This window comes from Myiozetetes cayanensis, unplaced genomic scaffold, assembly GCF_022539395.1.
Source record: "Myiozetetes cayanensis isolate MyiCay16 unplaced genomic scaffold, myiCay2020 scf5-8, whole genome shotgun sequence".
Classification (NCBI taxonomy): domain Eukaryota; kingdom Metazoa; phylum Chordata; class Aves; order Passeriformes; family Tyrannidae; genus Myiozetetes; species Myiozetetes cayanensis.
In genome coordinates, this window is record NW_026087742.1 from 59,766,248 (window position 1) to 59,878,799 (window position 112,552).

The following is a 112,552-nucleotide window of genomic DNA, read 5'->3' on the forward strand; positions in this document are numbered from 1 at the left end:
TAATCTTCTTTTCGCTGGCATATGCTAGCAGAGAAAACAAGGAGCAAGTGGGATATATGTTTCTGTGATGTTCTGACATCCATGTATTTTCATATGTCATACTGAGTTAGCTTCTCAAACAAAAAAAAAGGACAAATGACTCTTCATCTCATTTTTAATTTTTGCATGCCCCAAGATTTGCTTCCCATATCTGTATCCACAGTTGTCCAGACAGGACATGCTTAAAAGCTGTATGAATTTGACATGTCCAAAATAGATGGTGTTCTGTTCTTGAACAGTAAATCCAAACCTGACTAGGACACAGCTTATTATCACGGTCCAAGTCCTCTTCTTCCATGCACCAACATAACAGTTCCAGGTATGTTTAGAAAACACCCCAATAGCAGCCTTATGATGAGGAAACTTTACATTTCCAGCATCAGATCCACCCTGATGTTAGCTCTTGGCTGAGTATGTTGTACAGGCGCAGAATGAGGGAATCAAACTGGTAGTCAATATAAAAAGTTTTTCAGGTAAGTGGTCCCCAGAAACACAGCATGGCTTTCTGCCAGAGGGAATTCATTCCAGAAGAGAACTGAGGAGTGAATCAACATGCACACAGTGGGGTTATAGCTATACACCTGGGTGAAGAATTCCTGAAAACAAGCCCTGGAGCTGAGGTTATGTAATGTGGACTAGATTTCACCCATAAATATCCTCTAAAACAGCTCTGGAGTGGTCTGGATCAGAGCCAGGTCTCCATATAGGCAGGCAATCAAGACTTTGGAACTCAAATGCAGTCTTGTCTCTCTTGTTTTTTTTTTTTTTTTTTTTTTTTTTGTTCAGGGGGCAGATCTGTCCTAAGAAGCCAGACAGCTAAGATTTAGATGACAGCAGAGGTGAATCATGCTCCCCAGTGAGTACCCTGGGGTTAATGTCTCTCTGAAAATACACCAACACTGAAAATGTCCAAAGTAAAGCTGTGCACAAACCAGACACCAAAGGGAAAGGGAAAAGAAAGGCTCATGGGAAGCTATACTACTGACACCTTACCTTTGTTTTGTAGTTCCTATTTTATCTTTCCCAGACGTTGTTCAAACAAACAGAAAGTTCTGGTAGGGTACAGAGGTCATTCCCGAAAGGGCAGTGGGCAGCGCTCTGCCCTGAGGGTTAATGTTTAAACCAAAGGTTCAGATGCTCTTTCCTCATATAGGCAAAAGGAAGCTGCCAAAACAGGATACTTGGTCATCTTGGTCATCCAAGAAATGTCTGACGCAGAGATATAAAGAAAAATCTGATCTACTGAGGTAGGTTTAACAGAAGAGATTGAAAAGCTGATGGAGCTGGGCTGCTGGTATTGAAGGAAAGAAAAGGATCATATCTCTACATGTCTTAAAGTGATAATTAAGTGGGAGAAGGGAACACTTTCTGGTATCTACCTGAGAAGAAAGTTTTGGACAAATGGTAGGTGTAAGGTATTTTTGGACGTTGGCTGCTTTTCCAGTGGGTTCTCCATCTTGTAAAGAGACAGTTCACATGGAGTTTGAAAGCTGCTGATTTCCCACTTGCTTTTGGTTTCTGGAATGCACTGGAAATATTTCATACAAAAAAAATTTGAAAAATAGGTCTTTGAGGAAACTAATGGCAATAGAGGAAATTCTGAGGGAAGACAAGTCACAGTCTTGTTGTGGCTAAGGCTCTGCCCAGGTTAAAACACAATAAACAGTAAATGTAGAATGAAAGACCAAAAAATAAACAAAAAATAAAATGGATGATATGACTGGGCAGGAGGAAGAAATGTGTATCCCCAGGCCTCTTGCTTGTCTGAAAGCCTGAGAGTTCTCATAACTCAAAGTAGGACACAAACTCACTGCGTCTAAAGTGTGTGTTGGACATTGCTTATTTGGATCTGTCATCTTCTTCCTTTTTTTACCTTTGCATTAGTATTTAAACAATGCAGTCAGTATCCTCCTCACCATCTCTGGTCATTGTCCTTCGCTGGCTAAGTGGCAGCTTCGCGCTCATTAGAGCCCCTGGCTCCATCCCAGCACCACCACCCCAGCACCAGAAGCCAAAATATTTGAATCTGGTTGCCTAAAATAAGATTCCTGGTGATCAAGAATCTCCATAAATTGAGCTGATTTCCGAAAGCATGGAGGTTCCCACTGCAAAGATATCTGTGCTGTGACACATTCCACACACAATTTCTGTGACAGTTCAGTCTTTGAGCAGGTCAGATTTCCTTCCCTGATAATATCTATTTATACTGTGTTGATGTGGTTTGCTCTAATGAACAACCAGGTGTGCACTGATTACCTGCAAATCCTTGTGAGCTGCTGAGGAGCGCTCTAGGTGGGCCCAGGCAGAACATCTATTTAAAAAACTACCAACATAATAGAAAGGGGTGGGAATGTATTCAGGCACCAAATTTAAGCATTAACTGCCCTGCTTCCACCCAGCTGTTAGGAGTTATCATTTGTGCTTTGACTTATGTCAACATTCCGACTATCTCCTTGTCTCATCCTTTAGGAAGAGAGAATCATGTCCTCTAACATTAGCCCTTCCCACTGCAAATTGCTACACCTGAGCAAGCCATTTCGTGCTGCTTATATAGACACTGCAGAGAAGTGGGTGCTTTTTGGGAGCAACTACTCTGTGATCTCTTGTAGACATCTCAGAGAGTAATGAAGCATCTGGTCTTATTCATGGACACTGGAACTGGGGTGACTCACTTGGAGGTAGGAGGCTGCATTTGTTCCAGTGTATCCCATGGATTCTGTCTATCTCCCTCCCTCAGCTTGAACACTTCAGGTCCTTATTATGGTCATAAGCAATATGCAATGTTCTAGACTAGCGAAGTCATAAATTAAGGTTTACTTGCTCTACCTACAGCAGTAGCCTTGAAGATTTTCTGAGAACCTGGGAAGTATTTTTGGAAAGAAAAGTGCAGTCTTAAAAAACACTGTGAAAGACAATTATAAAAGCAATTGAGTTAACAAAAACATTTCATTTTGATAATTTCAACTGTTGTTTGATTCTTTCTAAGGCTTTTAGAATAATTTTATTGAAAACTAACTTGCATTTCCATGCTCTACTTTTTACGACCTGGGGGAAATAAAATTAAAATTAGAAGCTGTTGCAAGGAGATACTTTTGTTGAATTTGAGATTTGAACAAATCCTTCCTTTCTTGAACAAATTTATTTTTCTCTAATTTGGAAATTCATCAAAACTGAGCCTTTCCAGGAACCCTCTTCACTTCTGCTGAGTCAGCATTCCCTGGTGGAGAGCTGCTTGATCAAAAATTCTGTCTGAGTTCAAAGGTTTTGCTGCACAAGGATTAATTATTCCTTCTCCACTGGGTAGGCCATGGGCTATGCTGGCCTGGTGCTTGCAAGTGTTACCATAGCAAATGTGACCAGAAGCCTTGCAGTAATGGGAAACGTTTCCATTTGTGTTGGTTTCTGTTAACTTTTAGAGTAGCTTTGGGAAGTCCATATGCTTTTATTTAAAAAGGATAAGCAGGTCTTAAGCTTTCAGAGCAGATAATTAACAAAGTATTCTCTTGATTTCTTGGTTGAAAATTATGCATCTGGGAATTAGGACTGGCAGTATATGTAGCCTTATGATGCCATTATTATATTGTTTTTAAAAATATAATCACTCTTGCAAAGCAATTCTACAGAGACATTTTCACTCTTCTGGCTGAATGCTGTCTCTCCTCTCCCTCTACACATTCACACTGGGCACAGCATACCAGACCAGGCTCTGGCACATCTTTTTGTGGTGGCTTAAGATGTCAGTGCTCAAAAAGGTGGGAGCAGAAGGCCAGGCACCTGTGTCCCTGCTAAGCCAGGGTATCTTATCTGGCGAAAGAGCACCAGACCCCAGAAAGCTTTCATGTGAAACATATACAGCAGGAACTTCTTGAACTGCTGCAGCCAGGTGGTCTCGAGCAGTTGCAGCACTGCCACTGAGTAATCTCCAGTGACTTCCATCAGTGGCACCTTTGATTTTCAGCAACTGTCACAGGATTTCCTTTAAACTCAACCAGGACTTAAATATGGCCATCCTCTTTGATCCTGGGGCTTGCACAATATCCAGCAGTAGGATTTTAAATAACAAGCCTCATCCTGCATCGAGATTCTCAGATCTGAGTCTGTATTTCAGCATGTGCTACAGGACGTGCTAGGTTGCTGCTGTGTCTTTGTAACAGCAAACCTGTTAACAAGCACACAGAACGGGCAGAAGGAGGGGAGGTCAGCTGTTATCAGCAGCTACATGCCTCAGATCGTTTTTCTTGCTTGGGATTAGCATGGTCTGTTATTGTTTTGATCTTCCAGAATCCTCTTGTTTCCAGCTGATCAGGGAGTCCCTTTAGGGATGGGTAGTCATGTTGATGCATCTATGGGGCTGAAGCAGAACATAGAAGCCAAGTGAGTCTGTGCTGTCCTTCTCGTTTCTTTAAATTCAGATTCAAAAGCAAAATAATCTGAAAACCATTTATAGGCTTTTGCCCTTTTTTTGTGCATTATCATTACTGATGAGGCCAAAGGTAAACCAGTTAGCATCCCTTCCACATGAAGCAAAAGATGACTAAAATCTAACTAAACTCTGGTCTCTGTTGCTTACTGTGTGATGCAGCTGAGTGCCGATGCTCATGAACCACACAAGGATGCAATTAGTGTAACAGCTCTTTATTATGAATGCAGCAGAACAGAATTAGAACTCAATTTACAAGTCCCCCTTTCAAACCCATTCAGCCGTTAAGGCTGCATCATCTTTCAGTTTTCCAAGGCATATAATTGATAAATGATTTGTCCCTGCACACCTCAGCTCCTCATCTTTATTCATGAACCAATTAATCTCTGTAGGACACTGTGATCATTTACATATATGGCCAATGTCACCAACCTCTGTCATTTCATTCAGGAAACAATTTTGCAGCCTATGAAACCACCAGGAGGGGAAAATCTGGACTATGTCTAAATTTCTGTGGTTCTGGCATTTCTCCCTCACGTTATTCTCAAATATAAAAATCAGATACTACATGTGCTGGAAAATTATGGGTTAACCCAGGAGGAAACAGACTTCTTGTCCCTGAGTGAGTGCTGGCAGGCAGTGGCTGAACCTGTATTAGTAGGTTGTTTCCACATGTTCTAAAGCTTGACAAGCCAAGGAGGCATTTGACAGTCCAGGTCCCATTAGTACAGTTCACAACCTCTAAAATTAGCAGAACAGATATTTCTGGAATCTGGCTCCAACAGCAAAGTTGGGAAGTTTCTAGAGACTATTCTGCAAGGTCTGATCACCACATGGGCAGTATTACCCCATGTGGGTTTGAGAGTCATTATGGGACACTGAGGCCACATTTCCCTTATGTCAAATTGTAATTTGTAATATGTAATTTGGCTACACAGCAAGCAGTGGAAGTAGGGCAGGGCCTGCATCCCTCCTCTGGGATCTCTGTTACTTTTCACTGCTGTAGCTGATTGAGCCTTTCACTGTCATGTTACTTAACCACAGTACAGGTTCACTGGCACCCAAGCAAACACAGGTCTTGAGAAGGCATGTAGAGGTTGATGCTCCTAAGGTTTATCCACCACCTCTCAGATGTGCAGGGTGTTCTGCTCCAGGGCTGCAAAATCAAGGGCGAGCACACTGCTGAGGGGCTGGCCAGAAGATAAGTCCCCACTTCGGTGACGAACCAAGACGTGCTCTGAGTTTGCTTAACTGCAGTGAAGAACCGGGACAATTTCATAGGCTGCCAGAGGTGCCTGGCAGCGGGACATTGCTTTTCTGCCTATGTGAATCAAAGCAGCACCATGCTTGTCACTCACCTGCTAGGAGCTTTCCCGAGTGGATGTATGGGGTTCCTATCCATGCTTTGTGCATTTACAGGTTTTCATTGCTGTATTTCTTTAGATCCTTAACAAATGCACTGAATGAGTGCCTGTCCTGAGGGAGTTGAGTGCATCTATGCATGATCGGTTATGTAGATTTCTGCTCTTGTCCCAAATTCCAGACCTAGCATTACCTGTGAACACATGGCCTGTGTGAATTCTGGCCTTTCTTAGCTTTGGACAATTGATCATGAGTCTGTAATAGTAATAGTAGTTTGCAGCCTCAGAACAAATTAGGTTTACTGTAAAGCACTGTTGCCTTTAAAATGTTATAAGGGCACAAAAAGTAAATAAGGTTCAATGAAAAACAGTGCTTTAAAATATAATCATTTTACTCAGTTAGAACTAAGACTCAGCTGTGTGTTACTTTCAGAGCAGCAAATGAATTGTCAGGGGAATGACAAAGTTTTCCTGATGGCGGAAGAGAACTGACATTGAGTGCTGACTAACATAAAAATGATTTAAAAAATGAGAACATTTTTAAGGTCCTAATTCAGAGTTTTCTCACACTAAGCTGTACAAAGTCCACAGATGTCACCTTACACAGAGCTCCTTCGTTTTGTGTCCTACTTAATGAACAGCTTCTTAGGTTTGTGGATAAATTTTAGCTTCAGTGTTGCTCACCAAACAGCATGCAATGAAAGCCAGGCATTCAGTGGTGGTGCTAATCTCTGCTGCTTGCCCTGTCTGCTTGCCTGAAAAGCACTGGACTTATGTGGCTGAGCAGCCTGAAAAAAAATGCTCCCAAATTCTTGTCAAGTCTGTTCTTCAGACAGTGGAGGAGGGTGCCAGAAGTGGCAGAAGATAGAGACCTGGACTCAGCACATAAGTTTTCAAGATCAGAGGCACCAGTATCCACTTCTCCATCAAGCTGAAAGCAGCGGTAGCTGAATAGTTGCTGTAGGACCAGTGCTGCTCACATGCTTTTTGCAGCCATCTGCCAGACTCAGGGCTCTATTTTGCAAGCAGAAGCCAGACCAAAGCTGCTGGTCAGTTAAGCAGCAATGGATACCAGGACTTGAAGTTTGTGATTAGGCTCACAACAGAATTAGGCTCCATCTAGAAGGATGAGTGATGTCAGGTTGGGGTTTTAGTTCAGTTCCAGCTCTGGAGGAAGTAGAAACTTATCTTTACCTGTACAGAAGCACACAGCAGCCAACCATACTGCTTGCTGACCCCTTTCTAAGGCCAGAACAGATGATTTCTAGCTAGGTTAGATGATTTACAAGAAGGTGTAAAATCCTCATCATGCACCTAATTATATTTTACTACACTATGGGGGGATATTTCCTTCTGAGTCCATCTGGTGATCAGACTGTACCCTGAAGCATGTGGATTGATTGCCCTCATGTTTTTTTCTCCTAGTTAGTCTAACTGCTGATGCTTTATTTTTATTTGTATGAATGTCTAAGCCTTTTTTGAAGCATTGAAAATTATGATTAATTGTGCAATGAAAATCAATAATGGAAGTGCTTACAAAGCCAGCTTGATTTGGGAATGAATCCCAAAGACAGCTGCTTTCTCTAAGAGTGATGGAGAAAGTTGGAGAAAAGCAACAGCAAAAACGTCCAGATCCTGATGGGGTTTTTTGGTGATGCTTGTCATAGGTTTAACCCCTTCAGCATCTGCTGGGAGCTTTATTACTGGCTGCTCTTACCGCTTCATGAAAGCAAAACCACAAATCCATCAAATAAACAAGAATACCCAATTAAACAGAGATGCACGGAAAACTGAAAATATTTACACTCCTGTACTGGAATGCAGCCCCACACTTTTGGGGTCACGACAGATCCATTTTTCAAGGGAAATTCCAGGGATAGGGCAAGGCATTTACTACAGTATCCCTGCCAACAGCACTTACTCCCTTTTGCACACTGACAGGTGCTGGCGTTTTGCCTAGGTTAAGTATCCAATTTTTTCTCCATTCTCAGAGGAGCGCATTGTCGGAGCTCGTGCCTGCCAGTTTCTAGAACTCCATATGGAGTGAGTGCCATCTCGTGGTTAGCTCTCCCTGCTGCACTGGGCCAGGGCTTGTGCCGGGGATCTCGGCGCTGCTGCAGAGCTGCACGTTGGGGCTCAAAGACAGTGCTCCCAAAGGCAACCTGGAGGCAAGGGACTAGATACGGGGAGAGCTCTGTGGCAGGTGCCCGGTTTCCTTTCTCTGGTGTTCCTCTGCAGGGCTCCCAAATCAATCACAAGAGAACAGCTGCTTTTTCAGTGCCACCCCTCTTCTCTGGCAGCAGCAGCTCCTACCTCCAAAAACTGGAGTGGCATAGGGACCATAGATAACTCCCCCTCCCTGGGCAGTAAGCTATAACATATAACATCGTATAGTACTTAAGATGTTCTCCTCCTTTATACTGTGACCAGACAGGATGGTCTTAGCATGCCGTAACTTTCCCACCCTGCATTAAATACACAGGTTCATAAGAGGAACAGGGCAGCCAGATCTGATCAGGAACAGGATCTGGCCATCACTGCAGAAACAAAGCAGCATATTAGCATCGCAGAATTCCTAAAGAAGTTCATCGGTACATGAGCAAAGGAGAGAACGATGGGCATGGTGCCAAACAGGGAAAATTATACTGCAGGTCCAGTCAGCAAAATGTCTCGCCTTTGGCAGTGTCTCAGAGTGGCATGTTCAGAAATAGCCTAGGAAATAATTCTTCCCATTTTCTGCAATCTGTGGTTTCGATAACAATACAGAAGACATATATTTAGTGAGCCCACAGATTATTTTTAAATCTGTCCCCATTTCAGCTATATGATACACACCTCCCAATTAACACATGCACTACTTAAAGCAAAGACTACACATTTGGCTTTATAGAACATTTTATTTGGAGAGACTTCTCACATCACTAAATATTGGTTTTTTTATTAAGGCAATTCTGAAGGGCAGGAGGAGAGGAAGGTGGGTAGGGAGAGAGCTAAGACTGTGTCAACGGGATTGCATTAAGGCAAAATTCCCTCCTTCTGCATTTCAACACAGTAAAATCCTTATAGAGGCCAAAACAGTAAATGTCTCATGCCAAGGAAGAGATTCAGTGCAAATATCCCACTGACTATCTGTAGACATGGCTAGGTCCTCATCTGAGGTAAACTGACAATGCTTTGTTAGCTGCAAAGCTAAGCTGATGTAGCCCCATTGAGGATCCCAACCTGGGTTCAGGGAAGCATTTTAGTATGTGTTTCATATGTAAGCACAGATTTAAATGCTCTCCTGAATCAGAGCCGCAGCCCTTTGAGTGCAAGTCTGTGAAGTTAACAGAGTTTAATTTTTATTGGCTATATAAATATGTCATTCTGCATCCCTTTGGTTCACTTCTTACAGTATTGCTACTAACAGAGTACATTCCCTTAGTTTCTTTATTATGGTTTTCATTTCTACCATGCTTTGCAATCTGTTTATGTTTTAAGTATATTATGACACAAAAATGAATTCTCTTTTGGAGAATGTTTCTTGCAAAGGTTCCAGAGTTTGGAGGTCCAGGCTGCAGTATGTTTTTTTCCATGAGCAGTAATGTAATCTCTGAGTAATGCCACTGAGAGCAGAGGCAGGGAAAAGTACTGCTCAGTTCACATACTAGCAACACATCACAGACACCAAATACTTCTCTTTTTCCAAAAGGATTTCCTAAGAGAACCCTACTATTCAAAAAATATAGTCACTAATATTTGAATTGGTTTGGGGGAAACCCCTTGAGTTATCCCAGGTGCAAACTGAAGGTAAGTATGGCAGAAATGCTATGAAAAGCATGACAATATTTTCAGGCAGAAGCAGCATATAATGTTTCATAGTCCTAAAAGCTGTCTGTACCTCCCAAGACAAAGATCTCCAGGTGACCTTTGACAGAAAACCCTGGTATCCATTAATAAAAGGATGTGTTTATGCCTCGGTACTTAAAGCTTATTCAGGAATATGAAATAGTTTTATCTAGCAAAGTGGAAAATAAGGCAAAGAAATCAAGCATATATTACTGTTCAAATCAAAATATTTCCTGGATACACGTGAATACACAACTTCTGTATGATCTGGAACGATGTGTAACATTCATGCCTTAAAAGCATGAGCACCCTGCATATTTCTTTGATACAGAGAAGAGCATCCAGTTTGAGGGAATCTAAAGGGTGAATAACAGGCACCAGTAAAAGTCTTTTGTGCTTTAAACTTTCTTCATGCCTTTTCCCATAAGGCAAGCAAAGACTGTCATGACCATTTTGGGTTTTACTTCAACCAGGTCTTCTGGAAGGGCGTAGACTCTTGCTCCAATTTTTCTTGCCATAGAGATGGCATATCTGCATTGCAGGGTGAAAAAAAAAATAAGGAAAAAACAAAGACATAAATTAGAGCAGTAGCATTAATTTTCCCTCTGTTAAATGTTTTACATGATCAATACCAAAGTGTGTTTTACTGATTCACCAAGGTTAAACTTTTCTGTCGGAATGTATGAGACAAGTTCATAAAGAACTACATTTCTAGCAATAGGTAGAGTGTATTTCCTGATGGTAAGAGCACTGATTACCTAGAGGATGGGAAACTGCAGGTCAAACTCTGGTATGAAACATTTAGTCTCTCTTCCCCTGAAAGATTATCCTCACAACCAGCCATTCTGGTCTTGCTCCTTCTCAATCCCTGAGACTCAGTCTTTGTGCATAAACATGCTTGCAAGGGCGGAAGCAGAAGGCTGATGTTGAGGGAGATCAGTGTTGTTGGAAATCAACATTCAGGGACTTCTGCTTCAGTCATACCCAGAATGTGCAAGTTGACATTCCCATCTCCCTGCTCAGAGTGCACTGATGCACAGGTATTGTCTGTTCTTCAGAGGGTTTATCTCTTCTATTTTTTCATTTAAAAGGTAGAAAATCTCAGGTTCTTCCCACTTCAGAGCACATACATTTGTGAAATTTGCCCCAAGATGCAGAGAAACATTGGGAGGCTGAGGGTGATGGGGGTGAGAAATAAGGAAAAGAACAGAAGAAGAATGAATAAGTACAGAGAAAAGCATACACAGAATTGCAAGGAAAGAAAGAGAACAGATGGTAGGAAATGAAAGGGAAAAATGAGAGTGGGAAAAGTCTTCAAAAAAAAGATGGCAGCTCTGATTCCCTTACTATCATCCTTTCCTCTTTTGTAGTTACCACACAGAAAAAGATAAATTAAACTGATGATCAGACCAGGAGGTGATCTGTGTAACTCTGAAAGGAAAGGGAGTTGCCCCCAGAATTGACTCTCTGCTAGGAAATCGTTTGCATTCAGGGGAAAAAAAATCAGTATCTATATCCACAGAATCAACTTTTCAGGCATGAATCCTGTCCTCCCCCTTCTCTCTTAAATATGCCTTTGTTCCACCTGTATGCACCTAAAGAGCTATCATGACCTCTAATCACTGTTTTCCATGGCTCACTATTGTTGGCATTGTTCCCTGATCTCTGAAAAAATTTTAAATTTAATATGAGAAAATAGAAGCTTGTGAAGCCAAGTGATTTTAATCCCTTCAAGGGATTTATAAAGCAGGAACTACAACATTACACATTTCATTTCCATTGATATTCTTTTACTACCTAATCCCTAGCCTTCATGCTTCTAACTCTGGTGGTATTTCTCAATTGAGGTTGTGCCAGATGGGAATGACAGAAAAGCAGTTTTCAAAGACAGAGTTAGACAAGCCTGGGCAAGTAACTCATGTTGAATGTCACTTGGCATGAACATACTTAGCATTATTTAGTTTCTCCTCATCATTCAGGTCCTCTGTTTTCAAGAGGTCATACTTGATTGATCCTGGTTGAATGGCATCAATGAGATCCAGGACTGGCATGCTGGTGCTGATTTTGCTATCCTGCATACATGAAAAATAAAATTAGATGCAAGAACAGGATGACAGATCTACCACAAAGTCAGAGTCTAGGCTCAAGAGCAATGCACAGTTCAGTGAAATACCATTTAGATCTTCACAAAGGGCTGCTCAGAATAATTTTTTATCTAAGGCAGACCAGGAACTCTTTCAAGGATCATTTTTTACCCGATGGATGAGACATCATAGAATCATTTAGGCTGGAAAAGACTTTTAAGATCATCAAGTCCAACCTTAACCTAGCACTTCCAAATCCACCACTAAATCATGTCCCTAAGCACCACATCTACATGTCTTTCAAATCCTCTAAGGATGGTGACTCAACCAATTCCCTGGGCAGCCTGTTCCAGGGTTGGACAACCCTTTCAGGGGAGAAATTTCCCCTGACATCCAATCTAAACTTCTCCTGGCCATTTCCAAACTTCAGGCCATTTCCTCTCATCCTGTCACTCATTACCTGGAAGAAGAGACCCCCACCTGACTACAATCTCCTTTCAGGTAGTTGTAGAGAGTGATAATGTCTCCCCTCATCCTTCTTTTCCCCAGGCTAAATACCTCCCAGCTCCTCCAGCCCCTCCTTGTAAGTCCCTCTTGTGCTCCAGACCCAAGCCCAGCTTTGTTGCCCTTCTCTGGACGCACTCCAGCACCTCAACATCTTTCTTTCAGTGAGGGGCCCAAAACTGAACACAGGATTTGAGGTGTGGCCAAGTACAGAGGGACAATCACTTCCCTGGTCCTGATGGCCACATTATTCCTGACACAGCCCAGTGTGTCGTTGACCTTCTTGGCCACCTGGGCACACTGCTGGCTCATGGTTCTTGACCAGCACTCCCAGGTCCTTTTCCACTGGGTGGCTTTCCAGCCGCTCTTCCCCAGCCTTTAGCCCTGCATGGGGTTGTTGTGGCCAAAGTGCAGGACTCAGCACTTGGTCTTGTTAAACCTCATACAATTGGCCCTGGTCCATCAATTCAGCCTGTCCAGGCCCCTCTGCAGAGCCTTCCTCCCCTTCAGCAGATACACACTTCTACCCAGCTTGGTGTCCTCTGCAAACTGACTTAGGATGCATTTGTCCCCCTGTCCAGACCTTCAATAAAAATGCTTAACAGGATCGGCCCCAGTAGTGAGCCTTGGGGAACCCCTCTAGTGACCGGTCACCAGCTTGGATGTAACTCCATTCAGCACCACTCTCTGGGCCTGGCCATCCAAACAGGTTTTTACCCAGGGAACAGTGCACTCATCCATGCCACAAGCAGCCAGTTTCTCCAGCAGGATGCTGTAGAAAACTGTGTCAAAGGCTTTACCAAAGTCCAGGTAGAAAACACCCACAGCCCTCCCCTCATCCATTAAGCAGGTCACCTTGTCATAGAATACAGTGCCATTAAATCAAGAGATGCGGTGTGAGTCTAGTGAATTTGCTTCCTATGGGGAGAGGACATTGATACACATCTACTGACAGGAGGTGCGAGAGGGAACAGCTGTGTAATTTCTGAACTCTACATGAAGTTTGATGGATCTGTTCTCGCCTGGTGCAAACTGCTGATTTATATCCACCGAGTGTCCCCTAGCTTGGGAAGCATCATAGATCCGTTAGCAGAATTGGAAGCTCTCCAGAATTGGTCCATCTCAGTGTTTGTATGGTGCCTTGCAAAACAGGGTAAGGTACCCCTGAATGGTAGCACCACATTATAAATGTATTGCTAATGTTCATTTTAATACTGTTATTTGTAATTGCTGTAGACTTAACAGCACAGCAGTTCTTGCTTAATTCCAGTCACCATTCCCAGCTTCATACTTTGATTTCCCATGTCAAACTGGAATTCAAAGTGTTTTCTGTTATGGTCATATCATATTTTTATTACCTTTTCACAGTAAAGGCCCTTGAATAAAATCTGTATATTTGAACGTGCCTTTGAAAGGGAATAATGAAACTCTGTAGTTAGTTACATCATAATGTAGAGTGTGCATGTATATGCACACATACATGTATATACAGGCAACGTATATAACATACACACAAACACACTGAATAAGAGATTCATAAGCAGACACTTCTAACAAAAAACTATACCTTGAAACTGGAGATGGTTGAATCCTTCCTGGCTGCGGTCAGTGTTTCATTGACCCAGCTGACAATGATTTCATCATTGACCTTCTCTCCACCACCAATGTCTTCAAGGATATTCAGGGTGTACCTTAAAAGGGAAGCCAAAATATTTTCTCAAAGTCTTCTGTCTGTTCTTGACTGGGATCACCCCAAAAGTCCTCTTCGACCTGATATTCCTCTGCCTCCCACACACTCGCAGTGCATATGAGTTATAACACAGTAAATTATCTAATAAGTCTAATTCATCCCCAATTCTTTAGTCACTGTTTTGGGAATGTTATAAGGTTTTGATACTCAAAATTCCTAGAAGGTCCCTCTTAATGGATCTCAGTGTAAATGACTCATTCTCAAAGTGCTTAAAAAATAATCACTGGCGTTAGGAAAAGAAGGGAATCATTCTGCTCACCTTCTGCATAAAAAGAAGCCTGGAATATTTTTTAATATGTGAGCATACATCTTGGAAAGACATCCCAGTTACGGAGCTCTTAAACACATATGCACCCACAGGGAATTGCATTAAAATGGGGAGAGCTACTGAGTTCTACCCATTTCAGATAGCAGGTTACAAAACTTCTGCATAATTTCCTTGTTTCCAGTATATTCTCCCCATTCCCTGATATTGTGACCTTTCAACTTCTTTTCCTCCCTTCCATGCAATGAACATTTATTCATGTAATACAGATAGTGACAATAATAATCTTCTACATGAGCTGACTGTAATGGCCTCGCCCACAAGACGTGCTTCCTGATCACATCCCTAACTAGGATGTAATCCTAGCTAGGAGTTCTGCCTTCATATTTAAGTGCAAACATAGGAGTGATAAAGATGTCGCCTGTAGAGCCTTCTCAGTGACAGCATCAGGAAACTATTACAAGGTAAACTGAGTATACCAAAATGCTCTGAAGTTTGTGGCTGACTGACATACCTTCTCATCAACTGCCAGATTAAGGCCAGGGTGAGTGTACGGTTTCCTTCATTGAGATCTTGCCCAGCAATGCCAACAAGGGAAAATTTGGCTTGATTCTTTCCCAGTTCCACTGCATAGTTGCAGTTTTCAAGCTGTTAATGGCACAGTCGGTGTGGTTCAAAAATATAGAAAAAAAAAAAAGAAGACAAGACACTGTTACTTTAAATTCCTTGGATCACTCAGCCTAGATCTTCCTGGGGAAACAGGAATTTTGGGACTATGTGATAATACAGCTACTTGACTACAAGCAGGCAGTTCCACTCCAAAAACACCACAGAAAACAGTTAACACTGAAAGAAATGTTATTCTTTGTCATCAGGGTCTGAAAAGCAGACTATTCTGGAAAATAAAAATTTATGGCTCACAGGTACCTCCAGCACTAGGGCATTGCACTGAGACAAAGGGTTAGTGTCCCAGTCAATATTTTAGGTCAGTAGATTGCTCTGATTTAACTGGATGGAATTACTCATCCAGATAGTTGCAAAAAAGCTTTGCATTTGGCAGCAACTGTGTGATCAGTTCTTGATGCATTTGGTCAAGAATGCTTATCATCACTGTCTTCATTTGATGTAGAGGGCAGTAATCCAGACAGCTGCAATTAAGGTGGTGCCATATGTCTCTCGGTGCAGATGTATTATAATTGGTGCTTAAAACAGTAGCAAAAGTGGTCTGCAAATACAGATTTTAAAGACTTATGCAGAAGATGTCAAGTCTTTTTACTTGACAAATATTTTTCACCTGTCAACAGAGCAAGTGAGTTGGATGTCTGTTTATTTCTCATGATGAAAAATTATTCACTAACTAGACAAAAAAATAATTTAATGTACTGTAGTTGGCACTGGAGAGCAACATGATTACCCACACTGCTGTTTAATACTATATAGACATTGAAACTATATAGACATTCTCTGAGGACAAGGCTCACTACTGGAGCTATTTCAGGTTTTTTTACCTTCTTCATGTTGCCACCCAGTTTAGGATATGGTGGTTTGTTCACTCTGTTCCAGTCTACTGGCACTTTGATCTTTTCATAGAGCTGGAAGATAACCAAGGCATCTGACAGGTCACTGAAAACAACAACAAAAAAAGATACATTATTGTCCAAAGAACAGAGAAAAGAAACACAATTAAACTTAGCAGAGGTAAAATTAGTTCCTAAAATACAAAAAGCAGCATATATTCTGTATATATATTCTGTAAGCAGTTTCTGGCTGTGTTTATCATGTGAAGAAAGTGTAACACCTCGTCTTACCTATATAAGTGATTTACACGTGGGTTAACACCCAGGGAGTTCATCCAGTTCCTGAACGTCCTCTCTTCCCTTGTCTCACCTAAAACAACAGATATATCAATCAACAAGCCTGCAAAACAAAACACTCTGGTAAAATAAGTGTCTTGTGAAGAAACCCTAACTCTGAATTTACAGTGTGCTGAAATAACAAATGGAGACACTGGTTGACATGAGAAATAAGAAAGCATGGTACACCACGCAATGTTTCTTCATGGCCTATATATTATAGTATTTTGGCAGATTGGCCTTTAAATGCCTTCAAGAAATCAAGAACAGCCTCTGCCCCAGCATGAACAGCTTCACTGTGAGGCTGAGACAGAAGGACCTGAAGCGCAACAAATGATCCATACAATAGCGCTCCTGACCCCAATCCAGAGCAAGCAGGCAGTAGGTTTATGCAAGATCTGATTTTTAATTTATATCCTCAAATAAGACAATGCCAGATCAACTCGAATTTCAACTAAAAGCATGCTCAATAGTCCGTACTGGTTCAGACATCCCACAAACCTTTTTGTCTTTAAACACGTGTTATCCACAGAACAGAGCCCCAAATTATGAGAAGCTACAAGGAGGGAAAGGACAGTCTCTGCTTCCAAAGGCTGCCTGTGCTAAGAGGGCAGCAAATATATGTCTGAAGGACATAAGGTTAGGCTGATGTATCATCAACTCAGAGCTCGGGATATGGTGGCACGGATGGCCAGAAGCATCTTTTATATGCATTTTCCTGACCTTCAATGGAGCTCCAGTCAATGTCCTGGTTCTCTGGCTTATGCAGGGCAGGGTATTTGTTGAACAAGTTGGCGATGAAGGCCAGATTCAGCTTGGGGTTCCCCCGGACGACGTCAGTGGCCGTGACGAACTGCCGGCAGCCCAGGCGCTCCGCCTGCTGCAGCATGCACTCCGCTCGCTGGACATCGTCCTTCTCCTGTGCTGGCACAAAACGGGGCGTCAGCCTCACCTCACTGCCTGGCACTGCATGCAAGACCCACCTGGGGTGGCTGTGTATGGATCTAGGTGTGGAACTGTTAAAGCAGGTCCTTGATGGATTTATAGCTATTTCTTTTCCCACTTCTACTAACGGCAAGTCTGTGTTTTCAAATGGACTTTGCCTATAATTCAACCATCTCACCATACTGCTTCTACAGTCATATTCCATACAAAATGTGATGGTTTTATGAAATTCCCAAATAAATTTATTTAAATACACTTGTTACAAGCTAGTAGTTAATCAGTGTGGTTGAATAGTTGCTTAAGTTTTAGAGATAATATCTAGTAAAAGTCAAAACACATAATTTAATTCTTTGAAAGCTTTGATTTCTGAAATACAAGATCATGTTGCAATGCTAAAAAGGATTTGCTTGTTCCAACATTCCAGTGCAACCCTATGTTGACCAGCAATGCAAGTAACAGACAGAAAATATCGGCATTTACTCTAAACTTATCTCATCTTACCCTTAATCCTGACATGTCAATAGTAATAGCTGGAATGCCTTCTTCATCTCCCTTGGGGGCAACTTGGTTCAGCAAATGGTAATAAGCTCTTGAGTCCTGTGACAGACAGAGAAATTAAAGGGAAGAAAAATTACATCTAAAGCTCAGCCTCTGCATGCCAGTACCTCCCTGAACAATGTGGCTGCGTGCTTCGTTTTTATTACATCGATCATTGGGCTACATAATTAAATTAATTAAGCTGGAAGCACTTAGCAATTCCTACTTTATGCTGTGTTTGCCAGATCTATTTCTTCCCAAAGCCAATATATATGTGCTGCACAATGTTCAACACACGATACAAAACACTGTGTGCTGCACTTACTAAAAGGACAGCAACAAGAAAGAGATATTAGAATTTACTTAATCAGAACATAAAATTAGAGATAAGAAAATGCATACCTTTATAATGTTGTAGAAGTCAGGCTGCTGAGCATTTAATAGAAGAAAATGCAGAAGGAAAAAGCAGATGTTTAAAGCGGATTTCTAAGCAATGCTTGAACAGTTATGGAAGAGAAAGCATAGTTTTCAAGGACAAAAGTTAAAACTAACAACAGTATCAGCATTTTTCAGGAAAAAGGGCAGGAACAAGACAAGAATTTAACGTGTTGTGTCTTTAATCTTTTGCAAAGTATAATGTTGCTTCCATATGTGGAAAATATTAATCAACAATAGCTCAAAGAACTGAAAATAAAGCTACACGTTAATGTCTAGGGACTTGACTAACTCAACTAATGTTCTTCAAAATATAAGGTAGATTAAATGGAGTATATTAAATATTTTACATCTACATTACTACCCAGCATATCTAGAAGTGGTTATTTATAACAGAAGCGAGTTGGGGAAACAGACTTAGAGAATGGCTGTAAATGCTAAAGTCTTGTAAATGTGTGCCTTATTTTCCAACTGTAAATACCATAATTGCAATTTAGCTTTCAACTGTAGATAGGATTTAGTGAGTTGCACTATAGTCCTCTTGGCTAGCATACAGAAAGATGGGAAAGACTCCATTCCCTTCCCTTTCTTTGACATTCTCCAGTCACCTCCACCCAGTGAAGCAAAAATCTGTTACAATAAAAACTGGATTGTCAAATCTGACTCTCCATCCCTCCTGTAGCATTCCCTGAGTTTCTTTCTCTATTTCAGGTAAATGCCTATGCTTATGCTTCAGTCCCTAGTGAAACCTACAACCAGGTGTCTCTGGAGCCGAATTTTTGCCTTGCTATACTGGCAGCAGTCAGGTCAGGTTGTAGCTGGTGAAGTCAGTGTGTTGTCCAGTACCCTGGCTTTCCTGAAAGCCAGCTCAGACACCCTCCCTGATATATCCCTCACAGTTCTGGGATGCTAACTGGGCCTCACACTGGGTTTTAGTGTCTGAAATTCATCCGTGTGCACCACTGAGGTTCAAATACATCTGGGAAGAATGAAGGTACTATGAGAAATCTCTGCTGAAATCTGCACCCATGAGCCCATGAAGTCTCAAGTATGTGAAATATGCTGCATGGACTTGAGACCCACTCCTAAAGGTGTTGGGATATATTACTTTGAATAGTCCCACTGAACTAAAACCTTCAGGTCAGTGCATTCCAGGCTACATTGGGGCAAGAGGTGCAGGTAACCCAGGTGGTGTACTGAAGGAAAGATCAAGTGGGGGAACTGGAAGAGCCCCATCCCTTCTGCTACATCTAGTTACATGTTTGAGTAAGGTCCAGGCTTTCCCAAACCAAAGTCAGATCAAGAGTCACTTAAGGAAATTTAAGAAGGAGGAGAGCAATAGAGGCAAGGAACTGAAAATACAGTGGTAGAGTCCATATGCCCTGTCCAGAGCCAGCAGCCATTCCTCTTCCAGGTGTTTGGTATGCTGGGGCTGACAGTGATGACTGGGAGGTTGGGAGGAGGAGGAATACTACTGAGTGGAAAGGTAAACCCCACTAAAAATACTCTATGTGCCCAGCTCCATGTCTACAACAAAGCAGTCTCAGCTGCTTGGATTGTTTCAGTGTTTAGTCCTTGTATGGAAGACAGAAATTTGGGTGGGAGCTACTGTTTTGCTGTTGTTGGTCAATGTTTCTCATACCTTGATGTCTGAGCTGAAGTTGTTGACTTTGTTGCATCCTGCATTTTCCAGATGATAGTTTGCCCACCGCAGCAACAGGTCCTCTGGAGACAACTTCATCAGATCCTCCAGGCTCTCTCCTTCTCTCAGAAGAGCGATTAAGGCTAAGCGGGCGGGGGGGCAAGAAAAAAATAATGATGTGAATACTTTATGAGGAGAATGTACGGCTGTTTTCTCTCTCAAGGTGAGTGGCCAAAGTGTTGCCAAAATTCAAGATGGGTTAGTATGACAGAGGACATAAACAGACAAAGGGTCTCATCAATAAAATGAGAAAAAGGCTATTATTTGTGTGTCTAGTTGTGGACCATATAGAAGTGGAAGACAATTTCAGTGTGGTCTAAGAACTAGCCATGAGCAGGGACATCTTCAACTAAATCAGTTTGCTCAGAGCCCTATATGACCTGACCTTGAATGTTTTTAGGGATGGGGCATCAACCACCTCTTTGGGAAACCTAGGCCAGCGTTTGACCACCTTCATCACAAAAGATGTCTTCCTTATATCTAATCTAAATCTACCCTCTTTTGTTTAAAACCCTTTTGTATCACAACAGGTCCTGCTAAAAAGTTTGTCCTCATCTTTCCTATAAGCCTCTTCAGGTACTGCTATAAGGTCTCCCTGGAGCCTTTTCTTCTCAAGGCTGAAAAATCCCAACTTTCCCAGCCTGCCTTCACAGAAGTGTTCCAGCACTCTGAGTTTTTCTGTGGCACTTCTTTAGACCTGCTCCAGCAGGTCCAAGTCTTTCCTGAGCTGAGAAGTCCAGAGCTGGACTCAGTGATGCTGAGCGCAGGGGCAAGATTGTAATGAAAATATGAACGTAGACTTTCTGCAGCTCAGATTAAAGAAATCTCAGTGACCTTCACACTGAAACTGGATTCACACAGGTATTCTGGAGTACTTGCACATGACTTCATGGGCTAGTGCACCAGTAGTGTTAACTTGTCTGTCATTTGGAGAAGACACCCTATTTTATAGAAAAATTAATATAGTATTCATTAAAGGAGAAACAGACAGGAGGGAAGGACTGACTCTTGCAACTGCAGTATGTTCAGCTGATCCCTGGAGCATGAAAGGCTTTAGAACAAGTTTTGAAAAGAAGAACTAATAACATGGAAACTAGTTATTAATGTGATAAAAAGGGAGAGTGTGTCACACTACTCTGATCTTCTTCCAATATCTTTTGTCAATCCTTGAAAGAAATACGGATTTGCTACATAAAAGAAATTTGGAGACATACTATATCTGGAGTTCATAGTCGATTTGATATAGGGTGCAATGGGGTTAAACTAAACCAGAGGAGGATAATGGAAGCATTTGAAACTAGACAGAATATTCTATGAAGAGAACGGTGTTAACTGTAGGCTGGCGGAAGGATTCTCGTGGAGTTCATCATGAATTGATTTTTGGATTAATGGTTTGGGGGGTTTTTTTGCATCAATTATCTTGGCACAAATACTAGCACTGTGCTAAAAATGTGAAGATGATATTCACTAGGTGGCACAGTCAATACAGAGGACGATTAGGAAATCAGACAGAGCGAACCAGATGACAGTAATAAAAACAGAATGTAATTTAATAGTTCCATGTTCAAAGACATTCACTAGGGAATTGATATGAATAACTGCTATTAGCTAAAAGCTTATACAAACAGAGGATGAGAACAACTTGGGTGTATTAGATGTCTTCTGAGCTACTCCGAGCCACCATTTGATATGACCATAGGAAAAACAAACATGGTATTAAGTGCATCCCAGGTAATTCCCACTGAGGTTGGGATGTACTACTATCTTGATATCATACGCTCATGAAAGTTCATTGGAAATACAGTGTCCCATGTTCAAGAAATGGGAATTTTTCCTGGAACAGCTGCAGAGAAAGGCGACCAGGGAAAGAGAGAACTTGAAAAGAAATCAAAATTATCTTGGCTTATCTACCCTGACAAACTGAAGTTTTAGATGAGAAGTGAAGGAGAAAATACCAGAAAGTCAAAAGTAGCAATTAAGCAAGGTAAGGCTACCTACAAAGGAATGGAAACTCTGGGAACTGGTGGCTCTGGCAATGAAAGGGATAGAAATGTGAAAGGGGTGAGGCAATGAAGGTAAAACCTTCATGGAAACTAGAGGAAAGAAGTGTCACTCTTGGTTGAGCAGACTATCCAGAGGTATAAGGAACAAGGTAGCAAGATGAGGTGCCATGTGAACTGCATGTACACACCCACACGCTCACCCTGCAGCTACTTCATGGAGAATTTTGGCACCGGTGAGACATATCTGGAGTGCCAGTTTGTGGCTCCCCAGTACGACAGAGACATTGACAAACTGAAGCAAATTATTCTGTGATTCTATAATTCTGATTTCACAAAGAAAGAGGAGATGTTTGGCAATCAAGAAAGAGCAAAGCTTTCTGAATGAAGATTTCCTTATCCCAGATTTAATGCCAAAACATCAGTACTTGGGTGTAGACCATCATTCCTGGTCCAACGAGCATGAAATGGCTCTGAACATATAAGTCTATAGTCAGCCTTGGACTTTTGACTGCTGAAACTTGTGAAAAGCAAGGAAAACTATAGCAGTCAACAAAACACGCAACAGATACTTGAAGAAAAAAATGTATGGTTTTTTTTTTTGAAAGACCTTTATCCTAAAGATTGTTCAGCGATAACAGTAGAGCACTAAAATCAAGAGCCATACGTACCTTCATTCCTGCTGATCTCTATGTCAGCAAAGAGTCCAATTTTGATGACTTGCCATAAAAGACCCAGAACCAGGTAAGGTTTCCCTTCTTTTAAGTCTTCAGCTCCAATGTTAACAACATGGCACCCAATGGCTGAAGCAGAGTTCAAGGCCAAGTTCAGATTTTCCTACGGAAAGAAGAGATGTTTTGAATTGATGCAGTAACTGGAGAACTGAGGATACAGGAAGGGAGCACAGCCAAAACTAGTGAAATCTGCAGGCAGCTTCACTGTGGATGCATTTATGTACACAGAACTGCGTCTTTCCTGATGCAGTGCTCTGGGTGAGGTCTCATCAGAGTAGAGGGACTGAATCACCTCCCTTGACCTGCTGGCCACACACCTTTTGATGCAACCCAGGATACATGTCTGACCACAGGGAACAGGGAATGTAGTATCTCCTGGGGAGTACAGGTAAGTTCTGGATGCCAATATGAAGACAGAAAGAACCATGTTACAAAGCACTGGAGCTCAGAGCATATGTCTGCATTCACAGGGGTGTCCTGGCTCAATCCTAGTTACCAAACTCAGGCTCTCCCTACAGCTACTGCTCAAGCACGTGCTCAAGTACAGACTTAGCTACAGCATAGGGCAGGCTCTCCTCTGCTCAGTCTTGCACACATGGAGGAATGAGAGAGCTACAACCCAAGTGACTGGCAGATATTCCAGGCCCAGCTCTCCCTAAGCACTAGGCAAAAGCCCTGATGCCTAAGTTCCAAGCTGCTAGCTGGCAGTGTTCACAAAAAGCACTCTGTCAGAGGAATCAGTATGATTCCTGTTAAGTTTTTAACCTCGCAGTTCAGCCAAGGTCAGAACTAAGGAAGTCTGGATATTTTCTTTCTGAACTTCAGAGTATGGACTCCTGGGAGTGTTCAGTGGAATCAGAGGGATACAGTGATTCACAGTGAGGGGCAGAAAGCAGGTGATATTTCAGGAACATGATGTTCCTTCCCCATTTCCATTTAAAACAAAGTGAATAAGAAAATTTGATCCATAGGTCTACACTATTAAAAAAGGTGGCTTGGTAAACAGAGGACAAGTGAAGCAGGCAAAGAAGCCTGGAAAATCTAATTTATGATACAGATTTGCAGTTTTTCACGTGAATTTCAGCACTGCTGGCATGACAGGGAGATCTGATTAGATACAAAATGCAGAGAGAGACACAATGTAAATTCTCATGAGGTAGAAAAATTGGACCATTTCAAATTAATTACCTTTTCTCCACCAGACAGCTGTAAAAGGGTTAAGTTAAAGTGGAAGCTATATTGATCAAATCATTTCTATCTGTGACAGGGATTGATCTGAGCTGCATCATTAAGCTATGCTGCTGACCAAAACGATTAGAACTGAAAAATGTGATATACAGCATAAAAATCCAATTTAATGGCTTCTGAGCTTACTTGAGTCTGGCTAATGTTCCATCAAATCAGAGTAGCTGAGGGCTAAACTTGGTTAGATTCATATGTATTCCATATATCTATTTATAGTCTACACCCAGATACATAGGAGTTGTTCATATAAAAATCTGTCTACATAATGCTCAGTGAGAAACACAATAAACTTTAACTAGGTGAAAATTAGCACCATTTTTTGTCCAATTTTAAAGTCATACACATGTGCATGTAATAGAAATACAGAAGTGCTTCAGTAATCAAGCTGAAATAGCAAGACCTGTAAAAGGCAGGCAAAGGCTATGGTCCCATTTCAGGCATGTTGCACACCATGGTACTTCCCGGATCACAGTTAATATTTTGGTGAGGACATCAGACTGCAACACAGCAGTTGTGAGGTCAAGTCCATCACCATGCCTTAGATGTGGGGTTCAGCCTTTTGAGAGCTACTCCAACTGGAACTGGTCACTGTACTTATCTAGCTGCTCTTGCATATGGCATCTACCAAAAAAGTATCTAAAGCTTTGATCTGGTAAACATTACACATTTTGTTTGGTTAGTCAGACTGCTCATATGTTTGGAGAGAAACAGAAATATAAGTCTCTTATGTTTTTATGACATGGACCTCAGCATCTCACTTTACCACAAAAACTTTGCCTGATTGTGTTGGGCAGAACCATGGTATATCTAGCCTTTGCTCTAAGTGATTGTATGAAAGCATCCTAAGGGGAGAAGAAAAGAATCTTTTTGTACTTTAGTACCTGTATTGTGAAGGGCGTGAGTTTCTTTTTGTTGATTGTTCTCTCATCAATGGTATCTGGCACTGAAAAGTTGATCATCTTACTGGAAATATAAGAAAAAAAATAACAAGAAATACACTGACAGCTACTCATGCACAAAATACAAATATAGCTGTTGTCACTACACTGTAGGACAAGTCCAGGAGCTGCAGAGTTACTTAACAAAAACAGATAGTTACCCTCTGTTTCTACATATACACACAGAGGCACACACTCAATACTTGAGCAATTCTTTTGGGTCACATACAGACTGTGCTACAGGTGTGAAAACAAGAATGCCACAAGGTGAAGTCATGTGAAAAGGTTTATTGTGCAGAAAATGTCTGTGAAAGCACTCACTATTTCGTGCTGCTTTGTGTGAAACCCCAAAAGTCCTTGGGCAAAAATAAAACCAAGCAGCTCCTCAAATTTCACTGACTTCATCTAATTGTAAGGGTCTAGAGGCAAGAAAAAAATCCTCATTAAACATGAAAGATGCTTTATATTTTTGAAGATAAAAGAAGCAAAAAATCATATTATTATTAAGGCCCTGAGTCTGCTAAGGTACGTGAGCTTAATGTAAATTCAGAAGCTTCTGTTTAAGCAGACGTGAGTTTTTGCAGACTCATGGTTCCCATTTGTGAGAAAGACAGGTATTATTTACCAAAGCACTATGCCATCACCAACCGCCTGGAAGAGGTCATCTGTTTCTGGATTCATTGGGACCACGTGCTTACAGTCAGGGTCCTTCTCAAGGGCTTTGTTAATCCAGTTGACAAAGGCATATTTCTCTTCCTCTGTGGACACAGTGTCAAATCCATCAGTTTGCTGTGCAGTACCTCTACCATCATTTTACTTACAAAGGCAGAACTCCTGGGGCAGACGCCTCTCCCACCAGTGTGACTGATCAACAAAACCCTTTATGGAAGAAGGGTCTGAGGAGACAAGCAAATGAGCTGAAGACAGCAATGGGCTTGAGCCAGTTAATGCACCCTTGATAGTCCTTCCCACTCACCAGGGTTCCCTGGTGTCATGAGGGCAAACATAATATAGAGACTGGTAGTGAAGTTCATGTGATTCAACTATATAGTGCACATGCTAAGCTCTGCAAAGAGTATTTTGTACGTGCACCATAATTTTAATGCATTTTTGTACCATTCTGCTAAATAGAAATCCCACATAACTTCAAATAAATTCAAGTAAGTCAATTCTGTATTGTACTTTACACCCTCTTCATGTGAAATATCTAGACTGGATTGGGCAATAATTTGAACGCATTGTTGTATCACTCTGCTGAATAGAAATCCCACATAGCTTCAAATAAGTCAATTCTGTGTTGTACATTTCGCTCTTTTCATGTGGAATATCTAGATTGGCCAGGATTGGACAAGGAGTATTCAGCAGGTAATGGGCAAATGTTGCCTGTAGTTCAACAGGGCTGTAGCATAGCTGTCCTGTACAGGCAACAGCTCACGCTGCCCCAGGAGCTCAGAGAAGGAGCCCTCTGTGCTCAGGTGGGTGGAAACATCACAGAAAGCATCCCCTGTTCTCGCTGCCCTGGAGCGACTCAGTCTCCCACTCTTGCCCCTGGGGAAGAGAGCCAAAGGTGGGACCTCCTCTCTGTGGAGCTGCTTCAGTGTGAGCTGTGCCCAGGAGGCAACAGAAGCAACCCTGGCTGCCCCAAACTTTCAGCTTGGAAAAACGGGCTGGGATAAGAGCCCTGATGGTGTTGTGCCCTCTATAGAAAAAAAGTCAGAAACTATCTGAGTTTACAGAATAGCTGACAAACTACTGGTAAAACGTATGAGGAAATGGGTTAGAAACAGTGGGAAACCTGCACCTTGCCTCACTGGTGAGCAGGGACAGCAACAGGCCAATCTGTGTGCTGCTGCAGCTGTACTGGGAAGCTGTTCTCCAGCAGGACTGCAGTGCATTTAAAGTAATGGAAGATAAACAGGCTGGAGCTTCCTCCCGTAGCCACAGCTGTGTCCACCCCAGTAAACTGGCTCAGACTACTTTTGACAAAGACCCTGCTCTGATGCTTTGTCACCTTTACAGCTCTTTGCCACGCACCAGCCTTGAGGGAAGCAGCCATCGAAGGTCACTGAGGCCAGAGCACCTGGGCTTGCACTGAGATAAGGTGCATACGATCTCTGAGGGCTCATTTGTTGCTATCAACACAGGACAGCTGTACCTACCTGAGTAAGAGTGTTGTGTGCCAGCACTGGACTGCTCAGATGTCCCACCAATAGCACAGATCCCCTCCTTCTTGTTGATTTGTTTTCGGAATGACTTGGCAACATCATCACTCTTCAGGTTTTGGAAAATCTTTCAAGTATGAGAGACAATTTTAAAATTTTAGATAATTAAACCAAGATAAAAGAGTGAGCTCTTGGGCCAGGAGACACATTCTCTCTGTTTCATAAATAGGAAAGGACACTTTGAGTATTTTTCAATGGGTTTCTGTGTACAATCTGTGTATCTGCTGTGGTACAACAGGATTATGCACAGATTTTATGCTTTCAAAGCAGTGAATAAGGATTAGCTAAATAACGGAAATGTTGCTTTGGAGGAGAGTAGTTTGGGTTTGAAGAAAGGGTAAGTAAAAACCTGCTTCTCCATCACGAGGGAAATCCCACTATTTTAGAATTTGCTTTTGACCTAGTTCAGACTAGAAAATAGAAAAAATGCCTCATAAAGTTTTCAGTTTCAATCAGCTGAAGCTTTTTGTAATCATCTAGCCAGAACATAATCTTTTTGCAAATTGCAACTGAAGAACTTTATCTTGCTGTATCAACCAAACTGAAACGGTACAAAGTCTATGCAATAAACAGCTGCATTTATGTAACTTGTCCCAGGTAACTGCAGGCTTCCTAATGTGGTTACCTTCTGCTTTCAGCTCTTCCAGTGCAGAGACTCCTCGGATCGGTGAGGTGCCCATGAGACCCTACACTTGTGCCTCTGCTGTGCCCTGGAGGCCACCTTGAGTACCCCACCTGGCATTTTACTTACTGAAATAAATAACATCTTACTTACTGAAATAAATTCATCAAAACTGATCCTGCCATTCTCAGTGGTTGTCAGATTCTGAATGAGTTCTCTGGCTTTATATCCTGGGAGAGGGAGATTGGCTGCCTTTAACACTTCTGTTAACTCGTTGGCATCGATGAAGCCATCCCCATTGATATCTGCAAAGATTAATGCAAATTTTACATTCTGCATCAGCCAAATGAAATTTTCTGCATGTAAAGGCTGTTGTTTTTATCTTACCCAAGGCACATTACATATAAAGATTTACTGTCTTGAAATCTGGTATTTTCAACTGCTCTGGTGTCATTCACACTCAAGAAAAAATTACAGTCACCCTTTAACAAACCAAAACTCATAGTGATGAATTTATATTTTTGAGACATATAGCAGTATCTTAACAAAGCTAGGTTTAAATGGATATAACTGCCCTTCCAAGACTTACATACAGATAAATGTGATTTATAGAGGAAGCATTCTTTCTACAGAACAGCTAAAGAAAAAGAAGTTGATGCAATATACATGTGCATTTATTATATAACTTCTGATTTTGGCCTATTTTCTGCATCTAATATCATCAGAAGAAATGAACTGAGAGGCTTGGAACTGCATATGATCATCCTCAAAATAAAAACTTAGATGTTTCTTTGTTGGTGCTAAGATGAATAGTTATGCTGAGCTTCTTGCTAGATCCGGGATAGTATTTTATGAAAAGATCATGAATACAGGTTACACAGTCCTTTCTTCTACACTAGTTTGTGCAAAAATCCACAGATAAAATAGCAAACAGAGTTTATCACATGGAGAGTTTTCGTGAAAACATCATGGTTATGTACATAGATCTATCTATGTACATATAGTTTTCATATTTGGCTTTCATATATCTGCGTGGGGGTTTTTTTACAGGTTTTTCTTCCCCCGCCTGCAGGCTGAGGTGATTTCAAAGAAGTGTGTGCTGATTTCCTGCATAGTAAGTTGCAGTTTGAGTCACTTGTTGCATGCTGTGAAAAGGTACTCAGCTCTCAGCATCAGCAGCACAGATTAATACAGATTGCAAAGAACATCCTATCCATTTCTGAAGTCATACAACAAAAGGATCTTGACTTGGAGAGGGAAATGTCTATAAGAGGAATGAGAGCTGCTTTCTAACATTTTTGGTGAGCAACCTGAGCAGCCTGGTGTGGTGGAAGGCGTCCCTGCACATAGCAGGGGAGTTGGAACGAGGTCATCTTTAAGTTCCCTTCCAATGCAAACCACTCTAGTATTCTGTGATTTGTCTTGTCAGTGCATTCGGTGTATGGGACACTCACAGAGACCAGATTTTTAAGACTGCCAGCCTAGACCACTGTGTGATCAGAAATCAAATGACCACGACCTGACAACTGATCAGTGCATAATCCAGCAAGGCTGATAGATCTGCTAATAAAAGTTAAGTGAGCTGTGAGAAGAAAGAGGACCTTTTCTTGCAATTTGGATAGACAGTGATGTGTCTGTGTGATGTGACTTTGCAGGAGACAAATCAGATGAGACCTTTAAAGGTTTGGAAAGGAAACACATATTAAAAATATATGCGGTTTGAAAGGTCACTGTAAAAGGATTACAAATTTTTTAGCCATTTGAACATTTGTCCTCTCCATGCTCTTCCTTTCCATAGGGAGTACTCAATTCACACTAAAATACAACCTTTTTGCCTTCCAAATAATTTGTCTGGAATTAAAAATATTCTTAGCAAAACATTTGAGCATATTTCCAACATGGTTTTCTGTACAGCTTTTGAGTTTTTTTCATAAACCCCTACAGAGCCCCAACATTCTCCTCTGGTAAGAGGCCATTGCTTGGCAATGTGCTGATGTGGTTTCATCTGTAAGACCTGCAGTGGCAGGAAAAAGACTTTCTGTGGTTGCTGTGACACAGCAGATCAGTGCTGGAGCAAACTCCATTTCTTCACAGGTGGTCAGTACATGACAAAAGAGCTTGCTATGGCTTTGCACTTCAGCTGTGTCTTTCCTGTTTGCTGTACTCACCGACTTTGCTGAAAGCCTCCTGTAGCTCTGCCATCTCCTCCTCTGAGAAGTGTGCTGTTGACGCCATTTTTTATTTCTCTGAGTGGCAGGTCTGCAAGAAGAAAACGCTTCTTTTTAATTGGTGCTTTTTGGGTTTGCAGTTGTGATGAAAAAGAGAGTTTTTCACTTGGATTTTTCCAAGTCCCAGAGCAGCTCCCCATAACTGAAAATCCAGCTCCTCTCTGTATCCTGAAATCAAGTGAAGGGGTAAAATCTATGTTGTTTTGACAGGCCCTGCTCAAAATCCCAACAGCTTTATTTATACTAATTTATCTGGAATTAAATCCTACCTCTGCAAACTTTTGTTTCTCAAGAAGAAAGCAGACCAAATTGTGCTGGCTCTTGCTATTCCCCCTTGAAAACACAATTCACCATGAATTTCTTCAGTAGTGCTGGCAGAGAAGCAGCAGCCCTGGGTGCTTCCCAGGGCTCTGGGTTGGAGTGACAGCCCCAAGGGACATTTGCACTGCTTGCCTTTGGGTACCTAACGAGGAAGCTGGGTCACCCTTGCAAGGTGGAAGGGTGGAGAGAAGCTCCTTTGCAAGCTGTAAAGAGCACCAGGTCTGGCTTCCCAAAAGTCAGCGACTTCTTTTAAGGACTTTCCTCCCAAGGTATCTAAGTACCTGAGGTTGGGTAGCTTTGGGAATGTGTGGCTGGAAGGAGTTTTCCCGCCTTTTCTCTCATAAAAGATATAAAGCAGGAGAAAGGATTGGACTTCCACTTTCTAGACACCTTTCTTAATAATCAGAACAGGAAAGTTTACTTCCTTGTATCACATCATTAAATACACTGCCAGAAGATGCATATTATACCCCTCTGGTTTTTCATGCACCTACTGTCCCTTGCATCTATTCATGAGGAAACTATTCAGGAGACAGACTATCTATTATTCTATATTTGTGAGAATGACTCTAGTGTCCTATGTCTCTTTAACTATTAATTAACCAAGCAACTATTTAAATAGAATAGAATAGAAACCTGAGTTGATCTTGGGAAGTGGTTGCTGTAGCTACAGTGTTCAAATGAGAGGGGAAAAAAAATCAGAAATACCCCATTCCTGGACTAAAATTAATATTGCAAAATTAGAAGAAAAATTACAGATTTCCTATAGCCCTATATAAAAATGCAGAGTTAGGTACAGCCTATCTGGGCTTCAGATTCAATGTGCTCCAGACCTCATGCATTGATTCCTTGTATCTGTGAAAACCAGTATGGACACAGCTTTGAAATAGCCCAAAGGCAATCTAATGTGGTTAGCTTCTTGTCTGCTGTCTCCCTGTAGTATTATGCATCCTTTTCCTGCCTAGTCACTGTGGTTTTAGGATGAGGACAGCAGTGAAAAATCCATTTGTTGACTCCAACCTTCACAAGTAGAGAAATGCAGAAGAATCCACAATGCCATCGCTCTTATGGCATGAAAACCCACGTGCAGTTTTCAGCACAATGGGGTGATTGCTATTGAAATACAATATTAAAAGTGGTTCTAACCACCATATTTTCAAGGATTACCTTTAAAAATCCCTCTGATACACTAGCAATGTGGGTTATGTATACTAGGGTAAAATTAGGATCCACAGTCTTTCCCCATCATCCCAGCATCTTTCCTGCCTCTGATTCCTCACTATCAATCTTTTCTGTTGCCTGCTGTGTGTTTTTGCAAATTGTGGATTAACTAAAATGCACCTGGACACATGACAATCTTACACTATCAGCAAGAAAATCCATATTCGGCTGCAAGATCATCCCTTCTAGTCCAGTCACTTGATCAAGAATTATAATTTGCCACACAACTTTTAATAGCATTAAGACTGTTCTAGGCTTAACGGGTAAGAAACACCACAGGTTGTTGCCTATAATTATTACTTTTACAAAGTAACCTTGAGGAAAAATTATCACCAACATAAAACTGACTCTTCTTGATCGCATAAGAAGTTGTGGCCTCTGATAAGTAGCCAAGTGATTTGTTAAATACAGAGAATCCTATTAATAGTACATCTGTTTGCATGTGTGGGCATTTATACTAATAATACATAATAGGATGAAGGGCTTTGCTGTAATGACCCCTTCTGACATGTTTTTTAGGTCAATATTATCCATTCCATTGTAAAGGTAGCTACGCTTGGCTGAGCAACCAGATGCATCTCTGCACCGAGAACTGGTCCTTGATCACCTGAGGAGTACTTGTACTCAGGCAACAGAAGGATTGTCACTGCCTGCTCCAACACACAATTGAGTTTCTTTTACATTTTCACCCCCCTATTATCTCTTGATTTCAGCCTGTCAGCCCCAGCATCTAACATCACTGGGTACTGCTGACTAATACTCCACTCTGTTTCCGCAGCAGTGAGATTTGGACAGGCACCCTGCTGACATGTGCACCGCTATTTTGGCAGGTCAAATGCTTCATAACCCATCATCTCTGAGGGCTTGACACTGGTGCTCACCACTGTACGTAAAATCCATACCAACAAAAAAAATCCATACCACATAATGCCATGTAAAATCCATACCAACAAAAACATCCCTTTATAGCCACCACCTCTATACAGTTTCAGGGTTATCTCTAATGCTATTTTCAGCAAGAGACTGCAATAAAGGCAGGGAAAAAGTTTAATGTCTTCACTGCAGATCTTCGAGGCTGGCCTGCAGCCAGAAGACCTCTGCCAGCCCCCCTGGCAAGCATGTGAAAGCCCTTGAATTTACACTCAATTAATTAAAACCAGAATTTTTTGATTAAAGGTTTCAGAGTTATTCCCAATTAAAAAATCACTGTAATTTTTTAAATTGTTCAAGTAGTAAAAGCAAAGCCTGAGGAAATCAAGAGAGTAAAGGTCCAGAGCTTTAGCAATACATGGCAAAAAGGAGAAAATCCACTTTCAAAAAGCTATTTTTCAGTATATAAAATGCTTATTTTACTTAGATCATTAAACAATGATATTCAGACACACAGAAATGTAAAATGCTTCTGGATAATGCTGTGAGAGGTCAGGCTCAATATTTTCTTTCTGATTTTATCAGCCAAAAGCAGAGCCATTTGCTCCTAGGGGTCAATCACTTCCAGCACTTCACTATCCTCAGTGCAAACTGAAAATACTTTGGGCATCCCATCAAGAGGGCATCCAACAATCCTGGGTGAATAGTCCAATTACTAACAACTCACAAGGCATTCCAAGCACATGGTGCGCTGCTCCGCTCCAAACCATTTGCAAAATCAGTATGACGAGACAGATGCAGAGGAAAAAATGCAGAAGATAAGAGCAAAGGAGAATATGTGGAAATGCTGAGCAACATGAACAAGTTGAAAAAGCTTGAAGGGAATAGTTGTTGAGGAGCTATCTGAGGGAGGCGCAAAGGGAAAATCAGCTGGTGAGACCCAGGCGATGGCTTTGAGCACAGAGATGTACGGCAAGAAGCAAAGTAAAAAGCTGGGCAGGGGAGAGGCATGGTAACACAGAGGGGACTTTAATAAGGGATGAGTGCAAACAGCTTAGCTATCAGCACCAATGAGATATTGAAGATCAGCAGCAGCTGGGAGGAAGGATCTTGAATTTGGTGCGATGGAAGATAAGGGAAAGAACTGAAGTTCCTTAGAGAGAATGAGGTGAAAGTCTGCATATGCTTGGATGCTGAGACAGGATGCTGAGGAGGGGAAGACAGCTCCCCAGGTCAGAGCAAGAAAGACAGGGGAACTGCCAACAAGAAAGAAATGGAAGGTAATAAACATTTAGAAGGAAAATAAAACAGTCCCTGAGACACTCTGAGACTCAGATGGCTTCAGGACATCCAGATTACACATTGCCTGAAAGAGGCACTTCGTTCTTGTTTGCCAAACAGGATAAACCCACTATAGCAAAGGCAAAAAATAAAATTGTGCACATGCACTCTTTCCTCCTCAGAAGACTCTTGAGTTACTGATTAATGGAAATAAAGGGAAAATGATCTCACCTAAGCTGCTGAGAATTGTAATAAACTGATACCAAAAGAGCCTCTAACGAATTACTCCCTTCCCTGCCATCATTTCCAAACCAATCTTATAGCCATGCTGTAAAGCCTCCTTTTATTTGACCTTATCCCCAGAAGAACCGATGATCACACTGATGTCTTAAGAGATCTAACAATAAACTATTTTCAGACTGGAATATAAAGGAAGAGCTAAAATAATCCTAGTACCTGAATGTTATTGCTAAATTGAAACGCAGTGATATTGATGTTCTTTCATTTCTTTTCGATTTTGAAGCCGTAGTCTGAGAAGCAGCCTGGTTATGCATTGCTTGGCAAAGTGTGCACACACCATACAATATAAATAATAAATGGCAAAGCCATTATAACCTCAAGGTTTCCCAAGAGTTGTACTAAATGGTTACCTTGTTTCATATTTTCCTCCGCTTTTCTGGTTTTTAAGTTTTATTGCAAGCAAGGCAATGAAAACCTTGAAGGTGTGAAATGGCACTTTACAGCTAGACATAAAGTTGTACTTTTTCCCAAAGCAAAAAAGCAAATTTAATGGGACAACATTCACAAACACATTTAGTCAGGAACAACTTAACTGTGAATTTGGTGCCAAGGAAGTTGAATTAGCTACTAATACTTATGCACTTTATACCATCAGGGCTTTGTTTTGTTAATGTACCCTAACTTTGTTAATTCTATGACAACCTCTAGCTGTTGGGAGAGTGACACAACACATGTTCCCTCCCTGTCATGTATAAATTTCCCTATTTCTCCTGCTATTTTCTCTTCAAACTTGCTTTTTTTCTGAAAGTGATGAAATAAGAGGCACTCACTGTTGCAAAACACAGCTGTTAGAGTTGGGTAAGACTGTCCCCCTCCTCACACAGAACTCTGCCTTTTACTTTACCGGAGCTCACAGCTCTTGTTCCTTTTCTCTTTCTTGTCTCATCCACAAATCCAATTTCCAATGTCCAGCTTTCTGTAAGGGTTGGGGAATACTTCCCCAGCTCTTATCTGCATTGGACTTTCCCTCCTAGCTGATATCAAAGGTGCATCCCCAGCAATCCTCCCCCAACGCACATCCTGCTCTGGATCATTCTAGCAGCAGGAAGGACTCAGAGAAGGGGCCTCAGAATTGTTCAGAAACTCTTGTGATAGGAAGCATCTCACAGGCCAGAAAAATATAAGGGAAAAGGGAGTATCTTGAGCATATTCAATCTTCCTCCCATATTTACTGCACCATTGTGTACCTGCCCATTTCTGGTCACTCATCAGAATACCCCTGATAGGATATTCCTCCCCAGAAATATTTCCCTCTACCTTTCTCTCATAAGGTACCACACATAAGTCCATATATTCATACGCATTTCTGTTCAAAAAATGTATCTCAGCTGATTTTCTATGGTGTGGAAGGGCTGAGGAAGAGACAAGAAAAGATTTTTCCTTCTGGAGACAAATTTTTGCCATTTTTGTTGCCACAAAGGGCTGAGGAAAAGACAAATTACTCAGTGGATCTCATGTTGAAAGAAGAATCAATGCTACAACCACAGCAGTGTGGCCTAGAAGTTCCTCAATTTGAAGTTTCATCTTGTGCTCATCAGCAAAATCCTTCAACAAAAATGTAGCAAGCAAAGCCATCTTGTAGGCAGTCAGCCAAACATGTTCTTTTGTATAATCCAGAATAGTTTATCTCCCAGTTAAACTTCACAGTCTCAGAATATTTGCTATTATCATGCTTTTCTCTCATACAGTTATTATCTGTTGGTTTTCTTACAATTCTGGTCAAAATTATGTTCTAACATCCCTGGTCTAGAAGGGTGATCCATAGTGCACCCACAGCACAATAGGTTTAAAGCTGAATTTCCCAAGCCTTTCAGCCAGTTTGGAGCTGCCAGTGACTATCTGCAGTAGTAGCTCTGGGATATCCAACCATCTTAGATAAATAAATAGTGTCCTTTATTCTTGTTTGTCACAGCTTCCAAGCAGATTGAGTGGACATTTTTTTGTGATAGCTTTTTTTTCTGCTAATGATGTAAGATAAAAACTAGAATCCGTATGTTTCTTCCTTGTTGGTGAGTTAGTCTCCAGCTAATCTGCTACTCACCATGGCTGACAGTATCAGCAAATACCATCAGATTGTGAATTACACACATTTGTTACACAACAGCTTTGAAAATCATTTAAGCACAAACTGCAACATCTTCAAACACATAATGTTACTCATTAAAAAAAGTTAATTTTTCAAGTTGTGCACTTAGAGATATGACACTTTCCTTTCTTAAATAGCTATAGATGAATAACAGAATTTTTAAAATTTCCTCAAAGATGCAGAGCTAAATTTTAAATCCTAAAGTAGACAGGAATATACTTGATTCAATTAGCAGTGTGTGACTTGGATCACAGTACTTTTAATTTGGGTGGAATCTTGCTATTTAAATCAGCAGACAAAACAGAGAGGAGTCTTTCTGAAGTTATGGCAAATACTTCCTCCCTGGTACACTATAAAGGTTCACAGTTTAGCCCACAATAAATTACAATCTGTGCCTCAAAGGCTTTTTAAAAGATTGGTGTCTGCAACAGCAAATCTCACTACATATGCAGGCACTGGAATTCTTAAACTGTTGCACTTCACCTATTTTATTTTGTATACAATTTGAAAAAAAAAAAACCACAGAGAAAAGACATTTATCACTGTTCAGAAAGCAACGTGGTGATGTTCATGAGTTATTTTCTTAATGTTCCATTTTATAAAGGACCTTATTTGTCAATGTGATGCCTGAGTCCTAAATCAAATGCCAGTAAACGAGGCTTAGGAAGGGAAAATCCACAGGGTTTGGAGAGAGATGGAGGTCTCTTTCCAATACCACTCAGTGGCACAGGAGGGCTAGTCCTCCCCTGGATTGAAAAAGCAGACCTGTGAACCTAAAAATACTCTCCTTATGTGTCTTTTATCTGTCATATATGTCCTACTAGGGAGACAGTATATACGTGCATATTATTTTTTAACAGAGTCTGTAGAATTTTTCTTAAAAAATAAGATCCAGTATACTATATTTTTTGTTTGGTCACTTATCTTTCCTATCCCTTTATCAACACCAACTAGCTAGCTTTAAAGTGAAAACATTCTTCCACAGATAAAGGAAAATTTTGATTTTCAAATGATGTCCAGTCATTTTTATCAATTTTTTTTTGTCCAAAGCTGGTTTTCAAACCAAGCCAAACTGACAAACAGCTTCAGTTGTTCACCAGATGTCCCATCTGGCATGGAAAGCACTGCCCAACTCAGTTCCATCTGCAGGGGCTGCTTTGGCTATGGGTGCGAGGAGCTACCCCACCTCTGCCCCATCACGACTGGGGTGGTAGATGGGCACAAGACCCTGGACACATAGATGAAATCTTCTCTTCTTATTCCTGCAGTCTGACGGCAGTAGGTCAGATTTCAAAGTACTGACTCAGTCCCAAATGTCCCGTGGAAGCTTGATGCAGGAAAAGGAGAAGAGGACCTGTGTTTCCAGCTCGCTTGGAGGAAAACAGTTCCTCTGTGCATGGAAAATATATAAAAACATGTTCCAGCTGTAAAAAGGAGATTTTTAGATACAAACGGGTATTTGCATTTGACTGGTTCCACATGGACTTATGAACCTGCTTCTGTCGCTCCCATGACAGGAGCTGTAGTCTGCCCTCAGCTCTGCAGGATTTCAGCAATGATTCCCTGATTTCAGCAATGCCCAGGCCCTTCCACTTCCTGAACCCGACCAGAAAATAGAGAGCACATCCGAAGACAGCCCCCCTTACCAGCTGTCCTGCTGCTTGGGCCCCCATCCTGCAGTGGTGCCATGTTGGGAGCTGTAGCGTCTCTAAGTGTGCAACAGGGAACCGAAGCAGAACCTGAAGCATCAGGAGATACAGTCCTCCTGAGCCCCCTTCCCCTGAACAATGATTTGGCTTCATGTCTTGGTCACTGAGCCTTGCCACTGGGCACTTCTCTCATGCCCCTCACATGCCACTCTCCTCTCTGTGGGCGCTGCCTCCATGTCCACGACACCCCACCTGTCTCACGTAGGGAGAAGGGATTTATTTCCTGCCCTAGAGCTTTCCCCTTTGAAAACTGCAAAAATGCACAGAGGGACCAAAGCAGAGTCCTGTACTTCATCTCACACCACCTAAATACTGTTTCAGATTTTTCCCTAAATATTTTTCATTTTCATAAATATTTTACGCTTTGTATCAGCATTTCACTGAAGTCTGCTGTTTTGCATGAAAGGGTCAAAAGTATGAAAATTAGCTACGTTTCTGAATGCACTGTACTCTCCTGAACTCCCCCATCTCCTTACTTGCTCTTTACTCAAGCTCTTTCTAAAGTTCTTTTATACTTTATAAAAAACATATGGTACGACTTCGTGGTAGGTTTTCCATCAAGATAACTCTCCTCCGTGCTGCAGAGGTGCACTTTGAACTGCTCATGATTGAAATCAGAAGGGAACAGGATTTAAAAAATTGGTAGCAAAATACAAGACAATGAAGTATGTGGCAGGTTCTGTGAGCAAGGGGAGAGAAGTAACACCACTAGATTTGTTTAGGAAAATGAGCTTCATATAGACTATCAAACATTTTATAACCATAATAGTATTCAGTACAAACTGTTACTCAGTTTCAGTTGAAGAAGCAGATTCAAAATCAGTAATATAATGCATCCCTTTTTTGACCTATAGAGTGAGCACCGTCTTCAGCTTCTGAGCTAAGTAAATCTGGACCTCATGGTCAGGATTGAAGCAGAAACCCCTGCTCTTGTTATCAGCAAGCAGGCATGTTACTTCCCAGTCCCTTCTGACTCCAGCAACCTCCTTGATGGAGTTTCCCACCACAGAGGGGGTTTCCACATCTCCTCTCTACTCAGGAGCGCTTCTCCGGCTGCATCTCTGACCTTCCGCAGAACCTCTGTCCCCATCTCGGGAGGCCAAACTGCTCCTGTCACACGGTAGAAAGGTGATACATGCTGGAGTTCCTCTACAGGAGAGGCTTCAGGGTGTGATTTGCTTTTATCAAGATGATCAAACAGCAACCTGCTAAGCACCCAGCTGCATTTTCTAGAGATCATCTTCACTTGATATCTCTAGCAGAAACAGATCAGTCAGCCAACCTTGCCTTTGACTTTGGCTGTGATGGTTAACAAAGACCTGAGGTCCCACTGGGTCAGTTGTACAGTATTCAAACCAAATCCATGTGCTGAGGAAATCACCATATGAAAAAACCAGCAAGGCTACTGCTGTTACAGAGCAAAAAGTTAAGCCTAGAGACTGCTGCTCACCATACCTAAAATATCTGTAGGCATTTGCAAGTCATAACTCATCTGCAGCCTGAGCAGAAATCCCAAAGGTGACAAGGGACAAACCCGACCAGCTTTAACAGTCAAGATCTTAAAAGGCAAATATAACATTAGGACCACCCCATATCGCTATTTTTAAAGCAGAAGTCCCTACTACAATCAGGCTCCGTAATGAATTAGTTTTACTTATCCTCTGGAAAGTAAAATTACTTTTACAAAAGCCTGATATAAATATCCTAACAGCCAGCAGATTACATTGTAAACATTATGAGCCAAAATGCATTATGTGTATGAATCGGTGTTTTTGATCACTGGAATTACATTTACTTTCTTACAGGGATGCCCTCTGCAATCTAAATAATGGCTTCTTACTTTATCATGCCCTGCCAAGCCGATGTCAAGTCAAAGACTACTACTCTACTCAGCCAAAAACCACTTTGCCCAATTAAATCCATCAAACACATTCCTGAAGGTCAGTAGAAATGCCATGCACAAGACTACTGGAAAATGCTTCATGCTAATACAGAACCTGCACTGTTTTTTGTGGTGACCACAATTTCCTGTGCAGTTAAACTGCTTGTAAGCTCAGTGAGGGCAACTTGCCAAAAAAACAGCAGATGCTGTGATCTTACCTCCTGGGTTAAGCGGTGGGTCCAAACTGCCAGAGCAACAAACACCTCAACAGCTGCAAATCCAACAGAAAGGGAAGAACTTCTTACAAAACCAAACTTCTTTGAGTTGAGGAACTGCAAAGTAGTATGTTGAAATAGGTCACTACGTGATCAGGAAATTCTTGCTTTTCTGCAGAGCAACTAGTCAAGCCCAAGACTATGAGCCCAAGACTGAGTCTAGAGTGGGAAGTGACTGGTGACAAAACATCATAGTGTCATAGATTTTGTCTTTATAAGGAAATTTAGCAGTCTCTAACCTCATTACTCCTACAATAGGTCCACTGGTGTGTACCACTTCCTCTAGTTCTGTTCTCGCTCACTAAAACATGCATGTGTGCACATGCACACAAAAGCCTCCTCTCTTTGCTGATAAAAGCAGCCGTGGTTGAAATGTGTAACAGCAAGGTCTGCAGTCCCACCTCATGCTCAAGGTAGGACTGGCTGCAGAGCCAGTCTGGCGTCCCTGGGACAGTGCTGTCAGGGATGGAAACTCCTCAGCATCTCTGGGCAACCTCTGACAAAGTCTGACTGTGCTCACTGGGAAAACTTTTTTCCATGCATGTAGTTGGAATTTCCCTTGATGCAACTTGTGGCCTTTCATTCTCAGTGTGCAACGCTGACAAAAGGCTGGCTCTGTTTTCTCTATAACCTCTGGTTAGGTAGGTGTAGACACCAAGAAGATCCCTCTCAGCACTCTGCTCTCCAGGCTGAACAAGTTGAGCCCTTTCTGCTTCCTCTCGGATTTGTTGTGCTCCAGCCCAGGATCATCAGGCATTGGAATGGACTGCCCAGGGAGGTTGTGGATTCTCTGTCCCTGGAGGTATTTAAGAAGAGACTGGATGTGGCACTCAGTGCCACAGTCTAGTAACTGTGGTGGTAGTGGATCAAGGGTTGGACTTGATGATCTCAGAGGTCCTTTCCAACCCATATGATTCTATGATTCTATGATCCTGCTGTCTCTCTACAGTTCATCCAAGCCTTGACTGAACAAGAGAGCCTCAAAAGGACATGGGCAGTCCTCACACCATCTCATGACTGATACAGATTTCAAGGACAGGTTTCTCAGCTACACTGAGGGTCAAGTGTAAAAGTGCTTGATGGATGCAAATACAAACTATCTTTCAACCCTGATGATGCAGCCTTGCAGAAGCCTTAACAGATCTGAAAACACAACATCAAGAGAGGAAAGTTATTCATCGATCCCAAAGGGATTTTAAGAAATGCCCTGCCTTAATAGCAAAATTCCTGCCACTTTCCACAGGCTTAAGAATCATCCTTAAACTTTTTTAACAACTTCTATTCTGACTTTTAACTCTGAAAACAGGCAGCTGAAAACATTACCAAACTGAATGGCTTTAATAAAAAAACTGTCATGCACAATTCCTTAGACCAGTTGGAACCATCAGCTATATGCTATCATAGAGACCTTCAGGAAAACCTTATCACGAACAAATCTCCATAGCTAAGATCCACCCTTGAAGCACACATACATTTGCTGTATTCAGAAATACACTGAAACATGTTCCAGGCATTTTGATTACTTACTTCTATTAGAAAAATACCTCCTCTACCATATTTAATTATTTGATAGACTGTGCCACAGCTCCTCTTTGTTTTCTAGGGTATTTTACACCAGCCTGATGGTTTGCCCCAACATTTTTCTTACAGACCTTATCCAAATCCTTAATTATTTCTGTTGGTCTCCATAACATCCTAATTAATGCTGCAATGCCTTTTCAGAGAGAGAAAAGAGAGCACCAAAGAGATGTATGCCTTAAATCTTACATCTCACTTGCACATGAAAACTAGGGGTGGGTGTTTCCTTAACAGAGATGTTTGCTTAACACCTTTAACATCCTCTCTTGAGTTATCACAGCTTATGCAGAAGATAGGTGAGCGATTCAGATTTTCCACCGTACCATATGGTATTTTATATTCATATCAACCAGACTGAGCTCAGTACTGTGTCATCAGCAGTAATTCATACCAGCACAGACCAATAGACACCAGCTGTGTTAAAGAAGCGCTCAAACAAGCTTAGAAATAAAAGGACAGCAGGGATATGATGGATTTATAAGGCAGACATAAGAAAAAAGATTTTAATATATTTGCTGTGTGAACCATGAATCCTTTTCTCTGCCTCATTTCGAGACCTACTGGAATGTCACTGTGTACACCTAATAATGCTGTCTCACCAAATGTTATTAACTTAAGTAGTTTTTAGACACAGTCCCAGCTGAAGTCCTGTCATGACAATACACTATTTAAACCCTGCACTGTTTATCCTTGAAGCTTGAGACACAGGTAATGATTTTATTGGGCAGCACTGAAATACATTTAAGTGTTATGGTTGCAATAGTTAACATCTACCTGCACCTGGTTAACTTCTACCTGCATGATGGTTGTTTATGGTACTGCTGACAATGTATGATTCTATGACAACGATCTCTCCAAAGTAATTTCTTAAACAGGGCAGGATACTGCAGGCTATCACTATAGTACTGATTTCCTAGAAGGGTGTTGAATTGTAACTCTTCAATATAAATTGTAACTCTTCAATATAAATAGCTTGTATTTTGCCATAAAGTATGCTTATGGTTAGCTTATGGTTAGCAACAGGTTAGCTGGTATTAGGATAGGATGTACTGTGATACTGAGTTAAATGTCCATTACTGTCCTGCATTAGAAAAATAGTACACTTGACCTACAGTTTCAGTCTTAGGGTCAAAAATATCAGTGCAGATACTTTGAGATTTACTTGTATGAAAAGTAAAACAGTTAAAAGCGAAGTGTTCCTCCAGTTGCAGAAAAAGACATTAGAAAAAGACATCTAAGATGATTGTCTAAACATTAAGTACCATAAATTAACATGCACTGTGTCCAATCACTTGCAGAGAGAGGACTATAATTATAAAAGACCGAGCCACAGCTAAACAGGTCAAAAACAATCCTTTCCCCTCTGCTGTCACCACTAAAATACTTCAAAAGTCTTAGTTCTTATTGTCCCTGTGCCTGAAAGACCTTTCTTTCCACGGACGTTTTGCAGCCCTGACACTCTCATCCTCTGCCCATGTAACACAGCCATGCTTCACTGCAGGTCAGCCAGACCGTGTCACCGCAGGCTTCAAACACTTCCACGACTTTTCTCCTCCTCTGCTCTACCTCTGAGTCAGCCCTGCAGCTTTGAGTGGCAGAGTTCTTTCAGTCCCATCTCCTCACCTGCCAGCAGGCTCTCACCTTCCTCCCCTTCATCCCCCGGTGCCCTGGGGAGCCTTGGGAAGGGTGGCAATTGCCTGTGCTCTCCTGCCATCAGACTCGGATATTTCTTAGCAAGGTAAATGACAACCCAAAAAGCATGCAGGAACCACTGATCCCACTTCCACCAATGAATTGGAATTCCATTTGAAGGATCTGGTGCATCTGCCTAAGGAGAGGTATAGAGGTTTGATCCTACTTGAAAAATATTGTGTTCTGGCAGCCCTGAGGGGCTTGCAGGGGATCCCCAAGTGAGGAGCGAGTTTGGGTCTTCTGCAGATGAGCAGTTTCCTTATGGGAACTGGGGAAACATATTCCTGTGGTTGCCTTTTCTGGCACAACCACCTCTGGGCTCTCACATTTTGAACTGCCCCCTGCAAACTCCCAAGACCTTTGCCTTCCTGCAGGCTGCTTCTGCTTCATGAAATGAGTTTCTCCAAAAGCCACTACTTTGCAAAATCACATTCATATAAAGCAATATCTTCCTTGCCACTGCAGATATAGTCACGGGTTGGAGACATGAAGACATCTCAATCCAAGAATATACACTAGATGGCAAGAGCGTGGTAGGGAGCAGAGCGGGCACTGCATTACAGATCTTCCAAGCTGACAATGGAAGCTTCTTGTGGACTTTCCAAAGTGTCTTTTTTTAATGACAGCACAATTTTAAATGAACCCTTTGAGGGGAACATCATGGTCCATGAAAAACTAGGGCAAATCAAAATTAATGGAAATTATTTAAAAGTGATCTCATTTAAACAAATACTACCTTACCCTTATATAAGTAGAGAGGACCCAATCTAATTCCCACTACAGTTTGATGCAATTTGAATGGCACCTTTATTTTGTGTGGCCCTGTCCTTGTTTCTGTTAAAGGCAGTGACATTCCTTGGAGCCACATGATTCAGGTACTGAAATGCCTCTGAACATGGTCCCTGAGAATTCAAATGCTGTTAAAAGGCAAATGAGTCTTTGTGAAGCAGGAGTCATTACTCTGATGGCATGTACTCAGGTAAAAGTTGGTAAGTTGACCCACTGCTGGGACTATTTTAGCAATGTACCCTGAAATACCACCTGTGATCTCTGCAGGAGAGAGAATACTAAAGACTGCAGACTTTGCAGAATACATGTAAAAATAAGACCTTTTACACTTTCTTCCCACATTACATTTGCTGGAGAAAGCCTAGAGAATGCAAAGGAATGCTGTGAGATCCCATTGAACCTGTCACCCCTCCCTCTTTCCCTCCCCTCTCCTCTCCTCTGGATACTGGTGTATGTTGGTGATGGACTCATGATATAATGAAATCATATATATGAATGAACCACGAACTGTTGGTGCAACAAGAGCATCTCACTCTTTGTCTAAATAGGTTCATGCAGGAAGAAGTGGGGCAGACGAACCCCTGCCAGGATTTCACCTCCAACTGGAGTCTGCCACTGCTCTCTCTCTCCCTAAGAAATGTGGTCTCAGATCCCCTTGCAGCCACCACACTCCATGTCAGGACTCACCAGCACCCCTGTACCTCCCTGCCCCCACATTCCCCATGGCAATCTGCACAGCTGCTGCGTGGAGAGGAGGAGAGAGAAGGTAGAGTGGAGGGTGATGGCTCATGCCTACAGGTGTGAACGCAAGGAAACCTCTGCCACACAGCAAATACGGCAGCCTCAAGTGTGAATCCAACAAGACATTTGCACTTGGGCAGGGAAGGACATCTAGGCTTGTATACTGGCACAGCTGGAGGTAGAAGAATGTAGAAAGAAGTTCTGTCATAGTGAAAAGCATATTTTTGGTGGGGTAATTCTCAGAAGCAGCAGCTCTCTGAACCTCACCCTCTCCCCTGCATCTGGGCAAAGGAACAACGAGGAGGATAATGTCCTGTTAAACCTAGGGTGGGAGACTGGTTTATGATTTCACGTGCTTGTGAAGCTTTCAGTTTCCAAACCCTAAACCCTGTTTTAGAGTCTTCTAAAAAACGCCTTTCTTTCAGTTTCACTACAACCTGTCTTACTTGTGAATCAAGACGAGCCACAAAGATCAAATAAGCTGTGAGAAGGCTGTTTTGACAAAGCAAAGCAAAAGACCACTCCTAATCAGGGGATACAACCTGCAACCAGTCCAGAAACTGGTGTGTGCAGAAACCCAAAAGCTGTGTACAGGGGGCTTTGAAAGAAGAGTGCCCACTGGCAGAGGAGGAGACAGGGCAACAACTGATTGCTGGTCTTGGAGCACGTTGTTCCCTCAGCAAAAGAAGCCAAATATCCCTGTGAAACAAAAAGCAGACAGCTCTGAGGCCACAGATGAACTTTGAGCTGTCAGACCAAATTCCCCAAGTCATTTGTTTCGAAGAGATCTCCTGCACTGAAGTGACTGAGTGGGTCTGGAAGTTTTCCTTATGGCTCAATCTCAGGCCCTCACGGAGAGCTTAGCCTTATTTAAGAGTCAGAAGGAACAAGATTAATTTCCTGCAAGCAATCTGAACTTTGAAGGAGAGGTATTTAAGCAAGTGAAAAATGAAATAATAGGGAGAAAAAAAAACCTGTAAAATGAAAGCAATGATAAATAAATAACAGGAAAGTGTACACCTCACTTCAAATTTAATAGGCTACACCCATCCATGAATTATTGATCAAAACCATCCATTTGCTGCAATGGGGAGTACTAGTGAAATATTAATGACAGTGCATGAGCTAATCTTAGGTTTTACTTGGTGGGAAAGTGACAAGAAGAAGCTGGAGAAGCCTGGCCACTGTTAAACCCCAGATCTGGCTGGGAGAAGGGTGCATGCCCCTGGCTCTCTCAGGAAACCATGCAAATCCCACATCTCCAGCAGAGAATGTCAGTGACTCCCCCAGCTGAAAAGCCTGTTACCAGACAGATATGTGTCTAGAAGTGTAATTCACGGAGACAATTGCAACAATACTGGCTATCGTGTTTCTGGATGATTTGTGGAGTTTTTTTGAACCCCCCAAAAAACAGTCTTGGTTACACCCTGACTGAGCCCAGAATGTGTTTCCTAGTTGTCCTGGATTTCTTTCAGGAAATTCTTCATCTTTGGGATTGGAGGAAAAGTATCAAAACATGCCTTTGGAGGGTCAGCTGGCTAGAGGCTTACAGGAGTAAAAAGCATGGAGAAACAGATGGAAAAAACCCTTTCTTTTCAGTTATACTTATGATGTCAGTTATTGTCGCAAAACTGGGAGGAAACGAAGTGCTGATTTTTGAGAATCTGGATCTGTCAGAAGCTGTCTCACAGTTAACCAACTTTCTCATACACTTTCAGCCTCAATCTCACTCAGTTTTTGGTGAGTGGAACAGTAGGTGGCTTTGACACGGTAGAAAAACAGGCTTCCCCAGGCCCCTCCCTGGCTGCCACATGGGCGCAGGGCTTCACACCACACCCAGGGGCAAAGATAGAGCTGTTCTGCTGGGAGCCCGGGGGCTGCCCGTCCACTGTCTTCTGCTGCAAACCATGGCAGGGAAAAAAAAACCAACAAACAATCAACCACTATTACAAATGAAACTGCTCTCCTGAAAAAGAGGCAGCTTTTTGCCAAGAAAAGAATAACTCAATTTCCCTTGGATCCAGATGAAGATTTGCACACAAATACCTGTAGGACTGAACAAAATGTTGTGTGCACATAGGCTCACTCGTATATGTGCCTTCTTGAATACTGTATAATTATGTTTTGATTTTATATGTTTTTAAATGTTGGAAACTTTACTAGGCTGTCTGCTCTGCTTTTAGCTTACGGGGTTTCTTTTTCCACTCGGATTTTTAAAAATATGTATTCTTGTATCTCTTCCTCTTTGTTTGGCATGCTTCCCTTTCTTGTCTCATTTTCCCTTTGCACATTTTCTTTTTTTTTTCTCCCTTCTCCATCTACCTCTTGTCATTTCCTCACTCTCTTACTCCTACTCTAGCAGTTTCTGCTTGCTTGCTCTCAAGCACTGAAGCCAGTGTTCTTCATAATATTTCTAGAGGTATTCAGCTCAGAATTCCCACTTCTGTTTTGCAGCCTCTCTTGTGCATTTTCCAAGCCTGGGGATCAGTGGGACAAACTTCTGCACAGAAACTGCTGCCCATAAACCCTTACAAGCAGTTATCAGTTCCCTGTCAGGAGGGGAAGTTTGCATCCCCCAGGAGGAACTTGCAGAGTTTCTACAGCACATCTGAAAAAAAAATATTTCCCCCCGCACTGCTGCACTGAAAGGGTTTTATTTTCCAGCCTTGCCATGGTTGTGTTTGCAGAGCCAGTCCTGCATCTGGAACTGCATCAGGAGGACCTGCCACCTTCCTGCAAGTGAAGGATGAAAGCCAGCGCTAGGTTGTCTGTGCCCCATGGTGGGTGTCAGCCTTTTGTTCAGAAGGAACATGTCCTGCATCAACTGAAGCTGCAGGAAGACAAAAAACAGATCACATGGGTTTTCTTTGGTGCAGACATTAGTATGGGGATCAAACGCAGGAGGTCTCTCTACAGCTACCTGAAAGGAGGTTGTAGCCAGGTTAGGGTCAGTCTCTTCTCCCAAGTAATAAGTGGACATGATCTCAGGTTGTGCCAGGGGAGGTTTAGATGGGATGTTAGGCAAAATTTCTACCACCAAAGAGTTGTCAAGCATTGGAACAGGCTGCCCAGGGAAGTGTTTGAGACACCATCCCTGGAGGTATTTAAAACACATAGATGTGGTGCTTTGTGACATGGTTTAGTGGTGAACTTGGCAGTGCTTGGTTTACTGTTTGACTTAATCTTATCTTAAGAGTCTTTTCTAACCTAAAGAATTCTGTGATTCTATAATCTGAGTCAGGCTTTTCTCAAACAAATCCAAGAAATTCTTACTTCTGAGTCAGAGCTTGCATTTGGGATTAATCTCTTCCGTGACACATATAAACTAACAGATATGAGAGGAAAAAGCTTGGGAAGGGGCAGACATTTCTGCCCCTCTCTGCTCTTAGCAATCACTAACACCAATTACAGCTGGCCCCACAAAACCCCAGTTATCCTTCCTTCATGTTTTTAGTATCAGCACTGCTTATCTCGAGTAAGCAAAACCAAGCTTTTCCTTGCATTTTGGTTTCTCTTTTCTCATCTTTCTGGTCAAATACCTTCCTCTCCAACTGGCTGACAATGACAGCTCTTGGAAGCTCAGCTAAGGCTAGAAGAGATGTCAATACAGCCTGCAAGGCAATTGAAGGGTATTCACCTAAAGGCACGTTACTATTCTTAAGTCTCTATAAAGTAGTAGCTGGGCTTTGACAGTGAAAGTGGCCAAGACACACATGAGCAAAAGTTTGAGGCAGCCTGAACAAGTTTTAGCAAACAAGGTATTTAGCAGCTGACTAAAATATAGTCAGGAAGACCCTTGATATTGGAATAGTAGTTAAGTTAGAAAATCCCACAGAAGGCACGTGCTGCAAAAGAGAACAACAGACTTTAATTTTGCTCACTGCTAAAAGTGAAAGATTTTTGAGGGAGCACAGAGAGATGGAAGATCCACCACTTGAAAGCAAGTACTGACAGTGAAGTGTCAGATGCTTATCAGGCGGCATGAGTTTGCTCACACAGATGCTGCTTGTGTTGCTACCTGTGGGTATCATACAGGAGCTGCCTGCACTGCTAGGGAATAGGCAGAGCACATCCACACACAAGCAGAGGAGTTTCTCGTTCCTGCATCCTTACTTCTCTGCTCCATGTTCTGTGCTGCTGTGGTCAATGCACACTAAAAGCTAATGAGGCAAAGTCAGCAGGTGTGTTTTCAAATGTCAGAAGACCCAACAGAGCCCCTAAATGACTGCTTTTGAAAAGCAGAACAAAGCAATAGTTTGAGCGTTACCTAAAAGACAGATAAACTTGAAACAAACATTAATTGCTCTTTTGACAAATTATTCAAGAGGCACAGAGGAAACTGAATTGTTAAACAATTCAGTAGCAAACAAAAAATCCACAACCGTATTTATCTTGTGTATGTGTGTTTGTTGATGGTGTCAGGAATTTAGAAACCAAGGCCTTCCAGGAGAAAAGCCCTGTGCTAACCCAAGTGACACACAGACTGGTCACTTTGCCCTCTTTGCTCTCACAAATCATGGAAAAAGAACAAAGTCTTCCAGAGAGCTGCCCAAAAATCCCCTGCATAAACAGCACAAGGATCAGTAGTGTGTAGCCCTATTCAGCTCTGCATCCCACTAAATAAAGGCACAGACCAAGGAATCTTTGCAGGTCACCCCCAAGTCAACAGTGAGGTTCATTTTCCCAGGCAATCACTGACCCCTACAGAGCAAGTGTGCACAACCCATCCACTAAACCAAAACCCCAAAAGGGACAGTGTCACTAGGCTTGCTCCTAGCTGGCTCTGCTGGACAGTTTCAATCCCTTATTGTATAGCTGAGCCAATGAGCAGTATGGCTTTGGAGATGATCTTGCACAGATCTGTTTAGCCCGTTCTTGGATACTTATCAGCACTTCACACAGTGAATAGCAAACTCCATCAGCTGTTAGTTCAGCTGTTCCCAAACACCAGGGACTTAGACCCCTGAACACATTCAAGATGAAGGAAGCCTCTGCAGATGATACCACTGGCCAGCTTATGTCACGACCTGTAAGCAAACAACTGGTCTGCATGAACACCTGACAGTTCCACTGTCCCTCCCTGGCCAGGCAGCTGAAGCTGTGCCAAAGACAAGACACATGCATGCAGGGAGCCCTAACCTGGGACTGCCCCAGTGAGCTAGTGCCTGTCCTGTGGCAGCAGAAGGAAGGGGAAAGCAGGTCCTCCATGGACAGGAAGCGGATGTAATCAGACCAACTGTCCCAAACAGCTGAGAGCCACTCATGGAAGCATATTCTCTGCTTTGGTCTCCTCTGTATGCCCCATTCAGGTTAACTGAGGGTGCACAGAAGAGGGATAGGCCTGAGGATTAACATTTGAGCAGTAGGATTTCTTCGTGTACTGTCAGTATGAGATGATTTCCTTCTGCAGCTCCAAAACCCCACAGTGCTGGTGGCATTTTGCCTGTTCCATGGATGCAAGGGCCCAGCCAAAGAGGCTGCATTGTACATCCTCTGTAGAACTCCTCAGGCAGGAATACCTACACATCCACCTGGGGGCTGCCAGTCCCATTCCACCGGGCATGTTCCCACTGAAGCGCCTGGCAAGCACCGCCATGGGCAATATGTACAGACTGGCTATGGAGTCCATCCCAAAACTTGAGACCAGGTACACTAAGTTACACTGCTGCTCAGGGATGAAAATGACCTCAGTTACTGTGAAGTGCTGGCCAGAAACCATCCTCCCTGGCACATCAAGTTTGCATAGAGGAATATGTAATGTAGCTAAGAATTTTTTTTTTCCAGAATGCTCCTGGATGTTCAGCTTTTTTTCCTTCATATCTTTGTGTCTTCTTTTTTTCCTAGGTTCAGCCTCTACAAAAGTTCCTGGACCCTGCAGGCACTGTGGTTCCAGGAACTGAAGAAAGAGAGGAGAAGAAAGTAAGCTTCCCCAAAGGTCTTGCACTCTGATAGATGACAGAGGGAGAAGTAAGAGAAACCAGACATAAGAGACAGACAGAAAGGTGGTTTTCTCTACCACCATAATTCAGAGACTTGCAAAAGTGGGGGAGAAGAAAGGAGCATCCTCAGGTTTTTTCAGTCCCCTTCTCTAGCCAGGGTTGAAGGTCAGGCACACCTGAGGAGAAGTGAAATGAGACTGAAATAAAAGATTAGCACAAACCATCAAACAGCTCAAGAGAAAGAGAGTTCAGTGTCAGAATGGCAAGAGCAGTCTGCCTGCTGGTTAAACTTGCTTTTGCTCATTTAATGCTCCTTCAGGCATTTCTGTGTCTTTTCCCACATGGTGAGTTATGAGCTTCACCTGAGCAGCAATGAGTGTCTGATATGACAGTAACTTTAAATCCTTTTCTGAGTATTACTGTGGAAAGTATCTAAGTTTCAGCTTTAACTAAATATGTTCTTCAGCTCTTCACAGCATTATATACTACATGACTGAGTATTTCATGAATGAAATACCCATTTTAGCTGTCAGAAACACTGGAGAGACAAACTATAGAAGAGCTGGGCAAAGATCTCACACTGAACAAAATCCCACCAATTGGCCTGGTTCTTCTCCCTCCTATGCATGTGAGCTCATCCTGCAACTGCATCAGGAAGAGGAAGAAAAACTGTGGGGTGGGTCTGATGGCCTGCAACAATCCCCTACAAACCACTCTTCTCCTGATTCCTTTTTCAGAGAAGTAAGACCGACACAAATACTGCAGTACACTCTCAACTGCACCATTCAGAATCTGGCTTGCAAATCTTTTAATAAAATCACACTTAAACAAGGGTTCACAAGTGCCTTTGCTAAGAGTAGATTTAGTTCATCCTGTTTACATTTCCACAGTAGTTTCAGCTGTATGTTGTAATCTCTGTTTCCTCCATTGCTGAAGAACTCTTACCTTTCATTTTAAAAGTAAGTGCACTTCCCTTTTTATAAGATTTCAGCACTGTGGGCTTTCTCTGCTTAAAGCCTAGGGACACTGGCAAGTGCATTTCTGGCCATGGCACATGAAGACAGCTGGCATATGAACCAGGATGCTACAGTTACGCTATGCCTAAGGGTTTGTTCCGTCAATGACTGCAAGAGATGTTGACTTATGACTGAGAAAGAAAGTAATGTGCATTTCTTAAGATCCCATGCACAAGCTGCTCTGCATCCTCCCCACAAAATTATTAGTTTTCCTATGTCCCAGCACACACTGCATTCTAAATTGACAACTTTTACTAAAGGACCTATTTTCAGCAGGTCTTACTACTTGCCCCTGAAAAATAAGTCAGAATTTAAGCAAAGGCTGTATTATTTTGGCTTGCATCAAAAGAAGTGTTGATGGAGGTTATGTACCCCCTCTACTCTGCTGTTACGAGGCTCCCCATGAAGTGCTGTGCCCAGCTTTGGAGCTGGGACTCAAATATAAAAAGGACATGAACCTGCAGGAAGAAATCCAGAGAAGGGCAATGAAGATGATCAGAGGGCTGGGGCACCTCTCCTACTCAGACAGACTGAGAGGGTTGGAGTTGTTCAGCCTGGAGAAGGGAAGGCTCAAGAGAGACCTTCTAGCAGCCTTACAGCATCTAAAGGGGCCTACAGTAGACTTAGAGAATTTTCACAAGGGCATGCTTTAAGCTGAAAGATGACAGGTTTAGATTAGGTATTAGGAAGAAATTAATTATGTGGGTGGTGAGACACTGGAACAGGTTGCACAGAGAAGTTGTGGGTGCCCCATTCCTGGAAATGTTCAAGGGCAGTTTGAATGGGGCTTTGAGCAATCTGGTCTAGTGGAAGGTGTCCCTGCCCATGGCAGGAGGGTTGGATCTAGGTGGTCTTTAAATGTCCCTTCCAACCCAAACCATTCCATGATTCTGTCCATAATTTCTGTGACAACACCATTGCATGGATTCTGTGCACCTGGGCCAACACAAGAGTGCCCTCAAATCCCACTGCAAGAAAGTGTCTGAGAGGAAAGAAAAGAAGATAAATACATGGCAGATACATGGTGGTCATAGCCTGAGGGGATACCTCTCTTGCAGTTACTGGGATTTCTGGTTAATTACCACTGGTTGCATAAACCCATTTAACTCCAGGTGTGGAGGCAATGAAGGCAGACTAGTGTAGACATTCTGTGATTCTGAGGAATATTTGAGTCTATTTAAAGAAGTCTAGCACAACCAAGCTGCTGCTGACTAATGTATTCTACTTCTCTTATTAGAAAAAAAAAAAAAAGGACATATATATATAACATATTTGTCTGAAAGAGCTCTCCCACATTCTGAAATAGCGGTATAGGCCCTGGATGGCTGTTCCTCTTCTGACCTTCTCCTTGTCTGTGTGGGACACATAATTCTGAAAGTAGATGTTGATGAAGACTGGACATCAGGATGCAAATAAGAACTGCAAGTTGGACATTCACAGCTTTGCAGCAAGGGCAGCCAACAGTGGCTATGTGAAAACCAGTGTAAAACACCAGTCCTTATCTAAGGGCTGCTTTTGGATATGCTTGAAAAGTTGTTTTCTCACCTATGTGTGTAGCATTCACACAAAATTACTAGGGCTCATTGGTATATCACAGCATTAAGACTGCAGTGCCTTTCTAACAGAATGAATGCCAAAAATGAAAAGAAGGAAGGGGAAGGGTGTTGTTTGTTTTTAAAAAATGTATTAATACTAACAACCCTTTTGATTCCTTCTGATACTAGAAACCAGATGTAAAAACTCTCAGTTACCCTGTTACTTACAGGAGATTGAAGGTGGGTCTAAAGGATCTCTGGTAAGGACATTTTCCCTCTCTGATTGACTATAAATTTTTTTCTGGGAAGTATCTGTCTTTAGGTATCTCTTTTATGACCAAGCAATCTCTTTTTGAGGCAAACAGACAACACAAGAACTGTGTTTGTAATATAAGAATAAAGAAACTGATTACTATCCCATCATGTTCAATATTTACAATTGTCAAGAAGCAAAATTTACAAAATAATATTTTCTCTTGCAGGACTTTATTTATTTGGCCCAAACGCCCTGTGCATACTGACAATGCATCCAATACTACCCAAAACCCAACAACTTTTGCAAATATCAGGCTTCCTACTGACATGCATATTCAAAGACAGCTTCTCTTTAAAGAGCTTATGGTTGATGATAGTTCTGAGACACTTTCACGAGCATGGGAGACCTTCAGTGGCTGACAACCACACCTCACCAGGAAGGGAGTAGCATGGTGTTTCTTTTTCTGCCCCATTGTCCCCTGGTACCATCTATCCATGTGATTCTATGTTATTACTGCACCACTTCATAGGCAGCAGATGCCCCCAGGCTCATCAACTGATGGCACCTTAGGTATCCCGCCCCAGGCACAGGGGAGCCTGTTCTCACATGCAGAGATGATTTCTTTAAAGGGTCAACCCCATTAGCCACTGTGACAAGGCATTTGGGCTTTGGGTACCTGGTGAGGGGGATGCTTTCCTCTGATTCTTGGCCTTTTAAGCAAGAGGAGTTCATCCAAGCTAGGAGTTATTCTGCCTAGCCTTACAACAGAGCAGTTAGTAAAGGTCCCTCCTGATGAGCTGGGTCCGAAAAAAGAGCTGTTAGGAGAAACTAAGGGGTTTTTTAAGAATGTTAAACTATTTCATTTTAATTCATACGCAAAAATAAATGCACTGATGCTGCTCATTTTGTATCCCTGCTCACGCTTCCTGTGTTAATCACAGTTCTAACTTTGCTCATTAAAGCCAAGCTGATCAAGTCACTAACATGCAAATGACCTCACTGTGCCAGAAAATGTAATTCAAGCTATTTCAATTTACTTTGTGTTCCTTTGCTGTTTTTTCTAACTCTGAGCAGAACCAGGTGAAATCTGAGATTCTAGAATGCCTGGACTTCTTAAACTGGGTAACCTGAATCTAAGTTTCACTTTGAAAACTCTGACCTGGATGCACAGGTGAAAAAACTGACACTCACATGTACATAAAGGCAGCAAACATATAGGGAGGGGAAGAAGAGAAAAATCACTTCTTTACCAAATGTCAGGCAAGCAAGGATTGTATAGGAAATTAACAGGGCAAAAGTGCTAGAAAAGTTTGCTGATAGTTGGTATAGATGCTGTTGAATTTAAAAGTAGGGTAAAAGATGTATAGTTAGAGATTTTGATTTATGGCATAAATTATTTATTTTCTTGTAAGTGCAAAGAAGCATTTGTCTGTAAGATACACTGAAATCTCATTTCTGGAGTCCTTCCCATAAGCAAAAGAAAAATTACATTGGCAACTTCCTAGAGTTAATCATTCAGGAACTGTTCTATATAAAAATCAGAGAATGTTCTCATGTTTCTTCAATTAATCATGAAAGAAAGAAGTTGCTTCTAAAGACACTATTTTTAGGTATGTTTTCAGTGATTCCATTTGAGAGTTCTGCTTCAGAGCAGACACTGGTGTTTGTTTCCTTGTTAACTAACATGATGACCATATAAAACTATATATATATAAAAAAGACAGTAACTGGCTTTTTTTTTTTTTTTTCCCCACTCAATTCCTCTCTTAGCCAGTAACACTGGCTCTCTTTTACCCGTACACATGAGACAATGAAACTTTTTCGGTTTATTTTTCTTCCCTGAGAGGGATAGGCAATTCAATCCCGGTGTGGCACCAGGCATTTCTAAAAAGTTAACAAAACTGCTTTCATTTCAATGTTGGGCAACAAAACAGCATGGTGACAAGAACTATAATGAGGAAAAAAAATCCACTATGATAAGAAATTCAGCTATTTCTGTCTAGGGGAACAAAAACATTTTGTAAAGTACCCAGTTCTCTGAAACAAATATTTTTTACTACTCCATTTACAGTGCTTTATCTTTGGGGAAATCAGTTCCAGAACTTTGCTGACTTCCTTTTCCAGAAGTTTTGGACTTTCTGATTTAAGACTGATGTAAATGGCATGTGCTGCCACACTGCTGTCACAAATGCACTTGGACTCTACAGTTTTAACCATGCTTTTCCATCTTGTGGTACACAGTTTAAGACTGTGTATATGTTGGTTGGATGGGAACTCTGGAGTTCACCTACCCAAATGTCACACTCTGTGGGTTAGATTAAAATTCAGTGCTACAAGGAAGGAAACTTTCCTGACATAAAAACATGCTCACAGTCCACTTTCTGCAGGAAAAGGGCTTTGCAAGAACAAAATGAAATATGTTGACCTTCTTCTGAGATTTTCTTTAACAAAAAAACACTGCAAAACAACTTCAGTGGCTTCCTGAAACAGTAGTAGTCAAGGGCACACATTCACAATCTATTAAAGGTTCTACTAGCACCAAAATATCACAACAGGAAAGGAAGAGTAAATATTGAAGGTTCAATAATGAAAACTAACAAAAAATTACATAACATAAATTTCAAACTAGGGAAATATGTTAAATATTGATTCAGAGTAAAACCCTAGGAAAAAGAAGTATAAGGATGATCGCAATATAAACAGATTAAATATGACTAGAGTAGATTAAAAAACTAAATCAGGCTTATTCAGAATGCTGATTAAGTGGGCTGCTTTCTTCCCATAAGAAATAAAGGGACTATCAGTCTTCCCGTGAGACAGGAAATGAGTGCACTGAAAACACTAAGGTTCGGGTCACTAGGTAAAGGAGAAAGGAAACGAGGAAGCCTACAGACTGCAGATGTGTACATAGGGAATATTCCCCTCCCTAACACTGAACATCCAACTTAGACTTTTAAGCCTGTGCGCAGTGGGACCAACTTCAGGGCTCTTGAGAGATGTCTGGGTCAGGGGCTCTGCTCACAGGCACCACAGGGAGAGTCTGAAAAAAGCAAAATACTGAGAGAAAAACAGTAGTGTTTTCTTTCCAGAGTCCACGATCAATTTAGAAATCTATCCTTCAAGTCCAACTTGTAATACTATTACCAATTTGTGAATCTTCCAGATGCGTGCTCCCTATGTTGACAATACTAAAGGTCAGTAGGAGGACTAGCAGCATTTCTTCTTCATGAAATTTGTTCCATTTGGTAACCCACACTGTTACAGCTGGTACTCAGAACTGAAACATGGATTCTCTAGTAACAAGGAAGAGACTATAATTTCTGATGAATTATTGTGTTTTCCTGAGAAAAACCTGCAGGTTATCTGTAAAATATATAAATACATAAATAAATAAATAAGTCTGGTTATTTAGTAATAGTACAGGTTACTTATGTGCATGCAAACAGCAAAAGACATTTGGCTCTGATTTCCTCCCTTCAATCTCCCAGCATATGCTCCCACAAAACCCTGTCCATGGTTCCTCACTGCTCCTTTCTCTGATTTTGAATGGATGATCAGAGGGCATGAGTTTTCTGAGGGCTTATTCTTTATCAAGGGCTACCTGAAGTGTGAGTTGCACATGGGAAAATTCAGGAATTGCAGACCTCTCATAGAGATGGTGATGGGATGTGAGGGAGAAAGCATTAGTGGTGTGGAAGCAGTGCATGATATGGTAGTGTGGTAAAGGAAGTCTCATGTGAGTTTCATCTTGTTTTCTAACTCAGGAATAACATGTATAGCATACTCCATTGTTGGACAGCCACTATTGTGGACATTCTCACTCACAATTAGTACATCTTAACCATTGTTAAAGGAATAGAGGTGATAATTTTGGAAGCAGCTGACAGAAGCATCATCCTACCAGTAACCCAAGACAGATCTCTGATGGAGATCAGTGACAGACACTGCTGGGGACCTGGGCCACAGACTCTCCCATGTGTCTTGTCACACCATCCAGCTGCTCTCATGGCCCCTGCCATCACTGTGGGAAGTGTCTGGAAGAGAAAATGGAAAATGGCTCCTTTCCCATCAGGGAAAACTCACACAAGGCCTCTGAGTGAGTTTTAAGCACAGCTCTTGTAACTCTCTTTTACGCTGAAACAAACACAGGCCTTGATCTTGCAAACACAAAGGCCACCTTATCCCTCTTAATTGAAAAAAGAAAAAAAACAATCCCATTGCTGCTTGCAAAAGTTTTGCCAGAAATACCTATAAGACAAAAATGTCATCCTCCTTGTAAAATACAGAATGGAAAACTTCCTCAGGAGAGGAAGCCTAAGTCACACTCCTGTATTTGATGAGTAGACTTTTCAGTCTGGGATCCACATAATCCCTTAGCTCTGGCCCATACAGACACTCAGACACAGCTGCAGAGCCAGGAGTTGGCACTGCAGGAAAGGTTTCCCCTGCTGCCCCTGCCAGGGGGTACCTGGCAGGACTTGGCTCAGCCCAAGCCCAAACCTGATCAAGCCCAAGCCCAGGACCATTATATGCTGTACCTGGGCTGACCCAATGTCCCACCTACCAAATGCCTGGCTTCCTGCATATTGGTGAAACTAATAACCCTGCTCAAGTTACTGTTCTGGTGAAGAAAACTTTAAAATATGGCAAGGGTTTGTCAGATTATCCCTACTTCCAGTCATAAAATTCTACATATATCTCCAAGGGAATTCTGCAACCCATCATTTCGCTGCCAGTGGCAGGAACGTAACGCAAAACACTTCAGCAGGGAGATTCTGGTATCCTGCAGGTATCCTCCTAGCCTTCCTCAGGGTGTCATGTTCACTGCATATGCCTACGAGAAACCAAGGGACTCGGGAGCATGTCCGGGCTCCCAGGTTTGGACACTCACCCTGGCTGTACCCTAACTCCAAATGCAAAGGCAAGCACGAACACCCCCATTCCACCTCCCAGTGGGCAGTAAGGTGTCCTGCCAGCCCTGAGCACCACGCAGTGAGGGGCTGCACCACGGTGCAGACACAACCATTGCAAAGATGGTGACACCAGCGGCCCTGCCCAGAAGTGCTCACAGCCTAACAGGGCAGAGCTGCAGTTCCACGTGGCACACACGTAACGTGTATTTGTTTGCTGTGACATTTTGCTTTGAATCTCGCACCGCTAAGCACAAAAGCCAATGATAAAATAAATCACTGGGGCACAATATTGATTCTTGAATGATGATTACATTAAAAAAAAAAAAAAGTAAGTGCTTTGGTGTGTTACATAAATAATTCCCCTCTGGCATCTATTATGCATGTTGCAACCATACCTTTAATTTCATTTATGCAGCTTTTTTGAGGAAAGGCATCCAAATTTTTCCCTCAGCCTATTCCACTCACTTTACGAAGTGAAGTACGTGCAAAGAAAGAGGACAAGCAGAGAAAAGAGAAGGAAATTGATTGCTGCCAGCCTGGTAGGGAAACGCTAACCTTGCAGGCAGGAGACAAACAGCAGAGTCATCTGCAACATGCAAACCAGCTTCTTCATTTCCATAGTGAGGCAAAGGAAATGCCCTTCAGATATTTGCAAAACTATTACAGTGATAAAGAAGTTGTCTTTAGTGGGACCCTGTGTACAAAGACAAATTTAAAAAATAAACACTAAGACTAAATGTATCAGCTAAGCAGTTTCTGACAGAGGAAACTATTCTGGGTGGTCAGTGTTGTTGTAACACAGATGCAGACTACTCATCAGTCCCTAAATGCAACCTCAAGAGAATATTTTCAGCTACCAGAGATACCAAAACTGCCTCCACTTCAGTATCCCACCCCTGCCCTCTCCAGTCCCTCTCCTATAGCATATTTCTAAGTCATTCTCAAAACACTTTGTATCCAGACAAGATTTCCATCACACTTGATCAAACGGGGCTTGCTCGAATGAGGACTGTGGTGTCGGACCTATGTCTCAAAGTAATTATATTTCCGAGGTTAATTTGAAGAGGTTTGGCGCAGCTCGACCCAGTTCGCACGGAGAAGCACCAGCTTTACACCTGCTATCCCATCCGGCACAGCCAGCGGCACTGCTGCGGCAGGGCAGAGCGTGAAACCAGGAGCAGGGAGCCCCGGGTCCACCGCTCCGATCCTGTCCGCTCCCCGCGCACGGCTCCGCATCCGCACCCGCACCCGCGTCCTCAGCCGCGCACCGCACCCCGCGTCCCCTGCGATGCCCGGCTGGACCGCCGCCGCCACTCCCGCACCGCTCCCCGCAGCGGGAAGAGTCACCGCCGGGATTCCCGCACCGCTCCCCCGGTCCCGCGCCGGGAAGGGTCACTGCCGGCACTCCGGCACGGCTCCCCTCGGTCCCGGAGGGAGAAGGCTCACTGCCGGGATTCCCGCACCGCTCCCTCCTGTCCCGCAGCGGAGACAGTCACCGCCCGCCTGGCGTCCACTCTCCCCGGGCCCTCCCTGTCGGGCGACGGGGAATCCGTTTAATTGTGACTTTAATTTTAATTTATTTTTTTTTCCTGTAAGCACAGAGTGGAAAACAATAATAACAGCAATAACAATAATAACAACAACAAAAATAACAGTAACAGTAACAATGATGATGGTGATGATAAAACCCACCGTCATCATCTACTCCACCTATCAATGACAATTAAAGAGAATAGTTACCAGCGAGGAGCGGCGCAGCAACAGGCGATGCCGGCAGCGGAGTTGATTGGGGGGTGGGGTGGGGGGTGGGCGCGCTGCCGCTGCCGCAGCCCCTCCGCCCGCTCCCACGGGCGCCGCCGCCCGTGCCCCGCCTGTCCCCCGCCCGGGAACGCCCCAGGACACGCCCCTCCACCGGGAGCCGTGTGGCTACGCTGGGCAGTCGCTGTATTGCTCAATAAAATATGTATTTTAAGGGTACCTCTGTAACGAGTTTATGCTTTAAGCCGAAACACAGAACAGATGCTTCTTCCCCAGCAGCGTTAACGTGGGTTGGTTTTTGTGGGTTTTTTTTGGTGTGTTTTTTGTTTGTTTGTTTGTTTATACTGTGCAGCTGAAAGTTCCAGATATTTTGCCATGGTTAGAGTAGAATACAACTGTATCCAAGTTCCTCTGGATCTGCATATAAAGTCTCTCTGTGCCACTCTTCATGATATGTTTGTTGTGAATTCGTTCCCCCTGCCACTCTCTCCCACCTTCAGACCCTGACTTTGGTCTCCTCCCACAGCAAGGAGAATTGGCAGGGTTCATCACAGACACATCCTTCCTTTGTTGCTGTATCCTTCACCAGGCTGAATTTCCTCACTACGAGTGTTCTTCTTCCCTTCTGCAGCACTGGTAAGTCTTGCTGTCTCAACTGTCTGGAGCCGTGAACTAGATTACACCTACAGTAGTGACTACAGCCATATTTTTGTGGCCATAGACTTTATATTTCTCTGTTCTGCTTTCATTTTGACTTTTTCCAAGAAACTCACCAAGTGTAATGGTCAATTTTATCTCATGAGAAAATCATGTTCCCTCTCCCTTTGACTTGCTTTTATCTTTTCTGTCTCTTGTAGCTTGTACAACTCTACTTTTCTTCACTTCCAGAAGCACTAGGGTTTCTTGTCTGCGTGGCATTTGCTGTACTCCCCCACTGAGACTCCTGCTTTTGTTCTTATCAACCCTGCTCATCTCCATAACTTCAGGTTTCCTCTTGTGCTTTCACCTCTTTCCCTGTCTCTGAATCAATTGAATGTGCCATGTACACTCACTATCAGGAATTCTTTCACTCCACTTCCACCCTAGGCCTTTGTTTCTTTCCATTCTGTTCTTCTGCCAGGAATTTTGCAGGCACTGCTCTTCTAGGCACTGATAATTTCTTCCTAACCAAATCTGCGAACATTTCTCAACATCTTTGATCTGTCAGCCAGTTTCAATAGAGGTTACCTATAAATGAGAGAAAACAAGAACACTTATCTTTAGATGTGTGCCCTGATCAGGTGTGTACTCTATGTCTTGGTTTTTTTTATCAATGTTGGAAAGAGGCCCAGAGGTTGCCTAGAAGGGTTGTGGTGTCTCCACCTTTGCGTACAGCTCTGAGTAACATGCTCAGACCTCATAGTCAGCCCTGCTGTGAGCAGGAGTTTGGACTAGAGACAGCCTGGAGTATCTTCCAAGAATGCAGTGATCCATGAGGCAGATGCCAGAACCCTTATCTTGAAGAGTAAAAGACTGGAATGCTAAGATGCAGTGTATCACCAGGGAAGTTATTTGGTTTATGGAGCGTTTTGTTCCTGTTCTTCAAGCTCAACTTCTTTGGCTTTTTTTAAGAAGCTTTTCACTGGAGGAGGGAGGAGAGTTATTGTTATTGGGTTGTTTGGTGTCTGGTTGGGTTTTTTTAAATATTATATATATTATATATAACATTATACATTACACATATATATTATATTATATAATTTCTATATAATATATAAATTATATATAATATATATACTCTCTATATTATATATTCTTCCTCCTATGCCTCCAGTTTATTGCAAGGTTACTGTCCCCATCCTCTGGTTAACATTGTGTCATGGTATCTCATCCTGTTGCAATATTTGCCCATTTATTCAAACTCACTGTCCTTATAATTGAACTCCAGGTTTTCTTTTCAATCTTCCCCTGTTTCTCCCTTTCTCCAACCCCTTGTTTAATTGCCATTCAAGTCCATTAGGTAAGTTTCAAATCTGAACTCATTTCTGCTTATAGGCTTCAGGACTGTCTTTGGTTTTTTTGATCACAGTTTTATATAATGCTACTCTTCATTTAAATTAATCTTGTCCACATGAAAAATTGCACCAAAGTCTCAAGTTTATCTACTTTCAAATTAAATTACTGAAAAAAGTTTTGCCTGGAGATGTCCCTGCTTCTAGCTGTGTGTACAGTTTTCTTAACTTCGTAAATCTTTCTGTGAGACATTAGCTTCCTGATGGCACTTTCAGTTTCTCTTCAGTCATCTTCTTCAGTGTTTTCCCTTTTCTGTTTTCTTTCTGATTTCCAGTTCTTTAGGACTGAGTATTTATACTGTGTGATGTTGTATATATTTAGCCCTACAAGGAAAAAAATATATGACTAACAAACTCTGCAATTTAGGATGTAGATAATCTTCAAAACTACTGTGAATCAGAGATTTGCTAAAATTGACTACTATTTAGAGAATTTCTGAAACCAAATCAGAGAGTCTTTGATTAAAATCAGTGCCATTGTATACATTTGTAAACTAATAGAAAACTAGAAAGAAGCATAAATTTGCTACTTGCAGACTTGGCCTTTTACAAGGGTTAACAGTTGCTCTTATTAAATCTGCTTATCCAGCAAAAAACTGTTTCTGGGGAGCTTTCAGAGCTTTCGAGGTTGACATGGGGCATTTCTGTATTTTACTGTTCCTCCTTTGGCTCAGACATTAAAAACCCTAATTGCCTTACCTTTTGTGACAGAGGTCGTAGAATTATAAAATCCTAGAATCATAGAATATCCTGAGTTGGGAGGGACCCCAACTCATGGTGCTGCACAGGACCACCCCAAGTGCTGAAAAACGTTCTTTAATGAAAGCACTTGAAGTCAATAGAATAGACCTCTGTGTGTGTGTGACTGATTTATTTCCTGAAACAATGATGATAAATAGGAAAACTGTTGAATCAGTCAGTAAGAGAAAAAATACCCTTTTTGGCCTCTTCTAATGTTTTGTGACTTTTATCAACTGATTTATCTAAGCAGACATTTATAGCTCAGCACCTTAAACTAGAGGTGACTATTTCTTTTGTTTTGCATTGTAAGATTTTTTCTGATTTTTGAAATGTCTTCAGTCATCCATCAGGAACAAAGGATAAGCAGGAAATGGTTGAGCAGCCAAAACCGTTTCATAGACCTCTGCCTCCTAAGCTACTGTCTAAACTGTCTGTGCCAAGGGAGAACGCTGAGAAAGGTAAACCTCACAAAGACAGTTCCTATAGTGCATGGGTAAAAATTCCATGTGTTCTCTAAAATTAACACAGAAGAAAATAGATTGGCAGTTAAGTTACTAGTGCAAAGCAGAGTAAATGAGACTGCAGTGTGACCCACATGACCTTCATCTCTTTGGGATGCTCTTCTTGTAAATAGGGGAAGAGTCTTCTGGACAGGTCCTGGAAGCTGAGTCTTCCACCTATCAGACTTGAATACAACCCACTGGATAACAGAGGCATTCCCCCTAGCTCATCAAAACACATGAGAGATAACATGGAAAGCTGCTGGAATCAAAAAAAAATTAAATTAGATCACGTGGAGTCAGACCACAGGGGAAGTGAGATGCAACCTGGATTCAGAAAAAAAAGAAAAAATTTATGTTTTGGTGGATGGTCCTGCTCTTCTCAGAATATACATCCCTGTGAAAAGGTGTATCTTGGCTTATATTATTTTACATTCATCAGGGATTTCTAATTAAAACAAAGGACTTGCCATGCACTATGCTTCAGAAAAAAAAGGGCAGTCTGTGTGCCTATATATGTGAATGAAAAGCTTTTTCCAGTTTATATAAAGTAGCTATTGATTAAATATTTAAGGACTAACCTTTAAAAATAAATGTGTAAAACAACAACATGATCTATAATCAAAACATATTTAACCTAAGTAATACAAAAATAAGATGGAAACTAGGCGCCACCCCTGAAAACAGATGTGTAGAAAAGGACCCTGGCATATGTACAGGTTCACTGACTTCTCTCAACATTCTGTCAAGCCCCAGAATCTGCTGCAGAAGAATAGCATACAGAAAACTTACAATGTTTTTTTTCTTGGATCAGCACAGTGGAACAAAGTTACAGCATGAAAAAACAATGCTGTCCCTTTGAACTGAGTTAAAGAGGCCAAATCAAGTTTTGTTTTTTCTCCATTTAGCTTCTGTAATTCTATAGAAGTATTTAAATAGCTAAAACTCCTCAATATTCAAATAGTCAATAAAGCAGGCAAAGAGAAAGAAAATAAATTAGAATAATTTTTATTATGTTTGAGTGAAATGGTAATTTGAATTTTCATTTTATTAGAATACTGTCATACTGTATTTCTTATCATCATTATGTAATATTAAATTAGAAGGAATAACAATAATATGTTAAAAGTAATACCTTTATAACAGTATGAAAAATAGTAAAGAAAATTCAGTTAGAGAAGTAAAGTTGAAAAGTCAGATAATACAATTATTGTTCCTTTGATATTATTAAGCCCTTCTGAATATTAGTTTGAAAGGCTGGTAAAATCTGTTTCTATACAATACAGTTCCAGTCTGGTGCTGCCCAAACCGATGTAAATATTTCTGGCTCACTAGCAGAGCTGTGTTTCAATGATTTAAACCATTTTAAAAATTATAGATAAACCTTTTATCCTGAAACAAAATTCTATTGTGATGGCTCTTGTTGCAGTAGTACTTATTAGTGATGAATGCTATTTATAGATTGTGTATTTGTACGGTAAACATGACAAAAATCTAAGAGCTCACTTTGAAGTTTGTTCAAGGATCATTTTCTCCAAATGTGACTATCACAGCTGAAAGACATTTATACAGCAGCATGTCCACTGATCAGCTAGCAACACTTCATCAGTGGTAATTCCCTAATTTTGTGCTTCATGAAGTGTGAGACTGAAACCTAAGAGCAGAAGCCCTGGGCTAGAAAAAAAAAATAGTGACATGTGGTCTAAGTGTCTTTTCCCCACAGGGGAGTGTAGAAAGTGAGGATGTAACAAAATTAAGTTGATTGAAAAGGCAGCAGAAATGTCACGGAGGTGAACAGTGCCCAGCTGAGGCACAGAAAGCTGCCAGCCACTGTGGTGAATCAAGAAAACCAAGGAGATACGCCAATGGCCCCAGCTTTCTTTGAGAACTGAGTTGTAGCAGAGAGCTATAGTGACTTCTCCCTCAGCAGGCCCATGGAAACGAATCTCACTAGCAGAAGGAGCAGAGCACAAACCTTGTGGAAATGAACAGGCTAAATAAAGGATAATTTACTAAGTATTTCTTTGTTGATGAAAATGTTCAGGTCTAACTGACTGCTGGCTGCAGTACTGTTCAGAAACTGGGGACTAGCTAAGGAATCAACGGTCCTCCAGAATGAGGTCTTTGGAGATAGCCCTGGTAGCAAAGTCCAAAATCCAGTTTTAGTGTGAGGTGTATGAAATGAACCTTTGATACATTTAGTTTCCATGGCACAGTTTTGGTAGGAAGGGTGTCTTCTGTGAGAAGCTTCCAGAAGCTTCCCCCATGTCCAGCAGAGTCAATGCCAGCTGGCTCCAAGATGGACCTGCCAATGGCCAAGGCTGAGCCCATCAGCAACAGTGGTAGCACCTGTGGGACAGCAGATGTAAGAAGGGAAAAAAACATTATTGCACAGAAGCAATTGTAGCCAGAGATGAAATGACTGAGAACACCTGAGAGAAACAGCCCTGCAGACACCAAGGTCAGTGAAGTAGGAGGAGGTGATCCAGGTGCTGGAGCACAGATTCCCCAATAGCCTGTGGTGAAGACCATGGTGAGGTAGCTGTGCCCTTGCAGCCTATGGGAAGTTCTCATGTTGGAGAGGTGTGTGGAGAACTCTCCCATGGGAGAGACCCACACTGGAGCAGGGGAAGAGTGCAGAGTCCCAAGGAGAAAGGAGCATCAGAGACAGTGAGACAACTGACCACAACCTCCATTCCCCATCCTCCTCCGCCACAGAGGGGGAGGAGAGAGAGAAATCAGGAGTGAAGTTAAGCCCAGAAAGAAGGCAGGTGTGAGGGTAAGGTGCTTTAAGATTTTGGTTTTTTTTCTCATTACTCTACTGTGATTCAATTGATAATAAATTCAGTTAATTTCCCCAAGTTGATTCTGTTTTCCACCCAATGGTAACTGTTGAATGATCTCTCCTTGTCCTTATCTAGACCTAGAAGGCTGTCATTATATTTTTGCTCTCTGTCTAGCCCAAGGAATGGCAGCATGGCTTTGGTGGGCAGCTGGTACACAGCCAAGGTCAACCCACCTTGTGGGTGTGGTGTAGGACACTAGGGCTTGGTGCCAGCTGTTGCATTAAGGATATCAAAATCTAGCAGAAAATAAAGCCCCTTGAACTCTCCAGCTGGTCCTCAAAGATCAGAGGGGCTGGGTGTGGCTGGGCTTAATTTCTGATTATAGCAAATTTGGCACTACCAGCCTGGTCAAGTTCAATAAGAACTTGTATGATCCAGATTCAAAACCAGTGCAGTTCATTGAAGCAAGAGGAAAGCAGGTTCAGAATTAAACATATATATAATATATCTGCTCCAACACAGTTGAAGATGCAAAGCTCACCTAAGCATCCCTTCAGGGAGGAGGAGAGACATAGTCCAGTCCAGAGCAGGCAGAGGTTCTTCCCCTTCTCCTTCTCCCCATGTCTCATAATATAATTTTGGCCCCTCTTGATAAGGTAGAACAAATTCTTACTGTAAGTGGGGTTTTGGTAGCTGTGATCATACATGTAAGGCATGTTAACTTTTCATTTGCCTTCTTAGGGTGTGAAAGTCTATATGCAAATTTGGCTTAATGAGAGTCTTGGTTAATTTTGGTCAGGATTTACAGTCAACACAGGAGGTAGAATAAACACTTTGATCATTGGCCACATGCTGAGGTGTCAATAAAGGCTGTCTGATCTTCACCAGAGGATCTGTGCATGCATCTTTGTCTCCTTAACAGACCAGATCTGCAATAAGACTTGTTATACAGTGGTGTGAGTGCTCTTTGTGCCTCACTGAAACAACATCAGGCTGTGAGGCCTCTGCTTTACTACAAATATTGTCCCGTTGTTAGCCCTTGCTTGAGCCAGGTTCAAGGTAAGCTAGGGGTCCAGCTTATGTTTGTCACAATCAGCCTCATCAATTCTTCGTAGATTTAAGGCGTGTCTGACAGTTTGACATTATGCACCCCATGACCACAGTCACACAAGCAACACCTATAAAGGGCACGAGAAATTCTGTGAAATGCCCGATCTACAGTCACTGTTGGGACAATTTTTAGAAGCTGATTCCCTTGTTCCTTTCACAGTCCGATCACAACTGACCTCACTATCGTCATCACACTTTAAACATGCCCCTTCCGTGGTGCTTTTTTCCTATGGAATCTGCGCCAATTGCCTTTCCCATTCAGTAGGATTAGCATGAGGTTTAAGTGATACAGTGAACACTATAAAGCACACAGGGCAACACTCACCAAAGGAGCCCCATCTACTAGAAAGATGAAAGGTGAAAGATCACGTGTCATTGGCACGTGGCTCCTTGCAAATGGATTCAAGATCCCTAAAGAGGGACTTGTCAGTGATACAAATGGCCGTATTTCACACACAGTAGAACAAACTGCTCATTCATTCTTCATTAAACTCACAAGGTGCCTCTGAAAACCTGCCCTTTCTGTCCTGCTCTTCTACTATCCAGCTCTTCTACTGCATACTTCACATCATTCAAAACGGTGTGTAGGTGAACTGCGTTTGTGTTGAAAGAGAAAAGACTAATGTATTTTGCAATTGGCAGCACTGAGATACTCAGTCTTAATTGTTGGTGCATTTTCTCTGAACAGGAAAAATCCGTATAGGACATGGAGAATTTGTCACATAGTCTTTTCCTCAAAAACGATGCCAGAGCATGCCTCATTATAAGTGTCCTTTTTTCTCTTGTTTTCAGCAGGAGGGATTTTTGGACAATATCAAACTAGGGCAATAAAGAGCACAAATTATGAAAATGGAAAAAAAGAGTCTGGCAGTGCTCAAGGGCAAGTCAGGCAGACAGATGCTTCCCTCAGCAATGAGCACGGATTCCACAGTCCCTTGAAAATCCAGCCTAAAGATACACCCCAGTCTGTTCATCAGATTTGCCACAGTCAAACACAAATCCAGCTCAAAGAGCTATTTCTTCAGACTCAGTTGCAGCCTGGCAATACACAAACTGTTTGTCCACGTTTGTTCTTGCCTTGCATGTTTCCAGCATAGATATGCCTATCTCCTTAATCAGGATATGGGCAAACACATTTCTAGCCCAAAGCTACAGGTTTGCCTGACCTAAAGAGAGGTTTGATACTCTCTGAAGCCAGTTTCCCGACAGTGAAAATGGAGCAGAATGATGATAGAAAGTTCCCAGGTCTAGTTCGTACGAATAACAACCCTGCATACTGGTCTTCACCAGGCATAAATGCAAGCATTCCTGTCCACCCAGGCAGCAAAATGTCAAACCAGCTACTTTGTATGGTGCTGACATAACTTGGATTGAATTACACTTTCACAATAGGTGTAGTGCTGAGCAAGTGCCATGAAAATTATGCAGAATGCACCAGGAAGAAGATGAGACATAGTAAAAGTACAGAGGAAATGGCAAAAGAAGGTGAGACAAAAGAAAGAAGAAATATACAATGGAGAACTTAGGCAAGCGTACCACAGGAAAAAAGCATGTAAATCAGTTACCCCACATTTACACTAATATTAAGTTTCAATCATTAATTTTTAGTTTTAAATCATTCTAAGCACTTCTTTTTCATGCAGTGACAGCCTAAGAAATACAGGATCATTTTTCTGTTGACAAGGTTACAATTCCAAAAGATACTTTGAATGAAAGCTGCTACTGACTCTTAATCACAGCAACATGAGTAAAGCATCTTTAAAAGATATACCTGAAGGCTAAAAGCAATTTTCTGCTACAAGAAGTGACACAACATTTCCACTTGGGACCTTGACATCAGTTTTTCCTCAGACTGTCTTGTTCATACTACATCTCTTGATTGTTTCACAGCTACTGGTGAGAATGTCTGCGTTGGATTTTCATTTTTGCTGGCAGTGCTTTTCATCTTTAGAATCACATGTTGTAGATGTTTGTTTACACAAAGAAAGATTTTCATTTGGGTTTTTAATTTTAATAAAATATAGACAATCCTGTCTTACTCTGACTGTAGTCATCTCTTACTACCCTGGTACTTCAGCACTGACGCATTGTTTTTCTTGCAAAATGGATGCCAGGGATCTAAGAAAATTCTAAACTCCACTAAAGTGTATAAATTATATTTCTTTCATTATATGAATCATTATTTGCGTTAATCTACCTATTTATTATAACTTGGACTTTATTGGAACACTTAGATTTAGATTCGATATTACTACAGGTATTGATAGGTAATGTATGTTATCTAGGTATACTTCAATGTATATCTGTCATGAAAATGATTGTCTGGTTTACACAGAACTAGATGCCAGATTATATACACTAAAGTGCATGTGGAATTATATGTGACAATAGTTAAATACTATCTCAGCATCTATGTAGTTTAACCAGACTTGTCTATCTCGCATTGGCCTTTTTAGCCATCAGCGCACTTGTAGCAAGCGTGGGTAGAGCCCCTCTCAAATCTTCATTCACGAAGCCTAGCCGTGATGATGATGATGATGCATGATGTAATAATAATAATAATATAATAATAATATGCATAAGCAGTGCTCTTCTATCAAAGTTTGTAAAAAATTTCCTAGATTAGAAATGAAAGAAAGAATTTAATAAAAGAACGACAAAATGAAAGATAATTTCTCTGCCTGGGCTCTGGAGATGTTTTGGATTGCGTGTTTGGATGGTTTGGATCCTCTCTAGAGGATAATTATAGTCCAGATTTTGACTAGGCTTCTTGAGTAAATATATCCAATATGCGTTAGAAAGGTTACAAAGGGAAGTCTAACACAGTTGGAACAACATGGGAGAGTGGGACAAAAAGAAAATGCAAGCCAAAAATAACAGAGTTTAGAGACAGCCACAGAATTGGGCCATTTACTTCATCACACAATTAGGAAAGCCTGAACCAGGGCACTGACAAGAGTGAGATGACCTTGCTGCTCTCGGAGCTTGTGTGTCAGTGCCTGTACTCTATTACGTGTTGGTTTCCTGATCATCTATATTGCAAAAATATTCATTCATCCCCAGTTTTTCTTCACATGAGCAAACAGCTTCCTCTAAAATAAAACTCTACTGTAGTGCTGTGGGTGGTTCATGCAGATTCCCAGCCTGCGAAGTAGTACAGACAAGACTGCATATGGCTTGTCCCCTTTTGCCATATTAATTGAATGATATAGGACCTGTCATCCTCTACCCTCTTGTATGTTATTGTACACACTGTAGGCTTCAGGAAGTGTCCTCCCTTTATTTTAGACTCTCTAATGTAAAAAAACATCCTACTGTGCAGAATAATACTTATGCATGAAAGCAAAGAAAATATTGGTGGCTGAGCAGAGTGAGTACTGGTGGATTAGACTGAACATGACCCAGCAATATGTGATAGCAGCCCAGAAATCCATGTATCCTGGGCTGCACCAAAAGCATCATGGACAGCAGGTTGAGGGAGGTGATTCTGCGCCTCAGAGTCTTCTCTCCTGAGTCCCCAAGTGGAGTACTGTGTCCAGCTTTGGCTGCCCCCAAAATAAGAAGGACATTGTCCTGGAGCCGGTCCAGAGGAGGCTACAAAGATGATCAGAGAAATGGAATGCCTCTCCTATAAGGAAGAGCTGAGAGAATTGGGGTTTTTCATCCTGGAGAAGAGAAGGCTCCAGGGAGACCTTATAGTAGCCTTCCAGTACCTCAAGGGGCTACAGGAAAGATAGGGACAAACTTTTTAGCAGGGCCTGTTGCAATAGCACAAGGGGTAATGTTTTCAAACTAAAAGAGGGCAGATTTAGGTTAGCTATAAGGAAGAAATTTCTTACCATGGTTTCTCCTGATCAGGCCCAGGACTGTGTCTGCCTGGGCAAAGGCTATCCTTGGATGACTTAGGGTTGTATTTGCAGGCTTGGAGGGAGTTCTGGAGGTCATCTACTCCAAAGCCCGTCTCAGAGCAGCACCAGTTCAGACCTTTGGTTGTCTCCCTTAGGAGCACTGGGCTCTTGACCTAAGGAGATAAACCAATATTTTTCAAACTTTTAAAAATGTGATCCTTTCCCTCCACCTTTCCGACTCACTATCTGTATGGACCCAACCATTTAAGACCATAAAAAGTAGATAAGTGACTTAAAAATTAAGGTCCTTCTACCAGTCAAACCCCTTTTTTGAAAACCTTCACTACTCCTTTTGTGACCTAAGCTGCAGAGCTGGACTAGATGACCTCCAGAGGTCCCCTTCAGCCTAAATTATTCTGAGTCCAGCTGTTGTGTTTCTAATTCATCATTCTATTTTCTTTCTTTGTAGGTTGTTTTTATTAGAAAATCTCTAGTGTCTGGATGCTGCCTATAATGACATTAGCTTTATTCCTAGTGACATCAAGAACCTCATATGTATAAACAACATAAAATGAAAACAGACTTGTACATCAAAATGGTGTGGGCCACACTTGGATATTAATTGTGTCACTGAATATATTGGGAATATTCACTGCACCCTCCCTCGCTCTTCTTAATCCTGTCCTATGTGAAGGTCTCATTTAAACAAAACCAGTAGATGATAATTGCATACCAGAAATATCTGTGGATAGTGTAGAGCCAGCCACTTTTTGCAAGCATCTTGTTGGTAGCTTTAAGTTGAATATCCCCATGCAAAATACGGTCATTCCCTCATTTGAGCCATACATGTCCACATACTCCTGATGGTTGTTTGTATCATAAGGAAAGAGAAACTTTAATTCCAAACCATATGTTGTTATTTTCAAACAGTGTGAAGTGCTGGTGAGATAAGAATTAAAACATGAACACACCAAATAGAAACTGTAGAAAAGGAATTATTCATACACGAGATAGTGTTGCTCTTTGTTAACCTTAGTGTTGATGTTGTCTGTGTACAGGTCTAATGCATTCAGATACACACACCCCTGTCCCTCTAGTTAACCCAGGTATCTAAATTATCATTGGAAAAATCTTGTATGTACAATTGTGTCTAGAATGTAAAGTGCACTGTGAGAAACACATAGCATTTTTTATGTACAGCTTGGTTTATTAGTTCATCAAATGGGACTTAGGACATTATATAACTGTGGTCAAGTTGGCTGTGGATGCACTGTGAAGAGCGTATAAATGCCTAGTGGTCCCTAAAACTACTGAAAACTGAAATGTCTGAACCCTGAAGAGAACCAACTGTCTGCATTGCCATTTAGGGTATTGAAACTTCCACTAAAATTCCTCAGAACAGAAAATAACTTCATTCACCCCTTGTTCTGAAAGAAAAGATTCAGAATTAGCTTCAGAAGTTCACTCATCTGGCTGCCCTTTGTTTCTCCAGAAATAATCTAAAGGGAAGATACCTACACAACACGGAAGATATTAGAAGATTGCATGAGTAATACAGGAGTACGTCCCATTTCCTTGCTTGCTCCCCCAAGGAATATTGTGAGCAAGAAATATGCATAGATGACTCCTAATCAGTAATTGTACAAGTATTTGGAGAGTCCACTCTTTCACTTGAAATAATGTTGATCAAGCCTGCTATTAAATTATATGGGGTATATCATGGTTTCCAGGCAGCTATGCTCAGTTCAGATTTACACTGCCACCTGTCCTCCAGCTTCATGTTGTGGCTATGCATCAAACCAGTCTGTTTGGAAGGGTGATTGACCTGAAGCTCATGGCTGAGACAAAAAATTTATCAGCTCCATTTCTGGGAACTGCAGGATCATTTTCTTCCCTCTATCTTCACCTCATTCTAGTGTACAGTACATCTTTCTCTTTTTGATGTATCTGTCTGCTTCTTCCCCATGGGAACCATGCAGACTGTGCATTAAGACTAGAGTAATTACTTCTTTGCAATGGTGTGGGCCTCTGCTAAAGTGCAGCTGAAGAAGTTTAAGCACCTTCTCCACTGATGAACTGCAGTAATTTTGAGGCCAGCTAGTTTCTTTAATCTGCATTTATGAGAAGGTTGAGCTGCTGTGGCTGTGTATATAATCTCAGAATGATGATGCAAAGTTTTTGTCCCAGTTTCTTCCCCAATGTAGTTTCACTGTCTGTGATTGCTGCAGTGGACCTTGGTATGGAAAAGTACTGTGACACATCTGACATTACAGGAACATACTTAAATTTGGAAGACTTCCCCTTTGTTTCCATGCATACCCATCATTATGCCATAGAAACCTCATCTCTCAGACTGTCTTGACTCCAGTACTTTGTGGAAAGTGATCTGGATTGAAGCAGAGGAACTATGAATGGGATAAAATAGTCAAGAAATACAAGATCTCATGCTATGTTATGTTATTCTGTTGGACAACCTAAGACTCAGCTGGAGTGATGAGATCAGTGCTTTCAGCTCTGAATGGTCTGTTTCATATCAGTGAATATGTAGTTGGGTCAGAATGAAAGGCAGACTCATCCCTATGTAAAATCAATGAAGTTATGTGCTGATCCTTTGCTTCCTCCAGTGTTACCTGGAGAGGGGTCAGATTATTTCTCTCTGCTAGCATTATGTCATTTTACATCGTAAGACTTCACGTTGCTTTTTAAAAAAAAAAAAAAAAAAGGATAAGTTTATTCTTGGACTACAAATCACTTACAGAACCTATTTGTCAAAACTGCAACATTTTTGCAAGCTATAGAAGGTCTTGTCAATAAATCTTGGTATTTTTTGTGAATACTTTTTTTTATTTTACTATGGGAAATAAAACATATTTTTAATGAGTGGCGGTATCCAAATCTGAAATGCCTGATGTTTTTTTCTAAACACAAAACCCGCAAACAAACAAAACCCCATTGCCTAAGTGACTTGATGACGAAGACAGCCTGCAACAAAACTGGGATCAGAGCTCCAGCTTCTGACTTGTTACCCCTTAACCACAGTACTGCTCAGTAAGGGCTTAGCTGATGCTTTGTATTGTTTCCCACATAGTACAGTTACTAGTGATACAATATACAAACACAGTGAAACACAATTGCTGGTTTAATTTTAAAAAATAAAAACCCCAACCCCTGATTTTATTATAATTCATTTAACAAGACAGATACAGAATTATTAAGTGTGACAGATTTTCGTATCTTTTGGTTAAATTACAGAAATCCAGCATTTTTTCACAGCTACAGTTGAAGGGTTTTGTTCTAATCTCTGTAACAAACACTGTACTTTTGCCTATTCCAAAGCAAACACTTCCTATATTGAAGGATTCTTGTGACAGATCTGTAACAGATTTTGGACCGTGATGCACTGAAGCCAGTGTCTGAGATTTCCCTGGCTGTGGAACACCCACAACTACAATCTGGACGGAACAGGAGAAAGGGACTTTCCAGTATGGCCCTGTGGGGCTATCCCAAGCCTGGTGTTTTCACAGCCTTCATTTGGAAGCGCCTTGGATTTGTTGTGTGTCTTAGGAGTCACTCAATATTGTTTGACTTGAGGTTGGAAAGTCTGGAAACGGCTTTTTACAGATGTTGTACATACAGTACCATAAAGGCAGGTGGGACTCTGAGACAGAGGAGGGAAATGCTGAGGGAGAGATGAAAAATTATTGACACAGGTCTTCTTTGTATCCAAGCACTCCTGTGGGCAGATGGACACCTGTGCCCCAGTGAAAGGAACGCAGTATTTGTCCCAAAATAATTGCTGGTTGAATTGCATCAGTAGGATCAAGGACAGAGCCCAACACACAGGCCTCCTGCTTCTATGAGCATTGGGCTGCAAAGGCCTTCTGCTGACTTCTTGCTCTGACCCTATGAATATTGCATGCCTGATGACAGCTATGTAGCTGTAGTAGCCCCCCCTTTCTCTCCCCACCATTGCTGCTGCTTTCCACAGCATATCACTTTATTCCTATTGACTTGTGGCTGGTGAGCTCTCCTGCAGCAAAGTTATAAGTAGTGAAACCGCTTCAGGACTCAGTCACAGATTCCTTCCTTTTCGCCTCCCGGGAAGTGCTCCAACCTCTGCTCAGTTGGGCAGGCACAGCTTCCTTTTTCCCTTCCTCCTCATCAATCTCAAGTGAACTCAGTGTTGTCCTTGTGTGGTTCCTACAGAACAGTAACCCATCTATGTGTGCAGCAGTGAGCCTTCAGGTGCCTCGGGGAGCTACAAGGAGAATTTAGGTGACTGTGGACAAAGACCAAGCCAAGATGCTGCTGTGCTTCACTCTGTTAATACATCTGAAATCATGTTTCTGTGGAGCTGAAGGATGGAAGTAACTTGGTGACTCTTTCTCCACTCCACTCCACTAATCATAGTGAAAAACTCAACTACTCATTTCTGCTGGGATTTTAACTGAGGTCAGTTAATCTCTGTACAAGAACTCAGGTACAGGCTGCCAGAAATGGGGGTAGACAGCAGTGGGGACTGGGAGTGAAACTAGAGAAACTTAAATGTAGAAGCAGAAATGGATGTTGCAGAAAGAGAACTGAAAGAGGGAATTCAGAGGTTAAGCAAAACTCACGGATATCACAGTGAAGAGGGAAGATTTAAGAAGTTTATGCAAATGATAATAAGCATTATTCAAACACAGAAAACAGGGCAATGTGTCACTTGCATAAAGATTGCCACTGGCTAAGTGTTAAAGCTTCACATACAGAGGACAAAATTGATCTAGACACCACAGCAATTTCAATGCCTACCATGGAGCAGATAGCCTGAACAACCACTCCATCATTTTGAGAGGAGCAGGAAAGCAAAAGGTCCGTGGTTAAGAAGGAAGAGAGATTTTTCTTCAAAGTTGTTTGGGACTGATGTATTCCAGAAGATTTGTGCACACTGAAGAGCCCACGGCTGAAATTCAAAAATAATCCAGGAACTAGCAAGATGCCCAGTAAAATTAACAGCAACCTTTGGCTTTCTCTCACCTGTTCCTGCCTGCTCATGGTGAGGAAAATGAACTCTGGCACTGGAGAGTACAGTAGGTGCTTCTGCAAGGTGGGATGCAGGTGTAGATAAACACGGACACGTGTGACCTCCTGTGCTCTGGGCTCAAAGCTGGCTGGCAGAGGAGGAGCTGTGAGCTGCAGTTACATTGTCTTCCATGCAAATTTGTAGTAGTAGTAGTAGTAGTAGTTGTAGTAGCAGTAGTAGCAGCAGCAGTATCTCAAGAGCTGCACTCCTTCACTCTCTGGCTTCCAAGTGAGAGTTGGGCTGTGCCAGACACATGGAGGAACCTCTATGTGTCAGTTCCTGCCTGAATAGATATGCCTTTAAGGACCAATAGTCCTGTGTCTTCCAAAGAAAAAATGTTCACTAATATTGAGCTGCTAGGGGTATCTAGGGATAACTTTAAGCAATTTCTTCCATTATTTTAGGAATGGCTGTAAAGCTTCCCAGGACTAATTAATAGGAAGTGTTTCCAGACTGAAAGAGCTCCAAAAGCATTCAGGATTTCTGGCCCAGATTCCCAGCCTATCTGCCAGGCTCCAGGGGCAGAGGGATGTACTTTGCATTGCTAACCTGGCAGCAGCAGGGAGAGTTGGCATTCAGTATGTCTTTCACAAAACATGAATAATAAAAGGAGTCAAGGGAATATAGGAATAGAAGTGGGCAAACTTGGAGAAGTGAGAATGAGGTGCCAGAGCTGGATACAAACACACGCCGCAGCTGTGTTCTGCAGCCGCGAAAACTGCAGGGGCTGCGGGCATTGCTTCCAGCTGGTGAGCCTTTGCTCACCTCCAGCCTGGGGTGGCTCTGCAGGCGCACCTTTGGAACAGAGAGCAGCACGAACACAGCAATACAGCATTGCTGAGGTCAGCAGTCTGGGTTCTTCCCCTGGTTCCGGGCAGGATTTGCAGTTTATGTGGCTACGACTACAGTGAGGTGTGTTTGCCCAGAATGGTGGTGGTGTCCCAGAGATTTCTGTACCCTCCCGATGCTGCAGCGCAGCTGCGTACAGCCAGCCCCCTCTAGTGGCACTTGTCTCGTAAAATTCTGATGGTTTGTGAAACTGCGCTCGGACTTTTTGTTTATTTTATACGTTCAGCATGGTGTGACGAGATAGTGACACAGAATCACAGATTCATAGGGGTTTAAACTGTTTGAATCGCCTACAGTCTCTCTTACCCTGCAGAGCAAGGCATACTGAGCAAGTCACCTTCTGAAGTATCTGTGATGGAGTGAAATGAAAATTATGATCAAGCTGTTTAAATATGAACGGAGGTTCTGCTTGGGAATACACAGTTTTTAAGTTCAACACTAATGATTCTATCATCTCCTCTGTGAAATTCTTCAAACCTCATTTGCTTTCCTCTTCATCCAGATCAGTTCCAAACACACCTTTAAACGTAAAGCGTTAGAGGAGATCCACTCCCTAAAACTACATTTGAGTATTTTACTAGCAGTATTTATTTCAGTGTTACTTGAGGCATCTGACCCACATTCTGAACCACAGGCATCATATTTTACATGTGATGGGCTACATACAGAGGTCATGCTTACACAGCTCCTCAGAAGAAGGGAGAAGATTAAAATTACAGCCAGTTTGTGCTGGGGACCCAAATTTGATCTTCCCAGTAACTCAGGATTTTGAAATGGTGTACTCTGGAGGCAGAGGATGAAGGTTTGGTGACGTTAGAAGTTTATTTATCTCTTGTTTTATCAGAAGACCACTAAATACATAATTCTGGCTTTCACGTTGTGTTTAGATAGTGTATAAATTACTTATTACTAGGTGATGAATACACAGCATTCTTGCTTCTCAAATGTGGCCTGATTTGAGACAAGACATAATTTAGCCAAAGTTAATGTTTGAATTTCTTGATGGTTTTGCGTTGGGCCCTGCTCCTATAAACACGTGTATGTGTGTGTGCGTGTGTGTGTGCATGTAAAAGGAGGTGTGTGTGTGGACCTACCTGTACATGCAGGAAGGGTTAGAGGGGAAGGAACCTTTTTGTTGAAAGTCCTTTCTCAATTCACTTCCCTGGTCAGCTGAAATGTGGCTCAAGGGTAAAGGTAATAAGGCTAATGTAGCAAGACACCCCAAGAGCTCTTCCCTTTGCAGGCAGAGGATAAGGTGGCTGTGAGAGACATACACCCGTGCACTGATTTTGCACAGCCAGAGGGGAAGATATGGGCCACAGCATAATAACTGACTGCATGCCCTCTCCCATTGTTTTCAGAGGAAAAGCCAATGATTGAATGATTGAGGACTGTGTACTGCATCTCTTGGCCATGTGGCTGCACCTGTGGCATTTTGTACCTGTAAAATACAGACTAGGCCAACACACAGGGCTGGCTGATGGACCAGCTCAAGCATGCGGTGCGGCTGCCTAGCCCATTCTGGAATGTGCCCTCCTCCCAGGAAGCAACATTTGCTGTAGCCCGATTCTGAGTTAGGCAAGCACAGGAAAGATGTGTGTGCAGGGGGTGTGAAGGGAAGCTTACAACAGGAAAAACTGCAACCATCTGTCCTTAACAGCACTGGGCTGTTGCCCCATCAGATCTACAAAACTCCCAAGAGACTTGCTCCTGCTGTTCCACATGTTTGCTTTGCACTCTTATCTGCTCCCTGTTTTGTCTTCTCACTGAGCTAAGCACACTTGGTTATTCCTGTCATCCACAACAGCCCAGCCTCCTGTGCCATCTACACTGTCTCTCGGAGTCCAGCTGCGCAAGCATCTTGCACCTCTCACAATGAGAGGAAAACTGAGGTTTCTGCTTTATTGATTGAGGCTTTGGGAAAGGGAGGTGAACAGATACAAGTCACTGCTCTCCTCATTCTTCCTGCTTATGAAGTGTGCCAAAATCCCTTTGAAGGTCAAGGCACATCTTTCTGACCAACATATGAAACACACCCCTCTTCATTCCTTTCTTGCCCCTCATCTTGTCTTAGGGCAAAGTCCTTGGGCAGTGCACAGTGTAGAATTTCAGTGATGTCTTACTTTTCAGTGTCCAGTTGCCTGTGACTGACATACATACTTGCAGGCACACAGCTGACCTTTAAATACCAGACTGGCCACTGGGGGGTTCTACAAGCAAATTACAACCCACACACATAACTAGAAGCTCAAGTTTATATATAAATTCCGCAATTTCCTGCAGGCCCAATGCATAAACTACCACAGGGTGGGTGATACACCATGCCTAAGCATCTTGTTTGAGTGGCACCTTCAGCTCTCAGCCTCAGTGAGGACCCTGGAAACTCTTTCTCACTCGGTGACTCACAGGTGTCAAATGCTGTAGCACTACACATCCTAGTACAAATCCCCCTTCTTGCTTCATTCTGATGCATGCTTAGCAGAGAGGAGGGAGGGGACAACCATTTATTTGCAAAAAGCAGGAAATCCCTGCGTCAGCTCTTATTTCATCATGATAGAAATTATTCAGTTTCAGCAACTTTCCTCTTGTTTCTCCATCCCCTGACTCAGGCAGAACCCTGGAGAGAAGCCACTTTTCATTAGACAGGTTTTTGCACACATTCTTGGTCAGACAGGACGAGTTAGTGGCAAACAGTAAATACCAGCTGCCCCCCATCCTTGAATGAGTAGTGCTGGAAATGATCTATGGCACAGCATAATGACAGGACCAGCACGTAGGTTTTATGCCATCTGCTGTCAAATTTGGAATGCAGTTGTTTGAGAAATCTGCCCTAAGGCACTGTTTCAGTATTTGTTTTCCCGGTAAGACCTGGTGCACATAAAAGACTGTCAGCACCTATGGATTTTTCGACTTCACAAACAGCATCCTAAGGACATCCAGATACTATGGCATGTGTAGTCACAGCCCACATGTCATTTTTTCATGATACACAGTAAATGGCATTTCTAGAACTAGAGCATGTGTGACTATCTGGATGACAAAAAACGTGAGGATTTACAATCAATTTTTTTTTTTTCTGGGACAAAAGCATGTGCTTGTGTTGTGTCCTCAAGAGGATGTGGGAAACAAAAGTGTGAGCTAGCTCATTCTTTCACCATCAGAAAGAGCTTTTGTAAGCTCAACTAGAATTCTGAATTCCTTGGACTGCAAAGTTAGGTATGTGAACAAAGATGATTGGGAAATAGTCACAGTTTAGACGTTGAAAGGTGTTTCAGGCTTCACTGGCAGTCAGGTCCAGCTGGAAATAAGGATGAGTGGTGAAAAGGTACCTGGCTAGAGAGCAGTGGGGATTTCAGTCATGAAGAAAAGGGAAAGGTCTTAGTAATAGTCAAAAGCTAATGATATGTGCTGGAAAATCAGAGTTCTTTGGGTTGGTCCTCTGGAGGCAGAACAGGGATAGAGAGCAGGAGAGTACTTGGGACAGCTATAAATGTCCAGGTGAGACAGTGGCTGGAGGCAATAAGCTTGCTGGCACTAAGGTGCACCTTCTTGGCAGGTAAGGTGGGAAGGAAAAATGCTGAAGGCTCCAGACTACCACCTGTGGCAGGTGCTAGAGGAAGAGGGGAGGAAATACAGAGAAAAAAGGTGTGACTGGGGAAGCTATGAAACCCTGGGAAAGTAAGAGTGAACAGTGTGTCTGCAGGAACCTAGAGAAGAAAGGATGGTGGAGGATGGTCTGAAGAGCTTCCCTGTGGAAAGGAGACCTGAAAAGACAAAAATGTAAGGAAAATTGCTGGGAAAATATGAGAGTAATGTCATCATATTCCTTTGGTGAGCACTCAGCACAGTGGTGAGACAAGACAACCATGAAGGCAGGCCCTGAGCCCAGCATCAAAGGCCAGATCAAGACCCAGAAGATGGGCTGTTTGTGGATATCCCTATCTTGTAGCAGAAGCAACTGGAAGATTGATTTGGGGAAGCATCTTGGCCATCTCCAGCCAGCATGTGCTGGAGCAGCAGTTGTGCACATTTGCTGTGTGAAAGGGGAAGCAACTAGTCAGAAAGTAGTTTTGAAATAGGAAGTGTGCAGATGGTAGTTATTTCTGCTTTCCCATCAATCTGTCAAACACAGAAATCCTTTGGACTGAGATTAGGGGGCCTAGCCTATCCAGCTCTGTCACAGACCTTGTGCCTGACTGCTGGAACTTACAGAAGAAGCCCTACTACAGCAGACACAGGGAGAGTGAGATAGGTGTCTTTGAAGGAAGTTAGGGTGGAGTCCGGGGCAACCAGACCATCTCAATGTTGAGCAGACTCTGAGAAGGATGGTTGATAAGTGGTGCTGTTAACATGTTGACTAACAAATTGATGAAACATATGAAAATCCAGTATTTATTCACTATGGGGACCAGATGACCTCTTCATCATTCTCTGTGCATTTCATCCTTCCTGAGAAAATCTGTCTCCACCACTGTTGTGTCTCTCAAGGTTAGAAATGAAAGATACTCCTCAGCTCAGTCTGCTGTTCTACATTTGGGATGTGCTTCCATCTGTACCATCATCTTCCCCAGGGCTGTTTAAGCCTCAATTCAACTGTATTTTGCTATCCTCAAAATGATGCAAACACTTTTCTCCAATTACACATTACCTCATCTCATCATATTTTCCTACTTCAGTGACTTCTCAATCTTTTGTTACATTTCTAAGTAGCTCTCTGGCTCTCTTTCAGTCACAGACCCACAAACATATTTTCTAGTGTGACACAGAACAACATGCTGGCCATGATAGTGCTATGCTGGCACAGGAAAATGCTGTGCCAAAGCATTTTCCTGTGAGAGGAACATTGCAATTGCAGCCAGATGTTACCAGGGTCTGAGTTAGCTTAGAGAAATCCTCTGTGTACAGGAGAAGCACAGATATCTCCTCTGTGCTGTGTTAGCACAGAAACTACTACTCACTTTCTTTTGTCTCGTCCATGAAATGTGTTGGAGATCTAAAAACATACCGTATTCCAGTAAAACCATTCCTCCTTTGATTTAGTTTCACCTTCTGAGAACCCAGGGAGGGACAACTGGATTTACAGTAACTGTTGGACCAAGATGAGAGCACAGTAAAATGTCTCTGAGTTCCAGGTGAGGCAAATAAATTCCCCTTTACCACATCATGCTCCTTGCTCTACAACAGCAGCACTCTAGCAGTCACTGACTCACTTTGTAGTGACCACAACACTGCATTCCTTCTGATTTAGGCAATGATCCCTTTCTTCTAGGAATTACTGCTTGGTGTTGTCTCCTAAGGCAGAACACAGGTCTTCCCAAGGACCTGCCAGCACTTTTCATTTATCCAGGCTGACAACACGTCAGTGAATTTGCTTGTCTTTTGGGTTTTTTTTTCCCCCAGCATCTTCTTCAGTATTATCCGTAGGTTATGGAGTAGCAGAAGTATTTTATTATATTATTTGTTTTATAAGGAGCACATCTCATAAAGAAATTTATCTGGGCTGTAAAGTGATGAAAATGGTTTAAAACAGGCAGGCCTAGGAGAAGAGAGGCTGGTAACTTTGGAGATTTATGTCTCAGTTTAATTTTGCCTCTATGGACAACTGGAAATGCCTTGGCTAAAATAGCAGACAAAGGAATCCAAGAGGAACTGCTGCTGCTGCTTGGGGAAGTAAGGCAAGTGAGATCATTTCAGATATGTGACACAGAGGCAGTGGGACCAGCTGTCGAAAATCAGTCTAGCTCAACTCCTACAAACATCCATTGTCCAAACAACTACATGTGTTTCCAGATCCTGCACCGTCTGCAGCATCAGCAACACAGTGCTGGGACACTGGGACACAAGACAGAATATAATTATGTTCTCTGCTAAAAGCTGACATTGAAAGATGCTCCACAAGCATTTTGTCCTGTCCCCTGAGCTCTCTTAGAGCAAGCATCTGCCCATCATTCAGGAAGAATTTGCCATTTCCAAATCACAGGCAGAGGCAAGCAAGAAACTGGAATCAAGCTGCTCAGACTAGGGCAGTTCTGGGCCTGAGGAGAAGGAGACCTCTGGTCAGCGGAGTGGTATCTGGCTTTATCTGTATTCCACCAGGAGGCAGGTACCACCCCAGGTCCATGGAACAGGCACTGCTACTGCAAAAATCCATGCCATGGATATAACCCGTATATTTGGATACCTGGTTACTTTGGTGCCTAAGTCTTATTGCCTTCTTGTGTCAGATTTCCCTGACTATGTGGTGACCTGCTCATACCATCCATGCCTGCACCGACACAGGTGCTCCATGGTATTTCCACAGATACTCACCCTTAGGTCCACGAATGTCACAGAGAATCTGGCTTTTGCTCACCAGAACCAGGCCGGCAAACCTCAAATGCTTATGCTTCTTATATATAAACCAGCTTGTTCTTCAGGCAAAGGGTGCTTTGGTACTCTTTCCCCTGTATATCCAGCACAATTGGGGATCATATTTGCCCTCCAATTCCCCCTGTTGTCCAGTACCATGCTTGGAGCAGTTGTGATAAAGCTGGCACTGGGTTTGATTTGGTTGCAAATAAATGGATGGGAGATGATACACTGAGGGGAAACCTGCGCTGGGGTAGAGGGGGGAAGAAAGAAACAAATTCCTTTTTCTTTTGCCTTAAGACATACTCCATCAAAAGCCCAAAAAATAACAAACTTTGAGCAATTTGGGGAGAAAGAATAACTTAGGTAGTTGCCAACATTTTGTGGAAGGAATTGGCAGCTATGAACCTGTAAAATTCCCTGAGCATATAAGTGGTTATAGAAACCAATGACAGTCCTAGAGGTTTTTTTCTAATTAAATCATGCACAGCTACACTAACTGTTAAGACTAAACATAGCACAATTCTGGCTCACAACAGCAGGTACAGATCAGGAGTTGGCATGGATGTGGGTTTATTCACAAGAGGCATATTGGATTTGGTGACCACCACAGTGAACAAAAGCGTGGAGTATTTGAACTTTGCTCACCTTGCATCATCTGCCCTCAGTATCAGATACCAGTCCTGGGCAAGTTTAACTTACTGGTAAGAGATTTAACCTGCATTTTTAATTTTAGTCTAGTCAAATGTAAAATATTTTCATCAGGATGGATAATTTATTTGGTGCAGAGCTTCTTTGACTGCTGTCAGTCTTGCTCAGCTCTCTCTACGCTCCACTAAAGTGTACACTAAACAAGCCTTTCTTGTAAATCTATTTCCTACCTCTTCTTTTTCTCCTTTACTGATCATATTTCCTTAATGACCTCCTGGTTTTGCAATCTTCAGGAGATTTTTCAGTCTAGTCAGACAGGTAACACAATGTGTGACGAAACATGGAGCTTTCACATACAAAACAAAAGGGTCATGTAGCTTTCTTCAGAAGCAAGAGGGAGAGCAATTGCACTAGACCAAAGGATACCAGTGATTATGTGAGAGCTGAACCATGTAAATAAAACTGGTATCTTAGAGAAAAGACATCAGGTGTTTTTCAGAGTATTCAGCTCACTGGCCTAAAAGAAAATTATATCAAGCAGCAGTCATAGAGCAGATGTGGGGAAATAGGGGTAAATTTCCTTTAAATTAAATCCATGAATACAGGCCTAGTAAGGGATGAAAGACTGCTACTGAAGGAGTTTGTGTACTCTGTGTGCAAAAGAAGACAACATATAATTTCTCATAAAACATGTTAATATTTTCCTTCTCTTAAAGTGAGTGGATGTGACAGACATCCCTGGAATTACATGGACCCATAAAACTACTTAAGTACTTGACATACTTGCTTACAGTTGCAACAAGACCTGTATTTGTGAAACCATACTATGTCTGACAATTGGTATTATTCTGTTGTTTACAATAATAGTTGTATGATGCATCATGAAAAATCCTGGCTGCGATGTACTGCATGAAGTCTTAGCAAAGCACTTCCACCACCAGACAACTAACAGCTGAAATGAAGAGGGAAAATACAAAATATCAGTATAACTAACTAATTAGTGGAAAAACAGGTAAAATTGATAGCTGCAAGAGTGAGATGTTGGTATTGTGTTCCTTTAAAAACTGTCTTGATCTGAATTCTGCCTGTGGAGTGAGGGCAGGCAGTTAACTAGGAACAGGTTTCTCTGCCACTAATGCCCCTGAGAGTGCTCCTCCAGTAGTGTCCTCAAAGGTGCTCCTGTTGTATCCATGCAGCACCATGGAAACCCACAGTTCCAAAATGAGCTTTGATCATCATTGCTCAGGTAAACAGAAAGTGTGAGGAGTCAGGTCTTGCCACTGTCCCCAGTGAAACACGTTCAGCTTTCTAGCTAGCAGGCAGCTTATTCTGAACCGCCCCAACTCCTTGGTGAGATTGCCTAATCCTTTAATGTCTGCTCCTATCAAAGAATTCAGAGCTTACACGTGTAGGATTTCACTTTCTTCAAAGAATTTCACTGTAGTCATATAGCTTTTCTTTCTGGAAAAAAAAAAAAAAAAATCTTGCCTTGGATCTGCCTTATCATCTGGCTTAGCCTCAGAAATGACCATAGAGATATGCTCAGGAGAAGCACAGTATTGATCTAAGCAACTTAGTGAGTCTCGAAACTTAATTCAAAGAACTTGGCAACATCTAAAGATATTTAGAGGGTTTGTAGCACAGAAATCATCCCTTTCTGTCCAAGCCACTTTATCACCAAATACAGAAATATACGTGCATGCTTTCAGTTATTATGCTTTATGCTATCCTAGGATGGAGGCTGTTGAGAAACTCTCACCTCAGCAACACTCAGAACACCTTGTGGCTACAGGTTTAGTCATCCATGCTTTTCAACAGAGAAGATATTCAGGGTAAATAGCCTCAGTGTGTTCCTGTGGTATCTTGTGCTGACACCAGAACAGAAGAATGGGAGTTGGCTATGACCCTCCTCCAGACATAACAGTCAAGAACACTATCCCCTCAAATGCAGCAAATTGTGGCCTCTGTTGTTCCTTCCAACTTGGGACCCACTTGCTGGCAGCTCACAACTTAGTCCTTCTAACTTCAGCTTCAGCAGCAGAACATTTTAACTCGTTTTACTTGGATTACAAGCATATTGATACTCTTGGGCCTTCCACTTTCTGACAGCTACACAAACTCTCCTCTTGCTGCAATCTGTGTTGTGGTATGTAGCAATAATTAGTCTGGATATGATGTACAGGCTCTACGGAGACCTGGACTGAACTGAGCAGATATAAAGTATCAACACTTGGCGCATGAAACCCTCCCCCTCCTGCATACTGCCACTGCTCATTAAGACTTGAACACTCATGAAAAGCACAGCCAGAAACCAGATCAGCTCTTCTGAATTAATGAATAGTGAAAAAGATGTATTCAGTTGCCCTGCAGGTTATCCCACGGAAGGATCATTCAAGTCAACTCCTTCATAAGAACAAAATCCCTGCAGCAAGGCCTTTCATGTGATTCAGTTAACCGTGCACCCAAACTACACGAGAATTTACTCTTGTGTAACATTAAATACAGTCAGCTGCATAAGCAAGCTCCTTCTTACCTTTGCACTAGTGATTTTAGTAAGAGATGCTAATCTTGCTTCAGATCAGTAAGTAGGTAAGCTGCTTTTGGCCACAGGAAAAATTGCTTAATGGAAGTGTTAGTGTGTTTAGCAGTATCATTACCATGAAAGTGGAGGCAAAAAGTCCCAGGTGATAGATCCTTTCCTTGCTAAAAGGTGGAGCAAGCAGGTGATGAAAAGAAGCACAAAAACGACAGCAACAAATTCAAAATACTAAAGGCACCTCACTGGAGAGATCAGAACTTTGGTATGTGCTTTCAGGTTCTGGGGTTTCTCTGTTCATTGGTAATTCATAGCACAAAGAGAAAAATGGTTTTACAGGTTCAAGCAGCTACTCTACTTTTCTGAAGGCAAGGGCTGCTTCCTCAGCCAGTTTCATTAGAAGTAACCAACCAGGCAGGGAAAGCAACCTGCTTTCAATTTCCAGCACTTCCCCTTTAGGCTGTGCAAGCGTGAGGGTGGATTTAAACAGGAACTCTCTCCTGATCACTCATTCCCCATTTCCCTGCACCACTTGGGACATGCGATAAGGTAGAAGAGTTGGGAATGAAGAAGAGAAGTTGCACCTGGAAAAATGGGTGGGTGAGGTGGGGGAAAATTACTGTTCTAATCTTTGCTTTTCACCACCCTACTCAATTTCTAATTGGCAATAAATTTAATTTTCCCAAATTCAAGTCTGTTTCACCCATGACAGTAGCTGGTAAGTGATATCCCTTTCTGTATCTTGACCTGTGAGCTCTTCCATCTTGTTTTCTCCCTCTGTCCTCTGGAGGAATGGGTGTGAGAGAGCAGCTGAGTGAACATCTAGCAGGTGTAGGCCAAAGTCAACCCACCACAAGCTGTTGCATAGATCTGTTTAAAGGAAGCTTAAAGTCCACTGGTTCACATTAAGCATTTGCCTTAACAATTTCAGATCAGCATCTGCCTAAAACTTGTAGACAAGCCTTTTCTATTTATTGTAGAGCTTTCCAGAGAATGATTTTGTACATTACCACTTTTTTCACTTTTCCAAAATCTGACACGGATAACAATTTCGAATGCTCATTTACTATCTACACATTATCTGCAAAATTACAGAGATGAACCATTTTTCTATGAAAAAATATAATATTAAAAATCTTACATACAAAGACAAAACATAGCAACAAAAAGCTGCCCACAGAATTAACATCCAGTCTTTCTGTCACCAGTTAGGATGGAATTTGTTTAGGGTGAGTTTTCAGTGAGGATATTAAAGGTGTTGTTTGGTTTTTGTTTTGCCTTTTTTTTTTTTTTTACCCCCCTATAAAGGAGACATGCATTAAAACCAGTAATGTCTAAAACAACATTATTTAGTTTTTAGTCATGCATTTGAAGATTTGGCTTTGAGCATCTTCTGAAGTTAGCAGTCAGAGGAATCCAGTTTCACTGAAGTACCAGTGATGGAGTTTCTGAAAGTGTCCTCCGAGCTGAGATTCGCAGACACCTGGGGCAGCCTCCAGATCTGAAGCATGCTTTGTGAAAGCATGTTTTGCATTCTGTTTATACATAGAGAATAGCATTCAGGAAAAAAAAAAAATTAATCAATAGCTGTGTTCCTTGAATTATGTTATATCAAGAACATACAAGTACAAAAGTAAACAGAAGCAGTGCAAGGCCAGGACAACAACCACCACTGCAAATAATTTACAATGAATGCCAGCAAGATCTGATAAAACAGCTCTCTCTCATGCCTAGACCCAAACTAATAGCCTGTCCCTGCGAGAATAATCATGCTCAGGCAAATCCCTGATTTTGCTTCACTGATGCAAAACAGCTGCCAGAGGCTGGTTTTCAAAGATACATGCTGTCCATGGTTTCCAAATGCACATTCAGGTTTTCAAATATACATGCTTTCAGTGAAGCTAGTTCTCAAAGTTTAAAATAAGTCCAAACGGTTTTATACACCAAAATTCCACCAAGGAAGAAAGAAAATACATTCACTCTGGAACATACCTGTGCACCTTTTACATTTGGCAGTCTGATACGGAAAGAGCAGGTCTGCACTCTGACAGAATTCACAGATAAACCCCTTGGCTTGACAGAGCTACAACAACAGCAAAAGGGTTGAATTTAGATCTAAGAAAAAATTATTTGGGAATGGCAGCAGGGATATTCCTCATACTAGCAGCTGCAAGGACATGAAAAGCCCTAGCTTTTCTTTACCTCACAGCCATCCACATGGGAGATAGAGCTCTTCAGAATATCTTTAAGAAGGGGCAGTAACTGCCCTCGTTTGATCTTCACTAGATCATCCAGTGAGAAGAGATGCAGCTCCTCTGTCAGATGGCTGGGGACCTGTTCATATTCTTTCAGTACACTGCAAAGAGAAATGGAATCCAATTCAAGGTACAAAAAGTTGTTTTGCAAGTATATTTCAAGAATAAGCCTCTTTCACTTCTCTAGTCACACAGGGATTATACAAGGCAAGTTCATGCTAAATCCTACTTCCCCTCCCAGTTTGAGATCACTTTAACAAAAACTGGGGTTTGGGATTTAGAGTAAACTGTCTGCTTTAAATGTGCATTCCTCAGGCATTGGAGTTGCCACACACAGTTATCCCAGCAATTCTTAAATTTAACGTGTAAAGGGTTCTCTCCTGCCTCAGGAACAGTAGGTAAAATCCCATATATAATAATATACCATAATATAATAAGCCAGACTTATTTATTTTCTTTTGCAAAGAGAACACTGATGAGTTTTATCTGATGTAGATCACTACTGGGTGAAACTGTGCTTGTACTGAGTGGGTGAACACTGAAAATACAGCTCCTGCTTTTAAAATATCACTGATGTAGATATAGGTAGAGTGAGGATTCTAATGCTTATTTCTATAATGGAATCCCTGGTGGTTGAGCAGAAGAGAGACATAAAAATACATTTCTTCTTAATTTTGGTGACCAACACATAATTGATTAATAAAAGAGGTTTATGTCAAAGACAGAACAGAACCTACTTATAAAGCTTATTTTGCTTAAGTCTGTTTTTAAAGAGGTCAGCAACTCTGCAGTGAAGGTCTTATTATTCACATGTCTACATATTAGTTAAGCCCATAGTTTGGGAAGGTGACACCACAAATCTTTCACTTGCAGCAACAAGCAAGGTTACGTTTTGGTCTTTATCACTTTTGGTTACTACTTTCATTTGAATATGTTTATAGAATAAACTTAATTTAGCGTTATGACAAAGTCCTGGAAGAAATCTTTAAACCCTCAAGGAACACATTTGTTAACTTAAAAAAACACCTAATTTTTTTTTTTAAGATAAATATTCTCAGAAAGATAAGTATCTTTGACCTTTTAAGAATGAATGAGGACTTAAGAGAGATGGAGCAGGAAAAAAACCCACCAAATTAAAATAATTCAACATTTAAACTCAAATGTCTTTGGCCACAAGAAACAGAAAGCTACTACATAAAACCTGTAATTCACTCAACATCTGCAGTGCAATAGAAGGCAATTTTGTTATTAGAATTTTCTCTAATGATCACATTAACTTATTTAAAACTGGACTCTAATGTTGCTAGAGAAGAAGGCTCTATAAGCACCTCATGTACATTTTACTAAGCTATTTGCCAAGTACAATCATGGTCCATACCTTTCACCAAACCTGCAGGTTTTCAAAAGCTTTTTCAAATGAAAAAGCTGTTCTTGGGCCTCCTGAAAGATGAAGGGGAAAAAACAAATGATTTTTAAATTAAAAGCAATTGCATTTATCTATTCATAAATGAGAAACACAACTACTTGAGTCAGCAACCCTTGCAACTACATCAAACCATACCTAAAAACAGGAACTTCACACTTAGCATAGAATTAAACAACTGGAGTTTCTACTGTACGGAAGACCAAGGCACGCAAAGCCTGTTTTTATTTCCTGACAAGTGAGCAAGTCCTAATGCTAATGGCTGCAAGTCCTAATGGCTCCATGTCTGCACACCAAGATGCTAGACCCAAACCTGTGTAAGAACAGGGAAGTGTCTCCTCAGCCAAGGAGGGAGCACATGGCTACTTGTAATATTCAGCAGAACACTCTTCCTCAAACTGTAGGAGACACAGCTCTTAGATGAGCCAAAGGTGTTTTCTCCAGTGGCCCACAAAATTAAGGAGTCATTCAAAACTTTCAGAACTTTGCAACAGTCTAAAACTAGGTAGACGTAAATATTTACTGCTGGAGCCCAAATCTCCTCCAGGAACCAAAACTGCAAACCAGTAGGAAGACACTTCTCAAAGACAAGACCTCTGGCATAACCTTCATCTAAGGTTAAAGAGAACAAGTCCCAGAAGTGGTGATGGGACAAGCAAGAGAAACCAACTCTCCTCCTTCAAACATACACACAGAGCAAAGGACATCCTGCCCTAAGGAGTTTTTCCCAAAAGTCTCAGACCCATAAATTCCTAACAAAAAAGGCCACACTTACCCTCACCCTGTCCATTTCTTTACTTTTTGTGTAGAGGGTTTTGTTAATACATAACACATTGAAAATTGGGTGCTGCCATATGCTGTCCAGTAGGTGTTTGGAGAAGTTGCATACATAGTATTTTTTGAAGTCCCATTTTGAAAGTATTCGGGCAGGAATACAAGACTGAGCATAGCTGTGGCAGCAGTCACAAAAGTATTTCCCCAGGTAGTCACAATAGCGGAGTCTCTTGATATATTCTGCAAGTAGACAGGAATGAAACTGTGACTATTTCTAAAATGGGAAATTTAGATTTAGAAATTTTATGGGACATACCTCCTGTTTGTATGCTTATTCTGTCTTAATAACTCCAATCTACTGGAGTGAGGGGAAAGGAATTTTTTAAGGTAGGGCATTTTATTATCGTGGTAAACACATGCACGAGCTTTGCACTTTGCATTAGAACAGAAAGCTTTCCTCATTTCCACATTTGTTGAACTGATTATAAATGCCACAAGATCTTAAAGAAACTATTGTTTAAGTTAAAGAAGTTAAGTTAAAGAAACTATTGTTTCTTTACCCACAAAAGAGACACAAGTTAAAATACAGAACAAAAAATTTACACCAATTTTGGAGTCACATTTGCATAGTACTTTCTCACATAAAGAGTTTTGTGGCATTTTCCCAGCTATTACAGCATCTCAGGCTTGCTTGAGTTAATGCGCTGTTACGGATTGTTGATACTTTACAGGCCAAAAGCTGCTCTTGTGAGCTGACCCAGAACAAGTCTTGGTCGCCACTTCAAAGATTTCTTAGGTAAGGTCTGTTTGTCAGATCTGTAAATAATTGTGCTTTCAAGCAGTTCTCACAAAGTATCACAAATAAAAAATTAAAGAGATGCCCTGAAAGAGCAAAACCACACATTCCTTAAGCTTGTATAAAGTCTCTGGCAAAGAATTACTGGAAGAAACAATTGGAAGATGTAAAACCAGCACTTTCCAGCCTGGAAGCTTGATTTTTTTAATGGTTTTTCCTGTTTTGTCGTTGACTGTCATGAATTTTTATTGTGTATGAGAAGGACATCTATCAAGTATTGTATTCAGTCCACAATGAGAAATTCCAGACACTGGAAAGATACCACTGTCTGTTTTACTATTGTAGGAACATTCAACAATGAGATTTTTCTTCTAGCTCAGATAATTTTACAATTGTGCTACGTCTGGCTTGGTGAAGATCATGGTCTGATTACTAGTAATGCACTTAGTAGGGTTTTTTTTTCCGCTTTTGGTAATACTTACTGCTTTCTATCGGGGTTCCGCAGCCAACACACGTGAAGTTTTGAGCAGCCACCACTACATCTCTCCTGTGTACAGAGGCAAATAGTTAGACCTTTCAGCATTCAGAACACAGTTTTAGTTAACATTCTTCCAAAGTACAAAAGAGCTACACTGGCACCAATGAAAATGTCCCAACTCAGAAGCTGAGTCCTACTCCTCCACATGAAGAAGGAGAGTAGTGTAAGGAGATGCAGATTATTATTTTAGTGGGGGACTCTAAGATCTTCTGTGGAGAATATATAATCAAATACAGCTTGTTGAAAGAATTAATTATTTTACATTTCTTAAGATGGCATCAATATCAAGTGGTTGGGAGAGGGGAAAGTCCACATCTGCAATTGAAAAAGCAACCAAACCTGCAGCAACACGAGGATTAGGCAGTTTGCCTTCTGTGTGCACTTTACAGCACTTTAATGTAGAGTGAGACAGCACTTTCCCCAAACGTGACCTGTTTTCCTCCCCACTTTCTGAAAACCTACTATCCATAAAATATTAGCAGGAAAGTGGGGAAAGTCAAGAATAATCTTTGAGTAGTGTCACAAAATGAAATTTTATGAGCCATCTAAGTGTGCTGCCACTGTAACACCAAATGTATGTGCATTATCACATGCAGAAGTGCACATGCCATGTTAATCAGGACATGCCAACAGAGGGAAAAAGATGGCATCTGCTTCCTAGTGAGGCTGGTGACAGATACTGCAGAAGGTTGTGCCATGCACTAGCTATAACCTTAGGATCTTTTGATCTCCCTAGCTCCTTCCATCAACTTCCCCCCACTATACTAAATGACAATGCTCAGACCCCTCAAAACTTACTTGACTGAAGGATGAATATTAAATATAATCTGTGATCTTGGTGGGGACCAGCCAGAAGATCCTCTTAATTTGGATATGATCTTTATTTCTTCAGCCAGATTCAAACTGGACTCAAGTTCTTTTGGAATCTCTTCTTTCAGCACAGACTATTGCGAAAGATAAACTTGTGAATATAACCAGCCCATCAGCTGGACATACGTTAAATGCTATGGGAGATGTTTATTTCCCTTTATACTCCAGGATTTTAAAGTTCAGTTTTCCACTGCATGTAGTCCCCCCTTGGTTAAACTCCCTCATATCAGTCACAGAAGAAAGCACATTCTGATTGTTCATAACTCCACGTCTTAAATGTATTGAAAATTGCTAGAGAAAGAAGACATTTTCTAAAAATTTATCTAAAGGGAAGTAATAAACTGTAATCGCTCATCTATATTTGTTTGGTTTTTGTTTTAATTTAGCTTCCCCCTTTTGCTAGCAGTGAAGCAGCTGCAGTGAGACAATGATTATTTGGGGAACTGAATAAAGAGCTTGTTGTTTTCAGATTAGACTCACTCTCTGCTTAGATGAGCTCAGGCAACCAGACAGCTGAACTACAGAGTCTGTCTGCAACCAGTATTTTCTGAAAGCTCTGCACAACTCCTGGGCTGTTGCTTCAGCAGAATTGCTGCCTGGTTCAAAAGGTGATCTGAAAGTTAAGGAATACAGTCAGTGAAAAATAGCCGTATGTCATCAGCATCTCCAGTGCCTCTTCTACCTCCCTGAAAGGTTTTCTCCCATCCCTTCACTTCTACCTTCTTTCTTTGATACACCCAGGCCTCGAAAAGCCACAGATACCAGCCTCCAGCCAGACTCAGGGACCAGAGAAACACTCTGCTAAGCAAAGCACCAGAGACATTTGCTGTCAAGCAGCATTCCTTCCCCTTCTTTGGAAGGACCAACTTTACCACTCCCACACCTTTCCCTGCCCCAGCCAGAAGAACCACTAGAAAGCTGCTCCAGCAGAAAAGGTAGTGCCACCGAGGATTGTGTTAGAGATACATACCTTTTATCTGGAGTGACAGACAGATTTTCAAGGTCTTCAAGTTCTGTGATAAAGGAGAAAACATTATCAAGCCATCTAAGAAACAAAGCTTCTGTTACTCAGTGCTGTTTTACATCTACCTTCTGTGTCCCCACAGTGTCAGTTTAAAATATATTCATCTTTACAACACCCCTGCTGGATGCAGGAAATCACCTCAATCCTAGTAGTAAAACAGGCATAAGGAGTCTTATCTCCTCTACATATCTCTGACATATTCTTATTTCACATTCTTATTTCTCTCAAGACAAACGTTTTCCCATTCATACATCTCAAAGTAACTCTTGCTACTAGGAATGGAGTTTTTGGGAGCTAGTTCTCATTCCCTGATCAAAGAATGAAGAAGAGGTGAAAAAATAAATCTCTAAAACCAGTGAGAGCAATAAAAACCCTATTTATTATCAGAAAAAAATAAAACAGAGGTTAAATGTTGCACAGGCTCTTTTAAAAATTTCTTTATGTGTTAAACCCAGAAGCTAACGAACGAAAAATCAGGATGTCCTGAAGAAAAGCCAAGCACATGATTATAATGGAACAGAGATACTCTGCTCTAGTCCTGAAGCAGAGGGAGGGCTGCCTAAAAACAGGAAATGATCATGTCCTAAATTCTCTCAAACAACATTGTTAAAGGTGGCTGAGGCTGTGCCAGTTTCACACTTTTCTCACCTATATTGCTTGGGTTTAATCCTTAGTTATAAATTCAGTCCTTGTGTTGGGTTTGCATGGCAAAATTTTGGTGGAGGGGGCCTACTAGGATGGCTTCTGTGAGAAGCTGACAGATGTTTCCCCTACATCTGACAGAGCCAGTGCCAGCCAGCTCCAAGACAGACGCACTGCTGGACAAGCCTGAGCCCGTGAGCCATAATGACAGCATCTCTGGCATAATAGAGTTAAGATGGGGAGGAAAAAAAACCACCTGTACAGCTGCAGCTGCAGAGAGATGTGAGAACGTGAGAGGAACAGTTCTGCAGACACCAAGGTCAGTGAAGAAGAAGGGGCAGGAGGTGCTCCAGGAACTAGGGTAGAGATTCCCCTGCGGCCCATGGTGCAGACCATGGTGAAGCAGCTGTGTCCCTGCAGCCCATGGAAGTACATGGGAGAGCAGAAATCCACCTGCAGCCTGTGGAGGAGCCCTCTCTGGGGCAGATGGATGCCTGAATGAGGCTGCAATCCAGAGGGAAGTCCATGCTGGAGAAGGCTCTTGGCAGGACCCATGGGAAGCCCCAGGAGATAGACAAATAGGGAGTTAAGTTTATCCCAGGAAGAAGGGAGGGAGGGAAGATACTTTGAAATTTGGTTTTATTTCTCATTACTCTACTCTGATTTGATTGGCAATAAACTAAACTAATTTCCCCAAATTGACTCTGTTTTGCCTGTGACAGTAATTGGTGAGTGATCTCTCCCTGTCCTGATCTCGACCTACAAGCCTTTCCTTGTATTTTCTGTCCCCTTTCTAGTGGAGGAGGGGAAGTGACAGAGTGGTTTGGTGATCCCTTGTTATCCAGCCAGGGCCAGCCTCTCAAATCAGCAAAGATATTCTTTGCTAGAAAGGAAATCCTGCACCAGTCTGGTTTTTCTGCATGTGTTTTAATAAGGAACCATGCATACATCATTATTTCCATTTTCTCATGTTATTTCTCCTACAGCAACCACTAAAAAGTCAATGGAATTCCCAAGCAATGGAATAGATTCAGCTGAACAATAAATCTGTTTCTGCAGTTATAATTTTAAAGTCTTACCAATAATTACATATTCATCCTCTGAGTCACTGTGGCAACCAAATTTGGTAACTTCATGATGTGATGGTAGATGCACTGGTGAGCTGACAGGCAGCAAAGCACAGCCTGTCCAGGACAAAGACAGTATCAGTTAAACTTTTCCAGCATATAAGTACCTGCAATTATATTTACGTTTGTCATCACTTAACAAAACTTTAGCACACAGACTGTATTTATGGAGCAATTTTAATTATTTATTTCTATACATACACAGAGAAATACAACTCTTGGGAGTCTGTCATACAGTATATCCTTCAGTTTCTCAGCAAGAAGCTTTGAGTGATAGACCAAAATCTTTTATGTTATCAGCAGTCTCTCCCCTTCTCACATGCAAGCACACCATTTATTTTTCCACAGAAGTTACAACATTTAGACTTGAGACTTATGATCCATCACTAAGATCTGTATTACTCAAGCAATTAAAATCTACTTAAAAAATGTGCGTGCTGACTCAAGCATTACAGTGCCAGGAGCATTTATTATTTGACTCAAACTATATATGAATGAATACTCTGGGCATTCTCATACAAACTAATTGCATGGCCTGATCTGCATACAGCAGAAGCAAGCACAGAATTAAAAAAGCTAGGCTGCAAATCCTTAAAAAAAAAAGAAAAAAAAAAAAGGATTTAAGCAGAAAGAAAATTAGCCAACTACAGTCACTCTTTTTGGAGAGTCATGCTTGGTATGTAGCACTTGATCCTTACATTTTCTTTTAAATGTATAAAATAATTCAATTCTAATAAATAAAACATAGATGTGAGCATTCAAAAGGAAATATTCGACCCACAGGAAAAACGCTTGTGATATAGTGATCCTTGAGGGGTACAGCTCTCCAGAGACTCAAAGAAGGTAACAGAGGATTTGGTTCCATGCAGTGCCCTAATTAATTTAGTATTTTCTTGCACAAAAACAAATGGCAAAGGTTTTCAGACAAGGTTACATTCTAGACTAAGTAACTTACCTTCATAACCACTGTCTGAAGAGGCAACAGAAGAATCAGACTTCTTTACTCCAGGGTAAGAATATAACTCCGAATCAGTGTGATAGCTGCTATCTGATCCGCTTGTTTCTTCCATACCCCAGGACTCTGCTTGTTGACTTAAGATATTACATTTCATTTTTTCTAGTGATGCTATAATCATATCTGCAACAAAGAAGTGTGCGTTTTCCTGGACACAAGAATGGAATGCTTATTAGTACCCAGCATATTTGATATTTATTTAAGATGAACTGAAATATATAATCTCCCCCTCTACCTTTTCAACTCTATAGATAAAAATGTAAACCTATCTCACCTTTCATTTAAACACATAAAAAAAACACCCCAAGGGAAATTCAGAGACAACATGCAAAAGTCAACTGCCCAGATAATTGTCTCACCCTTGATTAAAACATACAATTTACTTTTGTCTTACCCATCTATTAGATAAAAATGAACTTCATTACATGACTAACAGATGAATATGTATACATTTTAGAGGCACAGTCTTCTAGTTACACTGCATTATTTAGTATGCAAGCGTGCATCCATGTAACCTATCTAATACGGTTTAATTTCAAGTCAAGGTGCACAAGCAGTTTCGCACACATGCTAGCTTGGAGGGGGCCAGAAGTGGCAAGTTTTGGAGGAACTGTAGATCTTCAGGCGGTGGATAGTACAAGAGCTAGTAAAATGCTTTCCTGTGTTAAGAGTTAAGGCAGTGAAGTAGGGAATATGCAGTGAGACAGATTACATGGTCAACTCAACGCTACATAGAAAGTCTGTGATAAGGGTAAGTGGAAACCTGGCTCCCCTGGGCTTCGCACTGCCTTCAATAAAAGCCAGTTGTTTCAAAGTGTCACTGTAGAATTTCCAAACCAGAAAATCCTTCCTTATGTACCTTGTCATCTGCCTGCCTGGGTCACCCATTCTCTAGCAAAACAGACCACTGAGACATCCAGACAAATCTGGAGCTTCCTGTCCAACAATGTCACTGTTTTATCGTTTGCTTCCTCTGGGCTAACACCAGCCCCACCTGTGCTACTGCTACTGGCATGGGCACAGCTTCCCAAACCAGCCTCAGCTCAAAAGTGGATGCATCGTGGAGATGCCTGAGTACACCTGTTTCTCCACGATGGTGTAAACCAAGAGATGCCCAGAATACTCTGCCTCTCTCCCCTCAACCGCATTATGCAAACATAAACTTATGTCTAAAAAGTTATGGCAGTATCTAAGGCTAGAGATTCTGAGTGCAGAATAATTAAAGCTTTATAAAAGCGGTTTATGTTCAGAAAGTTGTACCACTTGACATCAGTATTCATGACACACTCTCAGCTTGTATGGGAAGCACGAAGAAAGACATCAGTGTTTAGAAATAGCTAAATCTCAAGGAGCACAGCGGACAACAGTTTTCTCATTGCTCACAGATAAATACATTTAGACGAGATTAATTTCAACATTAGAGAGCACCCACCAAGTCCCTGTAGGTGTTTGAAAATACTTTCATCTTTTTTCTAACACTGATTACATCACTTGCTTGGTACACAGTTTCTCCAGAGACAACTTTAAATGAACTTCAGCAGTCCACAGTTTGCTACATTAGAAAAGAAATAATTAAACAGCTTTTTTTTCCTTTTGGGAGATATTTCCTACTTTGAAGATTCAAAAAGTCTCAAGTTAGGGGCAGAGCACAGCCCTATTAGCATGCTGTGCTGATAAAAGCAATTACGAGTGTAACAGAGAGCTACTTTGCAAAAAGATGGAATAGAATACAAGGACTCCTATACTCAGCATGACTATCAACTTTCACCTTTGCCTACTGATATCTCCCTCACCCTAGGAAGCAGTCCCAACTCAGCTGTGACACACCAGCCTTCTCATTTATGTTCTCCCCCACTAACATCAATGGAAAGTCCCTCTAAGATTATCTGGCCCATTTCCTTCCTGGCACATGATTACAACTTGACTGCAACTCTCAGACTTGCCAACACTACACATACCTTAGTTTTCAGTCCTAAAGTTCAAAGAGATTATTTAACAACCTGAAAGTATTTTGTGTTTTGGGGTATTTTGCTTGTTTGTTTGTTTGTTGGGTTTTTGTTTGTTTGTTTGTTTTATAAAGGCAGCATTTGCAACTCATTTGGACTGAGCTCTTACTATCTTTTAACCTTTTAATCACATCAGCCCCCACTTCTCTGCACAGCAGTAGTAGCTGGTATGATCTTGACTCCCTCAATACTTGTCAGACTGTGGTTTCTAATTCACGTATCTACTTCACGGGTCTCCTGGTGACTGAAAGAAAATTACTTTTGTTCTCGTTCCCACCTTATAGACAGAAACATTGTTTCCTTTCTGAAACACCTTTCATAAAAAGCAATATGAAAAGCTAATTTACAAGTTTGTTGCATTTTGATGTATGATTTATTGGGTCAGGGTTTTTTGTTTGAAATGCACCTTAAGGATGCTGAGAGCCTCAAACAAAATGCAGAACTTGTTAGTCCAGTGAAACCAGTGCTGTGTACAAAGATGATTACCTCTTGGGCCCAGGACATGGGACCACTTGCACATCCACACTCCAACAAAAAAATCTCCTTTTCTAGGCACATTTTTAAAGTTCTTTTGTATTAAGTCCTACTTGTTGCAATTTATTAACCCCTCTTTTCCCACTGTTAGGAAAGATTAACATTTAGCACGCAGAGTGATGTGTGACAGCATTATCTCCTCTTCTTTAGCTCTGTTTATAAGCTTGAGTGGACTGCCTATCTAACAACACACCTAAGACTGTTTGGGCCCCTTATTAGAAAACCATGAGAAACTCCTTAAATTACTGCAGTTTTTTGAATTATTGTGCTTGTTATTTATACTGAAACTGTTTGACAGCAATCTGACATGCTCAGCATAAGCATACATACAAAAAAACCCCAGCTTCTCCCATCTTCTGACAGTAAAAGCACGAGGTAAATCCCATCCATATGCACATAGCTGCAACAAATTCTATGCTACATATTGTAATATAACTTTAAAGTTACTAGAGTAATCCTGTTTTTCTCAAGAAATGTGTGTGAAAATAATGGAATGAAAAGTGGAAATGTACAGTGTTCCTAAATAATTCCATTATTTTAAAATAATTAAAATGTTTAATTAATGGGATTAAGAGTAGAAAATAAATTATAAAATAGGCATGTTAGGTTTGTAGGTTCACCCACAGAGGGCAAGAAGAGGGAAAGTACAGTATTTGTAAAGATTAGTACATCTATCAGGAAGTTCTTTTATTGAGAAATACCTCTTGTCATCTGGGTTTGCCACTATAAAATGGCAAACACATTATGATGATAGTATTTGATGTCCTCACCTTCTCCACATCCTCTGGAAGCATGCAGATGTCCTGCAACGAACGATTCAAGGGTATAGCACTTATGTTCAAAGGAGAAGTAGAACCTGTGGGTATAACAAGAACTTTTATTAGTTCTTTCTTTCTCTGCAGCTCCCAGGATGCGTGCAGAGTAACTTCCAGAAAGCAAAGCAAACTTTCTTTCCCAAACAGGACACTGCTGGAGCTGGAGGTCGTGGTGGAAGTTAAGGAGGAGAGAAACGTGAGAGACACACTGGCATTTAAACTACTCTGACAACCTGAAGCATGAGCATCAACTATCAGAGAAACAGAGTTTAAATGTCATGCAGTGACAGCACTGCAGTCCCATACCAATCCTCTCCCAGCTACAGCCTGAGCTGCTGCGGATAACCACAGACAGAACCTGAGGCTGGGTTTACAGTGATGCTCTGCAGCTGGCAACAGAGCCAGGTGACACTGTGCTCTTCTCATTCATAATTCCTGGAAGAAAAAGAAATCTCACTGCTGTCTGGGCATGCAGAGATGCATCAGCCTTAAAAGATTCCCTGTATCACTGCTGGCATTGTGTGACTACAGCAAGTTTAGAAAACACTTGGCTGTTATATTTCCATACCCCAAGGAAATCTCTCTCCTGTTTCCGAATGCAACCCATACTGCATGGTAATATGTACAACTGTGGCATTAGCCACAGTACTCCCTGCTTTTCAGAACAGCAGTTTTCTTCTCCTGGCATTCACTGATGAGTATGGTTGAGCACGTGAAACAGAATTAATCTCTTTTTCCCCAATAAGAACTTTACACTGTGCAGCAGAGCACACATCAGGTTTTTTACAGATGAACCATGGACTGCTTTTTATATGTAAATATACATATAGCTGTAATATTCTTTACCAGAAAACTGAAAGTGGGAGATCATGCCCTCAGAAGCATTTCAACAATGCTCTCAGGCACATGATGAGATTCTTGGAGTGTCCTAAGCAGGGCCAAGAGTTAAACTTGATGACCCTCATGACTCCAGCTCAGTGTATTCTATGATTCCATATATTGTTTTCAAAGCACTCACAGCCACTGCTACAAGAAATTTACTGGAAAGATGATAAAGATTATATACAATGTCTATGAATGTACATATTAATGAGATACAAAAGCAAATAACCAACACTGACAGGTGTTTACTACCTCTTTTTTCACCTTAAACTCAAGCAATTTCTCTTTCACTCTCATGATGTTTTCAGGATCAAATAGCCTGTAAGTAAACGGCCATGACACACAGTATTTAAAGCCTTTGCGGATAGCGTGGTTTAATCAAAGGCCTTTTATGTAAAAAAAAAAAAGGTCATTCCTAAATTTGTTTAAAATTCATAGAAAGGCTAAAGAAGTCCCACAAGATATGATCATAATTTATAAAAACTTTTTCTACAACTAAGGGGTGCTGACTCTCAGGACTAGTTTAGATTATTTATATTGCTTTATTTACAGAAACTATGTTATGCTGCCCTGAGCATCGATGACATCAGGCTGGAAAGTCAATACTGTGCTTGAGCGTAGCAACATGGTGGTTTTGTACAGAATTATTAATACCTCCATTGTGTATACCATGAAGGAAAAATGAAAAGGCTCTCAATATGACTTTTCAAAACAGATTTAATGGCCTATTAGGTTATTTTCATACCTACTTGATGATTCATCTTACTGGACAAGCAATGCTTAAAGCTCTACAGGTTGATAAAAACCTACATTCTCATCTGTTAAGATAACAAACATTACTCTCTGAACTGAAAATAATAAGCAGAAATAAGGAAATTACAAAATTATTCCTTTCTCTTTCAAATGTAAGATACAATTCATCCTAAATGTAATTTTGAAATCTAATGGGAGCTTTCTCATTTGCTCACTCTTGCATCCCATCTGCCTCCTAAAGTAAAAAGAATGTTAAGTGAGAAGAAGCACAGGAAGGAAGCTGGGTCTGATGCAGAAAAATTATCAGGTTACCGTTGTGCTCCCGAACACTATTGCCTAGAGCCTGCTGGGGCTGGGGAAAGAGCCCTAAAGAGTCAAACAAGGAAGTGACCTTGATGTACATAGAGGTCAAAAGCAAGAACAAGCCCTGTGAACTGTCAGTGACACATCAGCCACAACAAAGCCCCCAGAAAACAGCAAACTCAGTCACGAACTCTTCATGAACAATGACAGAGCCTTTTAGAAGGTTGAATGAGGCCACCAGAAAATGGCCCTTAAAAATATGAACAAGGTCTAACAGGAGTCTCCTGGGTACAGCAGAAAAATCCCACTAAACAAAAACATTAAACCCCACTGAAAAAAAAATTATTCTTATTTAAGTTATATTATGTAATTTTCTTACATCTTATGCATCTGTCATCAATTCTCCTGTGAGAAACCACCTCTGAGATAGCAATTGAAAGGATACCAAGTCAGGAAATGCTATTGCATAATTCCTGCCTTCAAATTAGGAATTTTATTTCTTCTTTTTCATTTTGCTATTTTGCTTTTCACATCCTCGTACTCCTGGACAATGCAGGAGATCTCCCTCCCCAGGCTACCCAGTAGCAAGTTAAATGGCTAAAAGCAACAAGGAATGATGAAATGCAGAAGTTTTCACTTTGTATAGAACAGGTCAGAGCCTAAAGCAGAGAAAGCCCACCACACTGTGCAGTGTCTAACAGGATCCTTTACTCCTATTTTTAGTAAAATCAAGAATACTACTTCTTCAGTCAGTTCACTGCCACATTTCTCCCTTTGCTTTCTGGAAAGCCAGCAGTGCTACTAACCCAGCACAAGCTCGTGGCACGTCCGACTCGTGCCAGAAGACCGAGTCACGCACAATTTATTTGTTCTTACACACGTGCCTCGCAGTTCCCACTGACCCCGAGAGCCTGGACTGTGTTTTTCATACCCAGCCACCCAAACCCGCGTGACTGGCCCCAGCCAGCCCAAACTGCTGGGTGTGGTTTCCTTCTCCCTGACTGGCACTTCTCAAAGGCACGGAGCCAACAAAACACCCAGAAGCAGGAAACAACCATAATCGTCACCATCCTAACTGTTGACGACAGCCTATCCTGGATGACAAAGCTGTAATTATTAAGAGCTCCCAGTCCAGCAATGGCATGTGCCTGTTTGAGATCTGGTTGCCAACTTGAGACCTTGGAGGAGCTCTGGGTGAATAGCTAGGAAAGATCAGAACTTGGAAGTGGTTCTCAATGGACTGTCATTCTAGGACTACTACTGACCAAGGGGGAAGAAAAAAGACAAAATAGAAACAAAAAAACAAATGCTAGCCTCTGTCATTTTTATTTCTAATAGAAAGGCAGGCTGAAAACTCCCTGCTGTTTGCTTTTATTCCAGTAGAAAAATCAGGCCTCAATTGCAACATCTTTCTGAGGCTCAATGTCTATCATCATAGAATGATTTGGGTTGGAAGGGAACTTAAAGATTATGTAGTTCCAACCTCCTACCATGGGTTGGGATGCCACTCACTAGATCAGGTTGCTCTGGACCCCCTCCAACCTGGCCTCGAACACTGCTAGGGATGGGATACCTACAACTTCCCCCGGCAACCTGGTTCAGTGCCTCACCCATGGCCAAGCCAGCTGCTCCCCCATCCATCTCTGGGGCACGTGCTGAAAATTCCCTCTGAATAGTTCCTTACGGGCTTGTGCCCTGAGCCCCCTGACACTGCAGAGACAGAAGGCACCCTGCCCAGGGGCCACCCTCTGCTAGCAGCCCTTAGCCAGTGTCTCTTTACAGACAATGCACAGGATATCCGTACGGTTGGAAACTGGTGATGTGTAAAAAGATCCTCTTCTGTACTGGCTGGGGGTCTGTGTCTCTAAGACCTCAGGTGCACTTGGAAAGGGGAAAAGGAAAAGCAGTCCCACTCTGGCATAAGCCAGTTTAGTTGTAACAAGAATGGATGTTAATACCCTGCCTCCAAAACCCCAGAATCCAAGGACTCCCTCTCCTCCAGCTAACATCAAACACAAATGAATCAGGGAGCCTGCGCACACCAGTGAATCACTACCCAGTGCCCAGATTCATGCTCTCTGCTATTGGGAGAAGGGTAACAATGAAGACAAGACAAAGCTGGTAGAAAGCCCATCCAGTGCATGTTCTACATTGCTCACAGCTCAGCAATTTTTACATTTTTCCAACAGTTGCATACTACAGAAGCATTTCTGCACCATGAGAGATGCCTACCGCAAGCATGAGAGTCTCCTGTTTTACCAAGTCCAACCTTCCGGTTCTCCTTGTTTTTTAAGCTTTCTCCTTCTCCCCTCTCTCCTGTTTTGAATGACAGCATTTGTCTAATTTGCAATCACCATAAGCAAGGCCCACTTCAATCACAGTTGTCTTTCCTAGTGCAAAAATCTTACAACAAAAATGCACCTGCAAAGTTACCTGTTGGATTGACTGGCTCTGACTGGGAAAGGCCCCTGGGAGAACTGCTGTCACTGTTGCTGACGGGCACAGGCTCCAAGGCATCAGGGTATTGCACAAGATCTGCTGGCTTACCAACAGCTGAATTGGAAAGAAACCTCGTCAAAGTCAAGTCTCTTTCAGGGAACGTACAACATTCTTTTCCAGAACGCACAACAGCCGATGTGACAGTGCCTCCTGTTAATGTCACCTGGGTAAAGCAGTCCTGCTTCAGAGGGGGCATGTCTGAAAGAGTGAAACTATTCAAGCAGGGCGCAGCAGGATCTCTATCAGAGAAACGGGGAGAAAAGAAAGTATCCAGCAAAGGTTTGGAGGAATCAGAGTCTGTGTTGTTCCAACACGCCCGGTGCCTTGTAAACCGAATGTCTGTTTGTGTACAGACAGTGTTGCGATGTACAGAATCGCTGTCGCTGTCATCGTGGCTATCCCCAGCACTGCTTTCTTCCCACTGCTCCATATCACTGTCTGGATGCTCTGCTCCCTGCATGGTGTTCTGCTCCAGCACCAAAGAGGGCTTCAAACCAGATGCATTTAAAACAGACATGAGAATGTCTTTGATAGCTTCAGCACTGTTTGGATATGATCCAAAACTTCCAGCATGTCCAATCACTGCTGGCCTTGAAGATTCATCTGTTCAGAAAAAGGAAGAAACCAAAAGGTTAGGAAACAGTCCTAAGAAAAGGTTAATATACAATATGAATAAAATGCACATGAACAAAAATTATTTCTGACACAGGCAAGAAGACAGGAAAGAGGTAGGTTAATTCACACCACTCCGTGCTGCCTCATCCTGCAAGAAAGCTCTTGCTTTCTGTACCCAGGAAGCAATTCTGTCATTGATAAGGCTAGGCAATAAAGCAATAGTAAAGTATCCTGCTGCTAGCCAAACACAGTTAGCTAAGACTTTAATGGTGACTGATTATCAGCGTGCTCAAAGACATCATTGTTCTACAAAAAAGGATGAGGTACAGTTACTGATACAGATACTGCTCCTATTGCCAGTAAAAGAGAAGATTACATTATAGCAACACATATGGAGGATCAATAGAGCAAAAGCAACAAAAAAAATACCCTTAGTCACAGGGTAATATAAAGTCAAGGGCTTGTTTCAGTTCAGTCAGACACTCTTTCTTATGTGGAAATGGCTAAAGTAACCTTCAGTCCATTATTTATAGGAGTGGCAACATTTACATGAACCCATAAAAAACTTCACTCTGTCACAAGTTCATTATAATGCCTCTGAAGGAATCAAAAGCACTGCCTGCAAAGATCCTGTGTGATCTACTGCAAAACTGTAGTTCAACAGAAAATTGAAAAACCGCTTTTAGTGGCAAATATGGCAACATTAGCAGGGCACAGAAGTGCACACTGCAACCAGTAGCTATTGAAGAATAAACTGAAGTCCTATACCTTGAATAAAAACACCTCAAAGGAACTGCCATAATCCAAGTAATTGAGAGATTAGACACGAGGTCTATGTCCAAGAAGGAACCATTGACCATATCAACACAATGAAGTTAACAACTAACTGTCTCCTTCGGGTAAGATAAGTGGTTGTAAAATTCTAAGAATAGATACAATCAAGAAGAATAATTTCCAGGACAAAGAACTCCTAGCTAGGACCACAAGGAATGTTAAACACTGCTGGTGAAAAAAAGCAGCAAGTCTTGTAGACTGCAGACTTTGCCCAGAGGTTGCTCTCCTTGAACATATCTCAACAGAAAACAGTAAACCTCATGAGTCATTCACCTGGAAGCCAGCATGCACTCAAACAACATAAGGAAGTTCACAAATGAAGAAGTCAAAACCAAAACAAAACCCCTCAAATACTTTGGAAGAGCAAGTCTATATAAAGACCAGCCCTTTATCAAGAAAAAACTGAGAATATTGAGAACTATATGCTCATGAGAGCTGTTAGCAAAGCTATCCTAGCAAAGCCAGATCAAAAAACTGTTGAAGAGCACATCAGTAACTGGGATCAGTCACCTGCAACCTATCAGGACAAATCTCTTGCAGAAATAGCAGCAAAACTGTGCATTTTACTGGCTGCATCTGCAAAGAAATACCTTGCCAATGTAGCCAGCCATGGCAGTATAAAGGCAGGAATGGGAAAATTAAACCTAGCTGACTTTCAAGCTAACATATTTCAATCTTTTCAGGAAAAGAAAGCTATTTTGGTAATTATTACTATTTCAATTGCACACGAACACCTTAACTTGGGCTGCAAACATCATCTTTTCCATGCAAAACAAAACATATAGTGTTAGAATAAAAAACAAAAAAAATCATTGAATTGTATGGGTTGAAAGGGAATTGAAAGATCACCTAATTGCAATCACTCTGCCATGGGCAGGGACACCTTCCACTAGACCAGGTTGCTCAAAGCCCCATCCAAGCTGGTCCTGAACACTTCTGAGGATGAGGCACAACTCCTCTGGGCAACCTAATCCAGTGCCTCACCACTCCCACAGTAAAGAATTTCTTTCTAATATCTAATCTAAATCTACCCTTCCAGTTTACAACTATCCCCCCTTCTGTCACTACATGCTCTTGTTCCTCTCCAACATTTTTGTTGGCCCCCTTTAGGTACTGAAAGGCTGCTAGAAGGTTTCTCTGGAGCCTTCTCTTCTCCAGGCTGAACAACCCCAACCCTTCCAGCCTGTCCTCACAGAAGAGGTGCTCATGCCCTCTGATCATCTTCATGGCCTACTCTGGACTTGCTCCAACAGGTCCAAGTTCTTCTTATGTTGTTGGTCCCAAGAGCTGGATGCAGTACTCCAGGCGGGGTCTCAAAGGAGCAAAGGAGCAGAACCACCTCCCTTGCCCTGCTGACCATGCTGCTTTTGATGTAGCTCAGGATACACTTGGGTTTCTGGGCTGCAAGTGCACACTATTGGGTCATACTGAGCTTCTCATCAACCAACATCCCAAGTATTTCTCCTCAGGGCTTCTCAATACATTCTCCACCCAGCCTGTATTTGTGCTTGACATTGCCCCAACCCAGATGCAGGATCTTAAACTTGGTCTTCTTCAACCTTCATGAGGTCAGCCCAGGCCCACCCCTCAAGTCTGTCAAGGTCCCTCTGGATGGCATTCCTTCCCTCCAGCCTGTTGACCACACTACACAGCTTGGTGTCATTTGCAAACATGCTGAGGGTGTGCTCAATCCCACAACTGTCTTCAATTCTTCTGCTCTGCACTCCTATTGCAAAGCCACTCCAGCAGCCTTTCTGTCCTCCTTCCTCCTTTGTCATCTCCACTACTCTAGCATCATGGTACATCTCTAGTACTAATCATATAACCATGCCTACTAAATCTGCTAAGTTCCAGATCTCAGTGGATTATAAGAGAAAAAAGAACAAGTTTTTAAAATTTAATTTGTTCTTCTGCTCTGCAAAGCTTAAAAAAATCCCCAACCCCATAGAAATAAAACAAACAAATAACTAAACCAACCAAATAAGAAATAAAAGAACAACCCAAAACCAAACAGCCTATTTTAAGGTACTATCAGAAATAAGTTAGTTCCAATACACACAAAAAAAAAAAATCTCAAAATCAGTTTTGTAACTGTCATGTGAGTAATTATGATAATCTGTTAAAATCTGAGAAACTATTTCCTGAATGAAGAAGAAGTTAACCTTCCAAGGATCATCTGAACAGTTCAAGTATTTTACTCGTGAGCATACAAGATGTCAACATAAGTAAAATGGCCAGATGGCCATTTAAAAGACAAAAAGCACTCATACTTTCAAATTGCATAATATATTTGGACAATGTACAACCCTCAAAGTCAATAAACAAGCAACCCTCTTCAACCAGACTATAGTTGTTTAGTGCCAATAGCTTTTGTTACCGCTACAAGCACCAGCAAAATTCCCCACAGGGAGGCATTTTAAAACTAACTGGCTGGCATACCTGAGAGAACGGAGATTTGAGGTGTTGGAGCAAGGCAGCTGATCCTCGCTGAGGGATTTGAAGAACACGCTGACTCAGTGAAAGCCACCTTTAGGCTTTCGTGGTTTAACTAGAACAAGAACACAGAGGCAGACAATTTGGTTATAAGACAACAGCACTCTGCTAATGATAATCTCAGTCTCACGCTCGTCCCAGCAGGAAGAACACTGTTCTGATGCCTGCCAACAGCCACCTAAACACTGCCTATATTTCTGGCTATCTGACAATCTTCTCGGAAGCATGCACTGGCATCTCAGCTCTGCATCTCTCATTTCACTACAGAAGGCAGGTGACCAAAAGAAACTCTCCACAGTAAGAGGATTAAACACGTGCACAGGGAATACACAAGATCAAAAGGTGTGAATCTGTGATGTCTGTGTATCTGCCAAAACAACAGCAGTGAAGTAGAAAACAATTCAAGGAACCACCAATCTGTATCTGGAAGCACAGGCCTATTTAGAGGTATACAAGATATAAGCTAAATCTATGAGGCCCCAACTCTACAAGCACCTGATCCACGTGCTGCTGGATCTCCCAGCTCTAACTACTGGGAGGAAGTGTGGTCATCTAATTTAATGGAATACACTATGTGTATTGTACACATTCCACACATGCTGATGTGGTTCACATCAGCAAGGTGGCTGACCCAGCATAAAGAAAGATGCATCACAGATAGATAATACTCAGCCTGGCACACAGCCTGGTTTTATTTGGTCAGTATAAGCTGACCAAAATTTTGAATGCATTTGGACTGCCTGAGCAGGTTTGTACCAGATCAGCACTTCACTTTCTGCAGTCATGATGCTTCCAATTCAGTATTTCTACCACCGAAGCTGGATTTACCGTATTGTCAAAACACTGTAAACTGAATCAGGGAAGCAATTTAGTGCAGATACTCGGGGGCTAATTTCAACAAAGGAATAAGACGCACACAGCAAAGCAAAATGTTTCCTCCATAAGCTCACAAATTCCTTGTGAGGGACACACATTTGCCTCCTCCCCATCCACTACCTCAAGTATGTCAGGGACTTGAAGAGCACATCACAGAAACCAGGGAAATCAAAGGGATGCCCTGCTCTGACATGCGCATTAACAAAAGGCACTTCACCAAGGAGCACCTCATGCCTTCTCCCCACATCAGTGAGAAGTCTCCAGACAAATGCGTCCCCAGGATTCCTGTCACCTTCCTCTGCACCCAGTGAACAGGAAGTTAAAGGTGTACTGTTCTCTGCCACCCTGTGTGGTTGACCTCTACACTCCCTAGATGGAAAAGGGAGGTATATCATCCACATACATTTCAGACCCACAGAAAGCAGAAGAAATTAAAACCCACATAGAATTTCCCTTTTAACTGAAGACTAATGTTTCAGGGCAAAAGTAGTATGCTGGATTTAAAATATTTAGCATTTGATTATGCCAGTGCTTAGAGAAATACTCTTTTCAGTACCTGATGGTGTTTTTCCCCTTCTTTAGAGAAACCAGTGTGTAAGCAGGCTTTATACACAACACATTGTCAATATTACTGAATAAAGTAGGAATGATTTTTAATTACATTTATTAATTTTAAAAATTGTTTTCAATATCAGCAATTAACAGATTCTCCCAAGTTAAGTCTGTAATGAAATGTCCAGCATTTAAAAAATATTTACTACAACTATTAACAACTAAAAGCTGTTTTTTGAAACAAGTCCCCCCAATCAACGAGCACACTGAGACACCATTCAGACCTCCCTTGTCTCACCTTTTCAGAGTAGGGGTGCTTGAAGATTTCTGTTCTGCTGTAGCTGGAGAGTGCTACTGCATGGAGAGACATGATGGGAAAGCTTTCATTTTTTGGTGCTGTTAAGTACCTGGAAGTAATAGAGAGATCGTTACAGTCACCACCACGTTATCCGCGGTTCTCCATCTGTTTTGCAGACTTCACAGTTAATATTCTGAACTGTTTTCCGTCTTGACTTGGCATGCTTATAAGCTCACCGAAAAGCAGAGCTCAGCAACAATGGAAATGTGCTAAAAAAGGCCTAACTTAGAGGTTTGGGGGTTTGTTGTTTTCTGGGGTTTTTTTAAACAACACAACAGGAACGCCTACCACATACACAAGACGAAGGTATTGATCTGTAGTACCCCGCAGCTGGCTGCAAAAGGAAGAAGAGAAGGAGCCGGCTGGGCAGCAGCGAAGCCCCCGTGCTCCGGCTCCGCAGCAGAGGCTGCTCCCCTCACACCCGGTGCCGGGCAGGGAAAGGCACCGGCGATGGAAACAACCCCGCGTTGTCCCCGGGACACACGGGAGGGCTCAGCCTGCCGGCACCGCTCTGGGCAGCGCTTCAGCCGGAGGGAGACACCGAAACGTCCCGCCGCCCCAACCAGATACACTGCGCTCCCCGCAAGGCACCGACTGCCCGCCTACCCGTCCGTCCGTCCGTCCCCAGCTCCCCATTCCCGGTTCCCCGTTCCCACCTGCAGCCGCGGCGCCTGACTCCGTCCTGCCTTCCCAAGGCACTGCGCGGATGCAGCCAATGCAACCCACTGCCCGCTCGCCGTCCCTCCCACCCTTGGCCCGCCTACCCTCTCTCCGACTGCCCTCCCTCCCGAGGCGGAGCCCAAACCAAACACATCCGAACAAATATAAACAACAAAAACTATTTCCGAAGGGCGGCTCGGAGCTCTGCTCTTGTCTGGTTTGGAGAAAAGGAGGCTCGTTGATCTCTGCAACTTCCCGAGGAGGGGAAGTGAAGAGGGAGGGAGTGTAACTCTTCTTGGTACCCAGCGACAGGATGCGTGGGAATGGTTCAAAGCTGTTCCTGAAGTTTACACTGGACACTGGAAAGCATTTTTTTTCCGAGCGGGCATCCTAGAGAGATGGTCGATGCCCTAAGGCTGCCCATGTTTAAGAAGCATTTGGACAATGCCTTTGCCGACGTGCTGTAATTTGGCCAGCTCTCAATTAGGCAGTTGGACTAGAGGATCGTCATAGGTCCTTTCCAAATGGAATGTCTATTCTATTATATTCTAAAACCAAACAAACCCAAGATAAGTCAATTGAGGATGAATGGAGGGTGTTTTCTCAGTCGGTGGGACCTGCTGAGGCCTGTGGGCAACACATACCTCAAGAATCAGCTTTATCTGAGGATTTGCAATCAGCTGTTATATTAGAAATTACAGGTCCATTCTCACTGAGCTTTTGGAAAGGAATTGAGCCATCTGGTCCATGAGTCAGCTGCCCTAGCAGGCTCAAAACTAGCAGACAGTTTGAGCTAAAAATAAAGTGAAGGAATGCTAAGCTGTATTTGTGGAGCCAAAAAATTGCTGATTGTCCGTAAAATGCAAAAAATATGTGCAGGAACTTAGGAAATTGCAAACCATGAGGAAGTAGAGAGGAGGGAGAGTCCAGATGGTACCATGCCAGAATAAGTTGAAGCAGTAAATAGAATGCAAAACTGCTGCAGCTGTAAGTGGGGCTTTCAGATGCTCTGAAGTAATTGCCTCTCTTTCTAAGCACAGATGATGACTTGGCCAGTAAATAGGTTAGTGGATTTGGGCTGTGGAAACTTAAAAGTAGCTGCTGGACAAGATGCACAGTTGTTGTCTGAACTGAGTCTGGATGGGGCTCTTAGCAACCTGATCTAGTTGAAGATGTCCCTCATTGCAAGGGAGCTGGACTAGATGACCTTTAAAGGTGCCTTCCAACACTAACTGTTCTATGATTCTGTGTTACCCTGTGGTGTGTGTTTCAAATTCCCAGCTATAAAATGGTAATCTCAAGTGGTTATTTGTAAAAATAAATCCTACTTTTGAGACACATTCATGTGGGAAAGAGCAGGTAGTAAGATGGAAAAGGTTATAGATTTATTTGTAGTTAGCAAAAAAATGCAGCCTGGCAAAAAAGTGTGCTAGGGAATTTGTGCCTTATTCCCATAAAATTTTCCAAAATCTTTACAGAAAAGAATATATCTCAAAGCAACACAACACCCAAAAAAAAAAAAAAGTGTAGTAGCATTTTCACATCCATT

General features: G+C 41.9%; 3 protein-coding genes across 7 annotated transcripts; 1 reads left to right on the plus strand and 2 right to left on the minus strand.

The window, feature by feature from the left end:
• Positions 1-8,697: 8,697 nt before the first annotated feature.
• Positions 8,698-59,909, minus strand: LCP1 (lymphocyte cytosolic protein 1). Of its 5 annotated transcripts, none has more exons than XM_050334062.1 (17): positions 59,857-59,909; positions 29,653-29,743; positions 27,638-27,789; positions 26,800-26,929; positions 25,266-25,398; positions 24,584-24,665; positions 22,395-22,560; positions 19,664-19,806; positions 17,989-18,015; positions 17,551-17,646; positions 16,828-17,023; positions 16,060-16,138; positions 15,760-15,874; positions 14,766-14,899; positions 13,804-13,927; positions 11,596-11,720; positions 8,698-10,179 (listed from the first exon to the last, which is right to left on the minus strand). In XM_050334062.1, exons 2-17 carry the CDS (start codon positions 29,717-29,719, stop codon positions 10,047-10,049), a joined length of 1,902 nt encoding a protein of 633 aa, XP_050190019.1. In that variant the 5' UTR covers positions 29,720-29,743; positions 59,857-59,909; the 3' UTR covers positions 8,698-10,046. The 5 variants fall into 5 exon arrangements, with proteins under 5 accessions (XP_050190019.1, XP_050190020.1, XP_050190021.1 ...); XM_050334063.1 differs by lacking the exon at positions 59,857-59,909 and adding an exon at positions 57,105-57,124; XM_050334064.1 differs by lacking the exon at positions 59,857-59,909 and adding an exon at positions 39,601-39,791 and having other exon boundaries at positions 17,989-18,012.
• Positions 59,910-63,036: 3,127 nt separating this feature from the next.
• On the plus strand, positions 63,037-73,295 carry LRRC63 (leucine rich repeat containing 63). Its single transcript, XM_050332162.1, is given in 8 exon segments — positions 63,037-63,124; positions 67,855-68,127; positions 68,455-68,547; positions 69,320-69,329; positions 71,380-71,461; positions 72,222-72,336; positions 72,339-72,459; positions 73,115-73,295. Coding segments are annotated over 8 exon segments (963 nt in total).
• Positions 73,296-87,402: 14,107 nt separating this feature from the next.
• Positions 87,403-111,079, minus strand: RUBCNL (rubicon like autophagy enhancer). Its single transcript, XM_050334055.1, has 16 exons — positions 111,000-111,079; positions 110,284-110,392; positions 108,504-108,612; positions 104,550-105,218; positions 100,134-100,219; positions 96,764-96,971; positions 95,761-95,865; positions 93,986-94,028; positions 93,496-93,628; positions 92,944-93,089; positions 92,090-92,154; positions 90,813-91,051; positions 89,993-90,054; positions 88,562-88,715; positions 88,352-88,442; positions 87,403-87,894 (listed from the first exon to the last, which is right to left on the minus strand). The coding sequence occupies exons 2-16, from the start codon at positions 110,353-110,355 to the stop codon at positions 87,782-87,784; spliced, it is 2,295 nt and encodes a 764-aa protein (XP_050190012.1). The 5' UTR covers positions 110,356-110,392; positions 111,000-111,079; the 3' UTR covers positions 87,403-87,781.
• Positions 111,080-112,552: the final 1,473 nt, after the last annotated feature.

What these genes read in the sequence shown, in the direction of transcription:
- RUBCNL (XM_050334055.1), bottom strand. Translation starts at nt 110,355, where the DNA reads ATGTCTCTCCATGCAGTAGCACTCTCCAGCTACAGCAGAACAGAAATC. An exon ending in TCAAATCTCCGTTCTCTCAG is followed by an intron (nt 105,219 to 108,503) that starts GTATGCCAGCCA and finishes TTTTCTGAACAG; the next exon opens with ATGAATCTTCAAGGCCAGCA. An exon ending in AAGAAATGGACAGGGTGAGG is followed by an intron (nt 90,055 to 90,812) that starts GTAAGTGTGGCC and finishes TTCATCTTTCAG; the next exon opens with GAGGCCCAAGAACAGCTTTT.
- LCP1 (XM_050334062.1), bottom strand. Translation starts at nt 29,719, where the DNA reads ATGGCGTCAACAGCACACTTCTCAGAGGAGGAGATGGCAGAGCTACAG. An exon ending in ACTTCAGCTCAGACATCAAG is followed by an intron (nt 18,016 to 19,663) that starts GTATGAGAAACA and finishes TTAAATGCTCAG; the next exon opens with CAGCCTGACTTCTACAACAT. An exon ending in TGGGTGGCAACATGAAGAAG is followed by an intron (nt 14,900 to 15,759) that starts GTAAAAAAACCT and finishes TGCCATTAACAG; the next exon opens with CTTGAAAACTGCAACTATGC.